A 144179-nucleotide genomic window follows, 5' to 3' on the forward strand; every position below is an offset into this window, starting at 1 on the left:
CCCTCCCTTCAGGGCACAAGATCCCCGTCCAGCTAGGCTCAGGCCGTCGCCGCTGCCTTCAGTGGAAGATCATAAGCCGGGCCACGTCCCCTGGTCTCCGACGGGATAGACCCCGGGGCTCCTGGAGAGCCGTGCGGCCCCCTGGGCACCCCCACCCCTCACTGGAGCCATGCCCTAAAGAAATGGAGGGTCTAGGTTTGGTGATGAATTAGTCTTTTGGGGAGTGGGATGATTTTTCTTAATTCAATCTGGCATCTTAAAGAAAGGCTGGAATGCCCCAGTATACCTATTTGTGGATTAGAAAACTGCATGGAGACGTTTTCAAATCGAACCGACGTTCTATGGATTCGAATTAGGATGGATCTTTTCTTTCCCCCCCTTTTTTTTATCTACCCAGTTCTGCCACAGTGGTGAACCAGAGGGAATTAAGCCCTCTTCAAGTCCAAAGGCTTGGATTCCTCTTCGAGGAGGCTCGGGCTACAGATGGCTCAGGGGCGCTCAACCAGCTTCATAGCAGCCAGCAAAGACTACGAACTAGCTGCTGCCATACGTGTGTGTGCGCGTGTGCTGGGGGTATTTTTAGAGTTGGAGTAGCCACTCCACCAGGCAAACGGAGAAATGGTTCAAGGCGAGATCTCTACTGCTGCCCTCCTTTACTCACAAGCAAGCCCGCCCGCCCGCCTGCCTCAAATTGCATGAGGCTTAATCCCAAGGAACCGTGCACAGGCGGCCTGTATTCAAGGGAGAGCCATTTTGCAAGGGGCACCCGCGGTACTGCTCTGGCATGATGCGCGTGACCAGCTGCCTCCTCATCCCAGCGATCTCCGATCCAAATGCACACGTTCTTTCCAAGCGGATGGAGAGAAATACATAACCGGGTTGAGGGCGCATGCCTTACACCACCGCCGCCAATAAGCCAGGGGCCTGTTTCTCTCTCTCTCTGCCCTCCGAGGTACTATTGAGAGAAGGTCAGCCCCCCCCCTGCTCGATCCTCGCCCAGATTAAGCCGCAGTAGTTCCCTGCCAGCTGATTTCCCACCCCACTCAGAGACACCTCTGACTTAACTCAGGGATTTGTGAGAAATGTAAGTAAAAGGGCATCGGACTGGGATGTCAGGCGCCCTGGGCCCCAGGAAATTCGAGTGGGTAGCAGATTGAATAAATGCCGGCATTACCGAATTGTGGGCAGGTTTGGGGGGGAAAGGTGAGAGGAACGATCTGAGGGTGGGGGCAAACGGTCGATTCACCCACAGAATCCGACATGTTATTTTCTCTTTGCAGCAATAATAAATAGGCACTAATGAACCGAGGTACTAACTGTGTCCCCTAAGAGGGCGAAGCTCCAGGCGCAAAGATGACTGCCCGTTGCAAATGGTGAACAAACACGTGCGCGCGCGCGCGCGCACACACACACACACACACACACACACACACACAGACCACTAACTTGGGACCCGCTTTCTAGCGGCCCCTTCCCAAGGAAAGGCGAGGGCAGCCGAGAATGTGGGTGAATAAAACGCCAGTTAAAACGCTATTAAACAGCGCAGAAGGTGCAAAGCTCGCGCCTCGTTCCGCCTTGATATGCAATTAAATTACAGCAAATTCCTCTTTAAATAATATCGTTTGGAATCCTTCGCTAAGATTCAAGGATGTCTGAGGTTAAGTAGCTTTTAAAACGTCAGTTCTAAATGGCTTATGCAATGAATAGCTACCTTTAAATCCTAACACCATTATAAATACTCTATACATGTGGATGTCAGTTTATCTCTACATATTTCTTCTTCAAATGAGGAAAGCATTCATGATCATCATAATAAAAAAGCTCCTTGACATATTTGAGTTTAGAAAAGCAGATGTTAATTCCACCCTCCCTTCTCCCCACATCTTGTTTTATGACCAACTCTGTTGGAAAGGAGCCAACGGCGCCCTGCGCTTTGCTCAGTGACTAGTAGCCCGGGCGCATTAGAGCCTTCGCAGCACCAGCCGAGACGAGACTCGAGCCATAAAAAAACCCCACACATCTGGGTTTCTTTCCCTTTTTTCCGTAACAACAACAAAATTAAATTAGGGAAAGAGTTGCAATACAAATGGGAGGAGGGGGAAAGGGTTTTGGGGACTTGGGGATGGATGCAGAAAGAGAACACACCTGCAGCCGCGCCGGAAAAAGAAACGGCCTGTGGATATTTTTCAAGATAGAAAGAGCCTTTCTGGGGGCCTGGCCAAACAGGCGTGTATTTTCAGTGAAATAAGTAAAAAAATAATAATAAAATAAGAGGAGGTGCCAAATATGATTGCCAGCTCCCCACAGACACAGAGAAAACAGTGTTCTAGGACACTCCCCCCTGTTTTAGGGGGAGGGATACCTCCCCCAAAAAACCAATGGAAGAGATTCCTGGACAAGAAATGCTTTACTTCAGAGCACCCCTCTTTTTAGCTGTTTTCACATCCCCATTCTCTCCAGGCAGCCTCCCTTCCCTTCCAAGCTGAGGGATCAAGTCTGAGGGTTCCCATCGCTTTCTCGCTCCCTCCCCCGCTCCTCTTTTCGCCCCATTAACTAATATGTTTGAGAAAGGTTCTTGTTTGCCCTGAGTTACACGGGGAGCAGAAGACATGGGAGGGCTTGAGACAGCGACGGCACCGCCACACAAACCCGGAGCCGAGCTTTCCCTGGCATCACAATTAACTGTATGCAATATTTATCATTCGACAATGTTTGCCATCAGGAAACACCAAACGTAAAATCGGTGGAAGTTTAATAAACAGACACCCAGAGATTGATCAAATAGAATGAATAAACATGCCTGGAATTTTTTTTAATGCGCACGTCTGTGCTTCTGACTATTAGGCGATAATCCTGAGTGAGAAATAAATGCCATTGGAGTCCGCGGAGGAGGGGCGGGCCGGGAGGGGAGGGGAGGCGGGGGCTCTCTAGCCAGCCAGTTCGCCTCCTACTGAAGTTAATTCCCACCGGTCCAAGTTCCCTGCGGCTTGGAAAGGTTAGGACTGCACCCTTAGATCCCCAGGGACGCATCCAGATTCCTTGTCCGACATATCCCCACACCCCATGTGGAAGGAGCTATGAGAAAGGGCCACGGTGCCTCCCTTAAGAAACTGTGGCCAGGGTTGGTTTTAAATATATATGTCTCTTTATGGTTCAAAACTGGGGGGGGGGGGGGGGACCATGGTCGTCTGTCAAAATGGTAGTCAAAAGTCTGGTGTGATTGTTACAAAAATAATAACAGGACTCTCTTTCTCTTTCTCTTTCTCTTTCTCTTTCTCTTTCTCTTTCTCTTTCTCTTTCTCTCTCTCTCTCTGTCCTTTTCCTCCACGCTCCCCTCTTTTTTTTCCTTTTTAAATGTAGGATCTCGCCGGCTGGGGCAACACAATGGCAAGCCATCTGGTGCTCAAGAGAAGCGGTGGAGACGGCAGCGAACGGAGCCATCCGCAGCTTCCTAGAAGCGCACGGGGCCTGCAGGCTCCCCCCTCCCTTTGGCTCCCTGGCCTATAGCTAAACTTGGACGATGGCCTGTGGGTGGTGATCTCGGACCCGCCAAGCAAGCAAGTCGCCCCGGAGCAGCCCGAGGACCCTCTCCACGCGCGCCAAGCGCCGCTTCGCCTCCTGCTGCTGGGAGGTGGTCCCAAGCGCAGGAGCGAGCAGGGAAGAGCTCCACCCCCTTCCCTTGGTCGCGGAGCGGATAGGTCGGGGCCCGGGTGACGTCACTCCCCATCGCGCAGGAGAGGAACCGGGAGCGCGGGGGAGGGCGCGGGGGAGGCGCAGAGAGAAGCTTCTTGCCTGCTGGGCTCTACAGTTGGGAAGTTTTGCTTGGAACAGGAGCAGCAGCAAGAGTAACAACTCAATAATAATAATAATCGGAAATTAGCCCTTTGCGATTATCTCTCCGTTTCCTCCATCCTTGTTTAAGCTGGGATATCTATTACCCCCCCCCCCCACTGCAATGCTTGGCTCGATTTAAGAGCACGCGGCAAAAAGGAGGCAAAACAGGTGGTGGGGATGGGGGGGGGAGAAAATGTATTAAACAAACCCTTCCGGGTGAACCTGACCCACGCAGAGACCTGCAGCAGATGACCTGCATCCCTCTCTCCCTCTCTCTTGCGCACAGGAGGGTTCCCATCTGACTTGTCACCGCATCTCTCACCCTCAGCGCCTTCCTTTGGCCCCATATTTCTGTCAGAAGGGTCGCTGGTGTCAGACCCGCCTCCTTCCCCACTTGGCCCTCCTCCGTCTTGCAAAGCATCCCTCTGAGCTGAGGGTGTGCGGCCCTAGCTGGCTCTCAAATCGCTCACAGCCAGGACCCCCCCCCCGCCCCAGCCACCCCTGATTAGTATCCCATTAACCACTTACTTTGAAAGCGGAGCCTTTCCTTCGGCTGTTCCTTCTTCTCTTCCTTTCCCCAAGCACTGCCTTCCCAGGCCACTCAGCCTGGGCTGCAAAGGATTGCTCGGGTAGTCATAGGCCAATCATAGCGATCAGAAGAGAAATAAAACTTTCTCTCTCCTTCATTTGCCCTCTCTCTCCCTGCCCCCTCCCTTCTTTTTCCCAGGCTCCGCTGTCCTTTGGCACCTTCTGCAAGAAGGAGGGCTGCAGTCCCATCCCATCCCCTGGAGAGCGTCTTCCTGGGGACGCGTCTGCTGGCCTCCCTGCTGAGGTAGCCGCGCGCTTCTGCTGCCGCGCTTGGGAGCAGGGAGCCCGGCCTCGGAGCGAAGTGCAGATTGAGACATATCGGGATCCCTATAAAAGGGTCATTTCGCGAGGGAGGCTGGACACAAAGTTTGGACTCGTGACTGGCATTCCTGAGAGGCCTGCATATTTTAAAAACAACAAAGCGAGCCCCCAAAGAAGGGATTGGGGGGGGGGGCGAGAGAGCGAGAGAAGAGGGGAAATAGTGCGGTGGGGGGGGGACTGGGAGAGAAGTTACTAAGTGACAAACATCTGTCAACATGAGCTAATTTGTAAGCTTTTGCTGCGAGGAGAAACTGACTAGTTTTGTGAGGGTCTGTGTTGGTCGATGCAGGGATCTTTGTCTCTAACCTCCCGCCCCCTACCCCTCCTTTATGTGAGTGTTTAATCCTAGAAAGTTCCTAAAATGGATCTAAGACCAAACCAAACGGGGAAGTTTGACCTGAAAGGTCTTTCTGGCCTCCGGATTAAAGCCCCCTCTCCCCTCTCCACCCTAGGCCACCGTCCTCCTCTCAGCCGCTCCCCTTTCTTAGCTCTTTATAAACCGTTTCGAGATGGGGGGGGGGATATAAACGTGTCTCAATGGCACAGCGACAAAGGCGTAAAGAAACACCAGTGACATGAGCTGCTGTTGCCCCCCCCCCAGCCCCCAGCCCACCGCAACCTTCTTAACAATAAGGTTTTATCTTGCAGCGAAAGAATAAGATCCTCCTCTTTCCTCTCTTGGAATACCATCACATTAAAAGCTTCAAAAAGAGAGACAGAGGGGGAGAAAGGCCGGTGTGCGATGCGGAGACGTCCTCTCGGGCCGCATACGCGTCAGGAAAGTCGCAGCAAGTTAACTTTCCCAGCCTTTGGCGCAGATCTGGAAAGCAGGCGCAGGCTGGGCAGAGGCGGGGGAAGCTGGCGCAAGCGGGGAGGCGAAGGAGCGGGGGCGGGTCTGATGCTGAGGCGATTTGACTGGACTGGGTGGGATCCTCGGCAGCCCCAGGATCAGGGGGCCGTTTAGTGTGTGCGGGGCCCGCGGAGAAGCCTGTTTCTCTCCTAGACAGCTGAAGACAAAAGGAGAGGAGGCCTAGTGGTGAGCTGGATATCTCTGTTAGTTGTCAGCTCAGGTCCAGGGGCAGGCGAGGAATGCTAATCAGCTATTGCAGAGGGGCTGAAGGCTGCAGATCTCTCGCATAGTCACGTCATCTCTCTCTCTCTCTCTCTCTCTCTCTCTCTCTCTCTCTCCGGTTGTTTCGCTCTCACTCCCAGGGCACTTGCTTGGTTTTTTGCACTCACGTCCACCAGCTACACACCCATCCCTGGATCTTTATGTACTCAAGAACACAATCCTTAAACATACACAACATGCGCACATACAATGCTACTCAGGCTTTATTCCTCGTTCCTCTCCCCCTGGGGTGACATAGGAAAGGTTTGCGTGGAAGCAGTCTGAGTGCCACTCCACCAAACGGCTCGCGTCGGCTGGAATCCCAGGGGTTTTCCTCTAACTGGTTATGACTGTTCCAGACAGGGTGGCTCTTTGGCTCCACCGGCGAGACCGAATCACAAATTACCATGTTGTAATTGTTCACTCCTCCATAGCTATCCGAGCTTCGGTCTTTTTTTGCTCTGACACAGAGAGAGGGGGGGGGGAGGGAGAGAGAGAGAGAGAGAGAGAGAGAGAGAGAGAGAGGTTCCTACCTCCTTCTCTAAACAGAGGGATCGATAGCTGACCCCACGGTTTGGCCAGTGCTTTATTTATCTGCCCGAGCAATGATATTATCAGCCTTAAACGTTATATACAGCAAATGTCTTCCTAAATCAACACACAAGGATATCTCCCAGCAGCCAAGCTGCTCTGCCTTCAAGAAGTTCGCTCTGCCTCTTGCCCTCTCCTCCGCTTTCCACAACAACCGGGGCCCGTTTTACACCCCGTAGTTTTCAACGGGATTCTCTGTTTGAAGCTTGATGGTGGGCTCTGCAGCCAAGAGGTTGTAGATACACGATTGTGCAACCCCGCTTGCTGTTTCTTCCAGGGATTCGCTTGTCAGCCTGGCTGGGCTGCTTAAAGGCTGCTCAACGCTATCCCTTTTTTGTAATGGGGGTGGGGAGGAGATCTAATTTCCCACTGTCCTCTCTGTTAATTGCTTTCTTTCCTTGCAATTATATGTATAAACCGATTTGCTCCTTTCCATGTTATGGCTTTGTGATTCTAATGCAAACCACTTGAGGGGGGTTGGGGTGGGGAGAGAAGAGACCAGCCATCTCCCCCCATCACACACAGGCAAAATGCATCCCACCCCCTTCTTAGAAGATGCGTCGGTCCTTAGGGCTGCAGTGCATCTCAGTCTTACTTGGGAGTAGATCCCACGGCATTTAGCAGGATGTGCTTCTGAGCAAGGCGGGCAACACTTATTTTCAAATGTATGGCAGCCAACCAGATCGGGGCCTTCCGGTGAAATTCACCATACCCAGAAATTGGACCCAACACCGAATTGCTCCGGCATGATCAGACAAAGGATGGGGACCCTCAGGGCAGCTCATCTGTCAGTCCTACTCTCCATTCACGTTCATCTCCCTCGGCTCCCTCTACAGGTGGCTGTCCTTGGCCAGCATGGCCCGCTGGAGAATCCCAGCCCATTTTATTCCACTTGTTTCTGCAACCTTGACAAAGATGCAATGCTAGGTGCGCGTTTGAAGCCCAAAGTTGTAGGCAGAATGACTGGCAAAGCCATCCCCAGCGAGCTCAACAGAGATCATTCGGAGTGCTCGCGATTGCCGTCTCCGCGGGAAGGGGTTGCCATGGAAGGCAGCGGGGTAAAAGAGGCTGAGAGTCCGGCTGAAGTCCTTGGAGGGGCTTCCGCCAACTTCCAAGCCTCAGAGTGGGTGGAAGGCGAGAGGGGAGCGGAGAACGTGACGCAGCTCGGAAGAGAGGCAGTTCTGGAGAGAAAGAGAGAGTCACCTTGCCTTCCTTCCAGCTTCTCTGCAAATCTCTCCTTCCTTTCCAGCTGTTTTGTGCTGACTCTTCTATGTGATGTGCTGGCTGGGTGGGGAGAAAAGGATTGGGAGGAGGGCACTGAGGGAGCATATTTTAAGTCCAGAATCCTCAATGGTTTCTTCTCTCTCTCTCTCTCTCTCTCTCTCTCATTTAAAAGCCACACAACCCAACTTTGAAAATGGATTCGCTGACAAGTAAGGATAATAAATTAGAGGCGCTTTCAGATAGATATCTCAGACGTGAAATTGCGCCCAGCTGGTTGTGTAAGCAAACAAATAGCCGCCGTGTTCGAGGGCTCGCGGCTTGATGAATAGAACACGACAGAGGTAAATGGCTCTTTAACTCATTTAGGAATAAAACTCTCCGGCTCCCCCAGTCAAAGAGCCTCGGAACGGCGTGGATCCTGAGCGAGCCCTTTTAAACAAGAGTTTTATTGGTTTCCACTTGTGAGCCCTCATCTTTCCCCAATTCCTCCCTCCCACCCCCGCAGGGAGGCCTCGTCAAGGCACCAACTGACTAGTTAAAAAAAAAAAAGGAAGAAGAAGACAAAAACTTGTCAGGTTTCGAAAGGTGTAGTAGCCACATGGCAAACTTGAAAATCTGCCAGAATTATCAGGGCTGGTTCTGGCTGGCTGCCTGGCTGCCCGCCTTTCCGGCTAGAAACTCAATAGAAAATATGAACCGACTGTATTATTATTTTTCTTTAAAAAAAAATTCTTCCCTAGCATCAGGACGATATTGCCTTTTCTTTCTTTCTTTTTAATTACACCCATTTATGTAAACTGGAGGGGGAAGAGGGACAGAATCCATTTCTCCAAAGGTATTGAGTCTCCCCTACCTCGTCTAGAAGCCCAACCAGCAGAGAAGCCTCTTCTCTTTTACTCAGACTTCACTCTGGGGAAGGGACACCGCAATCTCACGCCACAAATCAGTGAGAATTACTAGTTTCAGGCAAAACTGCTTCGGGGCGAAGCTTTAGCTCCAAAAGGTCTTCTCATTACTAGGGAGGAGCTGGTGTAGGTCTGTCTTCTCTCTGTTTGTCTGCCTCTCTCTCTCAAGATTCACGAGGCGGGGAAGGGATCTCTCTCTTTTTTTCTCTCTCACGCCACCCGTAATTCCTGGGGGAAACTTCTGTCCGACCCCCATCCTCTGCCTTTTTAAATTTTTTTGGCTGGCGGAGGGTTCTAAAAGCAGCTTGAATCTACAACACTTTGCAACCACTTCAAAGAAATATTAAGCTCTCCCTCTCCCCGAGAACGTTTTGCTTGCAAAAAACGAACCCTTTGACTTGCACATCACGCACGCATGCACATTTAAAAGAGAGGGATCTATGCCAAAAAGAGTGACTTCGGATTAAAGCATTCAGATCTATGTTCTTATTGATGTCTAGAACGAAAAGGAGTTAACCCAAGTTGCCTTTTCCCAAGGAGAATGGCCCACAACCTCAAGCTTTCGACCAAAATGCTTTCTCGGTATTATCGATCTCTGCCAGAGCATCCTTACGTGGAGAGCTGCGTTTGAAATTTATTAACCGTTCCCCCCTCCCTTCCATGACGTTAAACGTGACTCAACAAAGCGCGCTCTCTCTCTCTCTCTCTCTCTCTCTCTCTCTCTCTCTCTCTCTCTCCTTCCTTCCTTCCTTCCTTCCTTCCTTCCTTCCTTCCTTCCTTCCTTCTTCTCTCACCTAATTTGGTAGACATCCACATGTGGCTCCTAGATTCTTATAAAAGGAACAAATCTGTTATTCGTTGGCAGGTGAACCAGAGCGCTGTGGAGCCCTGAGACACATTCCCTCTTCCCTTGTCAAAAAACTGTCAGGGCTCTGTCGTCTGCCCAGTTGGGCTGAAGTCATTTCAGAAAGCCGACCCACAAACACCTTACGTTTAAATCAAGCCTCACAGATTATGGGAGTGGAACTGGCTTGCCAGATCCCTTTTCCTTTCCGGGCGAGCGATGATGATCCACACACAAGACACTTCCAAGTACATCGTTTTAGGCCACTACATTCCGCTCTTATATATGAACATTCCTGACCAAATGTGCAGTCCCATTTACATCAGTGGTAGGTCTAAATCCGTCTCACACCAGGGCAACTCCGCTTTTGCGGGGTTGTTCTCGTTAAATGCGACTGAAGACTTCAAGGCAGCCACATGTCCACATTGCAGAACTAGTTGTTTTATTATTATTATTATTATTATTATTATTATTATTATTATTATTATTATTTCACAATTATTATGTACATTAGGATCTCTGCAATTCTCAAGCTCCATCGCCAAGGAAGCCCCAAAATTAGATTGACTAGAAAAGACTTAACTGGGATGTGGGAGAAAAGGTCAGCCACCCTGAGAGTAGGCAAAAGGCGAGGCTTATTGTGGCCTAACGCTTTCAAAAAGCGAGTGAGGTTTGCTTAGGATGCCTGTGTGAGAGAGTGTGCATATGAGACAAGGGAAAGAGGGAGAGACCTAGCCAGTTGTTGTTGTTGTTGCTATTATTATTATTATTATTGATGGTCTTGTAACTGCAGCAAAGAGGAACAGATGAATCATGACAAAGCGGTAGACAGATAGTATTCTGGTCTCAAACAGGCTCTAGACTAAGGCGTATCCCAAGAGAGCATCCATTTCTGTAGAAGGGCAACGGATTCGTGACTGGGTGGCATGTCTAATGGAGAGAACGCCATGTGAGAAAGCATTGGTTTTTAGTCTTAGATTGACTAACAGATTCATCATAATATGTAGGCTAGGGTCCAACAACATCAGTTAGTTCTTTAGCGCTTTATGCAGCCTAATTCGTGTTAAATCGTTGGGCCAAACTAACGGAAAACCTCCACCAAGCATCATCTGAACAGTGAACACCCTTCCCAAAGGAAACGGGCAGGCTTTGTTGCGCTCGTCAGTAAGGAGAATGCACCCAGAATATCAACCTCCTTTTCTACACCTTGTCTAGATCTGGAATGATTTCTCCGCTCCCGGCATTATTGTGTTACAAAATATTATTTAATATCATCGTTCCCCAGAAGGTCGAAAATGAATGTGGGGTGGGAAAGACGAAGCATTACTCGGGTTTCACCAGGGGTGCATAACATACCAGCGCTTAGAATTACTTCTGATGCGAAGAGGACACTTTCTGCGGCCTTTTCGCAATGATCCTAATCCTATCCGGGCCTAAATCTTCAAGGGCTGTCTGGTCTTCAGGGCCGTGAGGTGACCTTTCCCTACCCGGTCTGGGCAAAAACAGGGATACCTCCGGCTTTGGCAGTTACATTGGTTTTTTCAGAGCTCGTCCTGGCTAGTTAAGAGCCAAAATGTGCATTCTTACAGCCTGCCTATTGAAACTGACTAGTCCATAGACTGTAGCTGCTGGCAATGTTATTATGCAGCTGTAAGTGCCCGCCATATAGAAAATGCGTTCCCTCTCTCTCTCTCTCTCTCTCTCTCTCTCTCTCTCTCTCTCTCCAGGGATCTACTGCGTCTAGAATATTAAAAAACCCCAAGCGGGTTAGGCTGAAGGATCTTGTTAATGCAAAATAAAAAAGTAAAAAAAAAATCTGGGGAGTGTAGACAGCAAATTAACAGAAAAAACACTGCCAGTGACTCCTCCAATTGAAAATCCTGCCTCATCCTGGATGTGTTTGGAGGGCGAGGGAGAAACTGGAGAATGTGAGGCGGGGGGCGAAGGGGGGGGAGACACACACGAATGTTATTTTTAAAGATCCGGCTTTATTAATACGTTAAGAAAGAGCTCCCTTGGCAGTGTGTGTTCTTACAGCTCCGTCTCAGATCCTATAAAACATTAATGCACTGAAAGCTGTTACAGAGATCTGCAGCGACCAGCTCCAAGCTCTGGGAAAATCTTTACCTTCAAAAGGGGCTCCACTCGGAGAACGAATGGTACGTTGGGTGTGTGTGTGGGGGGGGGTGTTTTTGGAAAGCTGCTCCGACAGTCATTTGAAGGAGACTAACAGCTTTAGGATTCCATGAGCCCACGGGAATAGGGGCGCACGCGTGTCCTTGGATCAGTACACACGACCAGACATATGCACCTCCCTCTCTCTGAGGGTGGCCTTAGAACTCAGGGGAAACTCACCAGCCCGGAGGAAAGACCTGCACCAGGAGGAAATTGCCCGCACCTGACACAGAGACCTTCACAAGGGCGGGGAAGGGAAATCAGAGCTTCAGTCCAGACGTGACAACACAGTGTTCCAGAGGAGTGGAAATTTACTTTCAGGACAGGCCAAAGACATTTCGCCACCCGAGGCAGAATAGTTCACTTCGCCTTACCTTTATTAGGCATTACAGGCAGAACAGCAAATGGATCTCCTCTCAATTAATCCAAGGTGCAAACCCAACGAGAAAAACAAAAAGCCAACTAGCACAAACGCCTCTCGCTGGGAGCAAAAATATTATACTAATAAATTAAAAACAACAACAACTATTCACTGTCCTTTCAAGGCACCTCAGAATCAGCTGCCTGAGTCACCCTCCTTACTCTGTCTAGTGGTAGGGCTGGCCCTGTTTTCTCTTCCGGATTATTCTCATAGAACGCCAGTAGGCTCACGCAGAAGTTTCATGGGACTCCCTCCCAGTTAAATGAACGTAGGGTGGCAACCTAAGGGAATTCCTCTTAACTGTTCCCCCACCTCCATTTCGTCAGCATCAGTCACCAGAATCGCATTAAAACCAGGCAGCTTGGGTATACTGAGGTGTGTGTGCACCTTACCAGCAGCATGACCACTGTATTTATTTGTTTTTGAACAAAGACCCCACACCTTGGACCTCTTATATAAGGCACAAAGCCTTGGGGGGCTGGCGGGAAAGAAACCCACCACCCGCAAACCCAAACTTTAGGTCTGCTTCAAGGAACAAGAACTCATGGATTGGCGTGGGAATCTGTGTTGGATGTTGCGCTTGGGTTGCCTTTGTAATTGTTTTTTTTTCTAAATTCTTTTATTTTTGTTTAAATTCTCACTTCAATTTTAATTCTTGAAGAACAGCTTCGACAACATATATCGCACTCAATATAAGAAGCAAAGGGTTATATAAAAAATTATTAGTATAGAATCACAGGAAGCCTGGTTTGGAACCAGAAAGAAATACAAAACAGATATAGATACATACACACAGAACAATTCCTTGTTGTTTTTTTAATAATTATTTGGAAAATGTTATTTTTTCCCCTCCCCTAATTCTTGTTTGTTTCTTGTGGTGTTTTTCCCCCTCCCCTCTCGCCTCCTTTATGCGCATACGATGTTTTAAATTTTACAAAAAAAGTGAAAATAAAGACTAATATCTTACAAAATGAAGAACAATGTTCGTGGAAAGTGTTTCGCCTTTGGGTCCCCCTCCCTCTTTCCCTCACCCCGTCCACCAGTTCAATTCGGCTCCAGGTTTTTGTTTGCTTGTTTGTTCTGTCTCTTAAACTGTGTGTTTTGTTTTGCTGTACAGACGATAGATCCACCTCAGTCCATCCATCATAAATCCAGGGAAATCCGTTCTAGTCTTCTTTTTTTAGGGGGGAGTTTTTGTTTTAATCTCTTCGGTCCTTTTTTAAAAATGGTTTTTGTTTAAAGTTTCCCATCTCATTGTCAACGGTTTGTTCCACAAAATACGAGGTGTCCATTTCGCCTTCATCATCATCATCATCACCGCCTCTCTCAGCCGGGGTCTGATCCTAAGCGAGTCTTTCGTGCAGTGTCTGAGGGGTCTGCTCCTATCTCTCTTTCTCGGTCCTCCTCCCCCCCTTTCTTTCTGCCTCTCTGTCTCCTCGGATCCCCCCACCCGGCTGCGTGCGCCCCCAAGGTGGTGGTTGTCTGGGCCGGTCTCTGGCTGGGCTGGAGGCCTTCCTCCTCCTCCTCCTCCTCTCAGGGTCTCTAAGCGGGGGAGCCCAGGAGGTGCTCTATGAACACTGGATGGACATGTAAGGCCAGTTGAAGCTGCTGCCGGAGAGCAGCATGTCTCGAATGAGCGTCTCGATGGGGGTTTTACCTACCAAGCGGACGAAGAAGAGCTGCTCGATGACCGACGACGAGACGGTGCGCAGCGAAGGCAGCCGGAGGAGCAGTTTGCCGAAGCGGCTGGGCTGGTTGGGGTACTGGCTCCGCACGTATTCCTCCAGGGCGCACTGGGACTTCTCTTGCAGGCTCTCGATGTGCGCCGCGTCCGAGAGGCCACAGGCATCTGCCACGCAGCGCCGGGGGGGGGGGCAAGGAGAAGGAGAAGAAGAAGAAGAGGAGGAGGAGGAAGAAGAGGAGACACGGTTAGCCAGGGAGGTACCAAGGCCCACAACTCTCCCCACTCTCCCCCCCCCCAAAAGCGCAGCAGTAGCAATAACCAGGCAGCAGGAGCAGCAGCCAGCAACCCGGCCTCCGCGACCCCGGACGCCCCCTCCGCCCCCCTCTCTTTGTGCAGCTTCCTCCACCTTGCAAATAAATAATGGAAGACGCGGAAAGGCAGCCAGGAGGGGAGCCGGAGCCATCTTTCCCCAGCCTGCCAGCAACCTGCCCCCCCCCATCAGCCAGGAAAGGACAGAGGCCTCGGCTGCTGAATCCTATTGTTACATCCCATTGACATATACCATCTCCCAAGACAGACAGACACACACACACACAGATACAGCCAGCCGGGAGGGATTCCGTTTCTCCCAAGTACTTTCTCTCTCTCTCTCCTCCCTCCAAGCTTCCCACCCCCACCCCGCCCAAGACAAGCGCACGCAGCCTCGTCCTCAGCTAAAGGAAAAGGGCTTCGGGGTGCAAGAAACCGGGCCAGGCGCGCGTGCGAGAGAGCCAGGCGAGGATTTGGAGTCGCTCGCACGAAAGGCGGCCGCGCTTCCATTTCCGATCGTGGGGGGGAGAGAGAGGGAGAAGGGGAGGCCCTGCTTTGTCTGAGGATCTCTCGGATCGAGTAATTGAAAATTGGTCACATCTCTGTAAGCTATATAATCATCGCCGGGAAGACGGCTCGGTCCGGGCTGCCTCTTCCAGCCCCGCCAAGCTGCCCCCCTCCCGCACCCCAAGCCTGCGCGCTAAGCAGCCGTCTGTCTGCAGCTGCTCTCGCCCTCGCTCGCACGCACAAAGCTGCTGAGCCGGCTGCCTCGCTGGAGTTGCTGCCGCTGCCGCTAAGGCTCGATCAAGCTCGCCAGAGAGCAAGGCAGGAGGCCCAGCTCTGGCGCTGAGGACCCCGAGATCCCGGGCAAAGGCGCAGTAGGAGGAAGGACACCCAACTCCCCCCCCGCCAGATATTTCTCCTTCTGTCTTAGAAGTCCTAGCAGAAAGTGTTAAGGACTATTCAGACCCCCTCTCCCCTGCCTAAACGCACACACGGACACCACATAGTATTTTGGGGGAGGGAGAGAGGAAGTACCCCCCCACACACCGAGGCGGTGGGTTCTTTGAGCTCAAGCATCCGCAGGCCGCCGCCTCCTCCTCCCACCCCCGGCCTGTTTTTCTTATATTAATAATAAATATTTCAAAACACCGGGATCACAAGGCGGCCGTCAGCTAGCAGGGCGGTTTAGCGCAGATCAAAGGCGGCCTCTGCTAATATAGAAATCTATATAAGAATTAATCGCAGAGTAATGGCCCCCAAAAGGAATTCACGAAATTGCCCATGTAAAATAAGGATGGCCCTGCAAAGGCCCTCCAGATTTATTCATCATAGCAATCCATTAAAAAGGGGAACCTGTGGCAAGTGGATTTCGTTGCTGTTGTTGTTGAACTTGCGGGGTGGTGTATCCCTCTTCCTAGTTTCCAAAAGTGGATTTTTTAAAAAGCATGTCAAACACCTTCATCTCCAGGCCTCTGGCCTCCAGCGAAAACAGAGAGCAACCAAGCTGTAATTCTGGCTCTTCTGAGGAAAAGACCCCCATGACCCCAGCCACGGCCTAAGGAGCGCTTAGATCTGCAATTACCTACGCCTGACTGTTGTGCTAATTTCTACTTTTCCCTTAAATGCAGTGATCATTTGCAACATCTAAGGGGTGGGCGAGGAGGGAGCCAGCTTGCAACCCACACGCACCCAACAGCGGAGGCCTGCCCTTCCTCGTGGTCCATAGCCGAGAGAGTCCCTGGCCTCCTCGGACGGGGATTGCTAGAGATCACCAGCTAACTTCTCCTTTGCTATTTGCCTTGTATTGCTACTCGTCCACTCAGGCGAAAGGTTTCTACCCAACTTTTAAACACGGCAGGACTTCAGGGCCTGATTGCCTCTTCCTCACATTTATCTGGGAGGTCCCATTCCTTAGGGAGGGGGTGAAATATTTATCCCGTCTTTCACCTCCGGCGCAAAGACCACCACCGGATCTTTGAGAAAAGGCACAGACCAGATAGAACGGAGATTCTCCTGTCGTATTTCCAGTGCATCTTCTATCAGATAGCTTCTTCAGCCTCTCTCTCATTTTTTATTATAAAAAAAGAAAGAAAGGTCCCCTCAGGTATATATGAGAGGCACGCTTGGATTTTATTCCGCACCCCCGTACTCGAAACACCAGCCAGCTCAGAGGGACTCATCTCTCCCCCCCCCCTCTACATTTCAAATAAATAGCGCTAGGATCGGGGGATGCTTTCAATCTCCACCGTGAAGCAAGAGGATCTGAAAATTAATTAAACAATCTATGCTATCTGATCGATTAGCTGATTGAGTTAAGATGAAATAGACCAAAGAAGGGAAAGCGATGCATATTCACCTTCTGTGAATTACATCTCAGCAAGGATGAAGGGGGCGGGCTGGGACGGGAGAAGGGTGGGTTTGGGTGGAAATTGTGCGTGTCCCACTTTTTAAGATGATCATATTTCTTCCTGCAGTCATTATTTCTCAATATTTCTTCCTCCAGTCTATGGCGAAGAAATGATGTAAATAAATAATCATTACTGTTCAGCACACGCCAACCTGGGCCTTTGTAGTACAGGGAATGTATTTCATGTAACGCATCCAGGAGAGTTTAGTGCTCAGAAAATATAGACGTAATCAGCTCGCATATAACGAGAAATCAAAGTTCTTATGGCGCAGGAGATAGATTTATTGAGCTGATCTTATCTAACCTGGCCCCTCCGTGGGAGATTTTATATATCGAAGTGCGGGGTGGTGTCAGAATTAGAAAGGCAATTCTTTAATGGAGTTTGCATATCTCTCTGTGTGGGAAAACAACAAATCAACCAGCGCTACTTTCAACACAATGCTCCTTCCTGGGACAGGCTCCAAACTTTTGTGGATGGAAAATAATATCCGGAACCCAAATGGGCAGGAGGTGGTGAAGGAAGAAGAAGAAGAGGCAAGCAAGAAACTAGAATAACTTCCAAGCCAGTGACCCCTGCTGATCTTAAACACCAGTGATCTGGAAGCATTTTACGTTTGGGATCAGGTTGTTGAGTTAAAGCCCCTGGGACCAGGTGGCTAAAAATGTCTTTTCCATCCATCAAAGTTTCCTTAAAAAGTTGGAGGACTTGGCGAAAGCCGGGCCATCAATTACCTTCTGGCTAGCAATCAAAACAAGATCAGGCCCAAGTGGAAATGGGTGTAGGGGATAGAAGTGGCGGCGTTTGAGAGAGGAGGAGGAGGAGGAAGAGAAAGACAGGACATAACTAGAGTGGGAATTCTGCGTCTCCGCCATTGGGGCTTCCACCCCATTCGAGTGCTAGAAAATGCTATTATTATTTCAGCTTATATTGGGATGTCGCCAATTTTCACTGCCTCGATTAAAAAAATAATGTTGCATTGTGTACCATCAGAATATATGGACACACATAAATATAGCAGATGCAGCTATTCTAAGCCATCCTGGATTTGAGAAAAGAGGAAGAAAGCGCCTTTCGAGGGGGCGGAAGGGGGTCAAACCTTTTAGGCAAGGGCTTTTGGCGGTGAAGTCAATAAAGCAGGCCGCCCTCTTTCTTTAACGCTGCGGCCTAAAAGCTGCATTTTCCAAATGGCCGGGCTATTCCCGCCCAGTTTAGATCTAACCGCGCCCCCCCCCATGAATAAACGAGTTAACAAAAAAGCACGAGGGGCTGCGGGAGGACCCTCCAGTTAAATCACCCTGAAAAATGCCACCAGGGTCTCTTTTTGTCAGTCCTGAAAAACACGTTTCCGTCAGGCAAGGCTCCTGAAGATAAAACGCACCCCAACGTCTCTGCGGCTGTTCAGTAAATCTCCCCCACTTGTTTTAAGACCTGTACTTGATTCTCTGCGAAAAAAGAGCCCGGCCTTTTTCCACCCTCGCTCTGGCCTGCATTTGCAGCCTGAAGAACAAGGGGGGGCAGTCACAGTCCATGTCTACCAGCACCACGCATACCAATGAGATCCCCCTGTCTAAATAAATTATCCGATGTTCAAATCGATATTAATACTACATTTGCTACATTACAATATTGTGCAAATTTAAGAGTCATTTGACTACAATGTAAATACTATTTCTCATGCATGAAAGGCAACAAATATTGATGGGTTTCTCCCCTCCAGCCAGACCCTCGGAAACAGCTTTGTTTTCCAAAAAGCTTTGTATATCTTCTCGGGCCACTTTTAAACGGAGTTAGGGGGTGGGTGGCGGATTTAATGGTATAAGATTCTGAAGGAGATATATATATGCATATATATAAATATATACACATGAGAAAAGTTTTGCAAAAAGTGCTCGGTGAACAGACCAGCGCCGCACCCCTCCACCCTCGCAAACACAACGCCCCCCGTCCCAAACGGCTCCGCCAAGTTCCCCCTTGTCTTTGTTCCTTATTCCTTGCAGGTTGATGTTATATATGTCTCTCCCACAGGTTACAATAATAAAGGATGTCTTGTATTCTTATAGGCTCCAACCGGAGCACTTCAAAGGCGACGTTAATGCACTCTCCTGCAAAGTTAATTTGAACCATCTATCATAAGCAAAATTGCTAACATGCACGTTACCCCCGCCTACCCTTAATTTGATATTTTTGCAGGCAATCTGTTACATTTCCCAGTGTTTGCGTGGTTTTGCATTGTTTAAAAAAAAGAAGAAGGGAGGGAGGGAGGAAATGCATCTGCAGGTTGGTACTCTAAAGCCTCAGGCTGGGTCTTATTTCCTTTATTTTGAAGGAGGGAAGTAAGTCCTTTTCTGGCGCTCGAATCCATTTTTACGAGCGTCACTAACCACAGCAACTGCAAATATGAATGGCTTCCGATAAGGGTGGGGGTGGGGGGGATCAGGCAGCAATAAAGCAGTATTATTTATGATTTATTTGTGTTCCTGCCTGCCTTATTGGAACAAGATCTGGCGAGAAGCCCTTTCAGCAAGGCCTAACCACTCTCTCCTCCCTTCCACAAACAAATAAACACACAAACGCACGAGGAAAGGGTGTGGGGAATTTATGCTCCTACCGCACCCCCCTCTCCCCCACCTGAGGCCGAATACTACCTTCTACAATGAACACAACGCTACACCTTCGAGTTAGTCGATTTCACCCAAGGCCTACCGGAAGCTGCCAAAGCCACCCGCCTGCCTAAGGGGAACAATCCAACGAATGCTTAAGAAGACTGAGAGCGCAGGAGGAAGCTTTAGCCGGGCTGCGGGGAGGGCAGGGATTCGTTTTCCCAACGCAAAGTGAATTTGGATGAGGCTCTGGTGCGTCTACTGCACAAACCTTCTGCAGCAGGCCCTGCGCGCCTTTCCTTGCTCCAGACTATCCCGGGGGACTATCCCCAAACCAGGAGGCCGATCTGCTTAGAGAGGAAGGTGCCTGGGCTTGCCTAGCCCTGCTCCCCTGGTGTTGCTGCTCAGCCCCCTAACACCCCCCGTTCCCTCCCGCCACTCCACTGACCTGACGTGAAGAGGACGATGGCTTTGAGGCAGCTGTACTCGGCCGAGTCGACGTGCAGGGCCTTGAGCTTCTCCACTTGCTCCTGGAAGATGCGGATGTGGTCCATGAAGGCCACCACGCGGTCTGCGGACATGGGCGAGGCGTGGAGGCCTGCGGCGGCCAAGAGGGGCGCCACGTGCAGGGGCATGGAGCACTGGGCAGCGTTGAGGACGAAGAGCTCGCTCCAGGTGAGGCGCAGCAGGGCCACCTGGTCGGTGATCTGCAGGTCCGGGAAGAAGGGGATGTTGCGGGCCCACTCGACGGCGCTGAAGAGCAGCCGCGCCGCCAGCTCGCAGATGTTCTCGATGCCCATGATGTTGTTGGGCTGCATGCACTGGCTGCCGTAGCGGGACGTCGGGTAAGGCTCGGCGCGCAGCAGCAGCGAGATGTAGCCCGACAGGTAGCAGTGGCCGTTCAGCGGGTCGCCGTTGGTCAGCGCGTACTGGCCCGGGTTCGGCTGGCTCGGAGGCATCCTTCCTCGCTGAACCGCTGACGAAAAGAGGGAGAGAGAGAGAAAAGGAGAGGAAATGTGCATCCAGCAGCCTTGGCGAAACCCAGCCCGCTAGCCGCCGCCGCCGCCGCGCAACAAAGCGGAGCCTTCTTCCCACAGCAACGCGCGCACACAGGCGCACAGACACACACACAGGCGTCGCCTCTTTCTCTCACACAGACACGCACAAATCCGGCCGGGAGGGTGGCAAACACGCACAATGCAAGCCTGTTCCCCCCACCCACCTCAGCTTGCATTGTTGTGCAAATGGGGACATGTATACTGCCTTACAAGACTGCCATTCTCTTTGTAGTAATAGTAATAATAAGAGGAATGATGAAAATAGTGATGATGATGATGACGAGGCAGTCCCCGAAAGAACTCTCCAAAGTCAGGGCCCACCTCCAAGTTGCTCCCTCCTAGCCTTGCCTGATAGCCAGGTAGCCATCCTTGGTCACCTCTCGGCCGATTTAGCGCTCCGAGGATTGGGAATCCGGAAAGGCCATCCCGCGCAGGCTCCCCGCTTTATTTGCCAGTCCGGAGTCCCACTCAGCAAATAGGCTTGCAAAAGTGCTTGGAGTGGGGGTGGGGTGGGGTGAGGTGAGGGGTGGGAGAGCTACCCCCGCGCCTTCTCCCTAAACAGTTCCCGGGTTCAGCTGAGGAAGCTTCTCTCCTGTTTGCAGCAGAGTTCTTTCTCCCTGGCTGGAGGAGGACGGGGGGGGGAGGGAAAGGAAAGGTTTGGCTGCTGTTATTGTTATTAAAAAGGAGGTCAAAATGAAGATTTCGATTACGGAAGCCAAACATGAGTGTGGGGAGAAGGGCGAATTATTCTCTGCGTGGTTGCAGATGCATGAAAATGAAAATTAAAGGAGGGTGGGAAATATATGCCCACGATCCGGCCAGTGAAAACACACGTTTGCAACTGTGCAAAAAGAGACGCGCCGGGCACACAAACTCACGGAATTCATTAACCCCAAACGCGAGCATGCTTGGAGTTTCCGAAGCTGAGCAAAGTTTGTGTGTGTGTGTGTGCGCGTGTGTGTGTCCAGGTCTGCTTAATCTGGGTCAGCAATTCACACTCCTGGCATGTAAACAAAGGTAACTTAGAGCAAAGAGAGGACAACTGAGAGTTATTTCTTAGGCGCAGAAAATTAATATTTTCTGTTTCACAGGAAGAGTTATTTTCTTCAGGGTTTCCTGTTGTTAATCATACTTTTGATGGGGGGAAAAAATCTAATATTCCCATCGAGCTGTCAGAATCCCCCTTTCCTCCCTCCTCCCTCTGCAAATTATACTTCCAAACCTGGCAGTTCTGTGTTTCAATTAAATGCAAACACAGTTCAAAGGCTGTGAGATGGCTGTTAGCTGCTATACATATATATCCCTATGCTCCCCCTCGCTCTCGATATATAAATTTTTCCCCGAGACCCCTATCCTGACAACAGCTCTCCGAAACTCCTAAATGAAGTCATCAGTGGCCCTTTTAAAAGGATTTCCATTCTTTCCTTGTGGCACACGGGAGAGATGTGCTTTATTTTTTATTCTTTCTATTATTTTCAACCATTTCCATTACCGAAAGTGTTTGGCTCATTTGACTCCTAAGGACCTCTTTAAATAGGGTCACGAGGCTGAATTTTCAGCATCAAACAGCTAAATAGTGTGTGTGTATATATCTATACAAGTATGTGTGTGGAGACCAAAAACACCGCCGCAGTAAATCGCTCTTACTATATATACACAAGCACACACGTACACTCCCCCCACACATACAAATACATATAATAACTATTCCTTTCATTCATATAAATATAGATCTCTCTCTCTCGGAATTAACACACACACACAAACACACAGAAAGTACCATCATAACACTGGAGGTATTCCTTTTCAAATAAGCACCACATTCCAAAGACAAGCTATGCTTAAAAATAATAAGACTAATAAGAACCAGTATTATTGGGATGCAGTATAAAGCGACGATGGCGTCTGATGGAGAAATAAAACAAGCAGCATGCACACGGGGTGGGAAATGACAGAACTGTAAAAGCAGTGATCGTTCACAAACTTCATTTGAAAGCACGAGGGAGTCCAAACAAGGCCGGATTTGGCGAGGTGGGATCGCCTAGCAGAGAGCGAAGGTGCAAGGAAGCAGCCACACAAACAGAGCAATTTAAACACCATTGGCCCTCCAATTTGTTTTAAAAAAATATATATTATTATGATTTTAAAACAAACAAACAAACTTACACACAACACACGTCTCTTTCTGCTTTGAGGCCAGGGTTGTGGTGGGGGAAGGATCTAACGTGAACTGTTGTGCTTTCTCTTTCCTCGCTCCCCCCATCTTTCTAATGGGGCGAAATAATGAAGAGAGGAAAGGGAGCCTGAAAGAAGGGTCTCTCTCCCCCTCTCTCTGGCTGCCCCCCCAGCTCCAAGCCAAGAAAGGACAGAGCCCCCAACCCAGGAATAGACACCATTCAATCGGTGGTGGAGTAAGAGTAATAGCAACATTACGCATCTCTAAAGGAAGCAAGTGTAGTGGTTGCGAAAGTGTGTCTGTTTGTCTGGTGGGGAGGGGGATGCTCGGAGGAGAGGGAGGGGGTACCAGCCTTCTCTCCCTCCTCCTCCTCCCAACCTGCCCTGGACACACACACAAACAATCTGGATCCAAATAGGGAAGAAATAATATTCACCTTCCCGCCTCATGCCCACTTTGAGGCACTTCTTGAGGCGGCAGTACTGGCACTGGTTGCGGTGGTGCTGGTCGATGGGACAGTTCCGGTTGGCCCGGCAAGTGTACGTTAAGTTCCTGCGGACGCTTCTCTTGAAGAAACTTTTGCAGCCCTCGCAGGTGAACTGCCCATAGTGCTTGCCGCTGGACTTGTCGCCGCAAACCACGCACTCGATGTGCTGCTGCTGCTGCTGGCTCTGGCCCGATCCCTGCTGCTGCTGCCCCTTGTCGCCCGGCGTGGACGGCGCGCCCGGCTGGCTGGGCGTCTGCGGCGTGTGGGGGGCCGCCGAGGCCCCTTGCTGCGGGTCCCTGCCCGGCTGAGCTGCTCCGGTGGGGCCGCCCCCGGCCACGTCCTCTTGCGCATCTCGCCAGCTGCTAACTACCATTGCCATATCTCGGGCCCACGGAGGAAAAAAAAGAGGGGGGTGCCTGGTGGTGATGGTGGGCTGCCGGAGAAGAGGCCGGGAGAGGAGGAGGGGTGGCGGGTCGGGGTCGAGGTGGGGAAGGGGGGTGGGGTAGGGTAAGGGGGGAAAGAAGGGCGGCTGCCTGGGTTTGTCGAGGGGGGGAGGGGGCAGAGGCGAGGGATCGGGGCTCCTCCTGCCTCTCCGCGGCTGTTGCTGCTGTGGCTGCCGCCGCCGCCTCTCCGCTGCTCCCGCTGCCGATCTTTTTCTGCTTCTTTCTGCTGCCCTGCCCCCTCCTTCCTTCCTTCCTTCCTTCCCTCCTTCCTTCCTTCTTCCCTTCCTCTCTCTCTCTTTCCTTCTCTCTAGTGTGGAGTGGCTTCTTTTTCTTTTCTTTTCTTTTGGCAAGGGGGGAGACAATGGAATTCCAGAGGGTTTAACCCCCACCCCACCCCCCGTCTAGCAGGATGGTGTCCCCCGCTCTTCTTCTTCTCTTCCTCCTCCTCCTCCTGCTTCTTCTCTCAGTCCCTTCCCTCCCTCCCCCCCAGAAACGTGTCCCTTTTCAAGTTGCAAAAGCAGCCAGGGCGAAGCGGGCTGTCGGGAGAGGCATTCAGGAGGGTGACCCTGGGGAGGAGAGGGAGGAGAGGGCGACGGGGGGAAGAAGCAGGAGGAGGAGGAGGAGGAGGAGGAAAGGGAGGAAGAGGAGGCGACCGGCTCGCCGGACACCCTGCCGGGCCAGCCAGCCCCGCACCGTCCGCGGCGGGCTAGCGGCGCTCCCGCCCGGCCGGCCGACACGAAAGAGGCAGCAGCAGCAAGGAAGGAGCCCGGAGCCGCGCGATGCTGCTGCTGCTGCCGCCGCCGAAGCTGCTCCTGCCGCCGCCGCTGCTGCTGGTGAAGAAGCTGGTCTCTCTGCCGGGGCTGCGGCCGCCTCCGTCGCCGCCACTGCTCGCCGCCGAAGCCGCTGGGGCCCGGCCGGGAGAGCCGCCGCTGGATCGCGCCCGTTGGCGCGCAGGGAGGCCGGCAAAGGCGCACGGGGAGCCGAGGAGCGGCTGCCGCTCAGGGCGCGCGGGTGTCCGGGGGCCAAGTCCGAGGCAGCGCGTCAGCCATGCAGGAAAGGCGCTTCGGGAAGCTCCGCCGACCAGCCCGAGGGCGACGACGCCGAGGAGGACGCGAGAGGAGACTGGACGAGACACTTTGGGGGTCTCTCGCCGCCGACGCCGCCGTTGTTCTGGGCTCCGGCTCCGGCCGCCGCCGCTGCTTTGCCGCCGGGCGCTCTCTCTCTCTCTTTAGCTGTGTCTCTCTTTCTCCGTGCGCGCCGCTTTCTCTCTTTCTCTCTGCCTCTCTCCCTCGTCAATTTCGCTGGGGAAGATACAAAGGAGAAGCCCCAGCAGCGCCCTCGACTTCGCCCAGGCGCGGCAGACCGAGGATCCCCAGCCAAGTGGCGGAGCGAAAGGCGAACATGGAGAGAGCAGAAGCGGAGCGAATGTCAGCCGCGCGCCGAGGGGAGGGGAAAAGCCGAAAGGCGAGCGAGAGATCCAAAGTAGGTCGAATAAATAAAAGCCCCTTCTCCTGCTTCTCCGGCTTGCTCTCCTCCTGGCGCCTTCCTCGCTCGCTCGCGCGGCAGCTCCTTCTCTCCTCGCCTTCTTTCTTCTTCCGTGCTGCTGACAATAATCACTGGAGATCGCCCAAGAGGAAGGGGAAGGAAAGGAGGAGGAAAAAAACAACACCTTCTTATTTTTCTTCTTCTTTTTTTCTTTTCTTTTTAAAGTAAATTTCGGAGGAGAAAAAGAAAAAGAAAACAAACCTCCGCAGCCAAGAACAAAACCCTCCCCCAAAATAACAATAAAAAAGTGTTTAAAAATTGAAGATATGAAGATGTTCAAAAGGCGCCCCTCTCTCTTTCTTTTTTCTTTCTTTCTTTCTTTTTGCTCTTTTTCTTTTGCGGTCTTTCCCCTTTCTTTTAAGTTTTCCCTCTCTCTGGTCTCATGAAGGAAGGAAGCGAGAGGCACCAGGAAAAGGAGAAAAGGAGTGGAGAGAGAAGGAGATAAAGAGAAAAAAAAACCAGCCTTCAACTAATAGAATATGCAAGAAAGGAGAGAGAGAGAGGGAGAGAGAGAGGGAGAGAGAGAGAGAGAGAGAGAGAGAGAGAGAGAGAGAGAGAGAGAGAACCAAAAAATGAATGCGTTTAAACGGGAAGACTAGCAGAGCAATGTTTCCGAAAGGGGGATCTGCGCGAATGTCTGTATATAGTGAACTTTGACACTACTATTGAAACTGACACGTTTCTATGGAGATCGCTGCCTTATATGGAGCTCATGTCAAGGAGCCAAGAGAGGGGCTGCTGGCAACTGATAATCAAAGGCGACTGACTGGTCAGAGCCCTGAATTGGGGGGAGAGAAAATGGGAGGCTAAGGTTAGCCAAGCCTCCTTCACTCCATTGGCTGAGATCTCCTCTCTCTCGCTCCCCCCCCCTCCGCCTTTATTCTTTGCTACCTACTGACTGAGATGGGAAGGAGGGAGGGGGGAGGAAAGGAGAGGGAAGGGAGGGGGCGAGAGAGAGAGAGAGAGAGAGAGAGAGAGAGAGAGAGAGAGAGAGAAAGGGAGGGGGATTCTTCTGACAAGCACAATTTACATTGAGATCGCCCTGCTCTGCTATTTACTTTGAGACCTGATTAGTATGGGTCGTCTATGGTCACACACACAGACACACACGCACGACAAAAGAAAGGGGGGCGGGCGGGGAAGAGATGCATTGCGATAGGGGGAAAGGGGAATTTAAAGGAAATTATTTTGGCTCATTCTGAAAAGTTTTTTTTTAATGATCAGATTTCTCTTTGGGATATTTCGCCCCCCCCCCGTCTTCCTTCCTTCCAAAAATAACCCTGATTAGGAATTACGATACTTGGACTGGATTCCATTGTTTAATGGCTGCAAGGAGATGGCTAAGGAGAGTCCATAAGGACTGTGAGTATTTAAAAAATACATTTATGGTCCCATATGTTCCAGTTCATCAGCAGCCCCCTCTCTCCCCCTCCCACTTCGCTGCCTGTTCCTCCTCACTTTAAATATTCTCCAGGATTTAGTAATTTTTTTTAGAGTAGATTTCATTCCCGTCGCAATATAACCGGACAGAAATCGACAACCCCATTTCACATGGAGGTTCCACTCCAACTCCTATTATTTTTATTTATTGTTTACTATTAATATATAGATACATATATTAAATTAACTTCTCCTTCCTCCTTGTGTTCTGCTTTCGCGAATGTTTTTAAACAGCCTCAGTAATGATTAATGGATAACGTAAGTAAGTGATCGGTTTTGCCGTCTTTATGAAAGGATCAATGCCTGTAAAGGAAAGTTCAAGTGAGAGAGAGAGAGAGAGAGAGAGAGAGAGAGAATGTGAGTTTGGAGAAGTGTATTCTGGGAACCGGGTAGTGGGGGGGGGGGCGACGACGACACAAATTCCCCTTCGCCAGTCCTAGAAGAATCGCTGGTTCGTGCTGCCATCTAGCGGACAGGAAGAAAGCGGTGAAACTACAGTTTGTTTAGCTCCCCCCTTCCTTGTGTAGTTAAAAAATAAATAAAAAGCTTGCGCCTCCGATGAAGGAGCAGAAAGGGACACGAGAATATCTGAATGGCCCTTTCCCTTAATATTTGTTCCCTGCCTGCATGTTTCTATGGGGAGTAATCCTTCCTATTGGAATATTTCTCCATTAGCTTCTCGATCTTCTGCCCCTCCTGACTTCTCCTTATTTTCCTGGTTTTCTCAACTTCCATCGAAGTTTCTACACCAGCAGAAAGCCGGGGTTGGCGGGCGGGCGGGGGCTATTCCAAAACACCGCAGCGCACTAGAGCCTAGGGCGAGAAAGAGAGAGTTTTGTGCGTCCCTTCTCAGGTTGTAAAAATATTAGGCACCAGTTAGAGAGGAGAGTCCCGCACCCGAAGACACGGTTTGCGATTTGGTGGTGAAATAATGAAGGGTGGTTTTCTCCCTCCCTCCCCCCACCCTCCGCATCAGTTTTTCCTGCCAAGCCGTCCCTATTGTAGATTGCATTGATAAAAAGGATGTTATTGACTATGCAACAGTGGGCTCTCTCTCGCCTGCCTCCTCGCCTCTCTTTTCTTTCCCAATAAACTCTCGGTCCTGTCTTCTGGTGGTCACTGAAAAGGTGAAACGAATAAGATTAAATCACACACACACACACACCCGGGCTCTGTATGTATATCATCTAAGGTTTTACTCTCCGGACTATGGAGAGACAGGGAGGGAGAGAGGGGGAAAAAAGAGGCAGAGCAAAAGAGAGAGAGAGAAGAGGGAGGGAGAAGGGGAGAGAGAAAGAAAGCCCGGGAGAAGGTGCACAGAGAAGCACCAGCTTCTTGACAAGGTTTCGTCGGAGTCCGGATCGCTTCCACCAGCAACTAGCAGAACCTCCGCTGGCCAAGGCAAGTAGCTTTTGCTTTCTGTAACGTGTGTTTCTGGTGGGTTTTTAGACGCTGTGAAGCAGCATCCGGCAGCAGGGAGTTGGGATCTCTCATCCCCACCCCATCCTCTTCTGATAGAGTTCCACTTGGGCAATGTAACTTTTTTAATAATAAAAAAACACCCCCACCTACGCTCCTTCTCCGCTTTCCTCCACCATCTCGCATGCTTTGTCGGAGACCCTGAAAAGGCACTCAGTTCAGGCCTGGTTGGGATTTCCCCGCCAGATTTCATCTGAAGGAGAGGCGGCAGGGATGGGGGCGGGGGGGCGGAGAAGAGGGAGAGAGAGAGAGATGTAAGAAGTTAGGAAGCAGAAGTAGCAAAAAATAATAATTTTTGTTTGAACAATGTTGTGGAACCCCCCATCCCCAGTCCTTAAGATCATGGGACCAGCTGCCTCCGGGAACAACCTCAGATGGGAATGAGCAGGGATCGACTTGTCCAGATCCAGAGCTGAATCCCATAGTCCTCCTATTGCCTAGGTAGGCTTAAGGAAGAGGTGAACAGATCCATTCAGTGGGGCTGAGTGTTTATGCCAGGACTTTTCATCCCCTAAAGAGGGATTGCAGACGAGTGTCAGCGTGCTAATGCTGTTGTCTTTCACCTGCTCTGTTTGTTATTTGATCACCTAATGAAAAGATCGATGGCAGCCTGTTTATCTAGGGTGGTGGTGGGGAGTGTCAACAGATTAAAGGGACAACAGGGAGATCCACCGAACGAGAGAGAGGGGGAGACAGAAAGACTTTTATGACAAGGAAAGGCCCATTAAAAATAATTACAAAACCCACCTTTAATTCCGATTACGTTCTGTCTCCCCCACTCCAAGATTGCCTTTGCTGTCCCAAAGGATATCACATTTCTCTTAGAATAGGTATAAAACAGAACCCACTCAATCTCTGCTTTTATTCAGCGAAAATAGAGCGAAGCCTAGCCAATTTTATGAGTCTTTCAGGAAATCTCATCTTTTAGGGATCTGGCTGGGTCTTTGAATGGGAAATGGATAAGAATTCAGGCCGCGAGAAATGAATGGATCCTTCATTGCATGCGGGGATCCTTAACCTCTCCAAAAGAAGCTGGCTCAAATATAGAAATCCTTTGTCAATTTCTCCCTCCCTCTCAAACGCTCACTTCCCTCTCTCTCCGAGAGCAAAAGGAAATAAAGAAAAGTAATGTGGTCACAACGTAATTAATTGGGAAAAGCCGGCTTTCCCCGCCAGCTTCTTGCGGTGCTTAAAGTATGCCCCGAAAAATAGAAGCGAGCTCTAACTTCCTCAAGACTGCCAACCCCAACGTTGCCCTAACCATATTTACATGGAAATCGCATAGGTTTCCCGCGTCTCTTATCTGTGTTTAGAATCCCATCTTGGGCCGCAATGGGCAAATTGGTTAAGCAGAGGGGAGTTGCTAAACCGGTTGAACCTCAAATATCAGGACAGCCGGATGGCATTTTCAGATGCAAACCAGCGAGGGTGTGTGTGAAGAATTTAAAATAAGGCGCATCCATGGTGTTCAATAGGCGTGCGAACTGGGATGGTGGTAGAATAAAGCAGATCAGTTATGTTCAACGAGGTTGTAATATTCTGGAAGTAATGCACGGGCTCCGTTTAAGGGGTTTTGTTTTTTCCTGCGTGGGGCCAACCAGGATTCCTCTTTCGATGTTTCAGCCAAGGCTTTGTAATCTGATAAGGTCATTTTATGGGAGAACAGAGATGCAGACAGGCTGAGCCTAAGACCACGAGCCACAGCACACTTACATAGAAGTAACCTCTGTTCATTTGAAATGGTGGGACTTGCAGTCACTTTGTGGGGTCAGAAAAGAAATGCTGTCCTCTCTGGGGTTGTTTTCGGAGACACCCATCTTCTCTGGACCAGAGGAAAACGTTGTGCCTGTCAGAACTTTTCCTGGAACCAGGAGGGGGGGCATTTAAAAAACGAAACCTCCTCCCTCCGTAAAACACCCAAACCAAATATGGGCTGAAGAGAAGGTAATAGCAAAGCCTAGCTGGGGGGTGGAAATGATCTGTACCCAGAAATATTTATCCGCTTGCTGTAACCTTTGCTTTTTTAAAATTCAAAGGCCCGATTCCTTTGCAAAAATCAAGTATACGGCGTATGTGTGGTTTTTCAATACAGTACTGTATAATATATATTGACTGTGTGTCTGTGCATGGCTGTGTATTCGAGAATCCTTATAGGGGAAAATAGCACAGGAGGGATCTTCACTCTCTCTCCCAAGTGGAGAGGAAAAAAATCTGTTACATTCTTTTAGCAACTTTGAGCAACTCACTCCCCGTTCTGGTAAGAGATCCAGCTGCATTTCGTTAGGACATGACATTTGGGAAGTGCTTTTTAAAGCACACATATGCCATCCCCGTTCTACATAGATCAACTTAAAACAGACCCAGAAAGCCATACGGAAGGCGTGCTTTGAATGCTGTTCTCTCACTTTCACACGCTACCAGCATGCTGGGCCGCTTGCCCCACAAATCAGCGAGCTCGCGCTTTCGACGAACTCTTGACAAGCTCTGCCTTCCAGCTTTTGGATGCCTGATCCATCCGAGAAGCCAGCCTGTCGAGGGGCATCCCTTCCCTCGAGGACTATTTCCAGTCCTCGTCAAATATTAATTGCAGTGTAAACATTGCTGACCCACCTCTTTCCCTCCACCTCCCCCCAAAAGCCCCCTCCTCAAGCAAAGTGCGTAGTGGCGGCGGCCTTGCTGGTTCCTCCCTCTGCCTTCCGTTGGCGAGGGCTTGGTGTCCAGCAGGGCAAGACTGTCAGCGAGCCAGGCCTTGGCAGGGAAGCCTGCCCAGCAACGCCGCTGCCACGACTAGCGGAAGTAGGCCGCATTCACCGTCTGCACTAGTGCCGGGTCACAGGCTTCCAGCGCAATGGAACTCCTGCCCGGGTGGAAAAAGGAGGCGCGCCTGCCCCTTAGTCGACTGTCGTTTGTTATCTGCACAAATCTGCAGATTTCAACCCCCCCCATCCCAATCTTATACACAATTGGCCATTCCCAGAATCCCAGCCAGAGTAGACCCAGTGGATTACAGCGCCCGTTTGTAAATAAATAGCCACTGGCCACCTAATATTTCGGGGGGGCCCTTCTCTCTAGACAAAGCCTGATGCACTCACACGGATGCTCAGATTCGTGTGCATGGGAGGGAGGGAGGATTTCACCAGTGCCTGGATGGATCCCTGAGAGTTCTCAATTGATCTGTACTCGCTTTCCTTTATGTCCTTACTCACTTCAGGGGACCAAGTGCGAGATGATTCCCATTTTAAAGCCTGTTTGGAAACAAACAACCACGCGCACACGCGCACGAGATATTCCAGCAAATCCTCCATAATAATAATAATAATAATAATAATAATAATAATGTATAATCATAATTTATTATTTATACCCTGCCCATCTGGAAGGGTTTTCCCAACCACTCTGGGCGGCTTCCAGCAAAATATTAAAATTGCATAAATGTAAATGAAGCTGGCTTGTGTTGTGCACATGTGATATAAGTTCTAGTTAACTTACTTCCAACATCTTAATCAGACCTACTTTTTAAAGCAGTCCGTTCTTGGAATCCCATGTCTGCACAACCCATTGGGGCTTGAAAGTAAATTCTACTGAATTCACTTAGTTCCAAGAAAATATGTGGGTACTATTCCTTCTAGGCTTTCTTACAAAAGAGAAAACGCTGCGTGTTCACTATAAAGGCAGCTGGGGCGAGGGAGGACAGCGTCTGGAGGAAACAGGGGCTCTAACCTGGGCAAAGGTTCCCGGTTAGGCACCCGCCAGTGGTCGAAGGCTAAAATGAAAGCTGTAAAATAGGCTGCCGAGAGTCTGGCTTTATGCTTTTGTTGTGGAGCTGTAAGCGAAGCAAGGCAAGGGAGCAAAATACCTTCCCCAAAGGCCTCCCGCCCACCCCCGCGGGCCTCACTAGGAGCCATCAGGCCGTATTCTGGGCTCGACTTGGCCATTTGGCACCTAGCGAAATGTCGCGCGGAGTTACCAGGTGCTTTCAGAGCGCGGCGGTCTCCTCTCAACCAGACGGCGGCAGCTGGCCACTGAAATCGTGGATTTGCCGACACATCAGCCAGGAAACCCAAACAAGTTGAAAACTGTGCAGAGGTCAGGGGCAGCGCGATCCCACACCAGCTGTTTCTTTGGAACGAAGTCCCACGGAGCTGAGTGGGGGACTTGTTCCCAAGAAAGGGGGGGGGGCAGGATTGCAGGTTTACAGTACAGCCCTTACTCAGGAGTAAATCCCTCTAATGTTCCCTGGAGAATATTTCCAGGAAAGGGTCCTTTGGGCCTCTTAAACCAGGCGCCGTAGTCGAGTGGCCTCGAGGGGCGCAGGAATCTCCCAGCCAACAGAGGGACCCATATTGGCCAGCTTTTGTAGTGTGCCTTGTTTCACGGCCGAGATGGATCCGGAAGATCCTAGCAGGACACAGGAAACTGGCGGTCAGCAAGCTCTGCTGCCTTCCTGCGTCAGAGCTGTCTTCTCCCATGCGCTCCCCACCCCGTTCCCTGCGCAAAATGGCGAATTCTCACAACCAGATATTGACTTTCCGCACAAATAAAGCTGCGGGGATCTTAATGCGGGAAGCGAAGCGACATAGGTGTGTGCGGATGCCACAAAGGGAGCGGGGTGGGGAGTGAAGACTTTCTATGAGTGTAGATGGCAGCGCTGGAGAGTCTCCCTTTGGCTTCTCTGAGGATCAACCCTTCGCTTGGAGACCAGTCTTGTCATGCGCGCATCACGTAAGGCCCAGGCAAGGTGATGCCCAGATCTAGTAGGTGTGTGTGTGGGTGTGTGTGTGCGCGCGCGTAGACATTAATATCTGGCTGGCTATGCTGGGGATGAAAAGGGGGCACACTTGCGAGAGAAGTTTTTCTCCCCGTGTCTTGAGAATACGATCTCCTGGCTTGTAGAATCATTTCCCATAATAGTCACCTGTCACAGCTCCCATTTCTTTTATCATAGGCATTAGCCCATCAGGAGATGAGTTCAGTTGGACTTCTCTTTTCCAGGCTAAAAATTAAAAGAACTCTCTCTCTCTGTGTAAGAAAATAAAAGATTTGCCCCACCGATTGTTCAGCTATCGCTTAGAGGCGCCGAGAGGGTGTCAAGGGGGTGGGGGAGGGAATCCAGGCTTGGCTGCTGGTGTGAGCATCACCCTGAGCTCCTCCTAAACTTGATATAACTAATAAATCTGACTTTTCCCTTAAACTGTCAGGGTCGAGATGTGTTTATTACAGGCCTGTTCAGGCAGCTAAGGAGATGGAGCGGGAGGACTTTTAAGTTGGGCTTAAAAAAAAAGTCAATGAAACAGCTCAAGCAGACCATAAAGGATCGCGCCACACTGAAGCAGGCTATAGGGAGCATTGGGGGGGGGGGCGCGCGCGAAAGAGAGAGCAGTGATTGTGGGGGGCTCATAAAAAGTATCCTGGAAGACATGGGGCTGGCAAAGCTGTGGGGGTTGTGTGTGTGTGTGTGGTGGGGGAAGAGAAATCTGCTTTATTGTTAACCCCTTGCACGGAGGCTTCTGAAGCTGAAAGGGCAAAGGAGGGGACGCTCTTTTGTCCCAGCTGATCCTCGGCTATTCTGGGGACTCAGGTTGGTGTGAAAAGGACGAAGAGGTCACTTGAAATCGCCTTTTATCTACTCCTCTTTTCTCTCTGGATCAGCAGCTTTGAATAGGCGCCATCTAATCGCTCTTCATAGAAAGAAAGTGGGGCAAGGCTCGAAAATGCCTTCACTCTAGGAAGGAGGGGACTGGCTTGCATGATTGCGCCTAGGCCTCAAGCCAGGCGGCGGCGAGCGGAGGAATGCCTCGATCCCCACCGCGTGCGCCCCGGTTGGAGACGCGGAAGGTGGCGAGAGGGCCGTGCTGCCTGCTCCCCTTGCCTGCATTTCACCCTGGCAGCAAGCAGGGTTGGGATGGAAGGAGTCCCTCGGCCACATTGATGGACTCGTTCCATAAATAAAATAAAATGTGCGCTCCAACCACCACTCCCCATTGGCAAACAGATACAAAGGAAACCAGAGCAGGGAACAAACCTCGAAGAGGCTTCCCGCCTCTCCCATTTTTGCAAAGTCCCTGGAAGCCGAAACAATTTTCTCAAGGCTTGGACGGAACTGTTGGTCTGGCAAATAATAATAATAAAAAGAGCGTCCATCCGCACTCCAGATCCCGGACTTCTTTTGTAGGCTTCGCACGAGGCCCTGCTTCGTCCACTGCTGCTGAGGACACCCAGTGAATCCGAAATAAACTGATAAGGGGGCGGGCGGAGAGAGAGCGATCTCTTCCTTCCCAATAGCTGTCTCATGCTAAGCTAAAGTTGAATCCACAAGACACGAAAGCCAAGTCCCTGTTTGTTCAGAAACGATTTTTTTTATCCCCCCCCGCAAACCCTTGTGTGGGAAATGAGTATGTGTCTTTTTTGGCAAAAAAGAAAAGAAAAAAGAACCTGGTTAGACAGAATTATTTGCTCCTTTGCATCAAAAGACAAGGCCTTCCTATTAATAGCCTAATGGCTTTGGCTGCAAGGAACCAAGAGCATTTCAGAGGCAGCTTCCAAATCCCTTTGCCAGGGAGTGGGCGGGAAATACCTCTCTACCACTGCTGCTGCCCCTCCGACTAGAAAGAGCCACCTTTGCTGTCTGAAGAGTCCAGGGATGCTTGGAAGCTGGAAATACTTCCGAATGGTGGCATGGTTGCTAGGGGCTGCCCGTTCCCACCCATGAATCTCTCCTACCTCCCAGGGCCAACCGGGCTTCCCTGAAGCCCACCTCCTGGCCACCACGCTCTTTGGAGCGCCTTCGCATTTAAACGCCTCCTAAAGGCTGCAGGTCAGAGCAAGAGCTCCCCATTGGACTCCGACCCTAGGGCTTCGGAGAGGCGGGGGCGGGAAGCCCCAACTCATCTCCCGGCCCAGTGCCACGAAGATTAAATTAAGTGGCGGAGAAACCTGGCGGATCTTCCGTGTGAAGCTCCGCTGGCGCGTCCAGGCGTCACTTTTAACGCCTTGCTTCCCCCCACTGTGCACAAGTCTTCATCAGGAAGACCCTCTTAATTCCCCCCTCCCCATCTTCAGCAGAAAGGAGCGGGGAGGTCGGCTTTTCGCCTGTTCCCTCACCTACCCCGGCCTCATTTTCTTCACTCAAAAGTAAACATAAACGTTGCTAACTGATCCGGAATTCCTGGCTGAATGCATGCGTGTGTGAGAGCGAGCGAGCTGGGGTTCCAATCATCCCATTTGTCACAAAGAAAATGACCGGCGGTGTATTAAGCAGAACATCTGATTTATTTGATTTAGTTCTCTGGGGCCACAGAGAAGACCCCCTAAGCAATCCCCCAATGCAGAGTTAAAATTGAAAAGGAGAAGGGCGAAGAAGAAGAAGAAGAAAAAAAATCAAACAAAACTTAGAAGCAGCATTTAAGCCTCCTCCATTTGGCAACACTGATCACCATTCCCGAGTGGCTGGGGAAATATTGTTTTTACAAACCGCCGCAGCAGAAGGAACAAATGTTTGGGAACCACTGAACCTCTCGGTATCGATGGGAAGGGGCAGAAATGGCAGAGAGAGAGAGAAAATCAAGGCAGTCGAAGAGCATCTGCAAAGCTGATCTAAGCTCTGGAAAAGTTTGAGCCTGGTGCGATGACCGCTTGCAAATGCAAATGCAAATGAATAAATAAACCTCAAACCGGCTAGTTTGGGGTGCAGTAGTTTAGCAAGACTAATTGCAGACAATGGAGCTGAAATGACTTTTCCAATTAGCTGCTGGTTGGAGTTTAGTTGGAGGAACTGTCAGCTCCACCGATGGGTAATTGCTTTATTGCTCACAAAACTATCATCTATTTAGAACATATGTGCTAATTACTGTGGATGGGCGTTGGGGAAAAAAAAAGGGAGACCATAAATCTATTAGCACTTGAAAAAAAGTCCATGGGGCTTGTAAGCAGCACGAACTCCTTTTCCACATTATGATTTGAGGGGAAGAATGGTGAGAGTGATAAGCGACTCTCTTCCCCAATGCAACATCTGAATTAAACCCATCCGGGAAGACAATGCAAACAAGCGGCCCGACCCACAAGCCGGAGTAGGGGATTTATACCGGGTTTGTGCCACTGGAGTGAGGACGGGTACAAATCAATCTTCAAAGCATACTGCTTTGGGTTAATTGAATTTTGGGAGGGAGGGTTGTCTGACATTGGTCAATTTCAGATGCGAGCGCTTAGTTTTAAGAGAGCCGCAGAAGGAGCCGTCCGGTCTTCTCAATCAACCACGGCCATAAATCACTTTCCCTCCTTTCCCCCACCCCAGCCTGTTTCCCCACCCCAAAAGATTAGTTTAGAAATCTTTTAATTGGATTATTCTAGAAAATTAATCTCCTTTCGGCTGACTAAATTTTGTGTACCAAATATTGAAAATTAAATCCGCCTCATTTAAGGGTGGGGGGGGGGGTAGGAGGGATGAGTGAGGGCTCCTGTTGCCTGTGGATGGGTTAGTTGTTGGGGTTTTTTTAGAACGAGGACACGAGTAAGAGAAATGGCATAGGGGGCAAAAAAGAGCAACATAAGGTGTTCAGAGCTCCCAAAAAAGCAATATCACCCACCCAACAGCAGAAAGTTGGTTTTCTAGTTTATATAAGAGTGCTATTATAAGGCGATAGCACAGAGCTGGTAAGTATCCGGGATAGAAGCAGAAGACTCAGATGAGGGTAGTTGTTGTTACTATTTTAAAGAAAAGAAAAGCTTGCCAGCATTGGGGGGGGGGGAGTTTTTTAAACTGGAACCTCATAGGTTACTCAGAAGAGGAAACAGAGGCAAAGTGGCAGGGAATAGACCCTCTGCCTTCGAACACGCTGCTGACCGGCAAGATTCTGTTCCGGGCATTTCCCCACACTTTCTCTTGTGTGTTAGCGAGCTAGGAGAGAGATAAAGAGAAAGAGATTTCCCCCGTCTCTTTCAAGACGAATTCTGGGTAGAGTTGCTGGAGAAGCGCAAGGAGGGTTTCTGCTTTCTTCCTCAAGCTCTCCGAGTTCCCCCATCACGTCTTCTGTTACTCCCCGCCAACCCACCTGTGACACCTGGAAGTCACACCCACACCGAAAATCAATGGGGTTTCATTCCTGTTTTGTGTGATGAGAAAGAGAGCGAGATAAGAAATCGGATGTCACAAAACCAATTTGGGAGGATTGGATAGTTCTCAGAGTCACAAACGTGTGCACGTGCATTTATTTGCCTTTTAATCAGCGCTTGCTGCTAATTTACAATTCAGTTGTAGTTGCTTTTTTTTTTAGACAAACGATCTCCTCCCAATCTGCAATTTCACCTGAAATTCTTTCTCCTTTATTTCAAGCTGTTCCGCAAGTTCTTCCAGGACCCTTCCCGCTCCAACCTTCTACCTCTGAACTTTCTAGCCTTCAGATTTTTCCCTAGTATATTTAATTCTCCCCTTATCGGGGTTGCGTGGAGTGGTGTTTTTTATTTTATTTTAAAGACCTGTTAAGGCAGAGATCAGGAGTCAGAGCTCCATTTTTGGCTGCCTGCTGGGATTTCCTGAGCGAGATCACGACATCTCTCTGAAATGGGATACCTCACTTTTAAGCTCAATGTAGCTGTTAATAGCAGCCCTCTGAGGTGTGGTTAATTGGTGGGGATAAAGGCGTAATGACTTCACAGGGAGACTGCAATGATCCTTTAATGTACCTTAAAGAAGCACACGCACACGGGTGACATGGCATCGCTTTGCAGAGGAGCATTTTAAAAGTGGAGTCTTCGTAGGAAACAAATTTGTCCCTGGAACGTGATGATCTGCGCAAACAAGGGGAGAGGGAGGGAGGGAGCGAGTTTGTGTTTGTGTGTTTAAAGGCAATGAATTTAAGATTGAGTAAAGAAACTTATTGGGGAAGTGCGAACCGAGAAAGTAAATGGTAAGAGAATAATAGGGTGGGGATAAAGGCCCGAGAAGCTCTTTGGTCTTGGGAAATGACGGTTTTCAAGCCGGCCTACCTCTCAGGGTTGTCGTACTATACTGAGCTCCACCGGAGGAAGGCGAGATACAAAGAAGCAACGTTAAGCAGGGGTCCGCTCATCCTTCTTTCCCAAACTCAAAGGTGGTGAGTGGTTCTCTCTCTCCTGCGCTCGGCCTCTCCCCCCAGCAGCCGACCTTTAGGCCATGCTAGCTGGGCGTGAAGTCAAGGTTGCGACTGCAAAGCCGGATCAGATCTCACTCCTTTCAAGCGGTGGCGTGGAGTTTTCACTGCCAGCCGACTGTCCCTCGGTTGGGGAAAAGACAAAGTGAATTGGGATGTTGTTCTTCGGGAGGGAGTCTCCCTATGGGTTGGATACTGAGCAAGCATGCAGTAGGATCCTCCGGCGCTTCGTCCTATCCTGAACGTCTTACGGTCATATGCAAGAATAAAGAGTGCAGCGTAGGTAAGGAGAAACTGATATAGATTTGGCAGAGTGGAAGACTGCGATGTGCCCGCAGTCCAAATCCAACCTTCGCCTATTAGTATACGATCAGTGGCAATGAAAGCTCTATATACACACACACACGTGTGCCTGCATTTCTTGGCATCTGAGAAACGCACCAGTCACAGAAACGAACAGAACGCGTGTTTGTGAAACCGGAGTTCTCTCTTCGCTCTGGTTGCAATTCTCCTCAGGGTTCCACTTAGATCAATGGAACTTTCTCCCAACCAAGGGAGCAGAAGATTGCAGCTGTCTCTAGTGTGTTATGTCCAATACTTTTATAGGGCGTTTACTCGCTTGTGCTGTGTACTTATTTATTTCTCTATCTACATAACACAGGAGCCAACTACTAGGGGCCGAGGTCCCGTCGTCCCCCCATTAAAGATTTGAGGGGGCCGGGCCACCCCAAAGTTGATGGGCATTGCCATTCAAATGGTGTTTGTGCGCCGCATCTTGTGATCGATTCTGTGATGCGGGATTGCCTGACCCCCCCCCCGCAATATTTTAACCCCTTTGACACCACTGCGACGTACATTCCTACCGGAGCCCCTATATACTGTGCACACGGGTCTGCTTTGACATGCACAGGAGATAACTTTGCACAGATACACATATTGCTGTATAAACACACCGCATGCAGTATCTCTGCCCTATTTTAGCGAACGCATTGCTCGCTCTCTCTCACACACATAGGTAAAAGTGTACATGTCTGTGAAAAGTGTGCATGTGTGTTCATGCAGATCGTCCAAATGTCGCCCCAGGAGTTATAGCGGTAGAATAAAGGAAGGTAAACACTCCGGCGCGAGGTCATCGCTCTTCGCCGTGTCTCTGTTACTTTCCCACATCTCGCAAGGAAAATGAAGTGAAACTTAACACCTTCCCTTTCCTGTGTGCTTTGTTAAACTCTTCCTTTTGCCTCAGTCCAGTTTCTTCTTTCCCCGTGCTCCCGCGAATGAAATGTGGACGTCCTGACTCTTTAGTAACCAGATCTTCAAGACTTACTAGGAAACCAGAGCTATTGGAATTTGGAATCGATGTCATTGCTTCCAAGTGAATTTGTCCAGCCCTATATCTTTAGACGCACCCAAACTCACCGAAAATCGATGGATGCTTAACTCTGCATAGGATCGGGCTGAAAGTGTTTTGGCTGGGGATGTTAAGAACCACCGTCTAATATATGTTAAAGGCGCCCAACGTGTCCTGGGATCAGGGCCTCTAGGGAAGTCACGCACAAACTCGACCTCCTCCCCTGTTGTCAGTTTGCTTTTGCTTCGGGAGCTGCGGAAGCGATTTATGCTTCCAATGGATCCGAACCTTCATCTCCCAGGTTCGAGTTCTTTCTGAAAGCAGAGAGAGGGAGTTAAAGTCGATCGCAGGTGTTTTAGCTCCAACTGTCGCACTTTCATCTGCATCTCTCAGATCCCCGAAGCAGAAAGACGCCGTATCACACGCCCCGGCACCCGGGGCAGGGATCTAGTTCAGCTTCCCACAACCTGGAGCTTCCCCAGTCAGCTTTAGACTACAACTCCCATCCGCTTAGCCTATGGGGTTTAATGGGGAAACCAGTTTAGTGGTGCACAATCCAGGTTGAGCCAGTTTAGATCCCTACCTAGGGACGTGTCAGCTCTGCCCACAGAAAGCCAGGCGTTTAAGGTCGAGTTCTGGCTCGCTTCTCACGTTATCCGGAGGTGCGAGGAAGGGAGACGGACAAAAACCCCCAAAACCAAACCTCTTTAAATTATAGCAAGGTAGCATTTCTCTGTTTTTCGACATCAGAAATGCAGACCTTGGCTCTCTCCCTCCCTTGCCCCATCTCGTTGCTTTTGGCCTTACAGTTGCTTGGATTTGTTTCAGACTGACCAGACCTCTGTCCTGAGAGAGTCACGTTAACTGGACAGCTTCCGTGCCCGCTTACATGGAAGGAAGCCTCCTAACATAAAAGGGAGCTGACTTCGGAGTAAGATTAAAGGAAGGCCGTAAGGTTGGATTTTGGAGAAATTGTCCGCGCTCTCTGTTCATTCTCGCCCCTTTCGCCAGCACTCTAAGCGTGCGATCCCACACTCCAAATGTTGGAATCCATTTCCCATTCATGAGCTCTGGATTCTAGAGTGTTTGACTACATGTGTCAGAAAGGAAGGATCCCCGTTTCCCTTTCATGTACATTAAAATATCCCCTGTGTGGATTTTTTCTCTGCTCCAGAACCAAGGTTGCTATGATTTCAACAACAAAAAAGCAGGCGGCTATATTTGTATATGTCCCGCGCGCACAACTAGAATCGTATCGATTTAATTCATTTCAGTTTCTCATTAGTGTAGTGATTCTCCGTATCTGGAATCGTCTCGACTTTGGGTGCAGAAAGCAATCCTGGCAATAAAGTTGTGCAACCCTTGTAAACCAGCGAAGTCCTTTACCTCGTAAAGTCTCAGGCCTGGCCAGAACCCCTTCTCTGAAGCAGTGAAACCAGAAAGTTCTCCGACATAACGGCTTCGTGGACCCGGCTGAGCGGGGACGTGAATAGCAGCTTTCGTCCCGATCCTATGCACTGTCTACTCAGAAGCAAGGTTCACCGAGGGCAAGCGCGGATAATGCTAGACTTAATGGTATTAAGGAGCTCCCCCCGCCCCATTAGATGGCAGCGTGTATCATTTCAGGTCAAAATGTGGGATGTCTTTGGGGTTCCTCGTGCTCATTCTCCTGCCTGCGGGTGGGATTTCCTGCGGCGATCGTCGTAGCTTTGAGAACTTCTTTCTGGGCTCTTCCTCGGGAGTAAGCCCCATTCAGTTCCGTGGAACTTGCTTCTGAGCCGGCCCGCTGTTAAGTCTCTGGCCTTTGGGGCAGGAGAAGGAGAACGGCGCGCAACTTGGAACAGAAGCGAACCTCCCGCACCTGCCTCCCTGCGCGTCGGAGCAGAGAAGCGCAGCTTCCCATTAAACGCGATGCACCCGTAACCGGCGCGCCTGGGTGACGGATCTGCGCCTGTCCAGGTGTATATTGGGACATAGATCTGGAGAACACCGGCTGGTAAGGAGAGGCGAAGAGCGCTCTCTGTTATGATTAGGCTTTCTGGGCTGTTTTGCAGCTCATAAGGCACAATTAGATTGGAACCTGTAAAACAGGGAGCAGGGGAAGAAAGGGGGAAAAGACGGAGAGCCGGCGAACGGAGACCTTTATGAAACTAATAAAGCATATTCTCCACCTGGGGGAAAGGACAGCTCTTTAGGCACAGCGTGCTAGCAACTAGAGAGGGGGGGGGGAGGCTGGGATCCATAAACCACGAAGCAAGAGAGCAGGCAGGGCAAGGCCGCCTTCTGGGAGCTGCCTGAGGACGTTCCTTGGCCTTCTGCCCTACTAACCACACGCACCATTCCTCGAGAGTAAATCCCCTGGAACTCATTGGCACTTGATTCCGAGGAGACGCGCGTGGGGAATCGGGTCGCGTGGCTGCGACCTCTCAAGCTGGCTTCCTACTAGAAAAGGAAGGGAATTCCAAGCAAACTTCCGCAGCCTCTTTTGGAAGAGCGTTACAGAGACTGGCAGGCAGCAGGCACATCATGTCGCTGCGGAGCCTCCAGGCCTTGGCCGAGAGGTCAACGGGGCCGGGGGCAGAGCAGCTTTAGGGGCGGTGAGAGCAGAGCGGGGCCCAAGCTTTTGTTCCTTCCAGCAGGAGAAAGCCTCTAGAGTCCCCGTCAAAGGGGAAGGGGCGCGTGCTGGGAACCCGACCTCGGAGGTTTGCGCAGCCCCAAGGAGGAGGAGGAGGAGCACCACCCGGGGAATGCCCATCAACGCCTTGTCGGCTTCTCCTTGCATTCAATGGGAGCTTTCTTTCTGGATTGCACCCTGGGGGCCCCGCTCCCCTTGGCGCTTTACTTCGAAATCGGCCCCTTGAGCTCCATGAGATTGTCTCTAAAGAGTGGAGGAGGCTCAGCTGTGTAGGAAAGCGCGCTTCAGACCCGGGATAGGGAGCGGCGAATGCCTGTAGGCGTGTGCAGAGCGCGCTACCCCCTCCTCACAAAGTAAACTCAAAGGACAGGGCTTAATGCTGGGGATACCACTTTTCTATTCGAAAACCAACAACTGGCTGTGTCTAACCCTGCCAGCCTAATAAAGAACCACACTCCGTTTTCTTCCCCTTCCCCATCGTCTTTCTCCCTCGCCTTCTCTTCTTATTTCTCTAGCCTGCGGGGATAGACTGTGCGACGTTCCAATTTTTGAGGCATTTAATTCTCACCCGCCCCCACTTTTTTCCTGGGAGGCCCCCTTTGTGAGAATGTTAAGGAAGGTAGGAGAGGATATATTGTTTTGATATTATCCCTCCTCACTCACGCTAGTGAGTAAACAGCAGAGCACATTCCCTTTGCAACTTATTGGAAACAAATTGATGATTCCTTAGAATCCTTTAAGTAATCCAGCCTGGCTTGTTCCTGGTAAGTTTCCCTTTTTATTTCCCTCTTAAAATAATAACACAACATAGTCTTCTTTAAAAGTAAGAATAAAGTTTGACTCATATTCAGTTCACAGCAGTAATCTGAAGGCAGGCTTTATCTTGTGGTTCCAGTGAGAAGAAGCCTGGGCTACATCTCAGACTTTCTGCTCTTGGGCTCCATCCTATGTGAAGGTTGAGCCATGCATTGGCTAAGAGCCAGGAGAGCAGGAGTTGAAGACTAAGAGTCCAAGAGTCCATGAGTGAGAAGGTTGCATGGCCAGCCCTTTTATCTGGTCAGCTAGGGTCACACCCATCTACCCTGGTCACACACAGGAGGAGGAAGCTCCAGAGCAGGTATGACAGGAAGTCCTCCCTGTCTGGAGCCGCATTCCCCTGTGTGTCCATTCTAGGCAACAGGAAAATGATGTACTTGACTGCTCTAGTAATAATATCTCCCACACCCTTTGCCTTCAGCAATTACCTAAGTGGCAGAAATTCAGCAGGTGGAGCTTTTCCAGACACAGAGATGGAGTGATAGAAACAGTTCCACCTGTTTATTTTTTGCCTCTGGGTCATTACGAAAGAGCTATGCCAGAAAAAAAAAGTTGGCAGCCCTACTTGGATTCCTTAGCAGACACTTTGTGTCCTTCCTCTCTGGGATGGTCACTCTTATGTGCCAGCTCCCAGGCCTAAAGCATAGAGATTTTTCAGGTGTTTGTGTGTGTGTGTTACACACACTTCCATTTCTGGCTTTAACCTCTATTATGTTGCAATTAACAGACAATATGTATGCAAGACATATATATATACAGTATATAACTGAGCACAACATTAAATAGTTCTGCAAAAAGTGTTTTAATTTGCTGACTGAGTATGTTGACTGAGTTTATCTGGAGAAGGGATTGAAAACTGTTTTTTTTTTTGGTATTGTCATATTATAAATGTTTACTGTTGTAAGCTACCTTGGCTGGGCACTGTCCAGAAAGGTAGATTAGATTTTTTATTTTAATGAAAACCACCACAAAAAATGCTGGTGCATTTTTATGGACAACTTGCAATACTGTACATAGTCTTAATTTTTAAATGCACAATCTCTTCCTCCCTACCTTGAACAGCTAGTGTCTACACAGGAGAATCTGCCATAAATCTTGCTTAGAAAGGTTATAATCCATAATTTGGCCTACCAAGCATTTTGAGCTACCTGTCACCAGACTTTCATACACACAGCAAAGTAGGAAATATTTTGAGTCATTCAACTTATCATGCTTTTAACCGATTAACTAGGTAGGTCACTCTACAAGAGATGTCATTTTATCTCTCTACGCAATATGCAGCAATATTGAAAGAGCATTTTTAATGTAGAGTAGATAGGCTCCCAAACTCCAAAAAGAAATCATGGCTATTATTTTATTGTTGACATAATATATTCTGTGCTATTTATAGTATATATAGTATGTGCTATTTATATGTGCTATATTTATATATTTATATGTGCTATTTATAGATGCCAGCCAATACAGCAGAGTAATATCTCCTTAAGCTTGCATCCCAGTGTTTAAACAGACTACTCAGGAAAGTTCAGGTCTTTTCCAGATCAAGGATTCTAGGACTGAAATACTGTGCACCCTTGCTTTGGAGTTAGTCCAATCGAAATGAGCAGGACTTACTTTTAAGTAAACATGAATAGGACTGGGCTGCCCCAATGAAGGGCTTCAGTCTTGTGGATATGGCATAAAGATGTATAGGCAAGAATAGGTCTAACACATGCAAAAGCATGTTTACTCAGAATAGGCTCCAAGGAGTTTCAGTGGGCCTTACTCCTTAGTAGGGCTGTACGGGATTTCAGCCTCAGTCTGAATTGATTGCTCCTTAAACCACCCTTTAAAGGCAGTCCGGGAACCAGTGGTCCTCCAGAAACTGCTGGACCGCAACTCCCATAATCCCTGATCATTGACCATGCTGGCTGGGGCTGATGGGAGTTGAAGTTCAACAACACCTGGAGGCTGCAGGTTGCCCATCACTGCCCTTAATATTTTGATAGCTCAAGTGTGGCACCCCCCCCCCCGCCATTCCCAGTGCATGATTATAGGTGAAACCATTCTTCTTTCTTTCTCAAGCTATGCTAGTGATTGTGAACATAGGCTGAAGAGTTAAATGTTGTTTCAAAACACTTAATTCAGAGTTAAGCTGTGCAGCTTCTGTTCGTGTTGCACCACACAAAAGACAATGGCTGTGTTACCAGCAAGCCCAGGGTTCTTTCTGGTAACGCTGCCAAGAGATTTTGAAACCTGCTTCTATCAAAAACGATCGGAATATCTCCTTCCTTGTAATAAAAGCAAAGTGCTGAGCCAGATGTTGTAATAAGTCCGGTTGATGTGTGAGCAGGTAATATAGGCAGGAGTGACACTGTTAACAAAAAACATCTAATTAACAGTGACTTCATTTGATTGGGAGGATGAAAAAGCCTTTTTAAATCAATCCAGATTTACTGGCCTCGGCACAGCCAATTTATGACTCTGGAGGATGAACAGAGTCTGCTTTCCCTCAAGATGTCATCTGAGGGGGGAATAAGGGGCTAGGTGAAGTCATTTGGTTCGCCTGTGGAAACTCCAGGAGTCCTCCTGCTTTTGGGATTGAAGTCCGTGCTGCTTCTTCATTTTATTAGGAACAGGCCAAGCCCATCAATGAGGCTCTCCGGAATATCTTGAAGCAATTAGGCCCTCCCAATTAGCATACTTCTCCCGACCCCAAGAGCTTCTCCAGGTCCTTGCATTAGGCAGCTCTTTAAAGATGAAAAACTTGAACACAGCATGGACTTGAAGGGGTGAGACCACATTCTTCAACAAGCCTATCCCCAGTGGGAAGAAAGCAGTTGTTGTGGATCATGGCTAAAACACCATTATCTCATCTGTCCCAACAATAGGATTTCCTCTAGGCCTTGAAAGGGGTCCCAAAACTATTGTTTATAAGTCTTTAAGGTCCTGGGGCGCCTTAAAGATTTATTCATTTATTTGGCTATTAGATTGTGATAAGCAAGGGAGGAATAGTTTGCTGAACACAGATAGCTTCTCTTATTGTGGTGTCATGATATGCAATTTTTAAAGGCATCCTGGAAACTTACTCAGGCTCAGTCACTAGCTGATCTTGTGAATGGCAAGTCCTGTATTTTAAGGCTAGGGGCGGGGCAGGGTGGGGGGCTGACGACAGTGAGTTTAGATACCCTCAATGACGAGGGAAATGCACTTTGCACATGTTTAGAAGCATTCTTGTTTGTGACTGGTTTGGAGCCTTAGGGTGGATAGGTTCTGGAGATTGACCTCTATGAACACTGGTTGAGTTAAGCCCTGCCTTGCAATTAAGACAGGGATTTGAACCCAAAGCTAAGTTCTGAGCTGTGCACAGAGTCACAGGTAAGGATTGTCAGGCCAACATTCAATGGCAGCTATATCCATGATGCTACTGCTCGTCCAAGGGGACAAATATGCTCAGTTTTATGCACTAATCAAATTGCCTGCAACATATCTTACAAACAGCATAGGGGTGCAAGGGGGAGGAAGTGTGGATTTTAGGGACTCGTTTGTGTATTTCTGTTTTTCTCCTATGGAGCCCCTTGTCAGCAGACAGCATTTGCCTCCCCCCTCTTGCTCTCTGCAGTACTTAAGCTATTGCTGAAGAAATTAAGAGGAAGCTTTATTTCCCCTTTGCTTTTCAAGGCAAGATCTATAATTATGCCACTGTTAAGGTAAGAGAAAAGGGGTAGGTTGGGAGAGTAAGGGAGGAAGGCTGAGGGGCTCAGAGAGCTTGCATTGCTTTCAAGTAAAAAAAAGGTAAAGGACCCCTGGACGGTTAAGTCCAGTCAAAGGCGACTATAGGGTTGCGGCGCTCTTCTCACTTTCAGTCTGAGGGAGCCGGCATTTGTCCACAGACAGATTTCTGGGTCATGTGGCCAGCATGTCCAAACCGCTTCTGGCACAACAGGACACAGTGATGAAAACCAGAGAGTGCACGGAAACACCGTTTACCTTCCCACCACAGCGGTACCTATTTATTTACTTGCACTGGCATGCTTTCGAACTGCTACGTTGGCAGGAGCTGGGACTGAGCAACGGGCGCTCACCCTGTCGAACCGCCAACCTTCCGATCAGCAAGCCCAAGAGGCTCAGTGGCTTAGACCACAGCGCCACCCGCCTCCCTGCATTATGCATTTCATAATGCATAATGCATTATGCTTTCAGCCATAATGGAAGACACTCTTGGTTGATATTAGATGGGGTGGCTGTATGCTGGAATCAGATCACTTAAGGCTTTCATGCTAAAAACCAGTACCTTAACTTTTTATTGGCATGGTATAAACTTATGCTTGGAAGGGTTAGAGAGCTTTAGGATCATGAGAAGCATTTGCTTTCCTCATGACCTTGTGGTGTGAGCTAGGTCACAGTTCTTCTAGGTTTTCAGATGGCAGCAAAGAGACTATTACTGGTCCCAAGTAAGCTTGGGCAGGGGTTTGATTCCAGGTTCAGAATCTTACTTGTCCGTGCCTATGGAACGTTTTAGGTCACATGACATAAAAGGTCTCAGCTTGTGTAGAACTGGTCTGGAAACTTGTCTCCCAGCGGGGTTAGGTTGGTGGGTCACTGGCAGCATAATGATAATGTTGCTGTTCCAGTATCACAGGCTTCCTCAAACTTGGCCCTCCAGATGTTTTTGGCTTACAAATCCCATGCTCCCTTGCTAGCAGGACCTGATGGGATGCTAGTCAGGGATGATGGGAACCGTAGTCTCAAAACATCTGGAGGGCCGAGTTTGAGAAAGCCTCCAGTATTAGCTCTGCATTCCTACTGTGTCCAAGGCAGAATTCAAGGTCAATGTTTTTAAGTTAACCCTAAGTGACTTGGATCCACTATGCCACCGCACAGTGGAGGGTGCTTCTATTAAGTTGTATGAAGCACTGCCCAACCAGCCTCAATCTGTCTTCCTATTGACCTGTCTTCTTATTTACAATCAATCCAGGGGATAGCACAGCATATCAGTTTCCTCTTCCTTGGTCTCAGTGTTGCAAGAGGAGCCAACACTCAGCAGAGAGGAGGATGAGGACGAGAGTAGAACTTGTTTGCTCTGTTTGTTTGCTCTGGCTCTGATTCCACATACTGTTTGATCTCCCCCCCCCCCTTCTGCACTACCAGTCTGAATGAGCACCAGCCACCACAATATGTTCTGTCAACTAAGCAGAGGCGGATTTAGGGCAACGCAACAGGTTTTACTGCACTGGGCGCTGAGTCTAGGGGGTGCCGCAGGGTGTCCTAACTATGAAAGTTGAGCAAAATGGAAGGCAAGAGGCAGGGGCTGCCAAATGTTGGCCTCACACAGGGAGCCACTGAAATTTGAAAGGCCAGAGACCATCCCTGAAGTAAGGCTGCAATCTAGGCCCCATTAAACTCAATGGGACTTACCTCTAAGTAGACCTGAGATAGTATTAACTAAGAGTGTCTCAGACTAGACCTATTGAAATTAATGGATCATAGCTTCTGTTTACAAATTTCATTGGGTTTACTCTGAGTAACACTTAGTTGAATACCACTCATATAAAACAGGATTTGCACTGTAAGAGCTCCATCTTACTGACAGTCTCCGTGCCCAGTTAGAACATCACATGCACACAGACAGAAGGCTTGTGCAATACCTTTGCTATTTAGATCTACCAAAGCTTAGGCATTTTTTTGTTTGTCTGGCTTTTGGTGATATATATTATGCTGGCTGGGATCAGGTTTTAATCTGCTTTTTAAAGTGTTTGTTTGATGTGTAAGTAAGGAAAATATTTTTTCAAAAATGATTATTTCTGCCATAGTGCAATATTGCTGCTTAGAGTGCACTGAAGGGTAAAAAGGTGGAGGAGGTTACTAATAAGAGCAAGAATGAGGTGGTAGCAGCTTTATGCTACATTTAACATTAAGCTTTGTCAGAAAGTGGCATTATTTGCCATTGTGTTATACATGAGAGCTTAATCATTAGTGGGAAATGTTTGGCTCAGACTGAGTTATGAGCTCATGGAAGTATGCTACTAGGAAGTATGTGCCACTGAACTTAATGGGACTTACATCAGAGTAAATATGTATAGAATTGTGCTGTCAGCGTTCACTTTCTCTCCCCCCCCCCCGTCCCTCTCAAATATAAATATAGATGGCTTTATGAGCTATAATAAATGAGAGGAAACTTTGGGAATTTAGGAACAGGATAGAAATTAGAACTAAGGGACTAGCCTTGAAGTTGATTTTGAGTCCTAGGAATGGTTCTGCTCCAGATCATGTGAAATGATAGGTTAAAAAAAAGAGAATGTCCTTGGACAGAATATGGAGTGCACTTTGCTCACCAGAAAGCTGCTGTAAACAGCCCCCTACACACACATTTGGGAGAAACTTCCAGAAGGGTGTGAATTGATATGAGTTCTGAGCCCTATCAGGTGAGGTCTTCTTTCTTTCTTTTTCTTATATAAGGAAAGAAAGAAAAGAAAAGAAGACCTGACCATGAAGCGCTTTGGTTCACAGGCTGGATATGTGATAAGAGCTCTAACTGACAGAGGAAGTTAAGAGACAGGCTTTGCCTCTATTTGCTATTCCAGTAGTGAATTATTCACTGTCTTTTGACCCTTGCAGTTTCCTTCTCTGTGTGACCTCCCCTCCTTTCCCAAGCAGTGTCTGCTAGAAGAGATCTGCCTCCTGGATGTTTTGACAGATACTGGATCAGATACTGAAGGGGCCTTTTCTATGCTTAGCATAGCGTGAAGTCCATCACACTCCCCTCCTCACACTGGGATATATTTTCCCCTACTTTGCCCTCCCTAGGGAAGCGGACATTCACACCAGCTTTGCACCCAAACCAGCCAAGCCTCTTGAGACAAAGTGTTTGTTTGAACACTAATGGATTTTAGTTTGCTTCAGACTTTCAATCTCAAGAGAAGTTATAGCGCAGTGCATTGTTTTGGCGTAGACCACGGAAAGAGCATTGTTTGTCCTACTAAATATATATATATATAACAGGACACAGGGGAGAGGCCTTTCAAGTTCTGTCTGAAAAATAATGGGCATACTTGCAAGAACTGAACTTATACTAGGTGGGGCTTTTGAGCAGACAGACAAAGGTCAAGGAGGAGTGTAGCTAACACATCACTACAGGGATGGTGAAGTGGATTATGGTTCCTTATTACATTACCACTACAGCTGGCTGTTGTCAAACAAAAGCTTCTGACCACAATCAATTATTTACCTAATCACTTCAGTAGGAAAGTGTGAGTTTTGAGTGCCTTTCTCTGCCAGAACTTTCCAGTAATACCAGAAGTCTTGAGAAGAGAAGAGAAGAGAAGAGAAGAGAAGAGAAGAGAAGAGAAGAGAAGAGAAGAGAAGAGAAGGGCCTTGGAGCCACCATCGTTGTATAGGTGAAGGAGCATGTTCCAGGGACAATTTGCTTCATTCTTGCAGTACTTTGTCACCAAGTGGAGACACTTACGCCATTCCACCATGGATGCAGCCATTAAAGGTCTGGGGCCTCAGCTGCTACTACATTTGAGCATTACCTCCCTTTATTGCAAAGATAGCAAATTATTAAGTAGCATTAATGCAGTTATTTCCCCTCTTTTATTTATTTTACAAGATTCATATTCCAGCTTAATTAACAAGAATCTCTAAGTGGTTCACATTAAAAATATCCATAAAAATATCAATAAACTCAAATGTTAAAAACATATTGAAATTAAAATTCATCAAAATATAATAAAGTCATTAGTTTTCAAACAAACACACACTAAAATCACGTTGAAATTATGTGTCTGGGTAGGCTTGCTAAAACAAAAATGTTCTTAGCAGGCACAGGAAACAGTGAAGGCGGCTGCCTAATTTCAGTGGGCAGGTGTTACACAGGCAAAAATAATGAGGTCCCTGCCTCCCAGGAGCTTACATTAACAAATAAGCAATGGAGGAAACAACAGAGGGAGGGAAGCAAGAGACAAAATTAGGAAGAATGTGGGCAAATGGTGTTAAGCTTGGTTAAGATGCAAGTAAATCCTAGGTGAACTAACTTGGGAAGAAAGCCTTATAGCACTTCCTTACTTCTGAGTTAACATGCACAGTATCAGACTGCAAAACACAAACAATGGCATTTGACAGGATTACAGGCAGCCTAGTGATTGCAGCTAGGGAATCTGAAGAGATGTGGTAAATGGAACAATTCTCCCATGCATTCTCATAATGTATCTGGCCACATGCCTCTCTTTTTTTCATGTTTAATAGTTTGAAACTGTATGTATACTAGAGGCAATGTCATTCTGTATGTAAAAAAGACACAGAGTCAAACAAAGGGGCAGATTCCACCATAGAATCATTGTGGTTGGCAATATGACCCCACAAAAATCAGCTTATTGGAGATGTAAGATTGCTTGCCTGAGCAAAATACTCAAGGTGATCTTGAGATGGAGGATCAGTTCAGGAAGGTATCCAAAGAAGAAAGTGTTGCATTAACAGGTGACTGATTATACATACATTAGGTAAATGCATGTTCTAGTTCACAGCAAAGAGGTAATCACCCAGAGCACTTCGTGTCGGTCATGGAACCAACTAGAGAGGTGGTGACTTTTAAGTGGCATCCAGGACCCGGTGTGAGGCATGTTATTGAATGAACTGGAAATAATGGTCAAGTTCGTTAATATGTAAGTGGAGAAATGCCGACAAAGTCCAACATAGCTTGGACATCAAAAGAGGAAATTTCTGAAAAAGGAGGAGGTGACTAGTGGAAAAGTTGAACAAGGAAGCCAAATCAGTCAAATTTCTTCAGAACACTTGAGAGAAACATTCAAAACTGCAGTAAATGGATGCTTAGTTAAAACATATACTGCAGATCAGGAAAGGTACCATCAAGTCCAACAGAACACCTGTGTGGTTTATGAGCAGAAGCTCACTAGAGACCCTGCAGTGCCCCCTAGGCTTGGCGCGCATTGCAGCAGATTCACAGCCCGATTTACAGATGACAACAAATTATTCGAGGTTGTAAAAGCAAAAAGCATTTGTGAAGATCTCAAAAAGGAGATTGCCAAACTGGGTGAGTGGGTGATAGAATGGCAAATGTGATTAAATTTATGTATAAAGTGATACACATTAGGCTAATAATTAATAATGATTATAATAAGACTGATGACTCTTTACTTCACATATACATGGATGAGGGCTGAGCTGGCAGTGACTGACCAGGCAAGGGACCTTGAGGTCATGGTGAAGTATGCAGCAGCAGCTGTGAAAAAGGCAAATTCCATGTTGGTGATCATTAGGAAAGCGATCAAAAATAAAAGTACCAGTATGCATTTATTATACAAAGTTATGGTGTGACCCATGCATGGAATACTGCATAGAGTTCTGGATGCTGCACCTCAAAAATGGCATGGGAAAAGGAACAGCAAAGAAGCAAAGTTATCAGGGCAGAGTGACTTCTCTATGAGGCAAGGGCTTTATTGTACAGGAAAGAGACAACTAATATGGGCAGGGAGAATAGAAAGTAGACAGAGATCTTTTTCTTCTTTCTCATAAATATGAGAACCCGGGGCCATGCAATTAAGCTGAATAGTGGAACATACAGAACTTTTCCCTCACACAGGGCGTAATTAAAGTATGGAGCTTGCTACCACAAAATATGAAAGCAACCACTAATTTAGGTAGCTGTAAAGGGGGATTAAGGGACGCGGGTGGCGTTGTGGGTTAAACCACAGAGCCTAGAACTTACTGATCAGAAGGTCGGCGGTTCAGATCCCCGTGATGGGGTGAGCTCCCGTTGCTCGGTCCCTGCTCCTGCCAACCTAGCAGTTCGAAAGTACGTCAAAGTGCAAGTAGATAAATAGATACCGCTCTGGCGGGAAGGTAAATGGCGTTTCCGAGCGCTGCTCTGGTTTGCCAGAAGCGGCTTAGTCATGCTGGCCACATGACTCGGAAGCTGTACGCCGGCTCCCTTGGCCAATAAAGCAAGATGAGCGTCGCAACCCCAGAGTCGGTCACAACTGGACCCCTTTACCTTTAAAGGGGGATTGAACAAATCCATTGATTTCAAGCTTCTCAGTGGCTCCTATTCATGATGTTATCTCCAAGATTAGAAGCAGTATACCCCTGAGTTACCAGTTACCAGGGAACAACACTGGGAGAGGGCTATTACTCTCATGTCTTGCTTCCCACAGGCCTTCAGTTGACCATTGTGAAAACAAGATGTTGGACTTGGCAAGTCCCTGGTCTGATCCAGTAGGGCTCTTGTAATGTAGATAATATAATTTCAGGATTTGTCACTTCCCCCTGAACAGAAATGTGGATTTCACTGGAAGATATGTCTAGCTTTGGATTACAGATGAAACTTGTGGCTTCTGGAGCTAGACACTGGGTCCTGTGAAGAAAGCTAGTGTTGTATAAAAAGAAAGGCGCCTTTGCTTGGCTTATGCTTTCCTGGAAAATAACATTCAGCTCTGTGAACTGTTTCTGGCTAATTCTTCTTGGAAGTGCAACTCACCTTGTACTGAAGGCTAAGTGGGTTTGTGCGGGAGAAAGTAAAGAGAGAGAGGAACCTCTAAACCTCCCAGACTATCCTTTAACCTGTGATGAACTTTCCTCAGGTGCTAGACTGATGCTCTCAGGGTTGTTTTCTTAATTCTCTTACTTCTCCTTCTTCCTCTTCACCTTTGAGGAGGAGACATATTTGTATGTTACTCTTGCTGAGATCAAAGAGCTGGCATGAGTCTTTGTATCTGTACCATAGTTAGACAGATCAAAAACTTTCCTATCAAGTATGTTTTTCCTTTGCTTTCCTAAACTCAGAGTCACAGTTTATAACCAAGGGTAAAGCAGAAATTCAAGCACTTAGCTCGGCTTCCAAGCTTTGTGTTAAATCTGCACACATATTCCAAGAATTCCAGAGGGGTGATGTCTACTGCTGCTCAAGTGGTGAGAGAGATCAGACATCATCTTCATCATCATGACCTGAGGGCTCCTTGGCTGAGCCCTAGCACTGAATACAGGTTCCTCAGCACAAATTCGGTCCTCACAGGGGATGTGGGTTCAACCCTTAAATTAAACTATCACCTGGGGGTGGGGGAGGACATATATCCTGTTGCGAAGTCAATGTTAAAATATGAAAGGTTCTGATCTATGCATGCATAGTGTTGGACACCCAACACTAACTTCAGCGGATTTCAGGTCTGGGGAAGTACTAAAGAACTCAGCAGCTGACTGTTCCAAATCTGAGACCCTACCTGCCTTCTCCAGAACCAGCAGGATTGGACCCTTACTAGAAAAAGCCCTCAGCCTACTGTGTTTTTGTTCTGCTCCATGAAGGACCCAATCCTGCCTATTAGGCGATACAGCAGGGATCACTTTGTCAATCCTGTCAGCGTGAGGCCCCGCCTGTAGGGATTGCTTTCCCACTCTTGCAGATCAGTTCTCCTATCCCCCTCAGCAACGCATCAATCCCTCTTTGCTTGTTATGCGAGGAGTGTGAAATAACAAGCCACGGAGGGCTTAGAGAGGCACTTTCAGAGGGGGTGGGCCCTGGTTTCCCCACAGCTCGGAGCAACGTCTGGTTCCTAGAAGGGGTCGCTTTCAAATTCACCAGCAAAGCGCTAAGAAGAAGAAAAGGTGGGTCTGCAAAATGGAAGAACCAGGCGTCCCAGCGGCACCTTGAAGGTTAATGTGTTTATCTGCAGCATCGGATGTCGCCTGCGTTTTGGAAGGAGCCGCAGGACTCTGGGATGCTTCTGCCCCAGTCCCTCCGCAGCCCTAGAGGCGGAGCTGGCCGCTTGAAACGGGGCTAGCTGTAAGGGGGTCGCTTTGGTGACTAGGCCGCTTGTTTGTGCTCTTGCGAAGCGGGAGGGCTGCAGAAGAAGAAGCTCCATCGGTTCAGGCGGGCGAGTAGTCCCGACGTGGCCTCCTACTGCAAGAGCCACCCACTTTGAATTCTGCCGCTCCGATTGTGGATTCAGAACAGCAGCAGATTCTCCTCTCTCTTTCAGTCCCTTGAACAGGCCTTAGCCGACTACTCCAGCCTCTGTGACAGCAAAACTCTTCGGCTGCTTTTAATCCCTGCTGCCCCATGAAAGCTGGGTGAATTCTGGCCTCTTGCTCGCTGTTGGTGGTGGAGACAGCACGCAAAGAAAGGCCCCGATTCTGAGTCAGCCCAGTGGAGCCCAGTGGGTCTCCAGAAGGATTGCAATCCTTACAGAGCAATCCTATGCACGTATATTCCGCAGAAAGTCCTATTGAGTTAGGTGGGAACTTACTGCATATATGACTGCAGTCAAAGGCTTACCCGGGAGTAAAGCCCGATTGAGCTCAACGGGGTTTTCCTTCTGAGTAGACGTGCAGAGGATCCTGCTTGTTAATACGGATTAGTGATCTTTTAGCCATCCTGAGCGCTCTCCGATAGCTGGCTGTGAGTGAAAGGAGATACCCCCCCTCCCTTTTCGGTGCACACTTATTTGTGGAGCTGGAATTCTAATCTAAAACCAGCGGCGGTGAGTGCAGATGGTGGCGGGGCAGTTAACTCCGGATTGATTAATGTGATGCAGAGCAGAAGGGTGTGATCTTGTGGATGTGGCGTTGAAACAGCAACTGCTCCAGGCCTCAGGTGGCGAAGAGTCTGTTCAGATGCTGAGGATGCAGACCGGGTGGGGTGGGTTGGGAACACTTGGGAAATATAGTCATTCGCCCATTGGTTTCTCAGCAGTCGGGGAAGGGGTAAAAAAAAAAAAAAATCTTTATAGGGTGAAACAGGCAATCAAGTGAAATCTATCCTCTTTAAATAAACGGATTCCTCTGTATTTTCCCAGTGTTGGTGAAAGTTGTTGTCTCTGACATTCCCCTGGGCTTTTCCCTCTGCACTCTGATTTGGTGTATAAAAGCAGTCCTGAATGATGGATTACTGTGTCATTGCAGCCTGCGAAGGATTAATTTGTTTCATTGATTTCTCTTTAGGCAGATTGCCAGAATCCGCCGCTTCCCACCTTTCCCCGAGACTTCCAGCAGTAATAGACAGTAATAGCCTAAGACAAATCAGCCAGTTTTGTGTAAAAATAGAAAACGCAGAACCCCTTTACGCTGAGCTCTCTCCGGGAGAAGTTGGTCGCCTGCGCTTCTGTGCTCAGAAAGTAAACGGGTCTGTGAATATCTTAAAAGAAGATCTTTAACAACAAGGGGGGCGGGAAGGGAATATTGAATTGGAATGACTGACAGTTCTGTGCTCCGGCTCCACCCCGGAGTCTCCTGCTAGTGTTGGTCTCATTGCCAATGTTGGCAGTATACCCCCAGTCGGATCATAGAATTGCAGAGTGGAAAGGTACCATAAGGGTCATCTAGTCCAACCCCCTGCAATGCAGGAATAAAGTCGAGTAACTCTTTCGTAGCACTTGGGGCTTGCAGGTCAGCTTCTGTGTGGGAAAGACCCCCTTTAAGAAATACGGGTGTGGAACGCAACCATTTCCATCCATGAGATTAGCCACTGATGTCAATGAGTGGCGTCTGCTTTGGAGGCAACAGTTCTTAAGAAGGGCGAGTAGCAACAGCGCCGACGCAGCCGCCCCAGCCCTTACTGGCCCATAATGAGAAGCCATTGGAAAACCATTAAAGGGCATTTCGTGGCTGCTCAACCCCGGTTCAGTCCAATAGAAGAAAACAAGGCAAAGCAAGAGTTCATTCTTTTTATATTAGGCGTCGGCCTATAGCTAATCTGTTATCGATCTGTCTCTCCGTATGTCCGTCTGCGATATTGCCAAGACACGTCAGGCTTCAGAGTCCCCTCCCGAGTGCAATGTAGGGAGGAAACCGTCTGATCAATTTGTCTGGAAGCGTTAAGAGGGTCATTTGATTGGAAAAACGAAAGACACTCGAGCTAGACGGGCAGATGGGGAATCATGCCACGTTCAGACAGAGAGAAAAGTCACGCCCATTGTTACATAAGGAGATCGCCAGAGTATGTGCGCTTGCAGACTTGAGTCAAGTTGCGATCCTATGCGTGCGCTTACATAGGAGTAAGCCCCATCGAACTCACTGGGGCTTATTTCTAAGTAGACCAGCACAGGATTGCACCTCATAAGACTAAATACTTCGGCTTAAGTGAGCTATTAATATGACTAATAATTTTACTCTTGGATGGAGTGAGCCGGGTTCCAAATCCGCATCTGCACCTTTGATCTATTCGGAAACAATGTGCTTTTTTTTTCCTTTCCAAAAAAAGAGCAGTTGCTGAGCAAATAATACTCAACTACAACAACCAACTTACAGCGTTTGGGAGAGGCAGAAGTGATTTGTTTCCGGAGCTGGAAACTGTTCTGATTTAGTGATATCAACTTTTATTTACGGGTAATGAGTAAACTGTCAATCAGTTAAAGGCTTATTTTTTTAAAAGGTTGATGAGCTGTCTGGCTTTTAACTTATACGTCGATGAATTGACCGGCTGCCTAGATTTGGAAGTCGGTTAAGAGAGGCACCCGAGGAGGTTAGATTTATGATTGAGAAAGAACCACGTATTGCCAGGATGGAGAAGCTGCCCCGCCCCGCAAGATGTTGCTGGGCTATAGCTGGTATCGTCCCTAACCATTGGTCATGCTGGCTAGGGCTGATGGGGATTGGAGCCTATCATCATCTGGGGGGGGGGGGGCACAGGTTCCCCATTCCTGAAACATTCGGCTGTTGCCAATAGACCTATGGGCTCTGAGCAATTTTCTTGCTTTTCTAATCTAAATCAAACTCGGGAAACCAGATTCCCTCGATGCCGACGTAGTTAAAAAAATGCTATGGTTAAAACCAGTTAAAACCTTGGTTAAAGCTAGTGCCCAGCCCAGGCCTACAAGTTCCTGAAGTTCAGTCTCGGCGTGACTTCGACGTGGACTGTGAGTCAGCTTGTTAAGTTTACCAGCCGGGGGAAGAAACCAGCATCGCTTGAAGTCGCGTCGGAGGAGAAGCCTTTAGATCTCTCTGGGATATGCCTCTGAATGTGAGCTGGCCAATCGCTGCTTTCCTCTGGCGGAACTCTGATCCTACCCCAGGAGCGTCTTCCAGATTCTCATGGGACGCCGGAGCAGCCCACAGCCATCGTGGGAGGTATGTGCTCAGTTCCAAAGAAACATTAGTTTTGTTAAGTCGGCTGAAAGAAAGCCCTTTGACAAGATCCAGTCGCCTTGAAGAAGATCCTGATAACGCTTCTGTGAAAACCATCCCTTGATGTCCAACTCTGAGAGCGCTGTCTTTAATTAATTACTTGATCATTGAAAATGTGCTCAGTGCGGCAGAATTTATTATTGTGGCTCTTGCAACAATTCTGGTATTATTTCCATTTTATACACAGGAAAAACACAGTCTTATGGCAGAGGTGGGACTTGAAACAGGGAGGGGAGCCTATGGCCCCTTTCAGTGTTACTAGACAACTCCCATGGTAGCATGTTGACCATGTTTCCCGGAGCTGATGGAAGCTGGGGTCCAGAAAGATCTGGTTGGAGCCACCAGCTTCCCTATCTAGGGAGCAAGCTTAATTCCCCATCTAGGGAGTAAGTTGGACATACTTCTGAGTAAACATGCTTAGGATCACTCTGGAACTGTGCAATCCTATGCACATTTACCTGGGAGTAAGTCAGTGTGTTCAGTGAGCCTTAGTTCCTAGTAAGTGTGTTTTGGATTGCAACCTGAGTCTTCCAGATCTAAAGGAAGATGGACCAAAATAGCAAGCGATGGAGTTCTGCAGAACTCTTCCTCAGGCCGGCTGCTGAGCAAAAGTGTGTGTGGTAGGGATGAACAGAAAGCTGGTATAAAGATAAAGCCATAAAGTCTGTAGCTGCAACAGTCTAAGATGGAATCCTGGAGGGATTTTTTCATAGTGAATTTGATTAGCATATGCTAGGTGCTAATAGATTTCAGGTGAGATTCTGGGACAATGAAACATTTATATGTCTCAACAGGGATCCCTATGATTTTTGTATGTTCCAGATCTGGAATTGCCACCATTTTTGTCCCTTGGCAATGACCATTTGCTCTTAACAGCAGTACCACAGGCAGAAATTCAACAGATGTAGAATGGGAGATATGCTGGTGGAAAAGCCATATCTGTTTAATTTCTGCCTATTCAGCTAATTTTTGTGCACCCAGCTAATTTTCTTTCAACTGAAGCACATTGGTTAGCCCAGTGTTTCCCAACCTTTTTTGGGCAAAGGCACACTTGTTTAATGAAAAAAATCTCGAGGCACACCACCATTACAGCCCCGTGACGTCAGCGCGCAGCGTCACGCCGGGAGGGACGCACGAAAGTGTAAGTTTCAATTTTTTTCCCTCCCCCTTGCCGGGGAACCTCCAAGCTTTGGGGGTGGGGGGGGGGAGGAGGCAGCAAAGCGAGGGACTGAGGGACTCCTCCAACGACAAGGGTTGGGGAAGAAGAGAAAGGGCTATTCCGCTCCAGTCACGGGAGGGGAATATGTACTGGCCCAACTGGTGTGCGGTCTTCGGAAAGCGGGGTGCGGGAAGGAAGCCTAGGCTCGGGGCCCACCGACCTCGGCGGAGAAAGGCAACAACCGAAGCCTCCCGACGGTTTCGGGGGAGACGTTCAGAGCTTCCCTGGGAGTTTCTCAGCCTGCCTTTCGGAGGAAGAGGCGGAGGGGGCCTGGGGATGGCGGTGGCCTCGGCCTCACCCTCCCTCCGTCCCTCTACCTTTGTAGTGGACGCGCAGGTTGTTCTTCGAGAGGCCAATGTAGCTGAATTTGTCCTTTGGGCTCCAGGAGCGCGGCAGCGGCGTCTCCTGCTCGTCCACGGCCAGGTAGAGCCGCTTGAGGTGCCGCTTGAGCTCCTTCTCCTGCTCGTTCAGGGCCGGGTCGCCGCCGTGAGGGAAGGGCGCCGGGGCGCTGCTGCTGCTGCTGCTGCTGCCGCCGCCGCCGCCGCTCCCGGCAGGCATGGGCCCAGCTGAGGCGGCGGCGGCTGTTGTGGTGGTGGCGGCGATAGCGGGCGGAGGAGGGGGCGGCGGGGCCGAGGTGGCTGGCGGTGGCGGGGGAGGTGGCGGCGGGTGGAGCAGGAGGGCGGCCGAGGCCGGTGAGGGAGTAGGGTTGCCCGGGGCTTGAGGAGCCGTCGCCGGGAGTTGCTGCTGCTGTTGTTGCTGCTGCTGCCCGGACATGCCGGCCTCCTCCTCGTCCGCTGTCCCAAGTGAACTGAGAGGAGGCTTGAAAGAGGTGTAGTATAATATAAAACGGGAAGAGGAAGCCCCAAACCGGAGTGAGACCCGGGGAAGAAGGAAGAGGCGGCAAAGAGAGGCTCCGCTTCTTCGGCTGAGGGACCCGACTGAGCTCGCGCGAAGGCAAGCAGGGGGGTTGGAAACAGACGGAGCCGATGACGAGCCGGCGCGTGTGTGCATCGGCTGGCCTCGTAGGGAGCCGAGGGGCGGGGCTTCCTTTCTGAAGGAGCTGAGGGTGGGGGTCCTCCGGCTCCTTCGGCGAAACGGCGCCGGCCCAGAGCGCTTCTAGGAGGCTGCCTTTGTGCGCGACGTTAAGCCCTCTTTCCCTCCCTCCAGCCCCGTGTCACCTGTGGAAAAGGGGGCTGGATCCAGTGACGCAACTCGGAAAACTGTTAGGGAAGCCAGAGCAGGAAAGTGAGTGGGGGGCGGCGTCGCCGCTTTAACCCACGTTTCCTTTTTGAAAGAGAAACTTAAGTCAGTGTTTCCCAACCTTTTTTGGACTCGCCCGCCTCCCTCCAGGCAACATCTCGCGGCACACCAGGCAACATCTCGTGGCACACTAGTGTGCCGCGGAACACCGGTTGGGAAACACTGGGTTAGCCATACGAAGTAGCCCTTCACACTGTTATGAATATTTGCAGGTTCTCTTGCATAAGTCCTGCTGAAAGGCCTGGGGTTAGGGAACTGTGCAAAATCTAATACACAGTGGAAATTGCTTCTTCTGAGTAAACATGCATTGGATCAGGCTACACATATAAAGTACATTTGTTGATTATGTGGCTTGAGAAATCCTGTTATGAAACTGTTCTGTAAGATTTGCCACAACATGCTTAGCTGTCCAGTTATCTATGCAACAGAAAATACAAAAGTGGGACAAAGGAGTCCCAGTGAACTCCACAACTAGCTCAGTGGGAGAAAGTGCTTTGCGGACTGAGGTAAATGACTGCAATTCTGTACATTTTTACCTGGAGGTAAGCCCTATTGAATTCTATAGGGTTTACTTCTGAGTAAATATGCATGGTAAATCATGTATTTCATAGATCTGTTTCCATGCACAAATTCAGAAAGATATACATTGACAGTTGACGCATGTCATCTTTGTCACGGTAAACAAAACTGTGTACAGGAACAAAAATACCACTCTTTGAACATGCATGAAACATAGCATTGTGATATTAATTGCATTGACTCAACCTTCCAGAACCAAATTCAACACTGTGCAAGGCCATTAGCACACAAAAGATGAGCAAAACAAAACAATCCACACACACAGAGAGAGAGAGAGAGAGAGAGAGAGAGAGAGAGAGAGAGAGAGAGAGAGACTGGAGGTGCAAATCTAATGCATACTTTTACAGAAATCAGACCTATTAAATTTTGTGGGACTTCCAAGTAAACATGCATAGCTTGAATTTGCACAGGAAATATGTGCAAGCAAGGAAGATATCTATTTGTTACTCTTTAACGGGCTTCTTGAAACCAGTTCACTGTTACTTAGAAGCCTGCAGTATTCTTCAACCAACAGAAGGCTTTCTAAGGCAAGACTTCAACTTGTCTGTTCGGTCTTCAGTAATTAGTAGCCAAGACTCAATATAATAATGCAGAACACTGATGAAATAAACCACTTCTAAAATGGCTCCCACTTGGGACCACTTTATGGTCACGTTTGCTAATTCCTCAAATGTTTTATTATCCCTCTTCCACTCAGCATGGCAAATCAGAGCCCAAACAGTCAATGTATCCTCCTGGCCCTTTCTTGTTCTTTTGCCACCTACAAAAAGCAGTAAGATGAATTTCAGTGAAATCCAAATCTGAAACTCTAAAACAAGGCTGCAGCCTTTCATCCCTACAGAACCGGAGAGAAACAAGAGCCAGCTAGATTAGCAAACATTAACCCCTCGAACAGGAGTGCACGCCTATTGAAGTGACAGATGTATGCTCCTCACAGATTTACTTACTGTACCTTTTAACACTCATCAGTTCTAAGAGCTGCGTATAATAGCAACTTTATCCTTGTCAGGAAAAGGCTTAATGTTACATTACAATGTGTTTTCTCAAATTTATATTGTTTGAAAACTTAATTCTCAGTTATTGTATTCAAAGTGCACATGAGATTAACACATAGCACCAGATCTAATATAGCATTGGGCAAGACCACCCACAGTATTTCCAGCTGTGACCTTAGGATCAGTTTGTCTTTGGGCAAAATTGAGCCCCCCCCCCCCCCGCTCATGCCAGTGCTGGATTTACACATAGTTAAAGCTTAGTTGCTGCCCACATGGTGTCCTATAGGTTTCTTAGTACTTGTACATTATTAACATCTTTATTCTCATGATCTATGGGAAATTTGCCTTTTATCTGAATAAGCCTTTCTTAAGGAGCCGGACCCCTAGAAATGGCATTTTTTTGAAGTTGCATATATGAAACTCTTAGTGACTAAAATAAAGCAAAGTATTTTTTAAATAAAAAAGATTTTTTTTTTTTGGCAGGGGGGATCTGATAAAAGATATTTCAGCTTTCAAAATAAATTCATATCTCTTTTGCATCAGCTGAAGCCCTGTGTAGCCCTACTGGGAACATTTAAAAAAGAAAGGCAATTCTATTTTCAGATGAAGTTGTATTTAAGTAAATGAATTAAGGCATTGCTTTACTTTTTATGTGAACATAAAGAGTCTCTTGAAAGGCCTGTTGATCCCTTGACCACTAATAAAGACAGATCCATGATGTGCAGTGAAAATACTGGCTCTATTGAACCAAACTGAGCAACCTAACCCCAGGCATGGATGAGCTTGTAGAACAGACACAGACCAGTGACCAGCATGTACTTGAATCAGGCATGACTGTGGGAAATACATTGTACTCAAAGCCAACTGGGGAGACTGATGATAAGGCTACTTCAATAGTTTTGCTGACTATGATAGGCCCACAGGGGGCATCCTTGGTAAGTTATAGATGGCAAAGCTTTCCCTTGTGGGCTTTGGTACACTCTGGTATTGTTCTCAAAGGGCATTTGGAAACTTTTCCTGTGCAAATTCCAAATGAAAGGGACTGTCATGTGAGCAGAAATGTTAAATTTCAATCAGTTTGCTGAGGAGACAGTTCTTAGGGTGCCTGTACCCTTGGCCAGACATGGTCCATGGTTTCCATTTTTATGTTAAAAGGGCTGTAAAAGAAACTTGTGAAACCAACTTCTATGAATATATTACTCCACGGCATTTCCAGTTACATTAGGACTCCAAATCTAGAAGAAAGCTTTCCCCCAATTCACTTCTAGGCTTGAAAATATTCCAAGAGCAGAACCAGAACTAAGTTGAAAAGGTTGTGTTTGCCACAGAAACTCCACTCACAATTGCATAAGGTCTTCAGATTATGGCAGCAACCTGCTCCAGTGTAGATAAGATGATTCTTGAGGAGAGGGACTAATATCAGTACCCCTCCTGTTCTTGGAAATCTAGCACTTGACACTTACAAGAACTATAGGTGAACGTTTCAGAACAACCATAACCCTAGTTTCCCGAAGGGTGTGAGTTCACCAGAGAGACAGGCATTCCTAAGTACAGAGAAAACAAATTTAGTTGGTATCTTGCCTTTGCCAACTGTCAGAAGTCGGCATTCTAGGTAGATCTGTACAAAGTTGCTTCCTAAGTTTGTGCAATCATTGATTCCTTCTCTGCAAATTGTTTTGATTTCAGTTTTCCCTGCAATGATTTATAACAACAAGACGAACAACAGCATATTAGTTTTAATGTGTTGTGAAAAGCCAATAGCCTGATGGGTCTTAATTATTATTATTTTTTTGCAGTACAGTATGTTTTATTATTCACCTAGAAGTTTAATGGGCTTGATTTACAAGAGGAAGGGGTGTTCAACTGGCTAATACACAAACACTTCTGAAGGATATTTAGAGAGGGTACAGAGTCTCTTGCCCAACCATTAACCTCTGCTGTTGCAGGGCTTTTATACTAATGACAGTAAAATCCAATTCCCTGTTCTTTGTGTTGTTATACCAAAGATTAAAGTGATGTTATTTGCCAAAGCAAGCAAAGTCCACCAGTTTAGTTAAAAACTAGAATTCTTAATGAACAATAATTTTCTACTGATCCAAAGGCAGATGTGCACCATGAGGGGGAGAAAAAGAGGAAATGTTTAGTATTGTTATAGGCATCTGTTTTATTAAAAAAGCAATTGACAGGGTGCTAAAAAGTTACTCTGCAAATGCTTTGTTCTGTACGGTCCCTTTTGTTCCATGTGGTGGGATCTTGCAAATGTATATTCTTATGTTTGACCAAGCTATCAGAATTAGTTATATCCAATTGTCTCTGTAACTCTACACTGCATTAAACATCTTAGCAGCTTTTTAGTTTTACTACATTTCAGGGTATTGAGAAAATTGCTACCATTAACAAAAGTGGCTCTGAGGAGTCTGGAGGACTTCAGGAATGTTAATGTGTTGTAGAGACTTAAACATGTTAGTTCCAATTTGTTCCAGATAGATAGGAAAGCAACCCATCTGATTGCAGTTTGGTAACCTTTGCATGAGTTCATGCATTACATTTCCTAGCTGTATTTTCATGGGGTTTCTTGCATAAAGGAGGGGAACAGATTTTGATAGTTTGGGATTCAGCTAGCAACCTGAATTTAAGCTGTCTCCCTCGCGATGTGCATAAATGTTAAATATGAGGCTGCAATCCTATACTCAAGTACCTGGGAGTAAGTCTCATTTCACTCAATGGGACTTATTTCTGAGTAATCATGTGTAGGTGTGCACTGATAATATGCTTATATGTCACTTCTAAAGACATTTATGTGAAAGCAACATTTCAATAGAACTTGCTTCAAAGTGCTTAGAATCGTAGTAGCTACGATCATGACTAACACTTTATGTTAAACGCATTTACTTGGGAGTACATCTCATTGATTTTGATGGTATATACTTGTAAGTAAATGGAGTCAATAAGGCACATAAATAAATTATTATTTTTATTCCTTTTTGGTAAAATGAATCACAGACCTCAATGGGAACTATGAGCCTGTTCAAAGCATGCATCAAAGAATGCAATGACTTAAATCCATGATAAATCAATTTTCAAACTTGTGCAATATTGTATGTATAGTCCTTGCCAATATACTGTGACATAGGGCTACATATTTTTCTTGTTCTGTGTTCTTTTATTTTCCCTGTATTTACACACTAATCTTATGTTAACTGTAAAACGTCTAAGTTATGATCTAGGTACATTGTAAATATGAAAAATACTGTTTTTACTTACAGCCAACAGAAGTTTTAAAAGAATAGGGTAAATAGTTCAGGGTGTTCTATGACAATTTATAGCAAGCCAAATATCAATTAAAATCCACCAAAATAGAATTATTATTCAGAGCTCAATGAAGGATTATTATATATTTTTTGCTTTGTTTTATTCTTTGTCTGATGTATTCGTCAATTTAATTCTTCATTAATATATCCATTGTGCTTCCTCAGCATAATGCTCACATTAGGCACATGCAGATTCCTATTATTATTATTGCTTGAAAAAAACTACTATATCTAAATGTGCTTTTTAGGTTTCCTTTTAACATGCAGCTGTATATCACATACTTTTAAAAGTGATTCCGGTTTATAGAAGATGTGCAAAAACACTGACAATAATTAAGTATATTTTGTAAATGAATATGAAGAAGTCTAAATATATATTTTAAATTTAATTAACTGTACATTCTAAATGTCCCCCTCATTATATCTCTCTGGAGAGAGAATTCTTGTTCTGCGCTGAAATGTGATCTCACATTGGCGCATTACTAGTGCCACATTTCACATACAAGTTCTGGAGCTGGTAGCATTTCATTGCAGGAGGAAGTTAACCATCATATTTTGGATCAATTTTATGGGAATTTACAATTAGTTTTAATAGGAAGTTTGTTTCACACACAAGGATTGCTGAAAGAAGGCTGATAAAGCAACTGCAGACTTTACGGTCCTCCTGTCTAAAAGAACAGCAATGCCACTGTAAAAATATATCATTGAATATGTCAGTCATGTCCTTTTAAAAGCTTTTTTTTTTTTTAAAAAAAGGCAAGGCAAGGAGAAAAAGACTTCAGACTCGCAACATCCATTGCAGGGAGTGTAAAAATGTTATAGGGGGCCAATCTACCTTAACCATATCTGATTATATTTGGATCAGTTATGTTTGGTTTAAACACCAGCATACCTAAGTCATTATGAAAGTATTGTACAGTAAATGTAAAACGGGGGGGGGGGGGGAGTCTGGATGCTACTGAGCATGGCAAACAGCATGTCTAAAAATTTATTACGTAATAAATAAATTTCTGTGAAGGTCTTCCTGTGTAGTGGCAGGAGTCTGTTTTATTTTATTCTTATATGAAAAGAAATCAAATGAATGCAAAATGTATTTAGGGAGACATGTGTCAAATGTAGCTTAGTTTTTCTGTTTCCATATCTTTAGCTGGATCGCAGTTTTTGCAGAAATCTACATTTGGCGATCACATGTTATTTAGTGCTAACATGTTAATAGTTGATAATCTGTAAAGATTAAGAGGCAGGGGAAGGGATGCTGCTGTTAAACAGATGGCATGCTATATGAATTATGTCATTTCTATAGTTATAAAATAACTTGAGAAAATGTACTGTAACAGTATGCTAAGATTCATTACCCCCAAAATGCTTTCAGGAGGAAATGGGGATGGAAGCATAGACTCTTTCTCCACAAGCTTTACATCATAAAAAGGTTCAGCTTTCATGAAGAAAAGAAATCTAGCTTTGTCTGTTACTCCAGTGGTCACTCTCTCTTTGTATGCGCATTAAATAGCCGAATAGATTCATGCAAATAACTGTGGGGTGTTTAATTTGTTCTACTGAAGTAGAGACAACTACCAGCAAGAGCAATAAAAGTCGCATAATGAAATAAGAATACTACGAAATCCAAGGATTTTAGTGTGGCCCGTTATTCATTCAATTCCTGGCAGCCTTTATGATTACAAATCACTTGATTGACTAACTAGACATTCTCAGAGTGAATTATGAATCAGATTCATTTTTCCTGGTTGATAGTTGGTACATGTTGTAACTCTTCCTCTCTGTGATATATCAAGTTCTTGTAACAGTAATAAGAGATATAATCAACTCTTTATTTCAGGACAAATAAATTGCCTTTTCAAAAAATGAAATGTGGTTGCTAACATTTTAACAGGGCAGCAATGTAATTCCTGCCTGCTATTCCAAGGCGGAAGCTGATGTGATGAAATAGCTTTTAAGTATTTGACTTTGCTGAAATTATTTGAAGAGTAATATACCTTCTGTCCATACATGGAACTCCCATAGACTTCAGTGGAAATTATCAGCACTGATATGGGGAAATAGTAGCCCATTTCTTGTTTTGGAAACAAAAAAAATCCTGAAACAATGGAATCAAAAAATAACTAGTGACTTTTGTAGGAATATGTGAAGAATATCCCTGAATGACAATGCTGACACTGGAAAAACCCACAAGATTTAAGAACAGATTACTAATTGGCCATTGTCAGTCTGTCTATTTATTGTACAGTTTCATCAGACTATTTAATATGAACCATATGGTGAAAGAGAAAAAGCATAAGAATTAATGCACAAGGCACATTTCAAATATGATTTTAAAACACTGCAAATCTGAATTACTGCTGTAATTTCACATAGTCTGAATTAGCCCAAATTGGGCCAACATGGGGTAGCTGATAGAAACCCTTCCTAAGGAAACTTCATCACTTGGTCAATAGGAAGTCACTTCAAGGAGGGAATGGATTTGGTAGATGTCTAGTAGTTTGAGGGAAATTTCTCTTGGAATTTCAATGTACCATGGGCACTCCTTATTTTCAGGTCAGTGTAAATTTCATGACAACCAGAAAATGTGATGGATATACACCATCTAGATGAGTCACAACACCATTCAGATAAGTGAGAGCACAACATCAGGCAATATTGTTTTGGCTCTCCGGCTACCGAGATGGAGAGACGTGTGAGCAAGTGAGCCATTGCAGAGCAAAGAAGGAAAAGTGGCACAATGTTTAGAAATGAAACCTAACAAGAGGTGCTTTTTGCAATTAAGCACCCTTGGTGAATGATGCTATTGCAAAGTTTTTGTAACTCTGCCCTTGGAATGCTTTAACCATTGCAATCTTAATGGAGGGGCTGGATTTGGCTGGGGACAATCATTTTTATAGAAACTGAAAGTGACAAGTGCAGTGGCGTAGCGTGGGTTGTCAGCACCCGGGGCAAGTAATTTGCGCCCCCTAACCCGTGGATTTGCGCCCCCTAACCCTAACCCCCAGATGTTGCGCCCGGTGCGGCTGGCCCCCCCTGCACCCCCCACGCTACGCCACTGGACAAGTGCACCTGCAACAAAATGCTACAGTGTGTATTCCTACTAAGTACCAGCCAGCCAGATCTCCAGCCAGATCCTCTTTAAGGATGCTCCATTCCATTCCTCTTCCCCTATCCTACTTCCTCTGCACCCCACAACACTTAGCTACTGAGCAAGTTCAGTCCTCTTTGGGTTGTTTTTAGACCCCCCCAAGTTCTTTTTTTTTGGGGGGGGGACTTAAGCAAGACTTTGGGTTCCCTCAAGCCTGCTAACACCTCTCTCTTGTGTACAGATGGTGGTGCTGTTTTGGCTACAAAATAAGAACCAAGATCACCCAGTGAGCTGGGTGGAAATTTGAACCCAGATTTGCCTCCCATTTTTGTCAAACTTTCTAAGGACTACACCTTAACCCTAACCCACACACACTCTAAACACTAACCATTCCATTATGGTGACTCTTTGAGAAGACAGCATGGTGTCCTGCAATCACGTTTTTGCTTTGCTTTCTGAAATATGGAAAAGAACGATTGGGAATACTAACTGACTGAATCTGAACATGGCTGTAGAAGGGGCTGTCACAATGGGTATCAGTGATACAAATGGATGGCTAACGGAATGGGACACACACATGTCTGCACATTGTAGCAAAGCTTGTCCACACACACAAACACACACACACACACACACACACACACACACACACACACACACACACACACCAGTTCAGTTTGGTGAGACTTGTGTCTGCTTGTCTCTGTGCTTGCTCTGTAATGACAGGTTAGACCAGGGGTCAGCAACCTCTTTCAGCTGTGGGCCGGTCCACTATCCCTCAGACCATGTAGGGGGCTGGACTATATATATATATATATATATATATATATATATATATATATAGGGGGAAATGAACGAATTCCTATGCCCCACAAATAATCCAGAGATGCATTTTAAATAAAAGGACACATTCTACTCATGTAAAAACACGCTGATTCCTGGACTGTCCGCAGGCTGGATTGAGAAGGTGATTGGGCTGCATCCAGTCCCCCAGCCTAAGGTTGCCTACCCCTGGGTTAGACTGACGTGAGTCAGATGTTTGGATTTTGGATGAAGAGAACAAAGTAGAAAGGTATAATGCTTTGGTCAAGTCCTGGTAAGAATTTGGGGATCAGGCCACAGATAAAGGGGTAAGGAGAAAGTGATACCCACCTAGCATCTATACGCATTTTAATATCAGGCGTACTTTGAAAGGATAGCATTAAGCATAAGCCACCACAGCATATTATATTCCATGTCTTATCCTCTCTGCATCTCTTTAACTCTTATGAAAGGTTTTAATTTCTAAATTAAAACAGCCTATATAATCAGCCTCAGCTCAGATTTGTAAGACATCCTGTTATAAAATAATGTGTACCGTGATCCAGTCTTAAGACAGGCACTTTTAAAGTATCACTGATTCCAATAGGAGAGAGTTATGTCATGCTTTCCCACTGATAATCAAGAGGACTAAAATACTCTTACTTTTGCCTGGATCATGATCTGGAGCCAATAATTATCTAACCTGCTCTCCATAGCCTCCGAATAATCTCAAAATCTCCACACACTACAGAAGGGTACAATTCAGTGTTATTGGGCTGAACTAAAGTTGTTATAAATGATCTTATTTGTCAGTGTCCTCTCCCTTTGTCAGCTGATGAGGGTGTTGAGGTCACTGTATGTGAATGTGAGTGTTTTCTCATTATTCCATTGCTGGCTGTTGCATGCTGGGTCATCTTTGCATTGGCACCTTGGCTATGGAATTGTCTCGTTCTGGAGGTTTGGAATGCCCCAACCTTGATGGTATTCTGCTGTCTGATTAAAATACATCTGTTCTTAGCAATTGGCAAATCAAATTAAGGCTATTCAAGGTTTTAAGAGGTTTTGAACAGCTGCTATTATATGTGATTGTTTTACCACTGAGTGATAAGTTTAGTTGCTTTGTGAGTTTTCTTTTTGCATACTATGTTGTTTTATGGCATTTTGTAATGAAGAGTGGCCTAAAGGTTTAATAGATACATAAATAAATTGGAAGCATTAAATTTATGAATGATATGTTTCATGCAATATTGTTTAGATCCCACCCCACAAGATTTAAGACCAGTTTTAGAAAGTATTGATAGGAATGCATGCATCATTAATATGAATGGAACAAAAACTTACAGATCAGATGAAATTCATACCAAGAATGTACAAAAGCAGATTCTTAATTCCATTATCCTTGCCCAGTCAGAGATTTTTAAGGCATAACACTGTTAAAAGAAAAATCCCACACTTCTAGGGCTGTCATTTATCAGACATGTGAACTTTGCCAAGTGCGGCAAATCTCAGAGACCAGAATACCTTTCAGAGATGTAAATAATAGTTTCTGTTCTGTTTCTAAACAATTATACTCCTAGTAAACAGCTCAGCCTTGAATATAATCATAAACCAATCATTTGGTTAATATTCAGTAAAAATGTATGTACCTCCATGACAAGATTCCTCAATCTAATGGGATTTACTTATTTATTTCTCCAGATGGGGGAAAAAAGTATCAGAGTGGCATGAAGGTATGATTTATGCTGATTCCCTCCCCCCCATAGTTTTAGGTGGTATTGCATTTGAAAATGTTCAGCAGCTTATCATGCCCAGTACTGAGCTGGTGTAGCATTGTAGCTAGCAGTACAGTCCTATACAGGCACTGTGGTCTAAACCACTGAGCCTCATGGGCTTGCTGATCAGAAGGTCAGCAGTTCAAATCCTCATGATGGGTCAGCTCCTGTTGCTCCGCTCCAGCTTCTGCCAACCTAGCAGTTCAAAATCACACCAGTGCAAGTTCATAAATAGGTACCGCTGCGCAGGGAAGGGAAATGGTGTTTCCATGCACTCTGGTTTCCATCACGGTGTTCTGTTGCATCAGAAGCAATTTAGTCATGCTAGCCACATGACCTGAAAAGCTGTCTGTAGACAAACTCTTGCTCCCTTGGCCTGAAGTGAAATGAGTGCCGCACCCCATAGTTGCTTTTGACTGGACTTAACCGTTCAGGGTTCCTTTACCTTTATACATTCTTTGTATACATACCTATAATCTGAGCTATGTATTATGAAGGGCAGTATAATTGCCCTAAATCAGGGCAGCAATCTGTAGCTCTAGGCTATGGATAGCATCTGGATGGATGTCAAAGGACTTCTGCGAGCTGTCATTTCAGACCTTTAGTTTGGAGGGCGAAAGGAAGCCCCTCTCGTCTCTGCCATGTGGCTCCCAACAGATTATCTCTGAGCAAATTTGGCCCTCAACTGATAAAAGCTTGTTCACTTTGTCCTAAATGAATAAGCCTATTACTGGCTATCAAGTGAAGGGGCACAGCTTGTATGAATGAGGTAGGAATTCGATGCTCTGCGTAAATGTTGATTGGCGCTCAGGGTGAGAAGCTTGGATCTCTCATGGTCTGAATCTCCCCAGAGAGGCAAGTCTAGTGCTTTGAGAACCTTTGTGTTCTATTATTCAATATATCTATATTAAAAAATAAATAAAGATGAGGGGTCGCTTAAGGAAGTTTGATCATTGTTTAACATACAAGATGATCTGTATTCATTTTCATCATTTCATGGCTCCCACTTGGCAGCTTCCTCATGACACTCGTCTTTTACTGATGCTTTGAAGTGTCTCTTGCTTTACTTTGAGTTCCTTGAACTCACCTGCAGTAGGCAGTTCATTTTCAAGTTAACTTTCCTATCCTCCTGATGTCAGGTTTTTCTTTTCTTTTTCAACATTACTTTTTTTCTGAATAAATCTCACAGAGTTCAGTATCCTATATATAGCGAGTCTCCTATTTTAAGGAAGGGAGGACTGATAAGTATTTCAAATTGACCAACTTCATTTCACAGGTAATGATTGATCTTGGAAAGCAGGCATTGTGTGAAGTCATTTGCATGTGTTTCCCCTGTAGAATTGCCGTTGTCATGTGGGATAGCGGGATGTATACAATCTGATGTGAATAATATCACTCTGTCTTTTTGTAGTGTTTCAGCGTACCTCGTATTGCTGGACATGGTGTTTTAAGTTCAAGACTGTAGATCCACAGAGCAATGGGCAATGTTGGCTGCAATTGCGAGGAAGAGTCTTGCGGTACCTTAAAGATCAGCAGGTATTGACTCATACTTTTTTTTACCACTTTGCTTTTAAAAATTATGGTTCAAAATTATTATTGTCATTCAGGCACATAAGGATTCAAATCTATCTTAGCGTCTAGGTTTCAGGACACATTTTTCTCCCTCATAACACTGGGACTTGGGGGCATCAAAAGAAGCTGAAATGTTGGAAGACCTTAGGAGATCAGAATTCATCCTCTTCCTCCTTCTAGGACAAAAGAGCTTCTGAATGAAAATACCTCTTCATATGGTGCATAGGCAAGTAATGGAATTTGCTCCCACAAGAGGCAGTGATGGCCACAGACTTGGATGGCTTTTAAAGACAAAGTCATGCAGGAGAAGGACTGCATGGACCCATGGCTATGGACCCTGGTGGTTATGTTCTACCTCCACCATCAGAGGCAGAGTACGCTTCTGAATGCTGGTTGATGGAAACCGAAGAAGAGGAGAGTGCTGTGGAGCTCCAGTTTTCCTTGAGATCAATTTGTGGCATAGGAGGTGGTTGTGGCCTAGGGGGCTATATGTATGGCGTTGATTGGGTAGTTTGAGGTGGGCCAACTGAATCCAGCTAACCACGTTCCATTCCTTTAGGCAGATGATAGGCATTGTCAAGGCTGACAGCGCTGACTAGCTGATAAGGCAGAGTCATGCATGCTGAAGGATGTAGGAGGAATCGGTTTTGCATGCTTTTATTTATTTATTTGTTTAATTCATGAACTGCTTATCGAGAAGCACCCCCAAACAGTTAACAACAACAATGCACATAAGCACTGGAACAGTAATCACCACTTAATTGCCACTTAAAAGGCTTGTTGGAAGAGAAAGCTGTGGAAAAGACAACAAAGATGGCATGTATCTGATATATAATGGGAGGGAGTTCCAAACAGTAGGTGCCACCATGCTAACTTCAGGATGAGATGATATCTGCAGGAGGCCTTTTCCTGTAGAGCCCAGTGATCTGTTGGGTATATAAAAAGTGAAGTGATCTTTCAGGTATCCTAGTCCCAAGCTTTGTACACAAGCACCTTAGAATTATATATGGAATCCAGTGGTTCTGACCCAGTTGGCTTTGTACTACTTCCTGTATTGAGTCCCCACTTATCACTGAGCCACTTATGTATTATCAGGTTTTTTAAAAAAACACTGACTAGTTCCATGCAAATTTATATGCAAAAATTACATATATTATGCAGGCAGAGGGCCTTCTCGGTAGTGGCACCCACCCTGTGGAATGCCCTCTCATCAGATGTCAAGGAAATAAACAACTATCTGACTTTTAGAAGGGAAGTTTTTTATGTTTGATGTTTTATCGCTTTATTACTCTGTTGGAAGCTGCCCAGAGGGCAGGGAATAAATAATAATTTACCTATTATTATTATTATTATTATTATTATTATTATTATATAATAAGAGCCAAGTCCTATGCAGTATTATATTTATGTAGTGTAATTGTATATGTATTTCTATACAATTGTATTTGTTGGTTACTTTGGAAACCTGGAGTGTATAGGTGTATAATAATGCATACAATAATGCATATAATATGCAAATATTGTTTGTATTATAAACAGAACTGGGGTAAGGGGGACAAACACTCTCTTTTCACTGAGATTACAGAGCAAGACAGGAATTAGAAAAAATCTATGTGAATAAGCTTGACATCAAGATCTTCAGAAAACCCCATCCCTATGCACACTGTTCACTACTGTGTACACAACTTTGTATTGTGGACAGAGTAAGAAAATTGTGCCTGTGAAATAGCTATTAAATAGGCACCATCTGAAGGCGTGGAATTCTGCATTCAAGTTATTCATTGATTTTCACCTTATACAACCCTAGTGAAGTCAGAGATGTGTCAAGAATGTAGGTCAGTACTGGAAATAGCTCACTAGAATATATCAATGAATTTTAAAAGAGATTGTGGGAGTTCAGTGTTGACCTGAAACTGAACTGAGGGGTCCAATCTGATCAAACTACCAGCTGCATCAGCTTATTGTTCCCAATTGTGAATTTATTTCTATTTCCTGCCCCCAAACCACAACCTACATGACAGAAACATGATGAAATTTCCTCTTGGCAACCACACCTTTTGACTACCGAATAAAATGAACTAAAACACAATACTCATTTCAATTACAGTAATTTGTTTTAGTCTTGAGAGCAGGATTAATAAGGCAAAGAATGCTTATAGACGTGTGGGTAAAATCATTCACCACAGAAAAATAAGAAAGTGGAACTGCTGCCATGTGTGAAACTGGGGTAAACAGAAACCCATTTCTCTTTACAAGATGGGGCTGGATTCATGTCTCCTGACACTTGTGGTTTTTATGTAGGACCTCCAGGCTGCAGTCCTCTATCAATCTACCTAGAAGTAAGCCCATTGAATATAATGGAACTTACTTCTGCTGGAGTAAACATGCATGGGAATGTACTGTTAAAGCATTACCTCATGACTCTTAGGTAAAAGAATGGCTTCTTCAGGCCATAGTGGCCAACCAGATCCTGAAGTTGCATATAGTCATATAGTCCAGAGGAGGGCAACCAAAATGGTCAAAGGCCTGGAAACGATGCCTTATGAGGAACGGCTAAGGGAGCTGGGCATGTTTAGCCTGGAGAAGAGGAGGTTAAGGGGTGATATGATAGCCATGTTCAAATATATAAAAGGATGTCACATAGAGGAGGGAGAAAGGTTGTTTTCTGCTGCTCCAGAGAAGCGGACACAGAGCAATGGATTCAAACTACAAGAAAGAAGATTCCACCTAAACATTAGGAAGAACTTCCTGACAGTAAGAGCTGTTCGACAGTGGAATTTGCTGCCCAGGAGTGTGGTGGAGTCTCCTTCTCTGGAGGTCTTTAAGCAGAGGCTTGACAACCATATGTCAGGAGTGCTCTGATGGTGTTTCCTGCTTGGCAGGGGGTTGGACTCGATGGCCCTTGTGGTCTCTTCCAACTCTATGATTCTATGATTCTATAGTCATCATTATTAGTAGCCAGTGATGATTGAAGACACAGGCTGCACATAGAATGTTGAATGTAGAAATGTGGAGGACTAACCCTAAGACTGGAAATATCAAAAACTTTAGAGAAATTGAAATGGACATATTCCCCCATCCCTAGCCACAACACACACACAGCATGCACCACACAACATTCTCACATGTCTACATGCATGCACACCCCCATTAGGGCTACATTCTCCTCCAAGCTGATCTTCCAGGAGGTTGCAACTAGGGAGGGCTGGGCTAACTCTTCCCCTCCCTTCCCATTCCTCTCTCCAAGATGATTACCAAGCCCTCCACAGCAATTAAGTTTGAAAAAAGTCTTCCAATGGAACCAGGAGTTGGTTCCCCACCCCAAGCTTAAGTGTGGCATGTGTGGTGTTTTTGGTTTCAGAGCATGTCACAGTGTAAGGGAAGGGGTTGGGCCACTGAAAGACGTTCTGCAGTTTGAACTTCCAGCGGGAGACATGGCGAGCTGAGTCATCTTTTACTAGTGGGCTCGCTAGTAGGATGATTAAAACAAGACATTTTGCTGTCCGAAGTGAAGAACAGGATGGACTCCTAGGGGCCAAGTCCTTCCGCCCCTCCTCAATAAAATATTTGAGGAATCTGACCCCCCCCAAACTGATGGGCACTGCCATTCAAATGGTGTGTGTGCACAGCCTCTTGTGGGGCAGGGTTTACCTGCCCCCCTATTTTATTCAAGTTGGCACCTTTGATGTCTGCCCTTTTTAGATACAGAAGCTGGTCTGGCAATTGAATCTTAGTTCAATGTCCTTTGCTGCCTTATACTCAAAGCAGGCTATGCTAGCTAAGGGACACAGAATATGCTGCATAGCAGTGTACACACAGCACCTGTCTATGGCTTTCTGCCCTCCTGCACTGGCTGCCTCTGTCAGCCACCTCACTCTGCCCTTGGTTGGGGTGCCAGCTCCATGCAGGGTATATCTTTGCCACCCAGCTACTAGTACAAGCAGTGACATGTGGCTCTTTGACTTAATTAGGGGACTGTTTTGTAGCTTGTGACCTAGATACGTCCTTCCAGGCTGTTTCTGAAGAAGGCAAAGGCTGTTTATAAACAGGGCAGCCAAGTATTCCTTCAGAGGTTCACTAAGCATGAGGTAACAGGAGGATGAAGTGTCAGAAGTCAAAGGTGCGGAACCATCTTGGGCTTGCTCTTCTGAAGAGCCTGTAACTGCTGTTCAGGCTGAGGACTTGGAAACAGTCCACTGAGAGGTTTCCTGCCAGGGGATTTGTTAGCTGCAAGAGCTTGACTGAGACAGGATTGCATTACAAAAATGGTCTTTATTCTTCTGCTGCTTTGCAAACTCCTCTATATTAAATATATAACTTCTTGGCAAAACTTACAAATTGCTATTTCAAAGAAATAATGCATATGTTATGTTTTGCCTCTTAGGGATGGAGGCTAAACGTGAGCATTTATTAAGCCAATTATTTATTGCGGATGACACCAGCAAATAGCAAGCTAGATAAAATGATACTCAGATAACAGAAAGGATTTTAGAAGACTGAAAACTACCTTGTAACAATTGCAAATACTTGAGCTAGATGCACATTAAAAGAGCAAGGCCATTAACAAAATATATTACCTACTAAGCTGCTTGCTTTTGACCTATGGCCTGGTCGGTACACACAGCAGAATGGATTGTACCACTTTTGACTGCAGATGGAAGAATTACATTTTAAAATATTTGCGGGAAGAAGAAAAGTCCCTGAAGTCTGATTGCAAAGAGATTGTTACATGAGTAAACATGTCACCTGTAGTCTGAAGTGGTACAGCCCAGCGACACTTGCTGAAATTCCTTTTTCTATGCAATGAGAAAAGGCAGAAAAGTTTGGTCCACCTTTATATCTGGTTACTTACCATTCTGGGAAGTAGGGTACATGGGGAAAAGGGTATTTGATCTATAGATATGCTGGAGAAAGCTAGATGGAAAGGGACATTACCTACCTCTTCTCCCCCTTCTAAGAATTGGGGGGAACTTCTGAAGGAGGAGGGCTGTAGCATGGGGGTGGGAGGGAAAGGAAGAATGCCTGAAAATCATGCAGAAACATTTTCTGGGAATGGAAGCTCCATCTGGCTGCCTTTTGTTTTTAGGTCCTTGCAGATTTTATTCATGCTCTTGTACTCTGGAATCTGATGAAGGACAGCTAAGAAATATTTCAAACAAACAAAACACCCAAGTCTGACTCCTGCCAATGGCTGTTTCTTTACATTTCTTTCTCTGGCAAGGGACACTGAACATAAAGGAAATGTAATCTTAGTGTGTGGTACAAAATTCATTCTTCCACTTAATTCATTTTTGTGTTCCCTCATGTGTTGGGGCCTGATGGTCAAAGCTCTGCAGCTTTTCTGTGTTTGATCAACGGAGAATGAAGTAGCACCACACTTGCCTCACACCATAGCAAGAAAAGAGGTTTATTCACCCACCTTCTGGTGCTTAGCATCACTCCAGAGTTGGGTACAAAGCCCTAAGGCCTTAGTTTAGGGTTGCAAATTGTGGTGGCCTTTCAGTGTGCCCAGCTCAGTGTCAGAGCTCCTTGGCTTCCTTCTTCCTCTGGTGCCACTGCATTCTTCTTTCTATGGGCACCTGCTTTATTTAGCCACCCCTGCATCCAGAAGGTTGCACCTCTTGGCAGACTGATGCCATGAGAACCAGTCTTTCCTTAGCCCTCTGCTGGATTTTGCTCACTCTTCTTCTCTCAATTATCTGACACCATCCGTCTCTCCTCTTTCCTTCTTCCCTCCCCCTGTATTGAGCCTAACTCTTTTTTCTTATTTCTCAGAGTCAAGGGCTCCACACTTCTATTGGCCCCCTACCTCCTTTGACCTTTTGTCGTCTCCATCTGTTTCCAGGGGCCATGCCAACCAGGCTCCTTCATCCCTTTCTCTTATGGGGTAACTTCTCTTGGATTTCTGTGTGCCCTGTATTAAATAATCACATGAAAAGTATCTAAGTATGTTGTGAATGGAGAAGACAGTTGGAACATGGGAGACAGAGGTTGAGATTTTCCAGCACTTGTGAACCTTGACATCATACCTCTCAAAGTAGTTGTGAGGATAAATACATGAGGCTGAAATATTATTGAGGAAAAAGACGTTCATAAAAATGTTACACTGTGATGTAGAGGCAGATCATTTGAAAGGTAAGAAGAAGCTTAGCTTGGCTATGTGCACTATCAATGCTGCAAGCCTTTTTCTGTTCTTTACTGATGGAGCTTCAATTTTATTTTCAGACTGTGCTCTGCCAATTTCCTGCTCACACTGACTATCTGCAGGGAACCCAAGCAAATGGCTAGCAGGAAGGTCACTTGCATCCTTTTCTTTGTTTTCATGGAACCATTGCCTAATGTAAATACAGGTAAAACTATGAATTTATTCTCTCACTGTGATTCATTGAACAATGGCAAGCTCTTCTGATGCTGTTGTGTAAGTCACAATTTTAACAACTTACTCAGGGGAAAAAATATTATTTGTATTATTCTTCCTCCCACCAACTACAACTGAATAAACAGAACTGTCCTTTTAAGTAATAGCTGTCTTCTATCAAGCAACCCCCAGTGTTTCTACATATGGTTCTGCTAAACTGGGTATACAAAAACCTGTTGCATGCATGGACATCCATTCATCTTATTTGTTTCCCCATGAGGCAAGCATGAGACAATGTAGAAGTAGGCATGGCTTTTCTTGCTGTTGGTCTCTATTTTGCAAATGGTACTTTAAAAAAGAGCAATTACAAATACATGTTTATTTGGAAGTAAGTACCACTGAGGTCAATGGGGCTTTCTCCCAGGTAAGTGTGCATAGGTGTGTCTTTAACATAGTGGTGCACCAAGTATTATTTTGTCAAATTGAATTTTGTTGAGTAGTGTATTAATGTTATACTCATGTTAGTTTGCACTGCCTGCAGCCAGGAGAATGAAACTGATTGATAATGTTCAAATTTTCCTTAAAAAAAACCAACCAGTTTCTGTAAAGGCTGACCCAAGTGAAAATGTTGCAAGTAAAAGCTTAATGGGTATTAAATAAACCATTTAGCATTGTTAATAGGTGTAAACTAACATGACAATAATGGATTTGCTAATTTATAGTCATAATACCCAACAATGCCCAACTAGGCTCCTTTTGTCTATAACTGGAGTGGCAAAATTCCCTATTTGCTTTGAACAGGGTAATACTAGAGTCTTATGATAATATTTTATTTTCCTTATTTTCCCCAAGTTAAAGTTTGGAAAGATACACATTATTTCAGCCCCCACTATTTTATGTTAGTTTTATTTTAAAAGAAGTAAAATGGGAACAATTGGAGGCCCACCTACCAATTCACCATACGAAAAGTATGACCAAGGCTAGATTTGCTGTGATAAAATATGTCAGGTTACAAGTGAAAACTCTAGGTGAGCTATTTATTAGGACGCAATAGCTCCTTAATCTGTAAAAAAAAACACATACAACTAATAGACATCAGATCATTTCCTTGGATTTAGTACCTCCAGATCTGTAGAAGCCTCTAAGGACATATCATAATAATGGGAGTCATATTTTTTGCTTTAATAACTAAAAAGTGTGCTTTGAAGTAATGTGGTCTCACTGTAATCTACCATCAAGCACCTAAACTAACAGAAAAGGTAGAACCATCACAATGGAGATTGTGGAGACGGAAGTGTCTAATCAGATAAATGAAAATAAAGTTTGGAAAAGGATTGCAGAGGAGTAACAAGAGATATTACTGGTGTGTTTCTTAGTTCATTGTTGTTTTTCTTTCAGTAAAAGTTCTATCAGCTGGGGAGACTTGTTCCCTTCTTTGAAGCTAGCTCTTGTTTCTCTGAAGTCAGATTCCTTATTCCCAGGGCTCCACTCTGCAATGCCAGCACAAACATACATCAGCAGCTGCACAGCACTTTCCAGAGTTAGCAAGAAGCTATCAAGCAATTACTTATTCCACTTTAGATCCATGACCGTGATTTTACACCACAGGTCTGAGAAAATCAAAGACAATGAGTAAACTCAACAGTCGCAGAAAGCAAGGTCATGTGGACAAAGAAATGGACTACACCTGACTGTATTTAATTCAAACGGTAATATTTGATAAGATGCCACACTATAACCCCAGTGATAATGTGTTGAGTAGTTTGGGTAAGGCATTCTCTTAATTTTTCAACCCTGGCTACTGTTGTGGTCTCCAGTTTTTTTTGGGGGGAAGCATCTATAGTGGTGTGGCGGCCTTTGTATGTGCCTACCACATAGATGAGTGATGTAATATGAAAGTAACATGTGCTTACATTGGTATGTACATGCATGCATCCAAGTTTTGTAATCTGTCCATCTATAAAGTGAATTGGTGGGCTTTGGGAAGGGGAAATGCATGCATAGGAATGTGCATACAGTACTGCAATAAATATGTTATATTGTGCATGTAGTGATGATGTCAAGCAAGTGCACAGATCTTAGCCAGAGATCCAGAGAGGAGATATGACAGCCATCTTCAAATATCTAAAGGGCTGTCACATGGAGGATGGAACAAACTTGTATCCACCTGTTCCAGAGGCTAGGACCCAAACCAATGAATTCTAGTTATAAGAAAGGAGATTCCGACTAAACATCAGGAAGAGCTTTCTAACAATAACAGTTGTTCGGTAGTGGAACAGACTCCCATGGGAGGTGGTGAACTCTCCTTCCTTGGAGGTTTTTAAGCAGAGGTTGGATGGCCATCTGTCATGGATGCTTTAGCTGAGATTCCTGCATTGCAGGGGCTTGGACTAGATGGCCCTTGGTGTTACTTCCAACTCTGCAGGTCTATGATTCTATGAACATTACAGTGGTACCTCGGGTTACATACGCTTCAGGTTACAGACTCCGCTAACCCAGAAGTAGTACCTCGGGTTAAGAACTTTGCTTCAGGATGAGAACAGAAATCGTGCTCCAGCGGTGCGGTGGCAGCGGGGGGCCCCATTAGCTAAAGTGGTTTTCAGGTTAAGAACAGTTTCAGGTTAAGAATGGACCTCCGGAACGAATTAAGTACTTAACCCGAGGTACCACTGTATTATTACATCGGAAATTGTGTGAGCTACCCTTAGGTTTCGACAGCAGCACACTCCTCTTATATCAAATGCACATATTATGGATTTCTGCTCATGTTGGAAAAACATTGCAGATTACTAGGGCATTTTCACACATGTCATAAAGAGCACTTTTGAGTCCCTTTCACATTGCTTATTTGTACCATGTGTGAATGTTGTTAATGTGTGAAAGAAAGCAGAAAATAGCCATTTTAAAATCAAATGTACATTCTGGTCACTGTAAGCTTTACATTTGCATTACAGATCAATTGAAACAAAAATCAATTTAAGCCTCATGTGTGAAAACATCCTTAAATAGCAATATGGCATTGTAAATACAAGCTGAATATTCGACAGCGACACATGAACTCAAGAGAAGAGAAAAGGAGCTTTATTAGCTATTCAGTTCTTAATTGTATATGACCCTTGTGACACGGAGAAGTGTGTCATCTGTCATTTTCTGGCTGTGCCACTATGTGGATTTTAGCAGGGAAATGTGACCCCAAGAGTGTCCATAACAGGTTTGAAAGATGTTAATGATGGTTACTGTATGTGGACTGTTAAGCTGGTAATGGTAATATACCAAAAATGGCACAAGGTGGTGTCCAGCATTCTCTGCTCACTAGCACAAAGGCTCTTACAGTAGTGGGTAGGTGAGTTTTAATGTTGCTGAACAGAGGACCAGGTAACAATTGTGCTAGCGGATTTTTGGGGGCAACAGGTTGCCCAATTTTGTTGCACAATAAGGTGCAACCTTAAGTTCAGTTCATAAGAGATTTGGAACAAAAATTGGTCTGGTTCTTTGACATTCTGCTTCCAGCAACTAGTAGCTTCCAGCTTCATTCCCCAGTCACTCTCTTAAGCTGACACTTCTATTTTTTTCAGTTTCTCAACATCTGGTGATTTCTAAAAAATATATATAATAAAAAGTCTTGATGAAAATCCACCAGCATTTTGGTGCACATTTCTCCTAATTTACAGATGGGACTTTCCCCAAATTTTGCCTAATAGACACATTTTTGCAAGCATTTTTAAAAACCAATATATTGAATTTTTGTATGTTATTCTTACTAAACTATATATTTTTGTGTGTGTGCACATCTTCCCCTAATATTTGCATATTTTTTTTACACATCCTTTGGGTAGGAGAAATGAATTGCAAAATTCAAATTCAGTTTGTGTATGTGCGGAAGGCCACATTAGGCAGGTTTGCCTTAAAATATGAATCGAACAAAATTTCTCTCCATCCCTAATATGAATGCAATATGGATTACTTCCCCGAGCTATTTTGATGTCTGAAATCAGACCCAAATTGTTCTCCCTCGCTGTTGAGGACCACCACTTTTCAAAGGACTTGACCCATTCAGACACCATTCTCTGCTTTCCTCTATTCTTTCCTCAGCTCCACCCTGGGCAGAATCACCTGAAGCGTATTGCCTCCTCTGCTTCACGGCAAAGCCAGCTCCGGCAAAAAATGAATCTTCAAAAGAGTAAGAACATCTTTTGCATAATGTACCCCTGTCCACTGGTCCATGAATTCCTTCTGGACTGAGATTTGATTGCCACGCACAACATTGGCATTTAGGTGGCAGCCTAAAAATGTTTTTATTTCACTAGGCTTTTGGTGGTTTGCAGCATCTTGCAAAAAAAAAAAAGGCCTATGGTCAACTGTATCATTGTTGTTGATTCCTTGATGACTCCTAATTACTGTTTTAAATACATTTCTTTTGTTTTAAACATTGTTCTTAGACTGCCTGAGCTCCATTAGGGGGTGATAAGTACAGTAAATAAATAAGTAAATAATGAACAAACTTTAAAAATTCCACAGTAATTGGAGATCCTTGTAGAGCCTGAAGACACATGTGGCAAAGACCATGGAAAGAGCAAAGGTTCCCCCTTTGGAGGAATGTTTTATCCCCAACTTCCTTCCAAACCTGCACACTTGCTAAGTAAAAGGTTGTCAGCTAGCTGAAAATAAAGAACACCTTCCCCTTTATTGTGGGCAGGCAATGTTTTAATTGCATTTGCATTGATGAAAGTGCTGAGAGGATTCCCTGTCACACACACAAACTTAAACAGAATGCTTCATTCCCAGCAATTTGTGGCTTCAGTGTTCCTGTTATCCTCATAGCACACTCTTGTGTACTAAAGCATAGCTGGTCTTGAAACATTTGTGCCATTTTACACCATTAAACCTTCAAAACACACTCATTCGGAGTTGCACAGTGACACCTCATCAAAGAAAAGACTTTTGCAACGCAGTGAATTGTAACTATTCTACTGGATATATTTACATGGAAAAAATAAAATAAAAGCCTATATGGATTTTTAAATGTCCACTTATTCTATTATTGCCATATATCAAGGGCAGGCTCCTACATTTCAGAAAGCACAATGTACAATGTATTCCCCCCCCCCCCTTAGAGATTTATTCTCTGAAAATCAGCCTCATTTATTGCAAATTCTCTCACATGCCTGGCTGGAAAAGCATATCTGCAGTGTGATGCATCTATATGTCTTTCTATACAGTCATTAGGCTGAAAAACATTTTAGAAGGTATGTGAAAATCCTGCATAAATGGTATCTATTTTCTGCCTATCAGATGCTTCTCAGTAAAATTACACTGCAATTCAAAACTCAAATTTATATTAGACATCCAAACTCAACCTGTGAAGCCTTTGCTTCTACTTGTGAGCAATTACTTACCGGTACACCATTATACCAGGCTTCCTCAACCTCGGCCCTCCAGATGTTTTAAGACTACAATTCCCATCATCCCTGACAACTGGTCCTGCTAGCTAGGGATCATGGGAGTTGTAGGCCAAAAACTTCTGGAGGGCCAAGGTTGAGGAAGCCTGCATTATACCAACTCCATCAAAGTGAGCTGATGCTTCACCATGTCTTTTGCCCTTTGCAAAGAGCTGCCCTGTATGACCAGTGAATGACCAAGTTGTATGATGATGTCACTCTGAAGCTCTTTCTTTCATTGACAGCTAGAGCTGCCACATCACAAAAGGCCAAAAATGTAGAGCTGATATTCACACATCCTTTTGTGATGTCTCAGCTGATATCTCAGCCTACAGAAGCTTGTAGCTTCATTAAGTATTGTGTTTGAGGTTCCCTTTACCTTTGAGGTGATAAAGCCTTATCTGTGGTAATTGATCTGTGATGTATCCCAATTTGTATACACTAATTATGTGGGGTATTATACAATATCACTTGTTTAGTGACCATTTGGATCCCTTCCAGTCAGGATTCAGGCCTCATCATGGGACTGAAACTGCCTTGGTCGCACTGATCTCCGGCGGGCTAGGGACAAAGGTGAGAGCTGTTTCCTAGTTCTGCTGGATCTCTCAGCGGTGTTTGATACCATCGACCATAACATCCTTCTGGACCGTCTTGAGGGGCTGTGAACTGGGGGCACTATCATACAGTGGTTCCGCTCCTTCCTCCTGGGTCGTGTTCAGAAAGTGGTGGTGGGGAATGAGTGTTCAGACCTGTGGGCTCTCACTTGTGGGGTGCCTCAGGGTTCTGTCCTCTCCCCCATGCTTTTCAACATCTACATGCAGCCACTGGGAGAGATCATCAGGGGGTTTGGGCTGGGTGTTCATCAGGGGGTTTGGGCTGGGTGTTCATCAGTATGCGGATGATACCCAGCACTACCTCTCTTTTAAATCAGAACCAGTGAAGGCGGTGAAGGTCCTGTGTGAGTGTTTGGAGGCGGTTGGAGGATGGATGGCAGCAAACAGACTGAAGTTACAGGGAACCAGGCAGAGGGCCTGGTTCTCTCCCTGTGGAATGCCCTCCCACCAGATGTCAAAGAGAACAACAACTACCAGATTTTAGAAGACATCTGAAGGTGGCCCTGTTTAGGGAGGCTTTTAATGTTTGATGTAGTACAGTATTTTAATATTTTTTTTGGAAGCCGCCCAGAGTGGCTGGGGAAGCCCAGCCAGATGGGCGGGGTATAAATAATAAATTATTATAATATTATTGTTATATTATTATTCTGATTTGTTTGCCAGGAGGTTATACAACTGCCTTAAGCAGTTTTTACTACCCCACATTTTCTGGTGCCTTTTGCCCATCACTTTCTTTACAGCAAAAAATCCATTGGTGAGCTGTGCAAGAGTTCTAAATCCATTATCTCTGTGCACTTTACATTTGCTGGTTTGACGCTGAATCCCATCTGCAAAATAACAACAGTCTGGAAGCAGCCTGGGTCTTATTTTTTACACATAGTTTGGATAACTTCAGAAGGTTCTAGAAAATTAAGAAACAGGAGCTTGGAACTTTAATAAAATATAAAGCTGGTAAGAACACATGGTAAAAGCGGTCAGTCTGATACAGCCATTGATACATAAAAGGAGTTTTCCTTTCTTTTCCCAGGCAACGAAGAGAGCAACTTGAATGGCGTTTCATGTTCATCATAACAACCACAATAATTAAAAATTGATGCTGCAACACACATTGGAATGTGGAAAACAAACAGGGGCCAGAATCAGCTGACCTAAGGTATGAAATATTCAATTAAAAAACCAAACAAAGGGGGGGGGGAGAAGGGGAAGGGGAAGCACAGTACCTGGTGTGTAAAGAAAGGCTGCCGGAGGCCAAGATCTTGGGATAGCAAAGCCAATAAGATATTAAAACCACCCCATATTACTTTGTTTTCTATCTGCTGAACAAATAAATATTGAAAATATGTTTATCTGTTCTGTTTTAGCAGTGAAAACAGTTTCCAGAATGTATATATTAAGAGAGGATGTATAGTTATTTCACAGAACTCAAGGGCAGGCAAATGTGACTGGTGTGGGGGGAGGGAGGAGGAGAGATGGGGGACAGATACTTGAGCAGAAACAGGCTTTAGTAACAGGGGGTCTTGCCTGGGCCATGGCATACCATGTCCCACATGCTGATTACTTGAACAGACCCACTGCCAAGAAAAATTTTCCTTGGACTGGAGCGTTTTTTAGGATGTGCTTGCCTCGCCTTGCCAACACAGCAGTTTCTTCCTCACACAAACAATTCTGCTTTTGCTAGTTGGGATATAAACAGAAAGGATGCCGGGTTAATTATTTGTATAAAGGCAAAGATAGCTGGAATCTGGAAATTGTATAAGGACCGAGATGGCTCTTCTCTGGTGCATCTGTGCGAGCGATCATGGTTGCATCAGCGATGTCCAAAGCCTACAAGCCACAAAACATTCCCATCTGCCATCTGCCAACAATGAGATTAAAACCAGAACAAGCCAAGCCTTGCACATGTGTATGCAAGCCAAAGAGGAAATCCCAACCTTTGCACCATTTTGAGATCACCAGAAAGTCAGAAAGCCTTTCTTCCAAATAGCTTTAAAGCACCAGACCCTTTACGAATAGCCTTGCACCATCAATCTGTATATAGAATTTCAAGATGTTTAGCTGAAATGACTTTAATTTAAAGAAAGGTGTACTGCCTAAGGTGACCATGATCTCAACCTGCATGCCTGTTTTGTTTGCTTATTTATTTTATACACCACAAATCAAGAAAAACCAATCAGAGTGGTGTATGTAATAAAACCAGTGTGTCATCATGAAATTGGTTTTTTATGTATTTATTTATTTCTGCTTCTTACCTCCCTGCACAACAGGGTCCTAGTGTGGGTTGCAATGCTAACACATTACAATTATAAAACAAGTAAAACAAACAAACAAGAGTTATAGCCATAAAAGAAGTCTAAAAACAATTAAAAACAATTCCATATATAAAATAATACAAACATTTAAAAACAATTTCACTTACAAAGGCAGTTAAAAATAGTTCCAGTTTAAAACTCTTTCTGATTTAAAGCCATGAAAATCAGAGAAACGTAAGAACTGGGTCATAATAATAAATCATCACACTTCCTCTGTTTATATAGCAGCAGTAATGTATTGTCTAGTCAGAAAGAGGAAAGTGGCATACATGTACTCCCTAGTCTAAGGGTGTGCTGCCTCTCCAGGGACCTGTTCTCCAGAGGTTTGGATGAGGGGTTTTGGGACTGGGAAGCAGCCTAAAAAACATGCCAATTGTACCTTTTTTTTTTTTTTAAAGTGCTTATTTGATTTGATTTTTACAGCTTTTTTAAAAATGTAAATTTTCTGTAAGCCACCTTGAACATTACATAATGGAAAGGCAGGACAGAATGTCTGTATTCTTGTCTGCACTCTCCCACTTTAATCTTGTAGAAGGGTTATGATAATTAGTAGCCATAGAAAGAGGAGCAAAATGGTTCAGATTAATTATTGCCAATGCACAAATAATTCCTTTAAGGCAGCCTTTCCCAACCTTGGGACCCCAGGTAATGCTGGACTACGTCTCCCATCAGCCTCGCCCAGCATGGGTCGATTTGTCAAGGATGATGGGAATTGAAGTCTAATGAACTGGGAAATAAAAACAAACATAAGTCATTGCTAAACAAATCTGAGGAGGCAATCCTCCGGGTATAGGGCAGTATATAAATTCAATAAATAATAATAATAGTCCAATGAGTACTGGACAAACTCAGTAGCTACACACAATGTAGAGCAATGGTTGGAAGATGAAAAATGGAATTGTGAGGTGGTGGTGGGAAAACAAGTATTGCGTGGAGGTAGGAGTCCCATATTTCAAAAAGTGAAAATTCAGGCAAGTTGTTGAACTTTTTTTTTTTTTTGCGGCGGCAGCAGGGGGACGGACTTGTTTTTTTCTTCAAAATCTCCAAAGAAAATGAAGTTTTTAACCTATTTTTTAAATGAAAATTGCCAAAAAACAACACTTCCAATATGGGCTGCCAAAGACCCCGGGTTTCCCTGGACATTTCAGATGCTTTTAGGAACGAGGATGCACTGCAATATTTTGTTGCAGTTCTCACTTGCCCTGTTCTCACCATAAAAATCCTGCTAATATAGTGACTTAATAAAAACACATATTTACTGTAGTACAGTTAGGGGAAAAAAATCCATGCCAAATGAAGGTTATTTCAAAAGGCAAAACAAATAAATAAATCAGTTGGTAATGCTGATATTAACAATGCACATGTTATTGAACTTTAATCATCCTGGTTTGGATCCTATAGATGCTTTTGGAATATATCTCATTTTAATAAGCTGAAATATGTACAAATCCTTTGCCTGTGCAAAGGCCCCTCTTGCCTCTCCCCACAGTGTGAAACAATTAAACCAAAAGTCTTTAATTAACTACAATTTCCCATTTTGTTTGAACCAAGGTTTGTTCTTATTAAGACATGATTCTTTGAACCAGGCCTATATATGACGCCTCTAGATTTATGCATTTACCTTCATAGATGTGCTTGCTATAATCTTCAAGTTGTTTGTTTACATGGTCCTGAGGCTGTAATCCAGATTTGTTAGCTCGAATCAACAACTTCATTTGGAGGTGGTTTATATAAGCAGGGGATACACGAATGATTTCGCCCCTGTTCCTACTTGCTTCTGTTCTGGAGTTTGCTTCCTGCGAATTGTGAGTAAGAAGGTAGTGCAGAAGTTATTCTTAGGGAAAACGTTGGATCTGCTGGAAATAAAGAGGGGTTATCAGTAATAGCCTGGAAGCTCTCCCCCGTATACATCCATAGGACACCATCTTGATGCATTGGTCCACTTCCGATGTAATTCTGAACCATGGCTTAGGGCTACATGCGCAAGCCACAACCATGTGCTTCCTCCCACTCTGCTCCAGGGCCAGTCCAGTCATAGGGCAAAATGAAAAAATGGCCTCAAGCAATGGGCAGATGGAGTAGTAAATTTGTGGTCTCTCTGCTGGACCACTCCTCAAGCTCCTGTTGCTGCCCATATGATGCTACGGCAGGGCTCTCCTCCTCCACCCTGCCTCATTCTTAGAGCGGGATGAGGGAGGCCCCAAAATTCTTGTCACTGTGGCAAAGTAGTGGTGGTACAGGCAGTCTCCTGGCCACCTTGCCTAGGAGGTCTCACTCTGATGGAGGACCCGTATGGCCTTTTTTCAGGCTGCGTACACATTTATTCTGGCTCCAGTGCACTCATACCACTGATGCCTGAAGCCATGTACACCTGATGTTAGAAGACCCCCTCCTCCCAAAGTTACATTTTCCAGAACTGTTTACAAATTTGCAGGGAACTTTGGGGACTAGAGGTCTTCCAACAACTCTCAGTACCTTTAACAAACTACAGCTTCCTGAATACTTTGGGCAAAGCCTTGACTGCTTTAAGTGGTATCACAGTGCTTCAAATTTATGGTATGAATGTGGCCATGGATTCTCTTCATGTCTTTTAGGATGAGAACTTATACCAAAGTTCTTAGTTTAAAAAAGGGAGAGAGTGGCAGAACATGTGTTTCCCATGCAGAAGGCCTCAGGTTCAATCCTTGGCATTGCCAGCTATGTTTGGGGCAGATGCGGGGGGGGGGGGGGAACAGGACATATTTTTTCCTTCCCTTCCCTTGGCCTGGCCCTCACATCCTCTCCAGCAGTGATGTGGGGTGGTGGAGGAGGAATTGGTTGGCACAATTCACCTCCCCCCCCCCAATGTCCCATCTAGAAATGTGTTTGGCCATCTCCACAAGGACAGCTGGCTACATGGCTGGTTAGGAAGAATCCCTTTCTGAAACCTCAGATAAATGCTGCCAGTCAGTGCAGATAACACAGTGGTACCTCGGGTTAAGTACTTAATTCGTTCCGGAGGTCCGTTCTTAACCTGAAACTGTTCTTAACCTGAAACTGAAGCACCACTTTAGCTAATGGGGCCTCCCGCTGCTGCCACGCCGCTGGAGCATGATTTCTGTTCTCATCCTGAAGCAAAGTTCTTAACCTGAAGCACTATTTCTGGGTTAGCGGAGTCTGTAACCTGACGCGTATGTAACCCGAGGTACCACTGTACTGAGCTAGATAGATTAGTAGTTTGACTCAATATAAGGCAGTTTTCCACGTTCAATTAAACTGTATGCTGTTTACAAGGGAAGAGTGACTCCAAAATTAACATAATTAATTATGTTCGTTGTAAACAATTGAAACAGACAGAAACCAAAGTTAGACCATATATTTTATGTAAGGAAATCATTTGAATTTTAATAGTCTACCATATATTGCAGTTGCTTAATTGTATCAGTGCTGGTATTGAAGAAAGGGTAAAGGAATATTATCAATCAGCACAGCTGTTAGCATTAAAATATTGATAATATATATTTGATTTAATATTATGGTTGATAAACAGCATTTCCTCATCATTGCATATAGTCAAGGGGCAGCTTCCAGCACATTGGGCTGAATCCAGACATACGGGGTGGTATTCAACGAAGTTTTACTCACCGGTTGAAAGTAATAGACCTAACTTAGTCATGCTCATTAATTTCAATGGGTATACTCTGAGTAAAATTTACCACCTATAGACATCAGGATGTTGCCTTTTTCTCCTTCACTCTGCAGCCCTCAAAATCTGTTCTGGGGAGTTGGGTGACCCACTAGAACAGATTTTTGGGGTACACAGGGGCTATAAGAGGGAGGGAAAGTGAAATCCTGCTGCCTGAGTGGTGCTCCACTTGCTCAATGTTGGATTCTTCCTTTACCTACCAGGCAATCATATTTTTCATTTTTATATAAATCAAAAAGTATTTATTGAGAGCATCTTCTTTCAAGCTGATAAAAAGAATATAATGGGGGAAAGTCAGTTTTCTTGGGCACATGTCTCATATGAATTTATTTTATACTTGGGTCAAATCTTGAAAATGGGCCAACCTTCTGATTAGTAGTAGGAGCAATGTCAGAAGGTTTTCCTAGAATAACTTTTGTAACCAAAGTTTGCAGCATAATAAGAATACCTCCTTACCTTAACTGTCAAGAAACGTGGGTTTACCTTTAATCATCCTTGCACTTAGGGTCTGCAAAAATGAGAGCAAAATCCAGCTTTCTCCTTGAGGAAGAGGATTCATATATGGTTGGTGTTATTTTGGAGTAATAAGACTTTGCAACCAAACAGTGGAAGATATATGTCAGATGGCTCTCCAATAACATTAAGGCTGCTGATATATGGGATATTGAAGGCAGATTAAGTTGTTAATGTATATTAGTATATTCTTAATTTCCTTTTAATTGAAAAAGACATATTGACTTTAATTAGAACCATTTCACAGGAACTGTCAATTAGCACATGTCAAACTAGTTAATTCAGAACAGAATTCTTTTAATTAGGGTCTGCTTTCCTTTAACTGTGGGGCCAATGAAATCAGCCTTTCCCTATCAAGATTTTAAATGTCTCTAAGACATACAATACAAGTGTAGTCTCTTATCTATTATTAGAAGCCCATATGGACAACATTAAAATGATGATGCTGGCATTGTTCATAAAGCATAAATTGAAGCTTCCATTATAACTGGGCTTCCCCCCTCCTTTTTTTCTTTTTAGAGCAGGGGAGAAAGAATAAAATAAAGTCAGAAGGCTTTAAACAAAGACTATTCCAAATATAAGGCTCTATCTTACTATGGAAATGCATGACTGTGTGAGATAGAAGATGTTCATGTTCATATTTATACTGACTATGTCTGCTCATATTAATGAGTTCAAACAGCCTAAGGCATGTGAAATTGTCCAAGCAGTGAAGCAGTAAATTGAACCCCAATCAAGTAAAGAAACACACCCAGCACCTTCTTTTGGGAAGATGCACACATATCCACAATAACTGCATTATATTCATTTATTTCCAGGATATATATGCTACCTCTCAGGTCATGTTCTCCAAGGGTGACTCCACTACATGATTTAAAACATTAAATAAAGGTAAAGGGACACCTGACCATTAGGTCCAGTTGTGACCAACTCTGGGGTTGCATGCTCATCTCGCTTTATAGGCCGAGGGAGCTGGCGTTTGTCCACAGACAGCTTCCGGGTCATGTGGCCAGCTTGACTAAACTGCTTCTGGTGAACCAGAGCAGTGCACGGAAACAGTGTTTACCTTCCTGCCAGAGCGGTACCTATTTATCTACTTGTACTTTGACGTGCTTTTGAACTGCTAGGTTGGCAGGAGCAGGGACTGAGCAACGGGAGCTCACCCCGTCACGGGGATTCGAACCGCTGGCCTTCTGATCGGCAAGTCCTAGGCTCTGTGGTTTAACCCACAGCGCCACCCACTAAAACAGCTGTCTGAAATAGTTTCTAGCAGGGGTGGCCAATGTGCTGCCCTCCAGATGTTGGTGACTACAGCTTCCACCATTCGTGACCTTTGGGAGCTGATGGGAGCTATAGTCCAAAAGAGTGTTATTTTTCTAGAAAAAGAGGCGCCCACTTGAACTCACCATGAATGCCTCCCTCTTTCTCTTATAATGGCAGTGGTGCCCACCTGACAGGTTCTGGAACTGAGTTCCGGCTGAAACAAAACCCTGGTCCAAAACATCTGGAGGGCACTGTGGGCCAGATTCAGGTAACTGGTGTCACTAGCAGAAACCCACACAATGTCTTCCATTAATGCAATTAGGTTTTTCCCAGCTCATCCCCCTGCACTCTTGCCTGTAGGAGAGAGAGAGAGAGAGAGAGAGAGAGAGAGAGAGAGAGAGAACCCCCAATATCTCCAAAAGGCAGCACTTTGTCCCTGGATCGAAGGCAAGTCAATAAACTTTGGTTTTACTTTTTGAAATATGGCAACCCTACCAGAACCATACATGTGGGGAGAAGAGGGAAGATTGTTCTAATAGACAAACAGAAATGCTTGCACTGGTGGAGCGCTACATGGAATTCCTCCCAAATTTGGGAGGGAATTCCACAAGCAGAGGGGCACCACCAAAAAAAGAGGACTTGTGCCCATCTATCTAATTGATCTTGCTGGCAGGCCTGTGAACAGAGCCTAAGGCCTGGGCAGGTTCCTGTAGTTGCAGGTGGTCCTTCAAATAACCTGTCCCAAACCAGATTGCATGCAGAAGTTTAACAACTATTGCTGTTATGCAGATGGAAAATCCTTATAAAATGATGCTGTGTTCCTTTGAAACCTGGGGGTTTATGCATATGTAACTGAAGACGGTGTTGTAGGGAAGTAGGTATAGGATTACAGCATTAGTCTTTCCCATTGAAATGAACGGAAGTTAAAAATCCCAAACTTTGACATTGTTCTCAAAATAAAATAACAAAAAATGCAGAAAGAATTAACAAGAAATCCACACTTAGTTTTATCAAATGAAGCTTAGTTTTAATGTTTTCCTGACCTATATCAACTAAGGATTAGAGAGATTAGAGAGAGGAATACTTATTAGTTGAACTGTGGATTCCAAAGAGGATTACCTTGTAAGATATTGTATGTATCTTGGTACATTGTTTAACATATTATGGGACCGATTAACTGAACAATAACACCAGTATCATTTACCAAGAAAGAGTCTATGATAATATCCAAGTCTTTTGTACGCATGTTTGAGTGCTTAACATTTATGGACTATGAATCATTCTTTACTAAGTCAGTAACTGGGGTATTCACAATGTAAAAAGTCTAAATGAACCATTGATCAGGTTGCTAAGCATGTTGCATTTTTTCAAGTGACCAAGCATTTTGGTATAGAATTGACTTTTATGTAATAGTTTCTGTGAAGTACAATTACTGATTTCCTCAAAATATGAGTTTACATGACATTATTAAACTTTTGCTTAGTAGCCTCTTAAAGTGCATAAAATGAATTCTACTGAAGCAAGAAATTTCAAGAGATCACTTCTACTTAATATTGCTATGTGTTGCTTTCTGTTCTGTATGAGGGATGGCACAACACACATTCCCACACTAAGTATGTTTGCATAGCATCCATCTAAACACAATGAGACATTTTCAGGTAAATATGCTTAGGACTGCTGCCATAACTGCATTAACAGCCACAATCCTATACATGTCTACTCAGAAGTAAGCCTTATTGAGTTAAATGGGGCTTACTTCTAGGTAAGGGAAGTGAACAGAAGGGAGTACGCCCCATGGAACTTAGAAGGATTTATTCCTAACATGTTTAGGATTTTAGTGCATTGTTTTCCATATCACTTTTACATTTTATAATGAAGCGTCATAAACCTTTACTTAGAATCTTAAATGCTTTAAGATAAATTAAAATGTTTCTATAAGCAGATCTAACACGCTGAATTGCATGATTCAATATCTCTTATGCCTTAGCTGTAATCCTTAAATATGCAACATTTCTTTAACCATATTAGTGATTTTGAAAAGTAACTAACAAATCTCCAGGATTGTTTTGTGAAATGTGGAGAAGAACCATTCCCCACAGACACTTATTCTAGGGTGCTGCAAGAGTAAACTCCACTTTGAATTAAGCGCCAGGTGCTGAGATCAATTTCAATCTAGCACTCAGAAGACAGAGGCAGCAGTTGTTGAGTAAACTTTGGTCCACTAAAACTTTGTGCAGATGTACCCAGCCCAACATTTTAATAATAAAGTTTTCATATAGCACTGCCCTGAAGTGTTTGGAGTTTCACAAACATTATTTTAGCTATCCTTCCAACAACTTAGACATGTACCTTTTATTCTTATGTTAGATAAGTACTGGGAATTGACAAATATGGCTTGTCTTAATAAAGGTGTACCTAGGCTCCCTTGCGTCCCTCGCAAGCAGCTGTATCAGCACTCCCCATCCACTGTACCCTTGAAAAGGAGATGTATTTCCTTCCCTGTCCCTTCGCCTGGCTGCCCAGAACAGTGGAGGAGCAGCTCAGGGAGTGTGCAGATGGACAGGTGGGTTCCTAGCCGCTCCGAGCCAAAGTGGAGAGGTGTGATTTTTGTGCCCCCACAGGCCTGCACCCTTGGCAGGGGGCCAACCCAATCAACCCCTAGGTGTGCCCTTGCTTGCCTGTGACCAGCCAGAAAGCTTATCAAAGAGATGAGATTTGAATCAGGGCTACCACAGCTCATTCTCTTAACCAGTTTAGCTCCCAGTTGTCTTGTGTTCCCTGAATCCCTAAGGTCAATGCAAGCTAATTCCACACCTTAGCACATACTTGCAAATATGTACTTTTATGTAATTGATATCAGTACATGGTCAATCTAGCAACTCCTACTTATCATATTGATTAAGCAAACACATGCTGTCTCAATAGCAGGGCTAGAATCCATTTGTCTCATTGAACGTTTCCATGTATTCATAACTAAGTAGCCACTGCCATTTACATGTGTACACACCTCTAATGACTGTGCAATGAGCTCTGATTACAATAAAATTTGAGATGCACTGATAGCTCAATGTCTTTACAAAGCTTCAATTGCACTTGAACTGGAGCACAATTTTCACAATTATCTGCGCCACATCTTCCTTCTCCCTTGGGCTCCTTGATCTTCTCTACCAATTCTAACTTTTCTGCCAACTTTGGTTCATGAAAAGTTGACCCTCGAGGCATAACCATTTGAAAAATTGTGTTGAAATGCTACAAGATGCAATGGATTTCACCCCCATATGATATCAGTTTCCTGAAGAGGCTCTTAATAAAAATTGCATTTTTGCTAAGTGATTGGTCACATGAATCATGTACTGGCCGTGTATTGTTCATGAATCAAATTGAGAGCCATTTAAAAATGACTAGGCATTAGGGAAACCTAATAGCTTTTTAACAGATTATTTAAATGACTGGAGTGATGATTTCCAATCATTTTTATCCAAACAGCAGAGCTGCAGAAAGCTGGGGTGGAATTCTCTTCAGAAAGAAAGTAACTTCCCCATTAAATTCCTTTGTTGCTGGATTTAAAGTTTTGCAGAGAAAAAAGAAGGAATTTCTCAGATATATATTCATATTTTGGCACCTGGAGCTTAGAAGTGTAATAGTTTGACCAAACCCAGATGAAAGAAATGGTGGCTTGAGGGATTCATTCCACTCTGAATCATAGCCAATAAAGCAGAAAAGTACTTTCTGAACCAGGACTTCATGCAGATTGTCCAGTTCAGAGACAGGTTTTTAAGACATCTCTGGCCTAACAATCTGGTATGTTGCCATGCATTTTGAGAGTGGTTTGACAGCATTCCAGCAACATATGTAGCTTTAATGGGAATTCTTTCATGCTGATCAGTAACTCTTCTAACACTTTGATTTATGGTATGTCAGTACTGCAAATACAGATGTTTTCATTGCACAATGATGGTTACACTCATGGACAATTCCTTGAATCTTTGCTCATATTAATTCCAATCCAATTTTGTTAATGATTACCTGATCTTTAATTACGCCTTTAATGTGCAGTGTGTTTTAGAATTAATATTGATAACTTGCAGCCCAGTCCTATGCATAATTATTGGAAATAGGTTTCCTAACCTCAGCGGGAATACTGCCATGAAAGTTTATATGGTAGTGCAACCGACATTTAACAATTTCCAAGAGTAGTTGTAGGAAGCATGACATTATGTGACCAAATAGACAATAAACCGCAAGACTTACCTTATCCAAATCGTACTTTGTAAAGCTGGATCTTCCTTTCATTCCTGGATCAAGAAATCCACTGGACAGTGCTCTTGGAGCAGGCTGATCATGTAAATATGATTTGGATATATGTGTGCAAATCTGTTTCTTGTGCCTGGCAAATATGGCAGTGTGGCCATTGCACCATACACTCTATGGCATTTGCTAGAAAGAAAGCATTAAATTCAAGATTGCACTGGACTTAGTGTCATTATGGTAGCCAAATGTCTGTGAGAATGTTGTATAGAAATGCTGTTGGTGAGTCTTGACATGTCTCCACTTGCTTCCGCATTGTACTCTTAATTATTATTGTGCAACACTGCTGGGTTTGGTTGGGAATTCTACTACAGAACAATTTGTAACAATAGTAGTATTAATCATTGTTGCTGGGCTAGTGGTGTTCCTGGAGTTGCATCTAGCAGCAGCATGCCAAAAAGCTGTGTCACCAACACAGCATGATATAGGACTCTAGCCCAATTTCAGATGATCTGGTAAGTGTGTGCTAGAATCATAGATTTGTAGATTTGTAGAAGGCCTTAATTCAAATTCAAATGTCAGTTTTGCATTCCTGTCACCTTCGTTATGAGGAACATGTCTGAAAGAGTTAACGGATCCCATTTCTCTCTCTTTGCATGGAAAACATTTTCCTAATGTTAATAGCATGTGTCATGCTGCTGTTTTGGGGCAGCTTTCAATAGTCATTGATAAGCGATTTCCTTTTTTGCATCACCAGCAACAATAGTTCTGTTAGGAAAACAATTGAGACACTTCAATTTGGCGCATTGGAAGCATGTGACGTGCAATCTGTAGATGCTAAATCTAAAATTTGTTAATAACTTCCTTGCTCTCCTGGTTATCAGTGGCAGTCCTTGGGGGTCTCAAAATTCAGTAGTGCCCTGTGCAATGCCAAAATTTAGTGCCTCCACCTCTCATGCTCCATTCTAAAGTACAGTTGCGACACCCTCATGGCTCCATGCCCAGTGCAACCAAACCAGTCATGCTCCCCTAAATCCGCCTCTGTGATCATTTTGCCCCCTGCTACAGGAATGTTGGGGCACACAGAAGTAATACAAACTTTAGGTATGAGCAGCACTACAAGTGATGCCTAGTACCTCACCCCATTGCACCGTTTCAAACATGCTATTGATGTCAGTTCATGGTGCTTGCCCAGCATGTCGAAGGACTGATGGCATCTATGCTTTGTATAGTGATTTGAATAAAAAGGAGGGCTATTTGCATACATTGGCCACAGTCCAGTTAAATGGTCTTCTGCCCATTGGGAGCAAGCATACTGTACTTGAATCTGTATCTGATTGCAGCTGTTGCTATCTATGTCAGCCTATATCAGACCAATAGTTCTCACATCTACACATGTATACTTAATATATTTGTGGCTCTTATTGCACTTTTGAAATTGCAGCTGGGATCTGAGAAGAGCTGGTGTAACACGTATAGGACTTTTGGTTCACATGATGGTCTTGGTATAATTAATCCTCAGGATTCTTACTGCTCATTGTAAAACAATGAAACAATCCCCCCAAACACAGTTTAAAGATTTCAAAACATATATTTTAAGGAGGTTACAAATCAGCACATTGTATTTTGCGGCAACGTCATAAAAATAAGCTAACATGATAACATCTAATGAGGGAAATGTTGCATGCAGATGTCTGCTTGCCTATTATCCTATAAAATGATTGCATATTTTATTTTTATGAGAAATTTCGCTGTAAACATTTAAGTAAAAACATTCATTTTGTTAAAAGTATAAACACAATAAGAGTGTAGTATATGAAAACCCTCTTTTAAAACCTGGTTTTTAATGCTTGAGTAGTGGTTTTAAAATAACTAGCAGTGAAGATTTTAGCTGTTCTCACTTCTCATAAGTGATATTCTGTGATCAGAATTGCATCTCCTTGCATGATGCAAAACAGCGGGGTTTTATTTGCCTTTCTTTCTTGGCACTTTGACCACCAGTTTTACTTTTATTGTGGTGTGCTGAGAGCCAACCCTCATATTCTCAAGTAAATACAAAGAGCAAAGGAAAGGAAAGGAAAGGAAAGGAAAGGAAAGGAAAGGAAAGGAAAGGAAAGGAAAGGAAAGGAAAGAGGACATATAATTTTTGTTGTCGCTGTTGTCATTGAGATTTTCATGGTGTCTATGCACATTGGGCACCATTTCATTTTTATTGTGCTGCACTGATAGGAGTGTCACATACCATTAAGTTAATACCAAGTAAGTGAAAAAGAAGTAGAAAAGCAAAACTGATTTCCCTCCCTTCTACTATTACGGTTGTTGGACATTTGTGCATTTAATGTATACAACCTTTATGGGGAGGAAGGCTCAGCACCTCATAAAGAGTCTATGTTGGTTTATTTTGGTTGTGTTTCTCCATAAGCAAGCGCAAGTACTTGCTATCCATGGGATGAAATTACTGGAGAGTTTATGAACAATTTGCAGATCTGAGGCGTATTGTATCCAGCGCTGTTCAGACAAAAATATCCCAGTCTATTCGAAATAGTATAGTTAGTCTGCACATCTGTCATGGGAGCCAGTTCTGACGATTGTTTTCATACCTGGGCAAAGTGAGAGCTTCCCAACCTCTTTCCAGATATATGTATAGTCAGATGGACAGTAATTGGCTGTAGTCAGTGCTTTATTTCTAAAAGAAATGTTTAGGGGTACCCACATTTTCCTACTCATATTGAAATACTGCCCCTCTCAATGAGGCCAAACTTAGATTCACAAAATGTTTAGGGGTATACATCCCCCTGCATTCCCCCAGAAAAGAAAGCACTGGCCATAGTGTATATTAGAAGTCCAGTTTCTCTTGAAGCATCCTCCTTCGTCAACATGTTTAAATTATTTGCACATCCATAGCCCAGTTCAAACATTGTTTAGTGGGGCAGAACTGAATTGTGCTTATGGGGGCTGCCCCTTAGTGCATTTACCATCACCTTTGAACAGAGTCAACATGCATACAACTTGTTCATGGACAGACTTGTACACAACTCAAGTTGTGCTGAGTATGCATGGGGAGGAGTGCACGTGCAATTCTGCTCTCCCTGTCAATGTTGGGTCAACAGGGATATGTTGTCTAACACCAAACATCCCCTGAACTGACAGTGTGGAATATCCATGCTATGCAGAACATGCAGATGTGGCCTACATCATCTCCTGATTTTTTTCTCCAGGTTAATATCCGAAAATGTTCACCAGCATTTTCAGAGGGAGAAATGGCACACATACAAAAATGGAAATCATGCAATATATTACAGCTTTTGGGGCGAGGTCAGAACTGGGGGTTAAACAGCCTCCTCCAATACTCTGTCAGGCTCTTGCTGTCAGGGTGGAAGTGAGGAGAAGTCATTGTGTGCTTTTCCATTCTTTTCTTATTATTATTCCTCCTCCCCCATTGGAAAAAAACAGGAGGGAAATAAACTATGCCAGCACGAAGGCTGGCACCATTTAATTCCTGGTATCATTCAATTACCCATGTAGTTTGTTTAGTTCTTATATGGAATGGGGGCAGAAAAATGACTTGAGCCGGCCATGTGTGCATGCCTGTTGAACCCATTGCAAAACAGATAGATATATGTACACAATCATGCTGTTTTAATCCACTGATTCTTATATAAATATTGAACATTTGGTAGATTCTTATATAAATATGACACAATGTATCTCAGTATAGGAAGTGTTGCAAATTAGATCATAAACAAATTTGATTTAGCTGGCATTTACATATTTATACAGGCTGTGTGTTTGAGGCTTAGAAAAACTGACTTTTTCTAGTTGGAACCATAAGCTACTTGTGTGCAAGAACAAAAACAGTTTTCAAAATGTTAGGTATTTTTTTATTTTTAAGGAAGTGGTTATATCCACTCCTAAGGACAAAATCATTAACTGCTATGCCTGGGCTTTTCCATGTAATGAGCATCTCTTTGAAACAACAACCCCCCAAAATCCCTAACCCAAGACCACACGATGGCTGCTATGTTTTGAACCATCAGTCATTCTCTTGAATTTAGAATTGATGTCACCTGCTTGTTTATTCTCTTTCCTTATTCACCTTAGGAAGAGGAGGGAGAAGATGAGAGAGTGCTAGCTAGAATGGGCAGAATAAGATTTCTTCTGGAAAGGAATTCTGGATTTGGAATACTGTGATAAAAATTAAATAACCGCAAAAGAAGATTCTCATTGATTCATCATAAAACAGAGAAGAGCCCTTCTAGATGAAAACCAAAGGACCACCTAGTCCAGCAGCACCCTGCTCATCATGGTGGCCAACCAGAAATTTCTTGGAAACCCAAAAGCAGGATATGAAGGTACCACTCTCCCTTTTTTTTGTCTGAATCTTAGTGGTGGTTATTCTGAGACATATTGCCTCTGAACATAGAAGTTCCATTTAGCTGTCATAGCTAAGAGCTTAGCACCAGTTATCCCTTCTAGATCATTTTCTGAGAAAATGCCTTTTACATAACAAAGTAGGAGCACCTTAGGTTCCAAAGCTGTATGGCATCCTAACACATCTTTTTTGGTAGCTAGTATGGCTTTCCAACTTTTCCTTTCCAATACTAATTTGCACTTTTAGATTTCCATTTATGGTTAACAAAACATTGCTGAGATGAAAGACTGTTATTAATATACATTTTAGCAAATCGTCTTCAGCTTTTAAAGAACAGGCTTGTTTTTTAAAAAAACACAACCTCTAATAAGTTTTTAGGAAAATAGACACAACAACAGAAGTTGAAGACAGCATGCCATCCTGGCATTCTGACCTCCCTTTGGGTTTCCTCTTTTGTGGTTTTAAGTGAGACCGATATTACTTGTCTAGAAGCTTCCTGTGTTTCAGACTGCTTTCATTAATAATGTCATGAATCCCCTTGTGAAATTCAGAGAAAAAGCTTGCAACTGAACATGGTTTTGAACCAAACCAAGTATTTTCCTTTACATTAGTCAGAACAGAAAACATGATTCATATTGGATTCCTCTTATTTTAGGTGGGTAGCTTTAATCACGCATTAATTCATATGGTTATACCACATTCCCCTGCTCCTAAATTTACTAATAAGATACAAAGTTTGAACACTGCACATTTTGTCAGTAGGGTTTTTTAAACTTATTGTAATAAAGGGAATAATACCAGTGATCTACAAGCATTCCATAAATTTGCAGCTAAAGTTGATATTGCTTATTTTCCCCCCCGTCGAAACAAACCCTTCTACTACCAGATCACGACTTGGGGGGGGGGAAATAACCAGATGTCTTCACTATGTGCCAACTGGGGGCATGAGAGAGAGAGACAGATCCACCCCATCTGTATCTTGCAGTAAGAGTGAGTATTCAAGAGATAATCAGATTCAACAGCCCTGGCCATGCTTTTTAAAGGAGGGCGTTTCAGAGACCTCCAAGTTCAATGCTGGGCAGATCATATTTGGGCAAGTTATATTTTAAACATATTTGGGTCAGGTCCTGGGTTTTATACTCCTCATGTGGCAGGAAGTGATGGTGGCTGATCTTAAAAGAAAATTATGGGAGCAAAAGCTGTTTTTGAAAGCTGCCACACTGCTGACAGTTACGGGGGACATTTACTTCAATCTTGTTAAACATATTAATTGAGCTTCCACCGGAAGCTGTGCTCTAGAGTGGCTTACTATTTATTTTAAAAGAAATATTTCACCAAAGACTTAACTCCATGTAGACTATCGTTACCATTCAATTTATAATTTCATTTATCCCAAACGTGCAGAGACTGTCCTTCACACAGCTTAAAGAAGCCTGAAGCAGCATCTGCAGAGATACGTTTATTGTGAAACTGTAAAAGTCCTGAGCACTGCTCATTGAGCTCAGACAAACAGCTGAAAATACAGCCTGCCTTTGCAAACTTCAGTGTATGACATGGAGAGCTGGCAGACTGCCTGGTTTCTACTTAAAGGATTGTCATTCAGGGAAAAATAAATTTCTCTAACTAGACAAAAGTCAATGTTTTCATGTTTTACTGCAATCAGACTGATACGGCTGATAATTTAGTCTCAACACTTATAATATCTGCGGCTAATCAGTTACCTCAATCAATCATAACTACAGGATTCCTCTATTTTTTGACTCTGTATAAATATGACTAAGATGTTTAACATTTCAGATCCCCCTCCCACTAATATTTTATGACATTTTATTGAGTAAGAGAGAGCTTTTGCATGTATTAGCAGATCCATTTGGAAACTGCCTTTTTTAAATACAAAATTACAACAAGCCTGAATGTAATCAGAAGTGCAAACCTTTCTTTTAACATTCCATTCCATTCTATTTTAATTTTATGTATATCTTCTAGTCTGTTCGCCTGTCAAGGAGATGTGGAAATGTGCTGGCATTCCAGCTGAAGACATCATTATGAGTGAGAAAATGCTCAAGGCCTTTTTTCAAAGTGGGTGCTGAAAGAGGCGCTTTCCTTCTTTGACTCCAGGGGATGCTGATAGCTACCCTGGCAGACAGGTATTGTGGGGTCAGAGGTTAGCAATTGTGTGTGTGTGTATGCATGCTTGTGTGCACCCTCAGGATTTTATCGGAAGACAGGTAAGCAAATTTAATAAATATATTAATAAGGATGAGCCGCACAAAAGGAAGACATTGACAACAAAGGAAAAGCAACCTGCAAAGAGTGAATGAATTCTGGGCAGCCCAGCGCTTGGCAGAAGTGATTTTAATATCTGACAGGTTGAGTTCCCTAATCTTTGCTATTGATATTGACGGGAAGCTTCATATGGTTTTAGAGATTTGTATCTATTAAGACATGCTGCGGTGTTCCTACAACATGGGAACAAGTTTGCTGGAGATCACTGTTCTTCTTTCTCTGTGATAAAAATTGATATGAACTGTTTTAAACTGCTAGCAGATAATTACTCTGAACACTCAATAAGGAAAGCTATATCTTTAGAGCCTTCCTTTATCTTAAAAAAAAAAAAATCCACTCCCCCCCCTCTTTTGTTTCTTTGATTACTTGGAGCCTTGTAATCAAACTAAGCTTAGTTTCAGGACCCTTGGGGCAGTATCTCTTAGTTCCCTGTCAAGCTGCGTTGCAAAACAATCAATCTTGCTCTTGCACTCTCTTGGCGGAAGTGCCAGGACACGAAGAGTGCAATGCTTTGCTCTTGCCGTGAAGCCTCAATGACAAAAGTTTTTATAAGAAGCTGACTGTATTTAGGGTTATGAATATGCAATGACTCTCATTAGTATTGAAGCACAGGAGCAGGGGCTGACATCCCCCCGCCACTTTGAGCTGCTGCAGAATTGTCTAATGAATTGTCTTGCTCTTTCACTTGCACAGGCTTTTTCTGTTGTGGCTCCCAGTTCCAAGGGGAGTTGCCCAGTTTGAGAATACTATTGACTGCAGAAATTAATTGCCAAGAACTGCTCTTGATTTTGCTAAACAATCTTGAGACAGTGTTCAAATTGTCAAAACAGAAAGCCATTCAACTCTACATGGGATAAAATCAACACGAGGGAGGGGACCTATGTGCCAATTAATGTGGACACACACTTTGTCCATATGCACATATGTATAGAACCAAATGTTGCATGTGCATCTACGATAACACATGCATGAACATGCCAGGATACAAGACTGAAACTGGGTCAAACCAAGTCATAGATATCTGACATTCTATTGGTTTGGCACTTTGTCTTCTCAGTAGAACAAAGAGGGATGACTGAAGGATCTCAGAATGAAAGCTATTCACATAGCACAAAGCTATTTTGTGAACCTTTTAGGACTCTTTCTCACACTCCCTCGCTTTCCATCAGAGCCCCCACCCAACATTTTGTGGTTCATGCATACACCGTCTACCATGAATGTGATACTGATAATAATGTTTCCAGTAACAGATTAAGATATCCATCTGGGGGTGTAGTATATGATATGCTGATAAACATGCTTGCCTACATGCCTCTGCCAGATATATTAAATTCTGTCCATGTTATAGTTCGCTCTTTAAAAATAACAACAACACCATAAAGGGAATTTGGTGCTCCTTTGCAAATTGCAAAAGATAGGAATGAACGGAATCTGATAAGCTCTTTCAAAGAGGCATAAGTAGGCTGAAAAGAGGTACATATAGATGGCTTCATACACTTAGTTCATTTAATTTATATTAAAAGCAGTTGCACTGAAAGGAGAAAAAAGTTGTTAATGTTTGATCAATTTTGGGGGACGTTGACCACCTCCACCTGTGTCCAGATTCATGTTTCCATCTTCTGTGGAATCTCCCTCTATAGGAGTACAGTGTAAGAATAAATGCAGTTCTGACAAAAGTGGCGCAAGTATCATACATCAAACACTTGTTACCTCTCTTGGCCTTAGTGATTGCACATGACTAAGAACAAGTCAGTGATAAAATCTGAAGAAAGATGAAACCAATCTGGGCCTTTTTAAAGACCATCAATCACTCTGTGCAACCATGATATTATTAGCTCAAGTAAGCCTTGTTCTCCCATTTAATGGACATCATAAACCCCCCATCCTCTTCCTATCCTGAGACCAATGCTACCATGGGAAATCATTTTTATGGGCAATATCTTAGTAGGGAACCAATCAGATCTAATCACATAACAAGCTACTGAATTATTCAACATTCTCCCTAAATTTGCATTCTAGCTCTTCTTTACTGTCAGCCCATACTTCTAAAAATATGTGGATTTAATTTTTTTAAAAACAGCCCACAATATTATATTAAGAAGTCAATGCTATGTGAGGATTTAAAAAATAAAATAATCATCTGTGCATCTTCTGGTTATCATTGGTTTCTACTGATTTCTACCACATGTGAATTGCCCTTCAAAATTACATCGCCACTAAATCCTAACCACTCCCAGCTGTAAAAACAGCAGGCCCAAGGACAGAAAAAGTGAAACAATGGTTTTGGAAAACATAAAATGTTTGACTGTACTAAGCAAATAATAACTGGTACATCTCACTGATGTTGTTACGAACTCTGGAATTGTATTATATGAAAATATTTCAGTTTTAATTGCAAATCTGGATAGAGATGATTTGGGGTCTGTAATTAGCACATAAATTCCAGAGTTTGTGACTGCTGTGAAAACACGCAGTATTTATGGAATGATTATTTAAATATAATTCAGTGTTTCTTGCTTTCAGCAAATACTGCAAAATCTGATTTAATAAAGAGAAAATGGTTAGTTCATGGATTTCTAATATCACACCATCAGCTCATTTCACCTACTACAGATTTCAATCTGTGTTGTTTTGAACTTTGTTTCCATTGCAAAGTTTCTGCACCGGCATAAAAAGTAGAAATGCATTTCTGTAAAAAGATTAAGAGTGTTGTACATGTGCAAAGCCATAACAGGAGTTCAACGGATGGGTATCTATCATGCACCCGCCAATCCCATAATTAATTGTTTAAAAGAGAACCTCTATTACTCCAGTCAGATAATTGGCTCTCACCCATCAGTGGCAACTGATTTTTCAGGGCTACCTGAAACTGCCAGGTACTTTCTGGGATCAGAGTCTATATGAAACTAGCATACCATCAACATGTTGAGATAAAGTAGGTCATGCCATCCTGAATGCGATGAGTGGCATATACCTTATGCCCTCTCCCACACTTCATTACATATTTGTACTTGTGTGTAAAGTTTTGCACACATTGCACACCTGTCATGATTTTCAAGAAATTAGTTATGAACTGACACTAGAATTAGAGCATTTACTTCATGGAACAATGCTTTGATTGTATATTGGATTTTTTTTTGGTTTTGTTTTAAATACCGTATTTTTCGCCCCATAGGGCGCACCACCCCATAGGACGCACCTAGGTTTTTTTTTAGCTTCCCCCGACCCCAGCCCCGAGAACAGCCTGCTATCCGCAAGCCTAGGGAGCCCGGCGGGAAGTCGTGCCGGTCTCCCCAGGCTTGCGGAGAGCTGTGCGAAGCCTGGGTGCGCTCTTCAGCGCGCCCCAGGCTTCGGAATGCAGGCAACTCTGCGCAACCCTTGGGAGGCCAGCGCAACTTTGCGCCGGGCTCCCTAGGGCTGCGCAGAGCTGCGCGAAGCCCGGGACTGCAGGCAGCTCTGCGCAGCCCTAGGGAGACCTGCGCGACCGACCCCTCTCACTCTCCAGGCTTCAGCGAAAGCCTGCATTCACCCCTTAGGATACACACACATTTTCCCTTCTTTTTTGGAGGGGAAAAAGTGCGTCCTATAGGGCGAAAAATACGGTAAATAAAAGCCAACATGTACATTCAGGTCTGAATTAAATGATATGGCTGCTCTTTTCAGAACCACTGGTTGGATCCAGACCAAGGCTGCGATTCTAAAACCGCTTGCCTGGGAGTAAGCCCCATAGAACTCAATGAAATTTATTGTTCCCAGTTTAATTAATAGGATGTTTAGCTTTAATCCAATTTCAATGGGAGCAATGTGCAATTAAGTTATTCCTCATCCAACTTCATATTTTTGGGCAACGTGCCTATTACATTTTCCCCATAGGCCACCTTCTCTTTTCATATATTGGAACAGGTACATGTATGGGCATGCTGTCTCTTCTTCACATATGTCACTGTATAAAGAAGTTGGTGATTTTGCTACTTCTACTGAGCAGCTGATTGATACTTTATACATGATTTCCCCACACAGCATGAAACATGCCAGCCATTTGTATTTCACAGCAAAATGTACACAATTGTAAACCTATCAATAAAGAGTAAATTACAAAGAATTTTGAAAGTTTGAAAGCACCAGATATATGCAAGGTCGCCATATTTTGGGAGTGCCAAAATTACCATATTTTTCGTCTATAAGACGCCCCATGTATAAAACACTCCCTATTTTGGGGGACTCAGATTTAAGAAAATAGGGGGAGATTTTTTTTAGGAAAAAAATCCAGTCTTATACACGGAAAAATACGGTATACGGAATCAGCATCAATGAGGCCTATTACATAGCATACCAGTGATATCATAGATGGTTTCATTCCATTTCTTAGCTGAGCATGGAGGACCACTGGATATGTGAACAGGCATACAGAAAGTGAGCATGTCAGGGAGAAGAGAGAACAATCCCCTGAAATGCAACTTTTCTACATGCAGTCTCCCCCTCTCCCAAGAGTGGAACATTCAGACATGCAATACCCATACTCCACCCACCCATGCTTGTATACTTGCTACCTGAAGTGAGAGTCCAGGGAAAAGTTTTAGCATTTGAACGTGTTGATTGAATAAACTGTCCCACACACTGGCTCCCAGAAGCATTTGCTGCAGGACTGCATCACTCAGCACTTTGAGAAACAGGTGGCTACATCTTAGGAAATGACATCCTCTCTTTTTGTCCCTCTGATGTTCAGTGCAAGGGCACACCATCCAGCCCTGCTGTCAATTTCGAATTTAGACGTGAATTGTGATATCGATGTCATGGTGCACATGCTTTGAGAAAGTAGTTATGAAGAATAATAGAGAGTTTCAGTGGGAAGCCACTGAAAGCTGTAATTTAAGGTTCCAGAAACCTCAGTGTTACGATTACCATTAAAATTTACAGTGACAGAAGCCCAATTACATATGGTTATTTTCTTTTCTTAAATCAAACCATATATCTGCCGTACATGAAAGATTCATTTCCTCCTACCAATCACTGTCACGGGAACCTATCTTTGTAGCTTCTGGTGTCAGAAGAGATGGGTTAGCCTTATCCCTCTGACAATGAAAGGATCAATGGGGGTAGCAAAGCTGGGAGCCTCTTTGGAGCCAGCAGAGGAGTCTGATTTGCATGATAATCAGCAGTGGATCCGCTCAGTGCAAGCCTCCACACTTAGCAAAGTGCAGCTCAAACTTTAATAGCAGCAGTGAAACCGAAGGGAAGTGGGAGCTTTGACGCGAACTCCAGAAAAGCTGGCAGGTAAACCTGAAAAGTCTAGTGAAACAGCTCCAGCAGCAGCTCTAATGACCAGGCAGGATAAAAGAGGCTGGAGATACTCTTTGAAAAAGGCTGCCAGCTCAGGCCCATTTGTTTGTTCAGTTGAATTGGGCTAGCTTAACCAACTGACTGACCAAGACATTTATTATAATTAATATTGTTGGTTAGTATATCATTTCCATCTATCTTTTGAGGGATATCTATTTACACAGAATTGTACCTTCTTCTGCCCGGGGCTAATGCAGTTCTACACATGCAATATTCCTTGGTGAGTTAATCTGTGGATCCAGTGACACGCGGGTCTCATTTATTCTGTATGTATCCTCCTCTTTCTCCCAGGAGCCTGAGAGTTTCAGTGGCACTGCCCTTCCCCCACCCCATTTCCTCTTCACAACAAACCTATAAAGTAGATCAGGTGGAGATATCTAGAATGGTTTATGGCCAGCCAATGAGTATCGTGGATGAAGAAGATTTTTAAACTATTCTTACACTTTGGGCTGCATTCAGCTATGTCACTGCGTAAGTGGAATGAACCCTGCTCATATAACTGAGCCTTCTCTTCCCCTCCTCCTGCCACACCCCCTGCACCTCCCCAATTTGCTCTGGGTTTCCCCCCAGTGCCCCAGAACAGATTTTGACACAGCATGGGGGATGCCCAGGGGAGGGAGAGGATGTTCTTCTGGCTACTTAGGGGTGTGGCATATAGAGGAAAGGCATTGTGATGAATCATAGAAAGAGGGACATTAATATAGAAGCTTATTATAGAAGGGATGATTGAACTTTTCCAAACAAATGATTCTCAGCATCTGGCTACTGTAGTGCAATCTAGATGAGTCTTTCCTTGAATGATTTAGGACCACAGGGGTGGAACAGTTGTGCTCCAAACCTCCTAATGTTTAGGATACAACTGCTCCCCTCCTGTGGTCACTTTCCAGTTCAGCCACCATTTTCACACTTCTTTCCATTTCATTCCTATTTCTCTACTGCTATAGTCTCAGATATAATTCAAAAGTCTGGCTTGGAGTCTAAGTACCTTTTCTAATCTGCTACATCATAGTCAAGAAAATGCTTACTGATCCAAACACGACTGAGGTCCCTGCACCCCGAAATCTCACTTGAGGGACTGTCACATAGAAAAGAGCAAAGACTTGTTCTCTGCTTCCCTCAAGAGCAGGAATGCAATTCTAGATGTTGTTGGACTACAGTTCCCATTGTCCCTGACCATTGCCATGATGGCTGGGGCTGATGGGAGTTGTAGTCCAAAACATCTGGAGGGCAACAGGCTCATGATGGTTTATGTAGAATATATCAAAGAAGATTAAGTGAGCATAAAGCATATCAACAGGCCAATTAAGATCCAAATGTAGCTTGATAGCTAATGCTAGGAAGTACATAGCTAGCAACTCTCCTGCAACCATTACACCTAGACTCAAGAGTCCAGAACCCCCTCACAGTTCATTTGGCAGCTGTTCCCTTATAAAGGCTCCTAGGTGAAAGAGTGTGGGACATGGCAGGTGGAAGCAGCTGTGCCTTGATGGCAAACAGTCTTCCCTCCCTTGTTTCAAGTGGTATGAGTATCACTTGTTGAAAAGCTAAAGGACAGAGGCAGAGTTGGTTATATCTTTAGCTTGCCACCAAGAACAACTGCAGCCGAAGCCAATGAACTGCCATTAGATCCTGTAGTCTTCTAGGTGTTGCTGGGCTCCATCTTCTATCAGCCATAGCTAGCATAACCAACTGTCAGGCAACTGAAGGACCATAGGTTTTCCACCCTTCATAGGTAGGTAGATATATTTGATTTTATTTTTTCATATAAATATATCATCAAAGTCCCCAGAGCAAGCTGAATGCTGCGTGAACTCAGAAGGCACACACAAGTAGCAGAACGATGCTCTGTCATTGCCCTTTGATTTTTCCATAAAGTGAATGGAATTCTAATTAAGTGCATGGTGGAGTTCATGCACTCTCATGTTGACTGCTCAAATTCTGTGCAAAGCTATAATGTGTATACGAGCCATAGGTGAGGATAAACAGGAATATTTACAGAGGTCAATTCCTGAAGTCACTTTGTGACTTATGTAAAATCTATTTTTTTTAACTTCAGTGTGGAAAGCTCATATCTTTACAGACAGCAGTATTATGAACAATAAAACAGTCCTAACAACCAAACAGCACCTGTAAATGAACGACATTTACACAGTTCTTTTGAACGCAAGCTTAGATGCTATCAATCTATAAAGCACAGAGCCGTTAATTCAATGTTTAACTAACCTTACTTTCATCTTCTCATAGTCTTTCCTTGTGCTAGTCTATTCATTGTGTAGTAAATAATAAAGACTACTGAGCAATGACTATAACCCATCTTCCCCATAATGACATGTTTATGGGGTTTGTCAAAACTCATAATCTGAGTCGCCTGGACGGAATGACTTGAGGAGGAGGTGGGGTGCAGGCACTCATGTCACAGGAAATAAATGCCTGATGGTTGCTTTCCAACAGAAGAACTGTGAGCCTTGTGGAAACTTTCACGGAGGCTGTTTCTCTGGAGGCAGGAAGAACACCCTCAAGTGAAAAACAGAAACATTTGCAGCGGTCAGATCACACCTCCTTCTATGCTAAAGGCATCAAAGTTCCATAATAACTAGGAAATGTTTTTTTAAGAGCCAAAAAGTATTTGGGACAAGATTTTTGGATTCATCCTGGCAGTAGACTTGAAAGAACTCCACACCATCTGTTTCCTGTTGTTTTGAAGCACAGGGTCTGATACTGGCCTTTACTCATCTACATAGCTAATAAGTATGGACTATGTAGTCCATGTGGCTGGTTTCCCACATAATCTGCATGAAAGTTTCAAAGGAAAGAGGTATCTTCCTTTACCTGGGTTGTCTTCCATCATTTCAGTTGTATGCTCCTCTGTCCAAACGGCAGAGTGAAAGGTACTTTGGACAGGCTGCCAAATTATTATGGTTATATATTACATTTTAATCTCACTGCTCCTCCAAAAAGCTCAAGGTGAGATCTTTATTGATACAGCCACCTTTTCCATAATAAACTGTTGTTGCTGTTTCGCAGGTGAGATTCAGATGCAGACCAGGTAGAGCAGTTAAAGTGGATTTGGCAACTTGAGCTTCCATAATCGGCTTCCAATTTTGGAGGGACGTTTTGTGGTAAGGAAAGTGATGGGAAATGCATTGGAAAGCATACAATAGAAATGGCTTGATGTGAAACCATATAACATGTGCCACCCCACCCCCCGGGTCAAATACAAATGAATGCTCAGTAAACAGTTGATCAAGATGAGTTCTCACTAAACAGGTCATCTGGAAGCAACCCAAGTTCCAGGCAAGCATGCTGAGGAAGTGAATTATGGAGAAGGATCTCTGAATATTATCTTAATCTATGGACAGGTTTCTGCTGGAGATGGTGGTCCTCAGCTAGCACTTTGGAAAAAAGCTAGGTGCTAGTAAAAAGTTTTAAAAACCTTGTCATGATATGTTCACAGTCATCAGATCCAGTAAACAATATGAATAATCTGGCCATGGCATCCAGTATCAGTTGTAGCTTCCAGATGCTGTTCAAGGCTGGCCCCACAGCCAACCCAAGAGTGGAAATGACAGGTAAGGGGTTCACAAGATCCCAGCACGTTGCCTCATTCAGGGTTTAATGACAGGGTTCTGCACCATTTAAAGTTTCTGAGTGGTTTTCAATGCCAGTCCCTCATAGAGAGTGTTGTTAGATGTAGAGGAATTAAAAGTACCAGGCATGTGTTTCATTCCCCCTGTATCAATGACACATCTGAATCCACAGTAACTGTAATCCTATTAAATTAAACATATGTATTACATGTTCATTTGAAAATTCTTATGTTTGATTTTATTAAATGTTCAGCACTGGATTTAAGCCCCGTTCCCATAAATTAATGGGAGTTGGGGCTGCCAACTTAATAAATTATTTTAATCAATTAACTGTCTGGCTTTTAAGTGATTGTTCCAAACTCTGAGAGAAGGTGCTCTTGTGAGGTTCCTGAAGGAAGATCAAGTACAATTTCAAATGATCTGCTAGCTTTGGATGACAACCAGAAGCAAAAATGTTCTTTAAGACCTTCAAATTTGGCAAAGGGAGGCAGCCTATTTCAGCAATTGCATGTGAATTCAGGCACACATCCTACTGAATGCCGCAGGGTTTACTACCAGGTAAGTAGTAATGAAGCTGAATGTTGGAAAATTCAGGCAAGGAAAGGAAAGGGCTTCTTAATGCAGTTCATAGTTAAACAATGGAACTCAGTCCCACAAGAGATAGGGATGGCCATCAACCTGGATGATTTCAAAAGAGGACTGGATAGACTGATGGAGGATGAGGCTATCAATGGCTATTAGACATGATGACCATTATCTGCCTTCATGGTTGGAGGCAGCAATGCATCTGAATACCTGTTGCTGGACACTGCAGTAAGGCGGAGTGGTCTTGTGCTCAGGTCCTCCTAACAGGTTTCCCACAGGCATCTGTTTGGCTACTGCGAGAACACAATGCTGGACTAGGTAGGCCATTAGCCTGATTCAAAAGCTCTTATGTTCTTAAGTGGGTACAGAATTGCAGTGTTAGGATGCAGTTCTCTACTCCAGGGCTGTGGAACCTGTGGCCCTCCACAAATTGTTGGACTACAATTGCCATCACCCCGACCATTGGCCATGCTGGCTGGGGCTGATGTGAGCCTGAGCCCAGCAATATCTGGAAGACCACAAGTTCACCATTTCTGCAATATTCACCTTCATGGGAGCATCAAACTCAAAGGGACTTACTTCTGTAGAAATGTATAAACTTTCACAGTTATACAACTTTCTTCAAATGTCCTGAGTCCTGGATTATTATTATTTGCAGATTAGTGGCATTTTAAACTGTCATTAAAGGTTTAGTTGATTATGTGATGATTAATTGAGGAAAATCTAAGCCTGAAGTGCTTCAGTATTTTAGCTTCGCAGGCCATATGGAATAATATTGGGCGGCTGGAGGGGGAGTGGGGCTGGTGGAGGCAGGGAAAGGTGGAGGAGAAATGCAATTTCCTTTCCCCTACTCCAGAAAACTCATCATAACTTGAAGGAAGTCAAGCAAGTCAGCATTTTACACCAGCCACCAACGTTGACATGACAGGCATGGAATTTTCATACCTACAGAATTGCTGAGGAAATCCTCCCTAGCAAAAAGTTGTGTGTGTCTCTCTCTCTGTGTCCCCCCCCCCTTCCATGAGGAGAATTGTATAAAGCAATTGATGGGTAGGCAAGGCTTGAAATGAACACATTTGAAACAAAGTCCCCAAAGCAATGTGGACTGTGGACTGCACCACCCCTTCCCTACCCCATGGATGTTTTAAAAACCGGATTGATAGGGTTTGTCCTGTGCTACCGATGACCAAGATTTGATCCATAAAGGTTGGCAGCTTTGTGAGCAATGGGAACAGATTTTTTTTTTTTTACTTTAACTCTAGCCATTGAATCTGAAGAGTAATTGCCACCCTGGAAAGGTAATTACATATGCTATTGTTTATACACATAATAGGCCCTGGAATGCATGTTCTGCAGATAGAAAAAAGAAAATCCTGCTTTCACATTGGGGCGGTACGCAATGTATAGTGACAGAATGCCACAAATAGCATTCATACTCCTGCATGTTAATGGGTGATTTCTCTTGGTGTGTGTGTTTAAGGGAAGGGGGAAGGGATTTGGAAGGGGAGGGGAGGAGAGGGAGGCTTTTTTAAAAACAGTACCATGTAAATACAAGTGATTTCCGTCTCTCTCTCTCTCTCTCTCTCTCTCTCTCTCTCTCTCTCTCTCTCTCTCCCGCTCTCTTTTAAAGAATCATGAGAAATGTTTTTGAAGCTTCAAAGGGACTGCACTGCTCTCTTACCCCATGGGAATATTAATTACTCCCAAACTTTTATAATTCGTTGAACAATACCATATGTGTTAGTAAAAGAAATTACAGGCAAAGCTGTGCTAAAGGGGTCTTGACTTGAATTGCCCTGAAATTGGACCAAACAGTTTGACAGAATATTGGATAGCACTTTGAAGCATCCCACTGTGCCTGGAGTGGAAGACATACAAAAAAAATGAATTTTGAGTTACAAAAGTGTCTCTCGCTCTTTAACTCTTTGTATCAATTTCTCTTTTCACCATTCAAAAACATATGTTAGAAATAACAACCATGTAAGGCTTGGTTACCATGATATTCTTTCTGGGCAGTAGGTATGCATTTCTGAAGAGAGACAGAGAGAGAGAGGGAAAAAAAAGATTTGCGTGTGTGTGCATAGAATATTTCAAAATATTGCAAGGATCAGGTCGACACAAAGCCAAAGAATACTTCTGTATTCTAATATTGAACTGAGCATTGTTTGAGGTTGAAGCAATTCATCGTGGGTTATTCTCTGCCGCGGTGTCCAGCAAATTGCATGACCAGCTTGTTAGGCTTGACAACAGCCCTTTACCTAACAATGGCCTCAGCAGCTCGCAGCAGCAGAGGAATGTCAAAATGAGCACATTTCACACACAGATGTGTGACTATTATGGGTATAAGAAGATGCATATGGTGGGGAGAAGAGGGGGGAGGCTGGGGGGTGGCTAACAGTTAGCAGTGGGGACATGGCCTCACTGACCATTTTTAATCAGCCCTTCTGTAAACAATTCAACATTTTCATTGTTCTCCAAAAACTAATAAAGAGAAACAAGCACTTTTCATTCATCTTGAAGTAATTTTCTGTCAGGTTCAAGCCCCTCGTGGCCTACAGCTTGTGCACAGCTAGCTGTGTGATACAACAACTATTTCAATTTATTTTACAAACTCCGACCATTCAAATGTCAGTTAGTGTTCACCAAGCCGGCATCTGAAATTGTGCAGTTAACGAGTTTTACAACATTTCTATCAAGAGAAACTGTTTAGCATAACTGACTCTTAAGGAGTTATTATACCTCTAAAAATCCATTTTAAGGGGCATTATTTAAATAAAATAGAAAAACGGTTCACTGCCTTTTAAAGGGGCTACAAAAAAAGTCCATCAGATCCAGTGCAGTAATCCTCAGCTTAAAGCACTCTCGAGAGCACTTCTGGGAATTATCAGCATAATGAAATGTTTTGTGAAATGTCCAGATAGATTCCTCTACTCAACAATTTTACGGCACCATATTTATTTTCCACCTTTAAAAAAGAAAAAAGAAGAAGAAGTGAATTACTTTTCGAGGGGATGACTCTACACTGCAGATTAACTGAACACATTATTACCAAGGTTATAGTAGAAGAAAAAGCTCAGTTTGCAGCATCGTCTATGTAAAACTGTAAGGAAAAGATCAGCCTTTTATGCTGTCCTCCACTCCAAATGGGTTAAATGACAATGAGGCTTATGCATATTTGCATTCCCCTTATTCTTCATTTTCCATTCTCTTAAACAACTCTGTTACACAATTGCACCTGTAAAAAAGAAAAAAAGAAAGTCCATTGTGCAATTTGTTCAGAACTCTCTCTGTGGATTAATTAAATGAACAAATAGCAACAACAATAACAAGATGTAACAAAACTGTAGCAATTAAAGAAGCAGATATTTTTGGATAGTGAAATGAACAAGGAAAAGATTTCACAAAAATACTGTAACCATAATGACCAATGACCCAAAACTGCTTTAATGGTGGCAGTGTATAATGGGGGCAGGGGGCAGCAAAAGAGTACCGGTAAGTTGATCTTACCTATTAAATTACCTAATGGGGGTAAAAGCCACACTTGCGGCAAAAGGACTTCAAAGGCATCTATAAAACGTACGTTGGAAAAGCTAAACTGTTCTGAGTTACATTCAAAGGCAATATATTTATATTTTTGAACACAAACTGGTACTTCGACTATCCTGAGTTTGAGCATGGCGCTAGTTTAATATTTCTTGCCACCTATTCCCCTTTAATGTGTCCCTTACAAAGCCTTGTTGGAGATATTAAACTGCTTTGGCAGGGACTTATTTACTGTATATTTTAAGAAAGTACTTAATAGTATTAGGGTGGTATATAAGTAATAAAAATATATACTTATTCCCTCAGCTCTTAGTCAAATAACTAGTTACAATAGTCAACGGAGGAGGAAATATGGCTTTATTAAAAATAATAATGTAGCATTGGGATAGCCTTTACATCAGATATATACCCTATTTGAGTCATTATCATCCAATCAAGAGGGAGTTGAATTAAAATATAGAACCTGACAAACTGTGAGATAGGGCTTGAACTGGGCTTAGCCAGGGTTTAGATAGGTGGTTAGTGGTTTGCTAGGCAGGACAGCCAATATCATCTCCCTGAGGGGAACGAAAAGCTCCTAGAAGGGGTTGAAAGTGTTTTACTGGCTTAGTAGTACAAATAGCCATTCTAGGAAGACTTAGCTTAAATAGAACAGGTTTAAATTGGAGTTTTAAGCAAAATTCTTAGTTTCTTTGGTAAAGTGATCTGACTGAAACAAAGTGGTGTGCCTTATGAAAGTAACCATTAAGCTTTAATCTTCACCAAGTGTGTTTAAATAAAATTCCAGTTTTGTTTCAAACATGCCTCGTGCTTACGTTGATCCTCTGGTTGAGTGATACATGACCACAGGTTTTCCTTCCACATTATTAAAAGTCCTTGCTGCTGGATATTAATAAACACTGTTAAGTACTGAGAGACTTCTCAAGTGTTACTGACAGGGAGTGCCTCAGTTTTAAAACACCCCAAACCTGGTCACATTACTGCACTCTCAACTTTACTGAGAGAGTTTATGGCATCATCATACTCTCAAACATCTGCTCCACTCCATCCTGTTCCATCTCTTGTTTGCTTCCTCTGCACTGTCTCTTTTTTGCTTTTGGTGACTACCTTCTCCAGCTGCCTCTAATCCTGTTCCTACTCCAGCAGCCCATGGCAACAACTCCACTTCCCCAAATTCTGCTTCACCTCAGTCTTTATATCTCTCCAGTCCTTATCCCTCTATTATTTCCCCTTTCATTGTATGGTTCTCCCAAATAACATCCATCCATTCACCATTTTTGGGGGGTATGCTGCCTTTCCTCAAAGGCAGCTTACAATGTGAAAAATTACATACTTACAAATCTAACAAAAGTAGTCATAAACAATAAAGAAAACATATAAAAAAGTATACAAGTAGAAAAAGTAAAAATTACCTATACACATGCTCTGATGTCCTGTGTCATGGAAAAAGCAGAGAGCATTTAGCCACTGTGATTCATGCCTTGGTAACTTCATGACTGGACTACAGTAATGCATTCTATGTGGGGCTTCCCTTGGGATTGGTTGGAAGCTGATGGTGGTACAGAATGCTATAACCTGGGCATATTACACCTGTGCTGAGAGATCTGCTTTGGCTTCCAGTTTCATGACGTTCTTCTTGTCCCCAAAATCAACATAATTTTTCATTATCCAAAAGACATGACATAGAAAGACATAGAAATGACATGACATAGAAATGGAGCCCAAGCACTCTAGGCCCATTCCAACAAGAAGGAGCGGACATACCTGCAAGGTGACAATCAATCTTCCAAAGCACAGCAAAAGTCTTTGAAGACAGCTCAGGTAACCTGCTACAACTCTGGAACATCCTATCCCCACAGAGATAATTGCCCACCCACAAATTTGGGAAAATAAATACCGGTAACTACTCAAGGTACTGCATTTCACGACAGTTTGCACCACACAGTTACAGCCAAAAGCAAGCAAATGATTTTCAGACTGAACCTCCACAAGAAGAGGACACATATGTTTACATTGTGTGCTCCAGGCAAACAAGTGCTTCCAAACAGAACTTTCTGACACACTGCCACATTTTCATACAGGGGCATAAGACCGAAGTTTTCACTTACACTGGCTCAACTGTAAATATGAGGGCTCAGTGTGCATCCCCTCAGAAGCTACCACTAGTCCAGAATCACTATCAGCATGTGGCATGTTCTAAGCCCACCTTCAGAGACATTATCTGTTACAAGTTCAGTGTATGTGGCAGCTGATGGCACTGATGCATTGCTTAGTTACAAGACAGCCAGTGTGCTAGGACCTGTTAAGATGACCCAAGAAATATATGTTGACAAACTGACTCAAACTCTCCAAACTCATCAAGAAGGAATTGAAAAGCTAAAAAGCAAGCAAGCAGGCAAGCAAGCAAGCAAGCAAGCAAGCAAGCAAGCAAGCAAGCAAGCAAAACTTCACATTCATGACACTGATTAGACAATGAAGCTGTCACAAAGACATATATATACCCTTCTCAGATGCAGTTTTAAGGTAGCATGACTGGTGTGGCTGCACTGGGTGCCACACTGCAGTGGAGAGAGGTGGTGTGTGCGTGCGCCGAATGTTAGCACCACCCAGGGTGCTACTAAAATCTGAGAGCCCAAAATCTGAGCGTTTGCCAATGCCCTTCTGCATTGGAGAACTAGCTGAAGAAAAATTAAAACTTCCAGAAGAGCTTGACAATACTAGTACAAGGTCTTACCTCAGGGTCTCTTGAATAGTAGCGGTCCAAAAACCAAAGCAACCAGGTAAAATCTTGATTTGTGTAGTCACTAACAGAGAGACACATTATTCCTACTGTAGATTAAATTGTTGCAGACTTGAATGAACAACAACAACAACAACAACAACAACAACAACTTATTTATACTCTGCCCATTTGGCTGGGCTTCCCCAGCCACTCTGGGTGGCTCCCAATAGAATATTGAAAACATGACAAAACATCAAACATTAAAAACTTCCCTAAACAGGGCTGCCTTCAGATGTTTTCTAAAAGTCAAGTAGTTGTTTATTTCCTTGACATCTGTTGGGAGGGCGTTCTACAGGCTGGACGCCACTACTGAGAAAGCCCTCTGCCTGGTTCCCCGTAACCTCACTTCTCACAGTGAGGGAACCACCAGAAGGCCCTCGGAGCTGAATCTCAGTGTCTGGGCTGAACAATGGGGGTGGAGACGCTCCTTCAGCTATATTCCTAACTTGACTGCACAGCTGATCATCATCAGTTGGAGCTCCATCCAGAATCTAGGCACGTAACAAACTTTTCAGCTCAGTCTCCATCACTACAAGCACCTCCATTTTGGAACTGCTTCTGTGGCAGAAACATTTCAGAATGTCATACATGAATTTCTAGCTGAGAATTCCTAGGAATTCTTAATCTAAGTGATGACATTTTGGTATTTGGAATCACATCAGTGGACCATGATAATTGACTTGAAACAGTCTTAAAATGGTTGGATGAGGAGAACCTAACACTAAACCAAAGCAAATGTGAGTTCAAAGAACACATTTTGGATTTTGTTGATTACATGTTCTCCAAAGAGGGTATTTCAGTTGCCCCCCCCAAAGTAATGGCTATACATGATGCTTAATAATAATTAGCATGGACATTATTGAAGATTTTCCATAGCAGGGTGAACTCTATGATAACATAAACTGGAGCCACTTTGGACACCATTAAAGGATGCTTTAAGGTGATGGTAGTGAGGGGGAAACAAGAAAGCAGGTCAACACTCTTAACTTACATACTATCAAGCTCAAACTGGCAGAGCAGAGGTGAAGATGAAGGAAAAGGGAGGGAAGGGGGAAAATGCCATTTTGGGGTCCACCTCAGGTGCCAAAATGTCTTGGGCCAGCCCTGCCTGGACAGGAAGCACCATTTGGATGATGATGATGATGATGATTGCTATATATATGTCTTGGGCTTGCTGTCTTCTAGATTTTAAGAAGTTATGGAGGTATAAGTATAAATAAATAAATATGGGTAGATAGCAACAGAGGATGCCATTTCTCTTCTTATTGATGGCTGTCTTTAAATAAAAATCTACCTCAAGAATTTAAACTCATGGCCTCTAAACCATTTACTCTTATCACTTCCTTAAAAGTTGGAAGGTAACTTTCCCAAATTGTCAAATAATTTCTTCATAAACTCTGAAAAATAAAACAAATAATGTGTCAATGGTTACTACACAAAGAGGTTAAACATTACAGCTAATTTCCTCACTGAAATCCAATCCAGGGATTAGCAACAATGGAGAATCTGTTTTATTTGCATTTAATTTGTACCTTCACACTATTATCTCCTATGTTTTAGTTCCAGGAAATGTGGTCTCGGGCTATTATAACCACATTTCATGCTGCTGTTGCACTGTTATTTGAGCTCCAGGGCTGGAAACAACATTCTGAAAAAAAGCTAGTCTACTTTATTTTAATTAGCCAGAGTTGTATCTAAACAAAAATTAATAATATTGAGTATATCTTTCACACAGAGCACAAAATAATTGTTTTTGAGAGATAGCAATGATATAATTTTATATTTATAAATCTGTTATATCACTTTCAACTCATCCCTATAGAAACTGGCAATCATATGGACAATTAGTAACATGTTAATTGACTTGAATTGTTCATTTTTTTACTTTTAAGAAAAGTACATTTATCTCAATGGCTTTATCTGAACCATGATCTGTTCAAGTGCCACCCCCCCCCCCCGCTTTTGTGTGTCAAATCCATGTATGGCTTTATATTGCAAATCCTATCTAGGGAAAAGGGTGAACAGAGAAGTGCTTCTGGAAAAAAAGCATCCATTTAAAAGCTTTTAACTGAGGCAAGAGTGACTTCACAGTTTTTACACTTTGTCTTCTTGTAAAAAAGACGTGGGGGCAGGAGGAGAGGAAAAGTGGGGCTAGCATGAAGTTGCCACCCAGCGCATGCTCCAGCAGTTCTTTCCTCTTGGCTGGTTTGGCGATAGTGACAAACACCGCCCCCCCCCCCAAACAAGATAGGATTGAGCATTCACTGGGAAATGTTTTGTTCTTCCAAAAGGTTTTGGTGGATGACTCCCCCCCCCCCTGCTGCTAGGAGGATAGCAGGAAGGAATGGGTAGGGAAGCTTGGATGGGACACGAACAAAACTCTGAGTCAGATCTTCCTTTAAAAAACATTTGTGCACAAGCATGCCTTGCTAGCTTCCCACAAAACACTGCAGCTCACTTTGTACATTGCCTCGCTGTGTGTTGAGAACTTACAAACTTAATCATTCCGAGCCAAGCCGTTTGGCAGATAACCCAACCCTTTCCTAATACATAGGTGTTCGTAGCTGAAGTCAGCATTGCAAGAAGAAAGATATCTATCAATGACCCTCTTGTTCCTTTTTTTTTTTAATGTTGCTGGAAGTGTCACCCTGGTGACACTGCTTGGTTGTTTGGCTTAGCAGGGTTGTTAGGAATCCGTTCTTCTCCTCCCGAGGCTGCTGATGGGGATGTTTGTGAGTGGCCTTGTTGTTTCATAACTCCTGCTTTTGTAACACAATTTTATAAAGTTGCTCAAACAACCCAAAGCCCTTCTGGTGTAAACGTAGCTGCTTTGAAACCCAGTAAAGGCATTTTTTTTTGCGGGGGGGGGGTTATATTCTGGAGAACACATTTGTATTTGACATAATTAGTGGTCTGCAAAATCTAAGTCTATCCAGGGGAAAACTCTCAAGACAACTGCTTTGCAGGTTATTAGTGCTCAATTTCTGAACGTCAAACCCTGCACATCTTAATTTCTAGAGAATAAGCTCAATTGAACTTGCTCCCCAGTTATGCAAAAATTGCTCAGATAAAAAACCAAGTGGACACCAATGTAATGAATGTGGTTATTAAATTGTTTCAATTGAAAGAACCCTATTCTTACACCGTCATAATGGGAACTATTTATCCCTACTGATCGGCCTGTCTCTTTCTACTGAGCTCTCTTTGATCTTGAAGCATATTGCAGTAGTGTGTCCTATTGAAAAGCAAAACTGGGGCAATTTTAATGCTTTTGTACCTTACCAGTGCTCTATTTTTTCACTGTTTAAAAATAGCTGTTAATTATAAGTGCAGTTTAAATGTCTCAAGTGACCCAGAAATGCAGGTTGGAATAAGACAGATTGCGTGTCTCATATAAAACAGATGTACTCTCGCCAAACAGACCCAAGTCCTCAAAACGCGGCTTCCTTTCAGGTTATTTCAATCAAGTAGTGAACAGGTCTGGGCTATAGAGCTGCCCACATTCTAAACTGGCAAGAGACAACTAGACCTATATTTATCCATAAATGAATTCCCAACACATGGGTGTATGTTGTCATGGGTGATATATTGGCTGAGGGCTTTTGCCTTCTGCTTTTGAGGCCCAAGGGGCTAGATGCTTCATTTATTCTCGACCTCTCATACCTCTTCTTGGCATAGTCAATCTCTGGTTTTTTATGGAATATTCAGTGGTAATAATGATTCTGGAACTGTCAGCCTGTTTTTCCTTAAATTTCCAAATTACAAAAATACGAATAGTGGCAGATGAGCAGATAGTAGCTCAGATCCAAGTTCTAGCTGGATGCAACTACTTGCGTGCAACAGTCCATGGTCCCTATGAGATTGCACATCTTCTGTATCAAAATCCACATCTGGACAGCTGCATGGGGCTTACACAGATAAGGATCTGCATGCCATTCCACATCAGTTATGCAAGTGCATGTAATATTTTGCTTTCAGATTCGCCTTGCTGGCTAGGGGTAAATATGTGGACCTAGAACTGTATTCATAACAATTACAGGCAAGGACTGATTTACTTGTATCCAATTGACATGCGATTGTGCATGACACTGAACCCGGAGTTGACACAAAAATGTCAGTAAAAGAGTGGAATGGGGGCAGGGTGGAACAATATGGATCCCACTGATGAGTGGAGGTCTGGAACATAACCCCCATGCAAAATGTGAATTGTCTGTATCTCACTGGGAGTCTCAGGCAAATAATCCCAGTTCCTTATCTGTAAAATGGGAAAACTGAAGGACAAAGATTGTAGAACTTTTCACACCTGAAACATGTTTTCCTTTCCCCCCTTTGCTCATATTTTTAAACACTTTTCTTAAGTTAAATGGGAGATTGCTGGAGTTATAATTACATTTCCTTGTGCACTTTAAGATCTCTTCCCACACAAGAGTTTGCCTACAGAGGGAAGTTTAAAACCTACTTCTTTTCTGTATTAGTACAATTTTTTTTTAAAAATGATGTGTTATCTGAAGAACTCACACCTGAACAAACTTTTACTCATAGACATTTTTGGAAATGTAATATTAGCTGTCTTGAGGCACTAAAAACTTGGAGTGATGGAACAATAAATTAATATTTGAGAGGATACATCTGTTTTCCTGAATATGTTTGATGATACAGATGCTACCATCCCATATCCTGTAAGGCCATGTTCCTCACAGATTAATAATAATAGTAAAATGTTTAGGCATGCAATTCTAAAATTCCCTTCTTTTGAAGTTGTCACCCATTACAGGCAATTTTGTTTGAGAATAGGCTTGTCACCCAATTTAAGAACACTTACAGCAGGAATAGTGATTTTATAGTTCTCCAAACGATGTTGGACACCAACTTCCATAAATATAACAGATTCAGCTGGGGCAACCCAGTGCAATAGGCTTCTTGTGGATCAGAACTAAGCTCCATGGAGCATATCACCAGTGGGGATAAGCTCACCAATCCTATCACCATTGTCCATGGCAATGCACATGATTTACATACTCAGAACTACCCAGGATTTCAGAGTAAAATGCCTAGGTTGATGAAACCCATCTGGAAGGTTGTTCACTGGAAACACAAGGGTAGAACTGGCATAATTTATGTCAGAGCTATTTGGGAACAAGTCCAAAAACATCTTCTGAGAGAGGAAATAGCTTGTTACTCAAAAAGGAGAGCAGAGAGAGGCCACGTTCACACTGTAGATTTTAGGCACTGCGAAACCACTTTAAACAATCTTGGCTTCCCCCAAATCTGGGAGTTGTAGGGTGTTGAGAGTTAGGAGACTCCAATTCCTCTCACAGTGCTACACAGCGGTTTAAAAATGAATCCCTCTTCACAGGGTACTGTGGGAATTGTTGCTCTGTGAGAGGAATTTGGGGTGTGTGTCTCCAAATAACTTGAAGCACCCTTAGCCAACTACAACTCTTAGAATTATTTGAGGGGAAGCCATGGTTCTTTATAGTGGTAGCATACTGCTTTAAATATATGGTATAAATGTGGTGAGAGAGAGGGAGAGAGCGAAGTGAGCTGTGAAGGTGAGGATATGGCTGACGAGAGGCTAATGTTCCTACACAGCATTTGGGGAGGAAGAGAGTTGTTGGAACAGGAAATATCAATAAGCCAATGAAGATAAGAAGGAGAGAGGCCTTTTTGGAAGGTAAACATTTCAAGATGGAAAGTGCAGCCTTGCCAAAAACAACAATGTACGGATAATTAAAGGAAAAAGCTAGCAGACATGCAAGGAAAAACTACAAGGCCTACAGAACAGATGAAAAACCCATAAGTACATGACTCAGCATATTATTAATGACAACGAACAGGAAAAGGAAAAGAAAAGAAAATCCTCCACACATTTTTGCAGTGAGCAAATCAGTCTTGATTTGTTAAATTTAAGGAAACAGCATGTTAACCATGCTCTAAGTAGATATTTTACTTCAGCACAGGGCACAGAGCATGTAGTGCATTTAAAAGCTTAACAACAACAGCTATACCAGCAGCGACAGGACTACTGCTGCCCGTGTTGCTAGCCGTACTACCAAATGTGCTCCACAGAGAGTTTGTCTTATCAAAGTTTGATCTTGATGCAGGAAATTGAGCATCCTGGAATAACAGAAGTGTCACTCAAAACTGGCTAAGGTTACGAGAAAGAAGGGGGTTGACTGTATTTACTAGAGATAGCTTCCAGATTTTGTTCCACTTCAGTCTTTTACAGCTTGATCAACATGTATTTCAGATCCTCTTTGAGGGTTTGTTTGTTTGTTTGTTTGTTTTACAGTCAAGTGGTGTATAAATTTTATGAAATAAATAAATAATAGAATACCCTCCACCTGGAAACACGAAGTATCTGCTTTCTCCTTGTGTGTTTGTGAAGAGAGGCTATGTCCTAAATACATGTGTTATATTGTGCTACTCATTGCTGGTATCAAATGTTCCAATTTTACTACTACAATGTGACAAGTCCAGCTTTAGTAACTCTTACTTCACAGCTTTGAACTTATGGCTCTTTTGCTGCGCCCAAAAGGAGTTACATAATGACAAAGATTGTGCAAATTTGTGATACTGGTCTGTGTGGGCATCGGGTACCTTCATAATGCATGGTCTGGCTTGAAGGAAAAGATTCTGAGGGTAATATTTTATTGAGTGAGTCACCAGCTGCTCACATTGGGTTTGCTCAGAAATAAGCAAAGCCATTTCCTCTAAAACTGGGAAATGGCTTGGCTAATTAATTTTTGAGCGAATCGGAATTCCACCTCCACCCCATATTTGACAGGCAGGAATCACTTGTAAGTCCCAGTCCCTGGCTATTAACTGACAGCTTCTGTGGCCAGGAGAGATATTTCTTGGACATTCCAAGGAAGTTTGGAATGGACTGAGAAGCCTTATTCTATCCCACTTCAGTTTCACTTCTGTTCAATCATAGTTCCATCCTATTTTGTGTGCATTTTTTTTTTGAAAGAACACATCCAAACCCTGCCTTTTAATTGCATGCACCTTTAATGCAAAGCACACATTTTTCAATGCTTTATGCTACATGTTTTAACTGCTTTGATTTGCGGAACTGATTTCCCTTGTTGTTGCATCTGTTTAGAAAATGACTGTTTTTCATCTTTAAATAGTGATCTATAAGTTGCTCTGGAAGCCATGATGAAAATCATTCAAATAATAAATAAATAAATAAATAAATAAATAAATAAATAAATGGACAAGCACATATTTAAAAGCACAGATAGAACTTTTGCATCTCTGCCACAGTGCTTTTCAATGAAGTCCATTCACACATTCAGCCTTCATCTGTGTTTTCTGCCTTCTACATGCTAACCTAGCTACTCCTCTGGTGTTTGACACTTCTACAAAGTGGAACGAAGGGTAATAAAGGAGGCTGAAAGAATATTGGCAGTATTCCTGCTGTTCAGAATCAGCAGATAAATATACGTTAGGGCTTTATTCTGTTTGGCCTGATTTCTCACCCTTTCACACAGGCACCATTGCTCGTGATATATGGGGGAGAAATGTATTCGATTTCACAAAACAGGGATTTCATTAAAACAATTTGAAAGATGCTGAAAGGAAAGGGTGCAGCATGTGTAAGTTGAACTCGCTTTATATGCCTCTTCTTGGCTATACTGGAGGGGAGGGATGCTGTTACTTTAGCAACTGCAATAAAATATGGTACTTGTGCTCACAGCTGCCTCTGCATCATTGCCCGGTGCCCAATCCCCTTCTATTCACATCTAGAATGTCTCCCAGAAGAAATAAATATTATCATGCAGAATTCCTTTAGGACAACCTGACAGAAGTTAAATAGAATCCTTTGCCTTTCCAGAAGCAGAATCTTCATGTTGCCATCATTTCGTTGTTCACTAAAATATCAAGAGAATGAGCAATCTTACAGCATTTTAACAGGAAATACCCAGAAAGGCAATTTCTTTTAGAATTTCAATGAGCTTCAGGCTAACATAATCTGCAGAGGTTGGGGGGCTGAATATAAACGGAATATATCGGTATTTTAAAAAACACAATTTCTCAAAGAGAAAATAGAAAATATACTATCTGTAACACCCCCATCCTCACCCACAATACCAGATTTTGCTGCTGCTTAAAGCAAATTCTAATTCTTTTCTCTATGGGGGCTATATTAAAAATACAGTCAGATAATGGTACAGTGTCTTGACAAGACAGGCAGATACTTTTATTAATATGCCTCACAGCTCTATTCAGGTGAACCTGAACAGATATATATTATTTGGCACAGAATAGGAATTTCAGGTACCAGAGACTATAATTACGAGGTTTCCCCTTATAACTCTGCCAAATCTGCCTCATTTGGGGCCCATCAGTTACATGGCCTGCATAGGCAAACCTAGGGAGCTGCCATATAACCCATCAGGCAATTGGTCTATCTAGCTTAGTATTGTCTGTGCTGATTGGTTCATCCTTGAGTTTTTAGGGGCTGAATCTGTGACCTTCCACATGCAAAGCAATCGTTCCAATACAATGCAGCAGTCACAAAGTGCAGTAGGGTGGGTGAAGCCAACTTGTGTGCTTGTTAAGCAAACATCATTCTCATATACTGCAGTAATAGTATACCAGTACTCTGTGATTAGAAGTATCAAAATCTCCAGGAAGATCTAACATTATCAGGATGATGCAATTACTATCTAAGTGAAGATTTTTACTGTAATACTGTATGTAATAATAATAATAAATAATAATAAATTTTTATTTATATCCCGCCCTCCCTAGCCGAAGCCGGGCTCAGGGCGGCTAACAACAATAAAACAGTACAAAAGTACTGTACAGCCTGAGTAACAAATCTAACTTGAATGTCAGGATAGCATATGTTCAATGTGAAAATAGTAGGATCTAGATGCTAAATGACACAGAATGACCAGCCATTCCAGAAACTTTTCCAGAAAGAAAAAGGGATGTTAGCTGATCAGAGAGACAAGTGGAGTTTCCCCCCCAAAAGCCTTCGTGTTTGTTAAAACAGTTGATTCTGCTTTGATGGCTAATTATGGTTTGGCTGTAATAACAAAGAACAGTATATGCTGTTAGGAAGGACTGTGTAGGTGCAAAGCTAATTCACAGCAGCAAAAGTGGGCTCTGTCCTTGGTGTTAGAAGCAGGCCTAATTGTCTGCTTCCTATTTCACTCCTTTGTAAACCAGGCAGAGCTGTGCTTGTGGATCAGAAGAAGAGAAATCTTGCTTCAAGGGGAGTAAAGTCAGCCTACTGTTCTATGTTTCAGCAATGCTATTGACAGATCAACCATCAAGGTCAGTGGCTATACTCTAGAAGATGAACAATCCACAAGAGTTTGGGGTCTGCACCTCGTCCACCTCCTCTGTTTGTCCAAATAAAGGCTGCATTTATATTGATGCTCTGTGCTAATTTTGAATATCATTTCTTCCAGGAAAGGGCAAAACTCTCAAATTTATGATGGGCACAGCTATTTTATAGAATGCATGGAGGACAACCAAAAAGAAAAGGAATTAAATTACTGTACTGATTTTCATATTATGTGGAAGTCTTCCTGAACAATGGGTCTAGTTGCATCAGCATGATGCTGGAGTACAGCTAATCAAAATCCAGGAGTCTGTTGTATAGTACAGTGTAGCAATAAGATATCTAACTGAATCCCATTTCATTCCCAAGTATCATTGGCAACATTTGTGCTACTCTTTTGTCAGCATACAGAGTAGAAAGGCTGGATAGAAGCAAAGTAAGTAAGTGTGGCAAATGTTTGAATACAATGTTGCTTTCTCACATTCCTCTCTGATCCTGAATCAGAATGATATGAAGTCCTAAGAATACTTTATTGAGAATAGGGCAGCTTTTCATCTCCCCAATACTAGGAGCATAGAAACAAACTAAAAATGCCTCCTGGCGCCATCCTCAAGTTCATTTAGGCACTCAGCACTACTAGGCAGTGCTTTTTTTCTGGGGGGACGGAGGGGTATGCATACCCCAAAGCATTTTGTGAAGCTAACGGGAGAAGAAACTTTTTTTAAAAATTAAAAAAGAAGAAACTTTTTTAAAAAATTAGTTTCTTCTCTAGCACGGTGAATCATCAGTTCCGTTGCTACCCCTGATGGCAGCCTCATTTGCTGTCACAAATGAGGTCTCCTGTTTCCTGAGTCTCAGATGGAAGCAAGCGATTAATGTGTGAAGTAGGAGTTGCAATCTAGCATGGTGATTGGTCAGTTTTGTTGTTACCACCTCCGATGACAGCTTCATTTCCTTTCCCGGTGATTTTCTTGAGTCAAAATGAGAGTACAGTGGTACCTCAGTTTATGAACTTAATCCGTTCCTTAAGTCCGTTCTTAAACCGAGGCCCGCTTTCCCTAATGAGGCCTCCTGCCGCTGGTGCCCTTCCACCATTCGCCTTCCATTTGAGGTAAAGTTTGCAAACCAGAACATTACTTCCGGTTTTGTAGAGTTTGTAAACCGAATTGTTCATAAACAGGAATGTTCTTAAACCGAGGTACCACTGTATCCCTAAACATTTTTAAAGAAAAAAGCACTGCTACTAGGCATTCAATACTACTGTAAGGTTGCTGAAAGGCTGGTAGTATACAAATAATCCAGAGTTTTCTCTGATAAAAGTTCAAATGTTAGCCTCTCTCTTGCCCAGAGAATGAATAAATTACATTAGGGATCTTTTGGAGAGGAATTTGATTTGCAAAGGGTATGTTTCTTCTATGAATTAATTATTTCTAAAAGTTTTTAACCCCTGTGGGGTTTTGTAGCAGCATTTTAACATATGTCGCCAAAAGAGTTCTTTCACTAAGGAGCTTTCTCCACACTAATCTGCTTAGTCAAAATCTCAGGGTTCTGCATATGTATGTTAAGTTTGTAATTTCATCTTTAAACATGCAAAAATGTATTCCGGAGCTGCTATCATTGTATTCCTCTTGATTTGTCAATGGAGTGACTACTGTAGGTGACTACTGCTGGGGCAAACAGTGATAAGAGCAACTGCTGCTGAGCTTCTCCTGCAGAAAGCATCTGTAAGACTTAGTATCATTGAACAGCTGCTCACATGGACCAAGACCACTGACTCAAACAACCAAACTTGGCTAGACTGTCTGAGAGCTGACAGCACCGTATTTGCAAATCTGTGAAAGAATACACTGGACTGGGTTTTTCCCTCAACAGCAAACTTCTTTAATTCTAGACTTCCAATACCATTGATAAGATATTGTAACACATTATTTAAATTGGGCTAGCCAGTGGTTGTGCCATCCAAATGTTGTTGGACTCCCATTTCCATCCCCGACTTTTTTCTGGCAATGCTGGCTGGGGCTGATGGGAGCTGGAGTTCAACAACATCTGGAAGGCACCAAGGTAGCTGCTCCTGACTTAAGTAAACATCACTTTCAAGACTGCTACTCTTCAACATGGCAAAATTTCTTTTTGATCAGTTTGGACACTTGTCAAATGCCCCAATGCCGGAGGAATGCTGGTAGGTAGTTTTCAGTTTGTTTTATGATTATTTCCATGCTTACCCAATAATGATCTATCACAGTGCTTTAAGGAGAAGAACCAGGATGCACAATTCATAAGCAGCAAAAGGCCTCAGGATACGCCAATGACTTGCTAGCCATCCAATCTGGAAACTCGAAGAGGATTCAGTTGATAGAAACTGAACTGCATTTGAGTATTAAGAATTTGCTCAACAGCAACAGGAAAACAGAAGTTTCATCAGTGGTGACAATGCAGCCCAGATCTTGATGCCTTTAAAAAAATGAAATGATTAAAAAAGAAAAACCTTAAGAAGAAAGAGTATCCAGCTCTACTTGCTTACAACCCAAAAATCACTATGTAATCTCTATCCTATCTTTTTCTTTTCCACATTTTTTTACTTGTTGTTCGTTTAAGTTATTATGCATATAGAACAACTGACATTACCAAAGGTTAGATACAATATTCATATTTGGAAAATAAAACAAGTCTGATTTCTGTAAGTGTTTGTGAAAATGGCTCCTCTTTATTTACGAACACATTATTCAGAACTTCTGGGAAGTTCATCTGCAGAAACTCCATTGAAATTAATAGGTGGTGCCTCTATGCTAAGGGAAGAGGATTCAGTTGCCCTCACGTACACACTTCTCTTGTTATTAAAATCACTACACATATATTTTGTATGTGGTTAGGAGAGGCCTTGGTTTCAACAAATGGGTCTGCCACCCTCACATGTGGCTTCAGCAAGCTTTATAATAATTTTACCTATCCTTTCTACTTCTAACTTTTCCTCAGATGGAGATTCCTTTATGAGCTTTCCAACTGTTTTTCATTACGGAGGGGAATACCATCTTCCTTTCAATCACCAACTGGGCCCACATAAAATGCACTAAGAAGTCTTTATACATACATGGTGTGTGTGTGCACGCGTGCACAACACACACACACACGATTTAGTTACATTCCACAAGGTCAAAAATCAACATCAAAAGCACAAACACTTAGTGGATTCACGCCTTACTTATCGGAAATCACCACACACAGTCAAATAGTGGGTGACTCATACCTGCTGTTTCTTGACTCTGGGTTAAGCCAGGAACATAAATAATGTCAATCCGCTCAAGTAAATTTTACACAGATTACATCTGAATTGAGTTATATGGCATGCTTTATTTTACCCAACAACTGAAATCAAGTCATCTGTCAGAAAGATTTTTTTAAGGGTGAAGAGTAAAATAAGGAAACAGACAATGTCTTCATGGTTATAGAGTGTCTTCTCTTTTTTGGTTTTGCCTTAAAGACCACATGATTATTAAAGATGAAATGATAACTTAATTCATATAATGCCACCATTCTGCTGGAGTAAAGGAATCAGTTTCTTCAAGGCAGCATTTATAGCCCTGGCACCTTCCTTTAATGTTCCTTATTTCTAACATTTATTTCCTCCTCAGAACCAGCGTATTGCAAAATATCTGACCATAATGCTGGAGTTCCTTAATCTGCAGACTGATAGGATCCGGCAAGAAGCAGCAGCATGAAGATGGTTGAGTTAACCATGGCTGCTTCTTCTGTTTCTCATAGTGTGCTCACAAAAGTTGCATGAACAGGTTTATCTAGTTTTGGTGTGTTGGATCCACTTCATCCTGACTGATACACATGGGACTTAATGCACTTCTTTCCATATGATGTAAATGATGACTAACTTGTACTATTGATTTTAAAAGGTAAAGGTACCCCTGTTTACCTTCCCACCGGAGCGGTACCTATTTATTTACTTGCACTTTGACATGCTGTCAAACTGCTAGGTTGGCAGGAGCAGAGACCAAGCAACGGGAGCTCACCCCGTCGTGGGGATTCGAATTGCCGACCTTCCGATCGGCAAGCCCTAGGCTCAGTGGTTTACACCACAGCACCACCCGTGTCCCTACTATTGATTTTAGTGAGACCTAAATTTATCAAACTTTATTGGGATCCAACCCTATGAATTTATGTATGTTACTGGTCTTCAGTGATGCAGATATTTAGTGTTAATTAACAAGATTCACTTGTGTCTCTTGCTTCAGCACATGCCTAGGCATGTTTCATCCTTGCAGCCAGCACATTACCCTTGGGTAATGCTTAACTTGAGAAGAAATGGCTCATGTAATTTATAGCAGCAGCTTCTCATTGGAGTTTTCTTTAGGTTTTCCCCTACCCATTCTTTGAATGATCAGCATCACTTTGAATCCTACGGATAGCTCTCATATATGTGGGCATGTGTGCATGCGCTGATAGGCTTCAGTCAGTTACTAATATGCTGTTTGAATGTCCACACTGCATCTTTGCCAATAAGGTATTAAAACCACGGCACCTAGCAGAACATCTACAGCCAAGTGCAAAATGCAGATCGAAAGCTAAATGCTCCCACATTGTGCACTATGTGTATTATTTACTGGTATTCTCTGGACTAAGAATTAGCCTAGGTGTTAGCCTGTGCAAAATGCTTTTCTGAAGTTAGGTTTTCATTTGTTTATTTTCCAATGATTTTTCACAATGCGCAGGCCACACGAATCTCAGACAATGGCCCCAAATTTAAATCTGTGCCTACAACACCTGAAAAAGAAATCTAATTCTGATTTGTGCGTGTGGTTCAGGTACCTGACATTCAGAAATGGGTTCATACAAGAGCGCTGGCATTTTTTTATTATTATTATTCTCTGTGCCAGAGTTCCTTTTAATGCTTTTGAAAATAAAGTTTAAATACAATCAATTGACATGCAGAGATGTTTGTTCCCGTTTTTGAAGATAAAGAGCTCCTTCTCTTAAAAGAAATTGTAGCAACCAAATACAAAATGCTATTTTCATTTCACAAAATGAAATGTAATTGTTTAGAGCTCCCCCCCCTTACAAGAGCACTTTGTAACCAAAGGGAAGAAATATAGTGCAATCTGCTATGTTTAATGATGACAAAATATCTTTAGCTTGTATCTGGTTTTGAGCATTGCCACCTCCACCTCCACCTCCATTGAGTATCATGTCCTGTAGATGCAGCCTCCAGACAGGTGAGATTCACATTCCCGTAATGTGCTGTCCCGTGGCTGTGGGTAGATTGTGTGCCTCCCCTGATAGAATGGTCAAGCTAATTCTAGTAGACATCACAATGAGTCCATGGGAAGGAGCCCCACCATGTGGATGCATCATTGACACATAGCTTCCATCCATGTGCGAAGGCATCAAAGACGATTGACTCTCAGATGGTTGGCTGCTGCATCAGTAGAGCACTGAATGCTAAGGAGTGATGAGGAGCTCACTCCCTTGGACCACCAAAGGTTTCAAAGCATGCGAGAAGCAAGATACCTCGCTCAATTCTCTCTCCTTTATGCCAGCTTCGGATACAAATGAAAGCAATGAGGGCAATGAAATCTCATTGGGGTAAATACCATTTTAGATACCAGAGACTGAACAAAATTGACCAAATATAATATTGGTGGGATCCCTCCACTGCACCCAAAATTTAGTTCTAAATCCTCCCCTTTTTTTGTAGCAGTTCTAAACATGTGGCAGTAAATTACAGTTTTTGTGTTTCAGCTTATTACTTTTCGATGTTTCTGCCTAGTGCATAAAAGTAAGTAGTGAAGCATCACACACATCTGAGTGACACCACGAGCCCCTGCGTGAAGTGCACATTGATCCTCTGTGCTAAAAAGCTGCATTTTCAAACATAACTACGGGTAATGAAGAAATTTCTAACTTAGCCACTTTCTGATAAACAAACAAATAAATAAATATGAGGTTGGAAGTGCAGACAGGTCTGTAGTTTGAGAAGCAACTCCTCAAATATCTTCCTATTATGAACTTCAAGTGTGGGCACTCCCATACCTTTCAACATTTCTCTGATGAAAATAGCAACACCCTAAACAACAACAAGAACAACAACAACAACATCCCACCCATCTGACTGGGCTGCCCCAGTCACTCTGAGTGGCTTCCAACATACATAAAAAATAATAAAACATTAAAGATTAAAACAACTTCCCTATACCTTCAGGTGTCTTCTAAAGGTTGTATCTCCTTGGCTCCGATGTTGCATAACCTGCAACATTTCTCCAATGAAAATAAGGACATCCCACCATACCCAGAACGCAGGTGGCACTGTGATCTAAACCACAGAGCCTAGGGCTTGCTGATCAGAAGGTCGGCGGTTCGAATCCCCGCGACGGGGTGAGCCCTCGTTCTTCAGTCCCAGCTCCTGCCAACCTAGCAGTTCAAAAGCACGTCATAGTGCAAGTAGATAGATAGGTACCGCTCTGGCAGGAAGCTAAATGGCGTTTCCGTCTGTTGCTCTGGTTCGCCAGAAGTGGCTTAGTCATGCTGGCCACATGACCCAGAAGCTGTAAACCAGCTCCCTTGGCCAGTAAAGTGAGATGAGCGCCGCAACCCCAGAGTCGTTTGCGACTGGACCTAATGGTCAGGGGTCCCTTTACCTTTACCTTACCATACCCTCCAGCATTTATCTGATGAAACTAGGGATGTCCTAAGGAAAAGCAGGATATTTCGGGATCAAATCAGAAACTGGGATGGCTTCTGTAAATCCGGGACTGTCCCTGGAAGATAGGGAAACCTGGAGGGTCTGCCCTCCACCCCACATTTAGATTGGGACTGTGCTGGGAGCAAAGGGTTAAAGCTCCCCCTCCATGGCCTTGATCTGGCTTAAGCTCCTATTTGTTAAATAAAATCATGCTAGCTGTCATAGTGCAAAGCTAAATGATGAGAATAATGCCATGTCTAGTTTGGTCCCAAGAGAAGATCTGCACTGGCTTTGTAAAATGTATTTTACACCTACACTTCCCCTCTTCCTTTAAGTACGTTAGAAAATGTTTTATTTGCAGAATTGGGAACATCAGTCGTTCATATTGAGATTTTTCTCCACCTCTGCCTAAGTTCAGTCCTTCTATTTACTTTCTGTGTTTCACAGCACATGCTGTTGTTTCAACATTTCATTTGCGGAATCGAAATGGAGGAACAAATAAAGGTACAAATTGTGAAGTATAGCCAGAAGGCTTTGACAGAAAGAACAGCAGGACTACTTCATCTTTATAGCATTTGATTCAGTGACACTGCAACTGACAAGGTTTCTGCTCTGAGCATTTAATTCTGCAATTTAAAGTACTATTCAACAAAACATAAAAGGAAGTATGTCTGATTCAGTGGTCATACACATTCTTCGCAAAATATAATGTGACATAAACCCTATTGAATATGATTTTACTGTTAATGTTGCTATTTTGCTACCTGTCCAACTGCTATGCATATGTATGAAATACAGCTATTATTGCAGTTTGCAGGTGCTGGGGCCTCAATCTTTATCAGTGAGCAATTAACAATCCATTATCTGCAATAGGAAGTGAGCTCCGGGGTTTTAAATTCACCACACAGTTGTCCATAAACTGTGTTTATGTTGCGCAAATGAAACAAAAAGTAACAGCACAAGGAGTAGATTATTCTGAAACCAACCAATATTGTTTGGTCATCACATTCTTTTCCCATTCCATTATATTCTGCTAACTACCTCTTGCCTCATCAGGTTGGGGGAGAATGAAAAGCTTTTGTAGACCGATATGAATCCATAGAAAAGCTGCCGAGACTTTGAATGAGGACCGTTATAGCTTTCATAATGGCTTTTGTAATTGTGTTTTAATATTTTGTCCTACTCAACCTTTTTAGATAAGGTAAAGAAAGGTAAATGAGTATGCCAAAATCAAACAGCAGGCCACCCATTTATTTGTATTTAAGAAGGTTTCTGGGTTATTATATAAAGATTTACACTGCACTGCTTTTATAATTTTGGAGTAAATAATGGAAGAGAAACTACACAGCCACAGTTAAAGAGGAAGAAATGGCTTAGGTTGCAATCATGTGAGAGCTTATGGGGAAAAGCTCCAATAAATGATCAATCAATTACGTGGCACTTCCAAAAAATCAGCTCCCATGGTTGGACTTGCTTCTGTGTAATTATAGATAGGATAGGGGAAAATAAAAGTCATGGCATCAGTTATCTTGGTAATCATAAGATTCCTGAAAACATGCCAGAATCAACCAAAAAGTTGGTCATGCAGGAGGAACTTCATTGCACTTTTGCATGAACACTAACTCATAGAGTAATTATGTGTCTCTGCATGCAGGAAAGTCCCTAACTCACAGGAGGTTTGAGACCCATCGGCTACCCTCAGCTGGATTAGGCAACCTGTTAAAGCCATTCCCAGGGTGTGGCCGCTGTCACATGCTGACAGCTTCTAGGAGCTACAGGTGGGAGCTGAATAGAGGGTGAGGACCAGAGATGGACAAACAGCCCCAGAAGGAGCACAATGTCCCCCCCACTAGAGGTACTACCCCTCCCCTAACACCCCAACCCCCACAAACATGCCCATTCATTGTTTTTAATGGAGCTACAGGTTTATGTTATTGACTGAGGCCAGCAGAGGCAACTGGTGTCTGGAGAGGCAACTAGGAAGAGGACCATTCCAATGAGACTGTCTGTGGACACACAATACCCTGAATAGTCCATATTATGAGATTGGCTGGCCTCCATGCCATTCTCTTAGGCTGGTCCACCAGAGCACCCGGACAACTTTTCCCCATGCACCACCATGAGTGACCACTGAAGTGTTCCCTCTTAGGACCAGCTCTTTTCTTGCAGCAGCACAGCACCTATTTGCTGTTTTCAACATCTGGGTATACATGATAGTTTCTGAGGTGTAAGGCAATACATGTGTTTTGTTATTTATCTGTTCGAAGCGTTTATATCTTACCCTCCCAAGGTTCAAGTCAGCTTTCAACAGTTCATAAACATTAAAAGTAACATTAATAGCAATAATAAATAAATACCATAGAATCAACAGTGGCAGAAACACAGGGCCTCAAATAATGCCCACATAGCAGCCCCAGGCCTTTCAGAAGATGTACATTGTGCATTGTCTCTGAAAAGCTGAACAAACAGACCTGTTTCGAGCTCTACCAATGGAGTCATTACGCAGCCTGTGAGCAGCAATGGTAAAGATCCTTACCACAGACAGCATTTCTAGCAGTCTGGACGCATGGAGCAAGATGTAAAGAGTATCTGGGCTCATATAAGGAGAGGTGGTATCTGAGGGAATGGGGGTCTCAGGCCATGAAGAGCTTTAACAGTAAGAACCATGTGGAAATGTCACCTAGGCTGCCCTACTCTTCCTAAACGAGCCTTCGGCCCTGAGGTGAGGTGGAAAATGTTGTCCCATGACTAGTGTTGAAGTAAGATTCAATTGTCAGCCTGGCTGGCCTTTGTATAATTCCACTTACCCCCTTTTAGGGGTGCGGCGGCTTTGCGAAACGGCCAGCGCCTCTCCTCCTGCTGATGATTCAGGGCTGTGTGTCAGGGTCTGATCCTTGCTAGAGCACGAGCTTCGGCTCTTGCTCCCGGCTTGAAATCCTGCTCTGTGACAGCCTGCTGAATTGGCAAATGGCAGGCTGGCTCGGAGGGCTGGGCTATCCAGGAACAATGAGGCTTCCTTCAAGTCCACTCCTGGGTGGATTTAAAACAGCCTGCTTCAGCCCCCAACACCCAGCTCTTCTTTGTCAGATCAAGTTTGCTGAACTTCGTTGGATCAAGTTCAGCGCAAGACCAGGGGATTTTTCTGGATAGCAAGCATGGGATCTACGAGTGTGGCCAGTGTTGAAGTAAAATTCAACTGGCAGCCTGGTTGGCCTTTGTACAAGGATTTGGGGAGAAGTGCTTTCTTGTCCATTGCCTCAGGTGGCAAAATGTCTTGGGCTGGTCCTGCACTTTACAAAACATGAAAAGAATTAATTTCATGTTCTACATATATCTTGTCTTCTTCTTTCTAGATAAGATTAGCATTAAGTGTCTAATAATCATGAGAGAGACTGTACAACAAACACACAAATTGCTTGGATACAAAATAACTAGCAGATGCGAGCTGAAGCAAGTTGAGGCCAAATGTGCACAATTGACTCTGTGTTAGTCCTTGATCCACCTACACAGCCACAACACCTCCTGCCAATTATTTGACTTAAGGTTTTAATCATCTCTTCTCCTCTTTGCTGTTCTTCATATTGACATGAATAGCTTTCACAAATGCCTGTGCAGTGGGCATTATTAACATTCAACAGTGTATTATCAACATCACTGCTGCATCTTTGAATTTTTGGGCATTCACACATATGCGTGGGATTGCCAGCATTTGCATGCTTGACAGCCACCAAATCTGAGACATTAATAGTCACACACACACACACACACACACACACACACACACACACACACACCAGGTTCTGAATTTGTTCTACAAACAAGATAGAAAAGGTAATTTAAGTAACTTCAAAGCTACCTAGGCTAATTTGTGTGTGGTACATGCTCCTCCCAGCCCCCCAGTAAAGATTGCTTATTACTTGTACAATCTCCATTTAATTTTTGGTTGTTTTGGCATCCTGTTGCAATCTGTGCTCAGCTTCCAGACTGTGTTGTAGGAAAATGGGTGTTTTGCCAACCTTGCCACTATGTTCCTTAGCACTAGCACTAAACGCTTTGTGGGGATCATGAATAATTTTGGAAATCCCCATCTGAGTTGTTGACACAATCAGCACCTTTCAGTTCCATCTGATTTTTTTTTTTTAAACCGTATATCTGAAGTTGTACGGTACATTGTTTAGGTATTTAGCCATTTCTGATAACACCCTGCGTTATACTGCAGAAGAGCACTTGCTGTGTGCAAAAATAAATAAATAAGTCACACATTTTCCTCACTTGAATAAAAAGAAAGCGGGTGACTACAACTCCCATCAGCCAAAGCCATCATGGGTTATGCAATGTTAGAAGTTCAAAGTTGAAAACATATTGAAAGCATGAGAGAATACACTGAAACACTGGGCGTATTCCAGCCAAAGTTAATAGCTTTTAAATCTCATTTATTTCATGGGAGACATTTGGGAACATGCTGAACTGACTTTCTAAGATGAATGGGACTTTATGCTGCTTAACATTGGCTGGATTGAGCCCACAATATCAGGAAATGAAAACTGAAAATAATTATAAGAAAGATATGCCAGCACAGATGTAGTCTTTAAAGGAGGTCTTTTCATGTTTTGACTTATGCTGCTCCATACACCCACTCACCCCAGCTGATTTTTGTCACACTTTTTAAGAGGGTTTCTAAACCAGAACTTAATTAATGTTTAATAAGACCACCATTTTTACTTATACTCTGCCATTAGCTATCTAAAGTGACTGTACCTCATTAGGCTGAAATCTTGTGGATCAAAACCAGCTTTAAAAATGTAAAAAAGTAAATCTCAAAGAAAACATGCACCATTAATAATCAGTAGATTACATTCAACCAACAAAATTATTATAATATTTTATTTTAAAAAGCCAAGTTTGGTTGCAGTTGACAGTTAAATCTCAAAGTGTACCTCTGGTGTATAGTTAATGGGACTGTAAAAATAGTTTTTTAATGGGACTGACAGACATACATTCTTCCAACTGCAAAGAATAGACATGCTGCTTACTCAAGACCCAATAATATCCTAAGCCAGCTTCGGATGAATCATACATTCAATTTAAACAGAGACACCATTTTACAAATGTGAAAGAATTCAGTGCCCTGATTTCCTACTGATCAAAACTTCACAGCTTTTTGTCAGAGGAAGACAGGGGATCCAAACAAAAGAAACACACATAAAAGTAAATCAGGCAGAGAGAATACATAAAACAACCGGTATTTTACCTGAGCATGGTTCCTCAAAATGGATTAAGGGATCAGGTCACCCATTGCCTGAAGACAATTTCTTAAAACTGAATTACTCTGGAACTTCTGTTGGTAAATGCCCTCCTGGTGGAGCTTTCTTAAAAATGGGAAGCCTATCTGATTATGCCCTCTGGACAGCTGCATAAAAGTCACTGAAAGTTTAAAATACTGCTACCCTACTACTAGAAGAATAGGCTATTTACAAGTCAGTCTTTGACCAAAGGCCAAATCCCCATCTACCACTGCAGTGTAGTTCTTTAAACCTTAGGCTGGCATGTTGCTGTGTTCCCAGGCTTAAAATATCTTGCTTTGAACTGAAGAGCTAAAGTATGCAATGCACAGCCTTCCTGGAGAAATCCAAATGTGAGTTGCTTCTCCTACAAAGTCTTTTGCATTATGCACCTGGGGCATAGTGCACATGAATAAAAAAAAACCCTCCACATGGCTCCCCCCCGCCCAACCTCATATATTTTTAAATCGTTCCACTTAGCAAGAACAGAAAGATTGCTTGTGAAGATCTTCGGTAAAATAGATTTTTTAAAAAATAAAAAATTGGCATTTTATTGCTTTAGGAGTAAACAAGATACGGAGTCGTGCCTGATTGTTTATCTGAAATATTATGCCAGCTCTGCCTTGGGCTAATTCACAGATTAGACCCCACCAGAGAGCCTCTGTTTCTGCAAGCATTATGTCTCTTAAGTGGTCCTTAGGACTCCCTGTCAACGACAGAGTCCCAGCATTCATAAGCACTGGCAGATTGCATAGGAAAGAAGATAAAAAGAAGCGCCATTAGATGGTGATAGACAAGACATCAGGAGGTGCAATCGTTTCAATAAGCAGGTCATTTTTCATAAAATTCACAGTGTGAGAAGCTTAACAACGCTTAAATGGAAAAAAACCCTACAAAATGAACGCACATTACTGTAGAACTGTTCATATATCTACTGTACAGATTGAAAGTAAACTTCAGAGGCACTGCTATGGAAGATGGGAATTTTCAGAGGCTTTGAGAGGCTGGGTCCCTTCAGATAAATACCCCCTCCCCCGTTGCCCCAGACAGTTCCTTGTGCTGGGCAATCACTTGCAGTCTGTCAAGTACTGCAAGCAAATGGGCTCCATCTCCATGCCATTCTTCTTCAGTGATGTGTGAAGATGTTAGCTGGAGAAGAAATTTGGGCACTGGGGTGAAGGATCAGGGAAGAGAAGAGTCTTTGGACAATCTGCTGCTGCACTTTTAATGTCAGCACTACATGGGGATCATCTATCTTGGGTGTGGTCCTTTACTAATGGGGAGGAACTGATTGGCGAAGTGAACATGAGCCAACAGTGTGATGAAGCAGCAAAAATGCCACTTTGGGTTGCATCAACAGAAGTATACTGTCCAAATTAAGGGAAGCAATTGTACCACTCCATTTTCCCTTGGTTAGACCTCAGCTGGAGTACTGTGTCCAGATCTGTGCGCCACAATTTAAGAAGGATATTGATGAGCTGGAAAGTGTGCAGAGGAGGGCAACCAAGATGATCAAGGTTTTGGAAACCAAGCCTTATAAGGAACTGTTGAGGGAGTTGGGAATGTTTAGCCTGGGAAAGAGGAGACTGAGATGAGATAGAAGATGGAGCAAGCTTGTTTTCTCTGGCTCCAGAGGGCAGGACCCAAACCAATGGATTCAATTTACAAGAATGGAGATTCCGACTAATCAGGAAGAACTTCCTGACAGCAAGAGCTATATGGCAGTGGAACAGGCTCCAGTGAGAGGTGGTAGACTCTCCGTCTTTGAAGGTTTTAAGCAGAGGTTGGGTGGCCACCTGTCATGTATGATCTAATAGAGATTCCTGTATTGCAGGGGATTAGACTATATAGGTAACTCTCAGCATCTCTTCCAACTCTACAATTCTATGATTCTATGGTAAAAATGTAAATAAAAATAAATATATTTGTGAAAATAACATAGAAATGCACTTACATTAGGAGAAATTGCTTGAAAAATGCATACCAAAATTGTTACTGTTAGGAGAAATTCAGAGTAAAATGCTGAAGAATTTTATTGAGTATGTTTTTTTAAAAAAAAACTTTTTGCAAATTGTTGCAGAAATGTGAAAAACTGCAGAGCCACTGCAAGCAGAGTGGATGAAAAGGGAGGGGCACATATGCCACCCTGCACTCATTGGAAAGAGGGTGGGATGAAAAAGCAGCTACACAAATAAATCCTTAAGTGGCTTTACCACAACAAAGAAATACTGATTTTCAGGAGTGGCTGGTGTGGTAGCAACACAGAACTGACCTCTTGTACCAGTGTCACTGCTTCTTATGAGGACAGCATAGGGGATGGGGCAGGGCGATGGTGAGGTTAAACAAGGGTAGTGGAGAGGTTAGGGTGGTGCAGGCTCCTGCTGCTATGACCCCTCCCCCCAAAAAATTGCTTCTGCTTTGTCCTGCTCCCATACTACTCTCCTAAACAGCTGCGATACCACTGTTGGGAGGCTGGCTCTGTGGCAGCACCCCAGGGGCTGCTCTTGCTTTTTAAACCTTGGCTGTGCAGTTAGCATTTATACTACACAAGCGTGCTCTCTCTCTCTCTCTTATTATTTATTTAGTGTACAGAGCATGCATATTCACTTGGTGTTGCTTGCAAACATGGTACAAATGACTGCACCAACATATGCCTCTATTTAAACATGTGTATTTACAATGATATTGTACCTTGAAATAATCTTATATTTATGTGTTATGCTGTTGTACTGTATGCTGCCTCTGAATCAGAATTATGCACACATGGCGGTAGGCTGCCAGAGTGCCACTGCATGCGTCTATATCTATATCATCTATATCTATATTTCTGCTGCCTGAGTATAAGCATAGCCGCCCAAGAGGTGGCTGGCACTCTTAATTTGGAGGGGCCTGACTGGCTGTTTATAGAGGAATGGCCAAAATCCACCCAAACCAACGAGTAGTTCAGTCAAAGCTAAATCCAGAAATTCAGTGTTAAGAATCATGTGCACAGCACCTTGCGCATGCATTGTGTTCACTCTGGTAGGGGGACAGACATGTGAACTGTTGCCTCCACGCACACTTCAGCCATGATAGATCAAGACCAATGTGTTTCTAAAACTCACTACTCATGCTGAGCCCACATGGAAATGATAGATTATACTTAAATCAACAAATTAAGGTTATGTACACATTGTTGGCTTAAAATGCAGCTAGGTTGTTCTTTTTCTCAATTCAGATTGAACCTGCTTTGGGGGGAAATGCCTCAAAATGCAGTATTCCATAGGAAATGACAGGATACATACGGGATACGGATTGTGGCTAATGTTGTGCATATACTGTTCTGGGAGCCCACTGGATGCGGAGTAAATGGGAGTGTGTACACAGCCTAAAATGTGCTGCAGTGGGATTTAAGCATGTATCTGAGATTCTTTGTAAATGAGGGTTTGGTTTAGAAATGAGAACAGTCTTTTAATAGAGCACTTTTCTTTTGTTGAGCTAAAGAATGTCTTTATAAACAGATGCAATTTCAGCTTGAAGATTCCATAAAATGAAAAAATGTCCCAAGATTCTGCTATCTGCCTCGATAGTTAATTAAATTTGACATGGAAGCATGTGGATTTTAATCATTTGAACTTGGCCCTTATAGAGTGAGTCGTTAACTTGTTGGCAATCATGGTTTTGTCACACAACTAAGAAAATTCAAACAGTTTTCTTTGAAGAAATATGTAC

The 144179-nt window shown here is 44.0% G+C and overlaps 2 protein-coding genes and 1 long non-coding RNA gene across 4 annotated transcripts; 2 read left to right on the plus strand and 1 right to left on the minus strand.

The window, feature by feature from the left end:
* Positions 1-12614: 12614 nt before the first annotated feature.
* NR2F1 (nuclear receptor subfamily 2 group F member 1) lies at positions 12615-23118 on the minus strand (the record flags this gene model as incomplete). 2 transcript variants are annotated; one of them, XM_083465452.1, is made up of 3 exons in its annotated part: positions 12615-13863; positions 19467-19994; positions 22689-23118. In XM_083465452.1, 3 exons carry the CDS (start codon positions 23116-23118, stop codon positions 13583-13585), a joined length of 1239 nt encoding a protein of 412 aa, XP_083321578.1. In that variant the 3' UTR covers positions 12615-13582. The 2 variants fall into 2 exon arrangements, with proteins under 2 accessions (XP_083321578.1, XP_083321579.1); XM_083465453.1 differs by lacking the exon at positions 22689-23118 and adding an exon at positions 20398-22418.
* A 3231-nt stretch (positions 23119-26349) lies between these two features.
* LOC310688720 (uncharacterized protein) lies at positions 26350-112616 on the plus strand. Its single transcript, XM_083465565.1, has 11 exons — positions 26350-27572; positions 72117-72241; positions 78503-78627; positions 82728-82815; positions 85715-85840; positions 92791-92904; positions 94867-95020; positions 100807-101057; positions 101908-102067; positions 103064-106503; positions 106953-112616. Exons 2-5 carry the CDS (start codon positions 72183-72185, stop codon positions 85779-85781), a joined length of 339 nt encoding a protein of 112 aa, XP_083321691.1. The 5' UTR covers positions 26350-27572; positions 72117-72182; the 3' UTR covers positions 85782-85840; positions 92791-92904; positions 94867-95020; positions 100807-101057; positions 101908-102067; positions 103064-106503; positions 106953-112616.
* A 21278-nt stretch (positions 112617-133894) lies between these two features.
* LOC310688809 lies at positions 133895-135861 on the plus strand. Its single transcript, XR_014517204.1, has 2 exons — positions 133895-134090; positions 135634-135861. It is a non-coding gene; the product is annotated as an uncharacterized lncRNA (long non-coding RNA).
* Positions 135862-144179: the final 8318 nt, after the last annotated feature.

Source organism: Podarcis liolepis (assembly GCF_965112155.1).
Source record: "Podarcis liolepis genome assembly, chromosome: 11".
Taxonomy (NCBI): domain Eukaryota; kingdom Metazoa; phylum Chordata; class Lepidosauria; order Squamata; family Lacertidae; genus Podarcis; species Podarcis liolepis.

What these genes read in the sequence shown, in the direction of transcription:
- LOC310688720 (XM_083465565.1), top strand. Translation starts at nt 72,183, where the DNA reads ATGGGCAATGTTGGCTGCAATTGCGAGGAAGAGTCTTGCGGTACCTTA. An exon ending in GGTACCTTAAAGATCAGCAG is followed by an intron (nt 72,242 to 78,502) that starts GTATTGACTCAT and finishes TTTTATTTTCAG; the next exon opens with ACTGTGCTCTGCCAATTTCC. An exon ending in ATTGCCTAATGTAAATACAG is followed by an intron (nt 78,628 to 82,727) that starts GTAAAACTATGA and finishes TTCTTTCCTCAG; the next exon opens with CTCCACCCTGGGCAGAATCA.